The sequence below is a fragment of the Hakea prostrata genome, chromosome 4 (genome assembly GCF_041222555.1).
Source record: "Hakea prostrata isolate BN-2017 chromosome 4, UWA_Hpros_2, whole genome shotgun sequence".
NCBI lineage: Eukaryota > Viridiplantae > Streptophyta > Magnoliopsida > Proteales > Proteaceae > Hakea > Hakea prostrata.
This window is the reverse complement of record NC_142603.1, coordinates 16136220-16271179: the sequence shown is the minus strand read 5'-3', so window position 1 is coordinate 16271179 and position 134960 is coordinate 16136220. Positions and strand designations below refer to the sequence as shown.

The window sequence follows — 134960 nt, the reverse complement described above, 5'->3', positions numbered from 1 at the left end:
CCAAGTTTGGGTTCGGAATGAAGACATATGAAAAACAACATTCCCTACTCATGAGGGTCACTATGAGTTTCTCGTGATGCCCTTTGAGCTCACCAACGGCCCCTTCCACATTTCAAGCAATGATGAACTTATCTTTAAACCTTAATTGAGACGGTTTGTGTTCATATTCGTTGATGAGTTTATTGATTTACAGCCCTACATGGGCTTCACACTTACATCATTTGCAATTGGTTTTTGAGATATTGCAAGCCCACTATTTTTTTGCAAAACGATCCAAGTGTGAATTTGGCAATGAGTCCATTGGTTATTTGAGCCATGTGGTTTCAGTTCATGGGCTACAGATGGATCCCACAAAAATCCAAGCAGTAACCATCTGGCCCACTCCATAAAATTTAAGGGATTTTAGAGATTTTTTGGGCCAAACTGATTACTATAGAAGATTCATTCAATGTTATGCCAGTATTGTGCACCCTTGACTTATTTTCTCAAAAAAGGAGGATATGAATGGACAACAGAGGGCCTAAAGCGTCTTCACTCAGCTCAAGCATGCTTTCACCAGTGCACCCGTGCTAGCCCTACCCAATTTTTCAAAACCATTCACAATTGAAACGGATACTTTGGGTACTGTTGAGTCCGGATCCTCACCCGCCCGACAGCTTCCCGACCACATAAACATGTGGGGCCCATAGGTGAAAAACACTTTTTGGAAAAAATAAATAAAAAATTTACAATTTCACTTTTGGGCCCCACATGTTTGTGTGGTCCGGAAGCCGTCTGTGCTCCCCGATGGGGTGAGGATCCACACTCCAGGAATAGGGGCAGTCTTATCTTAGAAGGGTCATCCAACAGCCTATTTTAGTAAGAAGATGTCCCCATAAATGCAGGTTGAGTCAGCATAGTCAGCATACACACGGGAAATGTATGCAATAACCCAGGCCGTGGGGCAAAAAATTCCCCTTATTAACATATTAGGAAAGTTTGAAGGAGCACACAACCCAACTTATACAAACTCCAGATCAACATAAATGGCTAAGTAAACTCTTGGGCTTTGCGTTTGAGATAGCATATAAACTAGGTAAAGAGAACCGTGCGGCTGACTCCCTCTCTCACACTCACTGTTTCATGATGACCCTCTGGGCTCATCTCATCCAAATTCAGTTACAACGACAGGAAGTTTCCAGGTCCAGATCTCATTTGCATTTGTTGTTTCTTTCTTTTAAATAGCTCTGTAACGAAAAGAAAGATAACAAAGATTAATCTCACTTCTGAGCTCACTTTGTCTTCTTCTTCTATGCTCTGATCTCCTTCTTCTATCCCCATTCCTTTCATCTGTCTCTCTGAAATTGTAAGCGTTACACTTGCCTTCTTGGTTTAAGACAATAGAATCTGTGGCTAAATTGTTCTCTATTGATTCCAATCACCCAAGAATTGACCAAAACCATGTCTAAATCTTGAAACATCAGGGATCCCCCTTTCTATTTCTTTCCTAGAATGATCGGGAGGCCATCAAAGTTATCTTTATGAATTACTTTCATCCTCTCTGTTTGCTAATCTCACGAAAAGAAACTAGGTTATAGTGAGCAATCAGTAGATGCTTTTAACACCAGTTCAGTCCATTTTCATCTAATTCCTCATGGTATTCCAAAGATAAACTTACACCCCCAAAGTTCAGATGAATGGGGATAACTGATCTTTACATTTACTTGACGTTCATCATCATCAATGTTGTGTCCTAGTCATGATCATTTGGTTTATGGATTAGATTTGAAATGTACCATCATTTGGTTTATATATATATATATATATATATATATATTGTGTTCAGTGGAGCTTTATTAAATTGGGTATGGGATATTAATATGCCTTAACGAGAATCAAACCCACGACCTCTTCACTAAGAGATGTTGATTTCAACCATTAGAACAGTTATGCGTTGGTTGAACCGAATATTCAACACTGAACCAATTGATACACTTACAGACCAAGTATACTTTTTCCTTTAATTTTTTTTAATTCTGAATTTGTGGTTTCCTTTATTTCCTTGGTTTCCAATTATAATTCCATCCCCTTCTCTCAATGTATCAGAAATCAGAAAAAGTAAGATATAGCTGAAGTAACAGAGCCATGATGATATGGTTGAAGTATAAAGTTCATAATTAATTCCCACCCTCTAGTGATCATAGTCCAAATTGCCAAAAGATCATACAAGTAAATGAAAAGTAAGAAAACGAAAGATAAAAACTAAAAAGGTTGTTGAGTTCCCCCCATGAAAAGTGGACTCATATATATTTTTTTTCCCGGGAGTGCTCAAGTTGGAGGTGTCACCTTCTACTTTTTCCCGGGAGGATAGGAAAGTTCATAGCAATTAACATCACCTTTTGATAGGGCTAGATTGTTAGATTCAGATGTCTTGTATTCTATGCGTCCATATAATTATAATTGGATTGTATTTGTAATTGAAACAGAGTTTGGGTCAATTACTAGTACATGGTTAAAATTATAATTATATTCGGATTAAAATTTTATGTTTTTCTATAAATAGTCTCTGTGGAATAACCTAGATGAATCAATCCCTATAGAGGATTGGTCCTTCCCGAGAATAGGGAATGGAGGTAAGCAAATGGTATCACTTTGTGAGTGTGAGAGTAGTGTGAGGATTATTGGAAATAGTAGAATCTCTTTTCTCTCAAGTATACATAGGCAGAGTTTTGTCGAACCACGTTAAATTCTTCTTGTGTACTTTGCTTGTGTCTTTCTAGGTTGACATAAATTAAACTTGGATAATAACTCTATGGAAAACCCAGGCAATGAAGGTGCTGATGGAATAATACAAGATGAAATAACAAAAGTCATGGATTCATTTTGGGTTTTCCTAGGACTATGTACGTGTTATGAGGCGGAAATTTGTGCAATCTTAGGAGGTTTGGAAAGAATTAGACAGCTACAATTGAAAAAGGGGTGGATAGAAAGTGATTCAACACCAGCTGTGGTATTGATACAAAGAAGAAAGATCCCATGGTTTGTAGTACAAAAATGGAATGCTCTACAACTATTTTTAAACTCAATTAGAAAATTTTACAATGCTATAGAGAGACAAATGCAATGGAAGATTATTTGACCCATTTAGCAAAAAGACATCTCAACTCCATTGAATGAATGGCCGGCAACGCGAATGTAAATGGGAAGAGATGATGTAACAAAATAGCTAAGATATAGATTTGTTTAATCTTAGAGCAAATTGCACTGGCACCCCAAAATGAAGACTTTAAAGCACTGACACCCCGCTTTATGTTTAAAAGCACAGAGACCCCAAAATTTGATTTTCATTGGATATATTTGTCCAATTTGTCATTGAAAACGTTTCAAGATCTGTTTATTGTAGAGATATTTTTAAAAATAAACAGTAATTTAACTGTTTTCATTGATAAATTTGACAAATATATTCAATGAAAATCCAATTTTGGGGTCTCTGTGCTTTTTAAACATAAAGTGGGGTGTCAGTGCTTTAAAGCCTCAATTTTGAGGTGCTAGTGCAATTTGCTCTTAATTTTATATAGGCTCTTGCATTAAAGAGTAATGAAAAGAAATATGAGATTGTACGTCACTTATTTTCTTCTTAATAAACTTCTACTTTTATCGGAGAAAAAGATTGGGAGGTGCAATCCTTTCCTTGTTGATAAGATCTCTCGCTTTTTAGACAAGAGATCTGATCTGCCTCACATGGAGGGGTTGGTTGGAGAAGGTACTTGGTTGAACAAAGGGGAAATAAGAGGGCTCCTCATCTTTTCTCAAGTATAGTTAAGTTGCAGTGATTTAGATTTCATTACCCTTCTAAGTTGGCAAAAATTTAAATTAAAAGAAGTATTTACTTGATCAAAACCTAGCCTTCACTGTGAGAATACTTAACCCTGGGAGGTAAGAACTTGAATCTTATAGCCCAGTGGCTATAATGGTCAAAACGACCCATTCTAAAAGTCATTAAAACATATAATTTCCCAAGTGGCATCATCATCACTATTGGGGTGATTCACACGTATGAGATCACTACTGCAACCACCACAGAGTCCTCCCTAGCACCTAGTACTTCTATCAAGTTTATCTCTGCCACTTCACTTCGATGATTTTATCAATATGTGAACTGTTTGTGAAGGGATGTGTAATGCCAAACAAGAAGAGTTAGGGAAGGGAAAGACGATGAGACCTTCTCAATCTCATCACTGTTTGGTTGTTGTGACTTGTAGAAGACAACTGAGCAACCTTAAAGAGAATATGAATAACAAAATAAGAAAAAAACAAAAAATTAAATCCAAGTATGAATTTCCACAATGAGGAAGGGGAAAAAAAGTTTTTAAAAAAATTAATATTATCGTTGAAGGAGGTTAAAACAAATGGTAATTTGGTCATTTTAAAATATGGTAGAGAATGAGAAGTAGAAGTTACATAGAATCAAAGATTAAAATTTTGAGTGGAGAATAGAAGTAAATAAAGACTAAGTACAAGAGAGATGAAAAAAATTCCTTTAAATGATTTGATTGTGCTTGAGTTCACAAATCTTCAACATACAAATTGTAATGTTAATATAGATCTTGCCATCCCTGTATTCACTTAAATCCTTCTATGATCCCAAAACAAATTCGATCTAGATTTTCAACTAAGAGGGCAATTGAGTTTACAAATATCTTGACAATGGCAGCGTTGAGTTGGGTTTGGGTTTATATATCCTTGGGTCGACCCAGACCTACGGACGTAAAAATTTGAATCTTATATACCGATGGATGTAATTGTCGAAAATGCCCATTCTGACAACTAACAAGTCCCTGAAACATGTAATAAGTGAGCTCGAAGCATCTCCATCGCCATTATGGGTAATTCACACATATGAGATCACTACTAGCAACCTCTACATAATCACTTCTTTGCAGCTATTACTTCATTCAAGTTTGTCTTTGTCACTTCAATTCCATGATTATATCATATGTAAACTACTTGTGAAGGATTCTGTTTGAGTATTGTATAATTAATGTGCATCACCTACAGTATGCGGTTGAGATCGAGGCTGTTTATTTTATAAATTGAAACTCACTCTTACAAAATGAACAATTGACATCGAGATTTTGATCTTGACCGTAAATTATTCCATGCAGCAGCACTAAAGCACGACATGTAACAGCAATGTCAAACAAGTAGGGTAAGGGATGGAAAAAGATGAGAGCTGCTCGATCTCATCACTGGGTTGGTTGTTAAGTCTGGAGGAAACAACTGAGCACGCTTTGAATTATTATTGCTGTTTAACCTCCGTCCAAATTTCACCAACAGATGTGAAACGTGTTAATTCAGTGGAACCCATTCTTAAACTTTATAGGTCACAAATCTTCTATTCTCCTCCTCTGGATTTTCCAATTGTGTACGTTTATTTGACAAGAAACTGATAGGAAAGGAGCGTCAGTGAGATCCATGCATGCTGAGTTAATTGCATTGATATTTTTTTGGGTAGGAGCAGTTAGTTGCATTAATACATGCATTATACCTAGGTAGCTATTACCTATCTAGGATTAGTAGCCTCTCTCTCTCTGTCTGCATGCATGGGTGGCTGTCCCAAACCTTTATGCTTGATTAGACGCGATCGGTGCAGCGAGGATTGAGGAAAGGGTACTGGGTCTTCCCTGTGTTTCTCTGCACAAGCCGTACTGATTTTTGTCCTGAAGAACAGTAATAAAGATTCGGGGAGGGAAGAATGAAGAATACCTTATGAATTATGAGATGCTCTTCCATGATCCATATGTAATGTTGAGAATGGCCACTGCCAGTTACACTGTAGGGAAACATTCTGAGGTCTTCCGGGTTTCAAGGAAAGAAAGGTTAGCTTTGCATCTGCAACTTCAAGGTGATGATGTACGTACGATGGCCTGAATACCTAGAATAGGTTTCGTGTGGTTATCTGTGTGGAAGTCTGAATGGACAACACTTGAGTTTTTGCTTCTCTAACATATTAAAAAAGTGATCGAGGAGAGCCAAGAGGGCAGCAGGTACTAGAGAACTGAGAATGTTTCCTTAATGTTTTATTGAATGCTTTGTTCCTGATCAGTTTGGGAGAGCTCCTGTTTTACTTTCACTTGCAGTGTAAACCCCAACATTGCAATGAAGTAAATAATGGTGCAAGCACATTTGGACCACCAGAAGGCACAATTCAGTTGAAGACAATTAAGCTTAAGGCATGGGCTGTTTGTATCTAATAAACAGGCATGTATATGCCCTTAGTGGCATAAGTAGATATCTTCTCCACCCAAAAGGACTGTCTTTTCATTCTCCCACATTCACATAAAACCTAATACAATTAGAAATCCTCTCTACCCAAAGTATATTTTGTTATTATAGTAAAAAAATTTCTTTTCTTAAAATCCATACATTTTTCAAGAATAAATGCATAGACGCTTGAACCTGATTCAGGCACAAGGTATCTGGCAAGCAAACTCCATCCAGCTAACCAACATTTTTCTCATTTTTTTCTGATAAGATCCATTCATCTGATCAACAGAAGGTAAATATAATTTCATCTCACACTTGACTGGATGGTGAAATTAGCATATCTTTGAATTGAACACCAGAAGTTGCCAATTAGATTAGTGAGCCCTTAGTAGAACTGTAGAAGCGCGTATTAAATGTGTTTTTTTTTTGTCGTATCTTAACGTATTTTTAGTAATACGTTCTATTGTTATCACAACAGATAAAAAATGGATCAAGAAGCCAGAAGACAATGCTTAACTTAATAACGTATTAAGAATGCTTAGGTTAACTACTTATTTTCAATGTTAACCAATTTTGAATTCGTATTCAACGTGAATGAGGTAGCCAATAATACATTTAGTAAGGGCATTTTTTGTTATCAGAAGGGACATAGGTGAGGAATGCATGGGATATGGGATGCCTTGTTATCAGAAGGGACATAGGTATTTTAAGTTTACCATGATCGATTTTGCTTGTTGTAGCCATAGCATGGGTATTAGGGGGAATTGTAGGGATGGGATGGGATGGGATCGGGTGTGGGTGTTGGGTGGGAGGGGGATGGGAGGGGGAGGGTTGTTTCAATAATTGGGGGTGGGGTGGTAGATGTGGATGATGGAGGTGTGGATTGAGAGGGTTGTAGTGGGAAGTTTGTAATGAGTAGGTAGAGAGATGGTAAGACATGGAGGTGCTGGTGTTTGAATGGGTGGCGATGAGGCAAAAGGCGAATGGGTCTCATTAAAAATAAGACGGTGAGAAATGTACACTCTACTAGTTGTTATATCTAAACAACGATTTCCTTTTATGGCATTAATTATATCCAAGGAAGATGCACTCAATGGACTTTGGGGACAACTTGTCCTGTCTATACGGTTTGAGATTGGGATAACATGCATATCCAAAAGTTTTCAAGTTATTATAGTCTGGCAAGATTTCGAATAGCATTTGATGAGGCGATTGACCTTGTAATACTGGTAAGGGTGTCAAAACCTAACCCAAATCGTTAAAACCTGACCGAACAAGCCTGTTATATCCCGAACCAGCCCAAACCAAAGCTTAATGGGCTGTGTTTGGGTTGAACAACCTTAGCCCGCACTAGTCCGGGTCAGCCCGTGTGTCACTAGCCTGAACCATTTGGCCCAAAACCAACCAGAACCAGCCCGTTATACTCGTTATAAATAAATAAAATAAAATAAATTTAAATGTAATAGACAGGAACAAAAAGCCTGTCAAAGCCTTCGCCATTTGGAAAATGGGCTTAGTAAACATTTAACAAGTGTACTATCATTTGAAAATCTTGTAATGAATTATTTTGATCCATTTTTACAAGTGTAAGAAAGGGTGAAGAGAATAAGTAGAGACAACCCACTAAAATTCATTAAGATGCCAGCTTTCTTTTGTATATTAGTTCTATAATTTTTACTTCTTTGCAGAAAAAAAGTTTTTGGTTTTGAACATCCAACCCAAGAAACTTGGAGAGAACTTAATGTTTATATGTGTTCACATGCTCATGATAAATTCCACACATCAATAAAGTACTCAAAATATACCGCTAGTAAACCCAAACCCAAACCCAAACCGTTAGTAATCCCAATTCCAAACCGTTAGCCCAAACTGTTAGTCAGCCCGAATCCAAACCACACCGGTCCGAAACCGTTATTTTGTTAATGGGTCGTGTTTGGGCTGAGTGTTTTTCAGCCCGAAACTGGCCCAACCCGAACCGTTGACACCCCTAAATACAGGTGTGGGTAACTGGTTTATTAAGTGGATAACAGATGTGAAGGCCTCTAACCAGTATTTTGTTGGCATCTTTGCTTGAAATACAAGAGTCAAAGCCCATCTTTGTTATATATTGGTGTTTCCTTTAGATTTTCCTTTCTATTCAAGGGTGTGTGGACATATAATTTTAGAAAGAATTCCACATTCATCAAGAAAAATATTGAAAGCTCATTTGGTAAGTTCATTGGCATCACTTTGAAGATACTTTATGTGGTGAAAGAATATATTTTCAGCAATGTTTTTGAAATATTTAAAACAGACAATGGCATCTGATTTATGTTTAAGTGGATATAACCATGTATAACCAGTGTAGTCATGAATAAAATAATATAAGAGGGATAACCACTAATAGAAAGTGTCCTTTGAAATTTCCAATATAGTCAGAATGTATCAATTGCAAAGGATGTATAGTTTTAATCATGGAGACAGAAAAAAGTAGCTTTTGGTGCTTTCCTAATTGATATGCATTATGAAAATTATGAGATTTAAAACAATGAAAAGATTGAAGTAAATTAGAAGAATGTAATTAACGCAAAATGATGGACGATAGATGGCCAAGTCAACGATACCAAATCTCTAGTGAAATATTGTTCCCATAAAGAGCCAAAGGAGGCATAACTTAGACTATAACTGTATAGAGATTATCTTTAGTTGGTCATTTTAGAAGTGTTTTGCCTAACTTCAAATCCTTACCACAAAAATGCCATGGAAAAAAAATTCAATAGAAACATTATTTTGTTTGGTTAGTTGGAAGATAGAAAGCAATTTTGAGTAAGCTTAAGAACAACTAACACATTATTTAAAGATAAGAAATTTGAAAGAGTTTTCAAAGTGGAGGAGCCAATGTGAGTAATAGAGAGCTTCTTACCATCTCCAACAAAAACTTGTGCATCTCCTGAATAGTTGGTAGAGTGTTGGAGTATTGTTGGATCGAAACTTATGTGTGATGTTGCTCCTAAATCGGGGATCCATTGAGAATCCATTTGTTGAGGCAATTGGTGTTACTGAATATAAATACTAGCACATGAATTTGGTGGTGGGCGACCACTGTTTCGGCTTTGATAGTATGCGAAGTACCACTTGCTTGCAACATGGCCAAATTTGGCACAATCTGACATTTCAATTGGTATTGAGTTGGTTGTTGCCGATTTACCTCCTGGAAAATGGGGTTTGAGTCTTGGTTTTGAAGGTTGGGGTTTTGAGATGGTGGTGTTTGGTGATGGACACAGTTTATTGGGTGTGGGAGACTCGATAATGTGAAGGGTTGTTGGGGATTGTGGATCAGGTAGAATAGGTGATTGATTCCCATAAATACGACGGAATAATTGTTAATGGATGAAGAGTTTAGCTCGTAGATCAACAAAGGTGATGGGAGAAGACATGTTTTCGATTGTGATAATGAAGGTTGTGTAATCAACACCTAAACGATTCAATGTGTAAGTTACCAAATCTGATTCTATCACTCAATTGTTGATGGCTGCTGGAGTCAGCTATGGATTTGATACGGTGAAGGTAATCTACACATTTGGTTTGAAACTGTATTTCTTACCAATGAACTGAGTAATTTTATTTTTAGAAATAAGTCAAGTGTTTTACAGAGATAGCATTCTTTACAACAATCACAAGTAGTTGAGATAGAATTTTTTACAATTAGGTTGAGAAAGCATAGGGTTTTCAAATTTGAACTTAAGTTTCAAAATTTGAAATTTAAATATCTGAAGAACCCATATGGATTTTCGTTGGACTCTCTTTATCATATTGGTTGTTGAACACCGTTGGCAAAGATCCATTTTGCACAATGGATGCTTCATAGCTGGATTGTGGTCACAACTATGTCAAATTATTGTTGGTTGTGTCGCATCTTGTTATTGATAACTTTTAGCTGATGGTACATAATTTTATTAGTGTAGAATCTTTACGTAAGTCCGTGTTACCGTTACCTTTAGCCGCCTCCAAACATACTAATTAAGTTTCGAATTGGTGTCTTTGTGTGTGTTTATTATTGAGAGACCGATACATAAATACATGAATGAGAGATAAACTTTCATAGTAAGAAAAACAACTTGTCTAGAATAGAAAATTTTAAAAAAATGAAAAATTACAATAAAAGAAATATGTATAATAGGAGATTACAATAAAAATATATATGATAGAAAATTACAATAAGATGTACTTAAATTAGAAGATTACAATAATAATATACATTAGAAAATTACAATAAACAAACTATCAAAATTTGTTGTAATGTACTGAATTAAGAGTGAGCCTACTCCGAAAGGACATCTTGTCGTGGTGCATGGTGTGGTTGGATATTGGAGTAGGTGAGACTGTGAGAGGGGCATTTTAAATATGTCAATAGGGTCAGGCACGAATTGACTGGTGCTTAGCCTTTGGTGCAGAAGCACAGGCACTGCCTCCCTTTCCTTATCCAAGTGAGAAAGCCCATCCCTGCTCCTGCTCCCCACGTCCTCTCACAATCACCAACTTCGCCACACAATAAAACAACATCCCTTAACATCAAATCCTTTCTGATGGGTTTTTGTTTAGTGCTTCTGGTTCTCTGTGGCCTGGCCTGGTCGCCTGTCCTCAAGTCGAAGAGATTTGTTTCTTCCAATGTTCTCTTCTGATCGTTCTTTTGTAATAATAGTAGTACATAATGTCTTGAAAGCAATTGTTATGGCATGATCTGAGCTGGTTCACTCTAAACTCAATAGATTCGTAGAGAAGAATCAATATACCATAGACCAGTTGATGGACTTTGGCGAAGAGTCTCTAGAGATCGCGCGGAATGCGTGTCTCTGATTCAAGAATGTAAAGATGAAAGCAGTGATAGAAATGAGAGTAATAAGGACATGGCTTCTTTTACATTTATATCCTTACATTTCTCAATCAGTCCATATGGACGGTAGTGGGCATAGTGGTATTGTCACTTTGAAAATCTCTTCTCAAGTCCTACTAGTTTCTCTTTATGCAGAATTGCAGATACCAGCTGAGAAAGTAAAAAACAATTTCTCAAGTCCTCATCAGACGGTTTTGTCTAGAAAATTTTCTTCATTATTAGTTTAAAAAAGAAAAATAAATAAAAGGAAAATAGAGCAGAAATGATTGTAAAATTGATGCAGTAAATAATATAAGAGATGCTGTTGCAGGGTGAGTGTGCGTGTAGGCGTGCCGGCCCCCGTGGTGAAAAACTGGAAGATGAAAGCCATAAAACAGGGAAGAAGGAAAGCGAGGGATGGAGATCCATCTTAGAATTCCACTCATGGAAGACAGCAAGGGTTGAGAGAGAGAGAAAGAGAAAAGCTGCCACAGAGTAGAAATGAGAATTGGGAAATCCATCCACTGGGGTCGTGTTCTTCTCTTTTTTCGTCTTGTCACCATCCATCTTTTCTTTTTCTCCGCAAAACTCTCCATCTGTAGTCTTTCTTCGCAGATAGAAATTATAATTTTACTGTTTTAAATTTCAACCAAGAACCTGTGATCAACGAAACGGAACGGAGTAAATGGAGGAAATCGTCATTGGGGCGAAGAAAGTTAGGTTTTCCGTTTATCATTGAATTAATTCAACTTTCAACAGTGAAAGGGTTTGGCCTTTCCACGCGATGCTGGCTTGAGCAGCGTCACGACACTGTAACACACCACACCACCCCATGCTGGTTTGAGTGGTTTCGCAGGTTTCGCTGGTTTAGCTGGTTTAATGGTTCAGCACCTCACGTCAGCAGTCAGCTCACAACTCACGAGTGATCGACTAAAACCACAAAATATTAAGAGAATACAGGGAAGTGCAGGACTCACTCAGGCTCAGAGGTCCAGCTTCTGCTGTTGCTGGAGGTTCTGGACAGTGAAAAAGGGTTGCATAGAACTACAGAAGCAGTAGAACTGCAGAACAGTAGAAGTGGGTGAACGCGTGGGATTCTCTCTCTTTGTTGACTGGTCTCACGTACGGCGTCAGGGCGTCGCATCAGACGTCTCCAAATACCTGATTCCCAAAAATCCCATACCTCTCTCTCAGACTCAGTACGTATGTAATTTATAACTAAAATTCCTGATATAAACCCTAATGTCTACTTAACGATTAAAGCAAATCTGTTGGGAAAAAAAATAATTAAAGCAAATCTAACCAATCCTTTCAGTCTTTCTCACTCTTTGTCTCTTTCACAATGTCCGCAATTTTGCCAAAATATGGCCAGATTTTGGCAGATTTCCAGCCGCATTTTGGGTGTATTTTAGGTTTTTTTACCAAAATTTAATGGATAATTCGATGCTAATATTTGATAAATTTGAATTATTTTTTATAAATTTTTTATATAAATTTTCCTTATTCATCACATTTAATATGTTATTTTCTAGGCCTAAATCATTTAGACATAATTAGAAAGATTACTGGTTGACCTTCAAGATTCTATTACAAAATCGCTTCATAATTTAAATTATTTTCATAAATTCTTTCATATATATATATATATATATATATATATATATTTTCCTAGTCAAATTTGGCACGTTGTCTTTTGAGGCTTAAATCATTGGAATATAATTAGTAAGATTGCTTACTGATCTTGAAGATTTTGCTATAAAATGTCTTCTTAATTTGAATTATTTCAAAAAATTATTCAATGTAGATTTTCCTCTCTAACCATATATATATTTGGTAAACTGAGATTTAATTAGAAGAAAGGCAAGAAAATGCCGAGACATCCTGATTACAAGCTTCTTTGGTCTTGCAACTACCTCCAACTTACTTGCCAAGAAGATTGGGGTAGATGCCTTATGTGGAGAATGCGGTTTGGAAGAGGAAACAACTTCCCATGTACTACTACATTGTCCGTTTGCGAAGAGTGTATGGTTCGGTTCTCCTCTTTCTTGGAGAATCTCGGATGACAAATGTAAATCTCTTCAAGAATGGATATCTATATGGGAAGCATTCAACAAGCTTGGTAAGAAAGATGCAGAACTGATGAAGAGTTTGAGTTCCTTTGTAGTGTGGTGGTTATGGAAAGCTAGAAATGACCGGATTATGGGGGATAGGAGTTGGAAACCCCAAGAAGTTGTGGAGAAGGCTATCTACACTATGCAGGAGTTTGGGACAGTCAAAAATCAGCAAACCAACTCAAGGAGGGGGTGGAAGTGAAGAAAATGAACGGTTAACGGGAACCGCCTCCAAGGGGCTTGTGAAAGTAAACAAGATGCATCATGGGTTGCAAGAACAAAGAAGGAGGTGCGGGCATTATTATAAGAGATGCCGATGGAATTTGAGTGCTTCATCACCGCTGGAAACATAATTCGTCAAGAAGGAGAAATCTAGCGGACATGGAGGCACTTGTCTAATTGAGTCGATCAGAACAGATTCTCGGGTACCTGAAGATGAGATTCAACCCCCCATGGTAGTGGAGCCTTTGATCCAAGATATTCATTATTTAATGGATAACTTTACACATTGTATCCCTACCTTTATCCCTAGGAGTTCTAATGTAATTGCAGATCTCTTAGCCAGGAAGGCCCTTTCGGTTTCGGGCCCGAAAGATTGGCCATCTTCCACTGAGTGGTTGGTGGAGCTATGTTCCCCAACCCCCCTTGCCCGCTTTGAATAAGATTGTTGTTTACCAAAAAAAAAAAAGGAGCCAAGGAGTGGAAATAGGCCATACAGTCCGACTTGCCACGAACTGGGCCATACTCTCTAACCATATTTGGCCCATTGCCTTTTGAGGCTTGAATCATTGGGACATAATTGGTAAGATTGTCCATTGACCTTGAAGAGTCCGCTATAGAATCGCCAGAGAAATTGTCACAATATAGCAAAAAATCAACATTTTTGTAATATATTGGTTGATTCGATGATATTTCGGAGATTTCCAGCTGAAATTTGGCGATATGTTGTATTATGCTCTTTCACCAATGTGTTGCAATTACAAAGGTGACATCTTGTAATGTAATATTTTCTTGCAGTTTTCTTAAAATAGTTTTACCGAAACGGGTCTTGGTGGTGCATCCAAGGTTCGAAATGTCGTTGAATTTCGGTGTGTCGATGGTTGTCAATGTCATGGACATGCAAAATATTCAGTCATTTGGATTGGTGTCGGTGAAAAATCAACTCTCGGTTTTGAGGGATATTTAGGATCATTTTTGCCTGAATTTTGTTATGTAGTCTAATTTGATGCTAATAAACACATAAGGAGCATTATTTTAGCTTAAAACATCGCCTAAACTAATGTTCTTGATCGGGACATGTCTGACAGTATATAGGCGAAAGTGGAAGTCTGAAAAACTCACATAAACTGTGTACACATGCAAAAAAATACACAAGTACACAACTTGTGAAGAGAAGTAATAAAATATACAATTCATTATACAATATGTTGAGTATAACTCAAGCTTCATATTCTAAAGAGGTCCTAAGTCACTTTGGGCCTCGGAGTGTTTTACAGTTTGAGCAAAATAGGGTTAAAATATAAGAAACAGGAGAGAGAGAGAGCTAAATATCTTGAATTTGCTAATATATCACATTACTGAAAGATCAAAGGCAGACGATAGAGAGGTAATTATCAAATGAAATTCAAATAAATATCTTTAATTTGCTAATATATCACTGAAAGGTCAAACGCAGACAATATATGGCTAATTTATCGATGATACATTGTCAACTTATGCCAACCGCAAACTTAAACCATTGCAGGACCATTTACTCTACAAAAGAAGGTCGGGGAGAATGCATTCAAACTAGAACTGCCCGCCACCCCGTCTTCAATGTTGATCAGCTGAGGTTGAAAGAGCCCTCTAAATTGGATGAGGCAACTGAACCTGAGGTTGAGTTGGAGCTCGACGATCTCATTCTTGATCAACAGCCAGTGTTAACCAAAGATTGACCAAACTAAAGAGAGCTCGAAGAAGAGGGACATTATATGTGGTTATGAATGTAACTCCCAAGGGATCGACCACTATTCTTTTTATAGTAAGGCGAAAAACTCTTGTTCATTGGAGCGCTGGTCTGTAGAGGTTGTTAGCCTTTTTTGTGTTGCCCTCCATCGACATGACAACATATTGCCGACATAATTCCATAGCCACATCTGTAAAATCTCAAATTACAAAATAGTTTTTTATAACGCCAAAGCATGGAATTTTTATTTTTATTTTTGGGTTTGGGAGGGGAGGGGAGGGGAGGGGGGGGGGGGTTAGAAGTTAGAACAAGCATGGAATGTCGTCTAAATTCAAACGAGGTGCAGATGAAGAAACCTCTCTATATATATATATATATATATTTATATATATATTTTTTTTGTTGGGTAAACATGAAGAAACCCATACGTGGCTAGCAATTAATTTCCATCAATCCAATCCTGCACTAGAGGTTTGAGACTGAACTAACGGTCAAGTCACTTATCCATCATCAATTTCCACATTTTTTTTTTGGGTAAACATTTCACGTTATTATTCTTTTGAAATCGTCAACCCATATTATTACGGTTTGAAAATAACAAGTTAGCATTTACCAGTTAAATATCATTTCTAACCCTAATACTTTTTCTCATTCCTCTGGGTACAGACTTATCGCTAAAAAGCGTTAAAACACCACTACGAAGAAAATGAATTTCTCAAATTTTTTTTTTCTTCCTGTTTTTTAGGTAAACAATGTCTCAATTTTTTTTTTGGTAAGCAATACATAATTCATTAAAGAAAGAAAAGTACAGATACACAGTTGCATGAAAACACAAGGTTCACACCGAACGAAGGAGTGGAAAGTGACCAAACTGTCAAGCATGCAATAGACAGGGTCATCCTGATTAAGGGATGAGTCAAAGAGTCAAGCCCAATATACCCTTAGAAATAACGATGTAAGAAATACAACACCAAATAAGCACTGGCATCCACATAGGGAAACAAAATACACGACTCAAGGGCGGACACATAACAAGCCTCAAGGGTGGACAGACAACACGCCTCAAGGGCGGACATAAAAATCGTTCGGTTGTCTCAGTGGTAACATCAAAAGTGCGGAAGAGGGTTAGACCTACCATCTCGCTCTGCCGTAAAGGCGTTAAAGCTTGCCACAAAAAGACTTGTATCCAGATTTGGAGTTTCTCGGCGGTGTTCACCAACGATCGCTGCAACCAAAGAAATTTTTTTTGTTATTTAAAAAACTGAAGAAAAGGAAAAAGAAGTACGACAACCAGGGAGAGAGAATGGCAGGAAAAACAAAATAGATCGAAGCCAAAAACTACAAATCTGATTGTCCGAGCAAAAAGCAAGAGGCGGAAGGAGGAGACGAAGAGCAGAGGCGGGAGGCGGAGATGGAGACGAGTGGTGGAAGAGACCGGAGAGGCAAGAGGCGGAGACCGGAGAAGCGGGAGCGAAGAAATAGGGACGAGAGGAAGAAAGTGACTGATCAGAAATGGAGAAGAAAAAAAAGAGAAAAAAAAAAAAAAGCGACTGAGCTGGAGAAGAAAAACAGAAGCGGAGAGAGCAAACAGGGAAGATGAGAGAGATCGGTGATGAGAGAGCTCGGAAAACAGATCGAAGTGAAGTTCAGATCTCGTTTTCGAAACCAGAGAATAGGAAGAAAAAGAAAAAAAATTCGATCAGATGTAAGCAGAGGAAGGAGGGGAAGAAGGTGGGAAGAGGAGGAGAGAGGAGAAAAAGGAAATGGAGGCGGAGAGACTGCAAAAGCTAAGTCTCTCCGCCTCAACTGCGGGATGGTGGAGGGAGTTCAGCGTCGGGAGGCGGCTAGGGTTTGTCGCACCTGTGGTGCCGGTGAAGACTGAAGACTTGGTAACAATGTCTCAATTAGAAGACAAGAATCAGGTAAGAAATCTATCACCAAATTCAATTATGTCACATGGTTGACAGAAAAACAATGCTACTTGATCGCTTAAGAATAAAACTATTTCCCCCTTAATTGAGGAAAATACAATATTAGTTGATCATTAGGTAGGTCCATTTCTTACAAAGAAATAAATGGTCCATTTTCCTGTAGATGTTGGGACAAGCCAAATCAACTGACTGATGTGACTTGTAAAAAAATTTCACTATTTGATGTAATGCTAGGACACTTGTGACACAGCTACAAGAAAATGGACTTGATAAATTTCAAGTTTTTAACCCCAAAAAAAAATAAAAACACCACTAGGCCTTATTTTGAAAATGCACCGCACTAATTGTTGAAAGAAAACACCTATCCCATAGAAAGTTAAAAAACCCCTACTTAATTAGTTTGATGCTTGAATATGGACTCCCATTGGACAACACAGGTATTCACCAAATATTCTTTTATCATTCATTATGTTATGTTATGTTATAAAATGAAATTTTTGTATAATACTTATACCTAAACGTAAAAATATACAAAAATGTTGCTTTACTTGCATAATTACAAATAAAATAACAGTCGCTTCGTTATACTAATTTAAAAAGAAAATGTTGGGATATAAATGCATAATCATGAACAAAAAAGAACACAAGCAAAATACAAACAAGAAATTTAACGTGGTTTGTCAAAACCTTGCTTATATAGGAAGGTTGCTCTGGTTACTTGGAAGATGAAAGCTCAAGGTGGCTAGAAGTGAAGTCGGATAGCGAAGAGAAAACTTTTACACTTTCTACGCTTCAAGGCAAGCGAATTGAAAAAAAACACTTCTCATCGGAATAGGAAACAGTCTCAGGTACTAGAGATAAGAAAAAAAGTATCACTATTTTTAAGAAACCTCACACCACTTTCACACCTCACAAAATGTTGCATTTTTGCTTGCTCCCAATATCTCTTTCACACCTCACAAAATGTTGCATTTTTGCTTGCTCCCAATATCTATATCCAAGATGGATCGTGCTTGGGAGGAGCGCATAGTCAAGATTTAATTTGGGTCTAGAGCAAATATGGACCATTGAATGAACATTTCACTCAACAATTCAGATATGCTCTGAACTCTAAACTGCATTTGAGCTTTTGACTGTTAGGAAGCACTGCTCCCAAGCAAAATCACTCTAAGATAGGTTCCTCAATCCCCTACCGGTACTGATTCACTTAGGTCATCCTATATAGACTCTTTATAGAGAATCCTAAAACTTTAATTCCCATATAGTTACAATTTTATATCTATACAATTGATTGATCAAAATCTAATCCAATTACAAATACAACCAAACCATAATTATATAAACATGCAAAACACGAAAACATTCAAACTCGAAAATCTCTACCTTAACTTGAACTCTACAAACCATCTTGAAGAAAAACTGTTAATGACATCTCTTTGCAATCACCCGTATCCCCACATATTACCCACGTCCCCTCCAAGGATGACTTTCTTGACCACACCCGGGTGTTCCGTGCAGCTCATCAACATTGCATGACGTGACATGGTTTACCTCTTCTACTACAGCAGCCAGCTCCGAGAAATTCCTACCAATCACCAAATATGAAGTGCAAGTCACCTGTTTCCCTTCTAAAATTGCCCTTGTTCGATACTTAAACAATCTGCAAATTCTGCTTGCATGTAACCCTTACCTCAAGTGTTAGAGCTCCACTTGTTTTCACTCTCCTTACAAGCCTTTATAATTTATTTGATCTATGCTTTTCGTACCTCTAATTAACTTAAATAATCTGATCATTGATCTTCATACGAACTCATAAGATCAATACAAACGGAATGAAATCTTTTCAATTTATCACTTTCACTGAGTTTGGAACAACCCAAAACCTTAAAAATATCTGACCCTATATTAAAAACCTTCATACAAAATCTTGTGAAAACAACTGTACAAACTAATTCGATAATAGAAACGAAAAACATTTTTCATTTTTTTATTTTTTTATCTTTTTCTTTTTTCCAACTCGAATAAAGAATTTTTTTTTTCTCTTTTCTAACTTTTGGCCCCACGCTCTCCCACGACTCAAATTCTTCTTTCAACTTTTTTTATTTTTCAAAATTACAATATAATCATTCCAACGAAAACAAGAAAAGCTTTAAAACTTAAACAACATACCCTCAAACCATTCAAAGTCCGGAGCTCCAATATTTCCCTCAACGATAAAAAAAAATTAGATCGTCATCCTCACGATCTCTATACCAGACTATAGAACCCTATTTTGTTTTCATCGTCGATCTCAAACAAGATCGTCTCCACTTTTTTCTTTTTATTGTTCACCCATTTGAACTCTGATGTCAACAATCACAAGAAAAAAAAAATTTTGATCTCTAAACAACGGAATCTTACTTCCAATCAATCCGTCGAAGCCTTATATGTTCTTCGTACGTTTATCTTTTTTTTCTTGAATCTTTGCACACCATGGAGATGATCTACAGAACTTCATTCTGATACCACTTGTTGGGAATACCGATACACAACCATGAATGAAAAAGAACACAAGCAAAGTATGTATGAAAAATTCAACGCAGTTTGGATAAAATCCTGCCAACGTCAATCAGAGAGAAAATAAGGTTCCTATTTCCAGAAAACTTCATACCATTCTCGCACCCACAAAGTGCTACCCCCAATCCTTATCCTTGGGATAGGTTCCCAAATCCCTTATGGGAATTGATTCATAATTTATCCAACAGATACTATTTATACAGAAATCTATAAGCCTAATTCTCATATAATTACAATTTTATTCTCATACAAGTAATTGAATAAAACCGTGATTCAATTACAAATACAATCAAATCATAATTATATAGACTCATAGAATACAAGACACTAAAACTCAATAGAAAATTGCATGGTTGTTGTGCCTCTATCTCAACTGGAAGTGATAGTAACAACAATTTTGTGTTATCGTAACTAATCACTGAGTGGAGTCTAAGGTGGTTTGAATCACACTATTTTAAATGCTACTGTAATTTAGATTGATTTTTATTCTGTCCAAAAATGGTTCAATAACACTACGGAGGGTGAGGTGATGATCATATGTAGTGATTCACTACATGGTGCTTTCTCAATTTCATCTTAATAAGAATTCTATCTGATAATCAATCTATGGTCAATGCAAAGTTGGTAGAGTGGTAAGATTCATAATTCAAACTAGGGAGGTCATGGATTTGACTCTTGCGAACGACAAAGCTTCTTCTAAAGATATAATCAAGGAGCACCGAACTCATAATCATTGAAAGGAAAAATTCAACCTATCATTAAGTTTAACCATTGACCTCTTATATCATCTATGAGTTGTAAGCTTTTGTTTTCTACTCCACCATGATTTCCACTACTTCAATCAATCCTCACTTTTTTTATCAAAAAAAATTACGGCAATGTTATGAAAATTTTTGTATTTTATTTTATTTATTTTTAAATATTTATTTACCTTGCAAAGACCTCGTCTCTAATTAAGGATGGATGAATGAATGCCAAGGTTGACGCCAAGAAGCGTCACGCGCTGTCGGAGATGAACGTAGGCAGCCGCAGCAGCCTTAAATGCCGACAATTTAAAATTTCTCAAGCAATTCCGTGTCCCCAGTACGGGTTGTTTGTTATGTGTTCAACGTCTTTCTCTCCTTCGACAGTTTACCTCCCGAGTCCTATCAACCAAACACACCCTTACAACACGAAAAGTTCTCAGATAGGAAGAGACACGCCACCGTCTCCTTTTTGCACTTTCCACCTTTAGGAATCGGATCCTTATTCACACCCGAACTGTTTATTGAGTTCGGATCTGCGACCCCGTTGGAGAGTACAAACGGCTTCTCTACCCAAAATACAGGGGCCTCAGGGGTGGGTGATGGGATTTTTTTTTCCAGTTGTGGGGCTCACCGATTTTGTGGTGGTAAAACCGTGGGGGAGCACAGAGAGTTCTCCACGACAGGGGTGATGATCTGGATTCTCTTTCTTCCTCCATATCATCACTTCTCTCTCCTCCCTGATTCGTACCCGAAGTTTCACTGAGTGGATAAACCTTCTTATTTATGACCTAGGTTGCTGAGATAAAATACATACTTATATGCTAAATGCAGAGCTGTTTTAGTGGTGAAACCAACACTTCTTAGTAAAGAAGTTGTAGGTTAGACTCTTGCTAAGGATATAATATCCCATCACCCTGGTTAATAAAGCCGTTTGGACCAAAAAATATACATGCATAGATAAGTTAGTTTCTCTTGAAAAAGTTATTTAGAAATTTAAGATTAAAATTAGCAGATCATTTATTCGGAAATACACAATTGGCAGAATAAAACGAATCGGTCCAGAAAACATTTTGTCTTCTCATCTGGGCAAAGTGGAGTGCTAGGAGAGAGAGAGACATTTGACAAAGTAATAACGAAAGGCTTAAGAGGAAGATTTCCCTTTTTATGCAGGCGGGGAATTGATGACCACACTCTCCTTCTCTTATCTTCTCTGGGCAACTAAAGGAAAAAGGTAAGCTCTTGCAGGATATACAGAGAACACAAAAGGGTAGCCTTGGAAAATTCACAGAAGCTTCTTCAATTCATCGCCGGCGGTGGTAGGGCCGGTGCTGCTGCATCTCTCCTACTTACTTATTCACTCTTTCTCTCTGATCATCTCCGTCATGTGATCCAATTTATTCCTTCTTAGGTAGTTTTCTTTAACTTTACCTAATTAGCAGAGATAGTAAACGAGAAGAAGACAGAACCAACGAAGCCAAGTGTTGGATTCTTACACAGACAGCTGCGAGAGAGAGAGAGAGGAAAAAAAAAAAAAAAAAGAAGAGAAATTTTACAGAAACAAATCCAGAAGTGAAGAAGCTGAAGCTGGTTTAGTGGAAGAAAAAAAAAACACAAGATTTTAAAACTAAAAAGATGGATTACGGTGAACATGAAGAACAGGAAGAAGAGATAGGGGGATTACCAGTATCGGCGAGTTACGAATCGCTTGGGAACTCGTCGAGACCCAAAATGGTAAGCCCGGGAGTTGGGGAAGCCGTGTCGTCAGGGAGAAAAGCAGCGAGTAGATACCGAGAGTGCTTGAAGAACCATGCCGTCAGCATCGGTGGCCACGCCGTAGATGGATGTGGTGAGTTCATGGCTGCAGGAGAAGAAGGCACACTCGACGCCCTAAAATGCGCCGCTTGCAACTGTCACCGCAACTTCCACCGGAAAGAGACGGATGGAGGGCTTTACCATCCCCAATTCAACCCTTATTACCGTACACCGGCGGGATATCTCGCGGTGGGGCCGCAGCATCGGCCGCTTGCGCTGCCATCGACTTCAGGAGGAGCTGGAGGGCACAGTAGGGAAGACCAGGAAGATATGTCCAATCCCAGCGGTGGAAGCGGTGGTGGTGGAGGCTCCAAGAAGCGGTTTAGAACGAAGTTCACGCAGGAGCAGAAGGACAAGATGCTGGCTTTTGCAGAGAAGCTAGGGTGGAGGATTCAGAAGCATGATGACGCCGCTGTGCAGCAGTTTTGTAACGAAACATCTGTTAAGCGCCATGTTCTCAAGGTTTGGATGCACAACAACAAACACACTCTGGGTAAGAAACCCTAGCTGGTTTAGTTGAATCCAATCCCAATGAAATTCCCAACCCCTCTTCCCATCAATGTTTATCTGGAATGACTGCATTCCACTCCTGCGACTTCATAGTCTGCAAGTATTACTATGGCTTCTGTGACCCACTTGGAACAAATACTTCAGGAACAAGGAGTCCGGCCGAGAACAACACAACCCACCAGTACCATCAACAGCAACAAGTGGAAGAAGATGATGAAGTAGCAGGAGGACGGGAAATTCTATAGAGAATTATCTACCTTTGCTCCCTCGAGATGATGAATCATGAATGTTAGTTAGGCTTCTTCCTTTTTTTCTTCTTTTCTATTTTGCTCTTTGTTTTCTTCCTTTTTACTCTATTTATGGTTTTTTTTCTCCTTCTCCTGCAACTTATGCTGGTGTTTGGATGGATAGCTTCATCGTTTTTTGAGTATACTATTGTGGAATGGGCCATTGCTCAGACCAAATAGTGCTCGGTGCTAGTTTATTCCTCAACTTATTGGGCACATGGAGAAGACAAGGCAACTCTTAACTGTTTTTCTTATTTGTTCTCAAATTAATGGTAGATTGGAAACCCAGGACTGAATAAGATTGCTACATCAATCCTAATCTGATACCCATAAAAAGGGGGGAAATTACTACTGGGGTTTTAAGGTTTAGTAGTTACTGTTGCAGGAATACTTGAAGCTTCTCTTTTCGCTGGTCTCAAACTCTCATCTTTTCTTCCCTTCTCTTTCAGTGTCTGGCAATTTACTAGCGGAGACCCCAATGCCCGAACGTATTTGGCATGCAAAACCTGCAATTTTCAACTCCGTTTCCCATCTGTCGTCATCTCTAAAACTTTACCATCGATCAAGTTCACAATTCCTTATTTTATAACTTCCCCTTTTAGTTCAGAGGCTAGCAAACCTGATATTAATTTGGATGAGACAAACGTGTGTTTAAGGGAATGTTGAAGTTGGGAGGTGGGGGTGCAATTGAATCATTGAATTTAATTACTTTCTCCATTTCCCAAGCTGATCTCACTTTCATGTTCTTATCTAGTTCTTTACTCTCCCCGGCCTTATTTTACAGTTTGCAGTCTCCATCCTTGCTTGCATGTTATCTATTCAATCCTCTTCCTGTAAGTCTCCCTTAAGTATCAATTTCTTTCCTGCCTGATCTATGTCTGCTTCTTGTTGTACACATTCCATACTGTTGCTCTCTTCTCCTAGATTGCATTTTCCTGTGTGCTGCCATTTTCACTTTTGCACTTGCAGAGATAAAAAGAGAACATGAAATGAAAATGTACAAGTATACGATTGCCCCCCACCTTGATCGAGAAGGTAGAACTGAATTAGATGATATTATTGCGAGAAGGAAAAAAAACAAACAAAACCCTTCTGTAACTCTTCCCTCTATTGCCTTTGGTGGGGATTCGGGAAGAAGAAGAGGGAAGAGAGTGCAGCAAATGACAGTCTTTAGAAGAGCGAGAGCATGCAAGCGGACATGTCTCACTCTTTCCCATCTCTCTTTTGCAGTTGGGATATGGAAACATGTGGGCACTCTGGGAAAATAAAAACAAGATTCATAATGAGATGCTCACACCACACACCATTTTGTTATGTTGTGTGTCTGCGATTATCTTTACCCATTCAATCACAGAGACCACAGAGACCACAGTTTCCAGCTGGGTTTTCTGGTTTGGTACGTAACATTACAATCCTAGAATGTATCTTGGAATTTGTACCTTTCGCTGAGAGCTAGAAAGCTGCACCGTGATACCCTACTTGTGATTGAATCCTGCAAACACTTTAAAAGCTAGCTAGCTCTTGTGTTAAGAAGATCAAATTCAAATTTTTGTAATGGTGAGATGTGTCTAAGGGTGTCATGTTCATCCTATCTTAATGGGGCCCTTTTACCTTTAGCTTTCAACAATCTGCCCTGAAGCCACATGGTGACGGCAGACCGACTAGCCTTGTGGTTTGTGGTTCTTCATGAGTCTGATGCTACAAGTAAGGTATAGAGATGGATGTGGTGGTGTGGACCCTTTGCTTGTGTATCTCTAGTTTCTTATTCTCTGTAAAATAGTAGATCCATGTTTGAATCGTAAAAAGCTATGTGATGGGACCAAGTTTTTTTGCTCAGACCTCTCTGCTGGGGATGAATGGATGATGGCCCATGTTTTGTATTTCATAGCAGGTATAGTGAGAGTAGAAATTTCGTAGATGTGTAGATCCAAAGGATCATTCCATGTCAGTTATTTTTATTTTCTGATATATAAAGCTTTATAGATAATAACTTGTAGTATAGATAAGTTCTGAACACAAGTTTTTGGAAGGCATACGACCTATGAACTCCTGCTACCTCACCTTGCCTGACGAATAAAGAAACCTCTTTATCGGAAAAAGAAGAAGAAGGCTTTTAGAAGGCATAGGGTGAAAGTTGGCCAAATGGTCGAAACCCTAATCCCCATTAGAGCTACTAGATGCCAAGGACTCATCACAATCAAGCTTCCAAAAACGCTTTCCGATGATAATTGTTGTATTTGTGTATACTAATGCAGTGGTATTTGGTTGGGGCGAAATCATTAAATGACTTCTTCGATGGATAGTTATTAACCATTACAAGTTTGCCAAATATACATATGAAAATTTTGGACTTAATTAGATTTATGATTTGTGTATTTGAAATTATAGAAATATAGGATAATCTGCAATGAATCCACTCTGCTCTTTCAAATGAGTAGGAAAAGAGGACATGCTCAATATTGTTTCCAAAGGTTCACACATTGTACATATTCCATTCTCCGAGGAACTTATTTCTGATGGGATAAAATAGTTTGTTGTTGCTAGTCCATTAATGCAAACATGACAAAAGAATTGCAAAGGAAAAGATGTAATCTTTGGAAGGGTTTGGCATGAGCATATTTGTTTTTATACCTCCAATGAGACCACTTTTATTGAAGAAGTTGATGATGATTCCAAAGATGAAGAATCATTCACGTTTTTAGCATAAAGGATATGATAGTTGGATTTCGCATTCTAGTATTGTTCATGTCTTTATCTAGATTGAAGTCCGTTAATCTCGCCAAATGTTAAAATTTAATGTGATTCACACATCAAAACCCCCCGTTTCCCCACCATATAATAACAAAATGTAAATACTGCTTGAGATCACACATATAACACAAAAATAAAGAGAGAGTTTTGTAAAACAGTAAACATTTGGAAGATGGTTGGTTCTGCTGCCATCGTTTGGTAAACTAGTAGCATCAACCAATCCCACGGTTGGACATGGAAGGCCAGGAGATTCTTCTCCAACCATTTCCCATAAAGTTGATCAATTATAATAAGCTTTTAATCAATGATTTGTTCCAGTTAGTAGAAAATGTTTGCAATTTTTTGTCTGTTGGAGCTGTGGTTGCATCTAAACATTCTCATTGTCGGCAGCAAGTTTGTGGCAATGAAAACAAAGAAGCTCGTGTATTTCTCAGCATCTGAATTTACGACAAATGATATTTTGGGATAGAAAATGTCGGCCCATGTTGGGGCCAGTAGAAAATCTGGCTCTATTCTTGGATGATTGATGGGAGTGGTATTATTTTATGTATTTTGATGGAAATCACTTCTTGAGAACTCAAACATTATCAAAGAGGTCTGTCTTGGAACTCTCTGGTGTGTGAGACAGAATACGCACATTTCATTCTGTGCTTTCTGTGGGTCTCCTAAGCTAATCAAGAAGTCATTATCAGTTTGATAATCACACTATGAATTTTCATGCACAAAAAGTTAACATCTTTATTATATACCGATGTACTGGATTTACATTGCTTGAAAGTTGAAACCCAATATCATTTGGAAATTCTTTTATAATAGATTAAACAAATATCTGAGCATGGTACTATTTTGGTAAATATTTTAAACAGTTTTTATTTTCATTTTTAATGAATAGTGTATTTATTAGCTTTAATACCTGAACCTAGAGCTCCCAAGGCAGGAATTTTTTATTTTTTTATTTTTTTTTAACGGTAGAATCAAGGCAGAAACTCCAGAACTCAACAAAACATAGAATGAACCCACAAAAGGCTCTTCTGTCGACAGCCTCATTCTCAATTAAGTTGAATGGCTCACCGTACTAGTGGTTCTCGGGATCTCACAGGCTAATACAAGGATGTCTGTGAGCCCATGCATTTATTTTTTGTTGATTATGAAAGCCCTGTTCTGTCAAGCATATAAGGAAGACGTCTTAGCCCTCAAAGTAGTGTTGGAACTGTTCTTAGGTTTAACAGGCCAATAAATAAATTTTGAAAAAAGTCGTGCCTATTTTAGCAGGAACAACCAGAGGGATATCCCCCGAACCAAATCATCTCAATCCTTGGGGTATCAGAAAGCAACGGGGTGCAATATACCTAGGGACGAACTTGTTCCAAGGGGAAGCCAAGACAAAGAACCTAATGTTCATTTTAGACAAAATGACAAGAAAGCATGCAACATGGAAGGTTGCAAACCTTACCTTTGCAAGAAGAGAATTACGGACGCAAGTGGCACTCAAATCAATGGCAATATACCAAATACAATGTTTCATATTTCCAAAGGATATCTGCAAGAAAATAGACTATATCTAGTAGAAATTTTGGAATGATGACAACCCAACCAAAACAAGCAATTGAACCTCAAATCCTAGCCAAAGGAACCTGGGGGGGTAGGGTTCAAGAAGATGGAAGATTTCAATATGACTATATTGTTAAAGCAGGATTGGAGGCTCCTAGCCAAGAGTGCATATGGGTAAAAGTGTTGAAGGCCTAATATTTCAATAGAACAATCCCCTTTGATCCAACGGTGATGGTAATAAAGGGCTCTTGGATTTGGAAGAGCCTTACCAGCATTTTACAAAGACTCGTGAAGATGGTGATGAGAAAAGTAGGAGATGAAAAGGAAACATCTTTCTAGTTTGATTCGTGGGTCAACTCTAATGAAAATCATGTGATTCAACACCAGGATTTCTTGCTATGGACAAGGAAGGCAAATGTGGAGAGGTCATACATGTTTCAACAAGGAGTTATCTTGAAGCTCTTAGATATCCCAATTTTCTCATTGTTCAATCCCCTAACCCACCACTTTAAATGATGAACCTGACTCTTGGTCATTGCTGATCTCACCTAATGGTGAACTTTTTGTCAAATTGGCAGGCATGCAATCATAAAAGAAAAAATTCCCACTCTTTAGAATGAATCCTCGACGTGGTGGAATTCTTTTGGAAGCTACCCATACACCCAAAATTTAAAACTTTCTTTTGACGTCTTTTAAAATCACTTAAGTACCCCTTAGCTTAAACCCTATTTTTGTATTAAAATGAGAGTTACGAGTTTCATGGCAGGTAGGATGTATATGTAATAAATTTAAACTAAAAAAAGAATAAGGGCAAATTGGTAATAAAAGTGATAATTTGTCCTTAAATTGACCTTTTCTATAGTATAGAGAAAGCAAATACAAAGTCTCATATTTTTTGGACTAAAAATGACATAAACCAAACCTCAGGGGTCCAAATGAAATTTGCCAAAAAAAGAATAAGGGCAAATTGGTCATAGAAACGATAATTTGTCCTTAAATTGACTTTTTCTATAGCACAGGGGAGACATATGCACAGTTTCAATTTTTTTGGACTAAAAATGACATAAACCAAACCTAAGGGAGTCCATATGAAAATTACCTTATAATTTTTAAGTAAATCTTAAAGAGGATGTCCATATTGTTCTCATTAAAGTCAAATAACATAAATATTATTTTTAAACTTCTCATACCCAACCTTGTAGGTCCTATTGGAGGAATTGAGGAAAAAGGAAAGAGCATATATTTTGTTTTTGAAGTCGAAGAGTTTATATATATGGGGATATTACTAATATAGGTGCAGCTGGATGGGTGCAAACCCACGACCTCCCTGTGGGAAGGGTGGGCTTTTATCCACTCTACTATTCCACCATTGGCAGGAAATATCGTATTCCTTATTTGCCTTGCCTTGGTCATTCTAACACCACTGTCGGTGATTGTTATATATATATATATATATATATATATATATATATATATATATATATATATATATATATATATATATATATATATATATATATATATACTTTTTTTTATATGACGTTCATCTGGGCTAGTTGGCACGCACCACGATTACATCCTCAAGGGAGTTTTTATATAATTAATGACGCTGAATGGTGCGTACGCAAGACTTCCCTTAGGGAGGTTGGGCCTTTAACCGCTTTACTAACCCATCATTGGCGTTTTACAACTTCTTGTTAACCTTGTGAGGAAGGAACCAGCCTAATGAAAAGCTCCGGTTCCGCATCAAACCTGCTATTGTCTAACGCCTACTCAGATTTTTACAACCGGAAATCATAATCAATCAAAAAAATCTCCAAAAGCAACATTGATCATAGAAATTCATAACTATACTCACATAAGATGAATTGCTGATGAGCCATGAAGAAAGATCTCCTTGTTGCTATAGAATTAATGTGTTAATAATAAGACTGAGAAGCTGATTGATCTCCGCCTGGAAGGCCAAAGTATATCCTTCTCACATCTGAATATCCGTCATGGCGATGATTAACCTTCAGATTCCACAGAAACGATTAATAGAGTAGAAACACCGAAATATAGAGAATCAGTGAACACAAATTAGGGTTTGCAAGCTCGCTTTTGGAAGATTGAATGAACTACGATTGTGAATCGAAGAACAAAAGGGAACGATTAGGGTATTTAAATATTCAAGAATTTCTAGGTTCTTCTTCTGGTAAGTTATCTATGGGAGTGTTCTGTACTCCCTATCCTGTAAGATCATATATCTCGAGATTTTCTGGTAGGGGTGGTGGTTCTTGGCGAGGCGTAAGTAGAAGATGGGTGAAGGACTCACCTAAAGGGTATGAAAGAGTTTAAAAAAAGGTATTTATGTTATTTGATTTTAATGACGTAATATGAACATTTCACACATGAGTTAATAAAATATTAAATGAAATAATAGAAGTGTGCAACTTGTAATTTTGAAAGTGTGCAATCTATAATTTAAGATACTAAAATATGCACTCCAGAGTTTAAGCCCTACAAAAGCGTGCAATCTGTATTTTTTTCATTTTAAAATAATTACTTCTTGGATCCCAAACTTGATTGGAGTCCTTGTGAAGTATCTTCTTCCCCGAGTGAATCAAATTTTGTCAGAGACCTTCAAAATTAATTTTTGTTGAATTTTGTTGGGGACCTTCAAAATTAGCTTTTTTTTATTAGATCGAATTTCTTGGCCCATCAATGTTTCTCGCACATACCCCTGAATAGTATAACAATCTTCCAAGTACCATTTTTGGAAGCCATTAAACGTGGGAGTATACTCCTATGTAGACCCAGGATGGTCGATTTCCTCCTCTCTACCTAGCTCTGATGCCACTTGATACATGCATGGGTATTCCCACATGAATAGAAAAGAAAATAGATAGTAGAGAGAGAAAGAGAAAAAAAATAGAGACAAAGGATAATACAACTTGAAGCCTTACAGACGAAGCCTCTGTGAGGTGGCCAATCATCTCTTAAAATTTACATAAGAATTACATATCAATTTTCTCCTTCCCCTTCAAGTATATATTATTGTCTTAAATAGGAAAAACCAACCGAGTAGTTTCAATTTTCAACTACTCAAATCCCCTAAAACTTCTCACAAATGATCCACATTCTAAATAACTTCCTAAATAACTACCCAAAAAGTTTTCTAAATAATTATTCAAAAAATTAATATAATGTACGTACCATAAGTCCATAATACCTGTGTCATGAAGAAGCAAGGCGAGGGCTTGTCTCCATTATTAAGCAAATTAAAGTTGAATGGCCTTTTTTTTCTTTTCCCCCACATCAGTGTGGATGCCCAAAAGGGTTTCTTGTATTTATTTGGAAGCTAATTGCCTTTTTAATATGGCATGGAATAATATTATGGCAACTAAGACACGTAATAGCCAACTCATCAGCTGTTCAGAAATTCTTAATTTTAAGCATGGAACAACTTTTCGAATTTGGGCCATTTTGGTGAACAGCGAATAAAAACAAGCGATGAAAAAATACCGCCAAATAGACCGATATATCGGCAAAATCTTAATTTTTTGTGATACTTTGGTGGTTTCTGGTGATTTTTAGGTGATTTTTCTCGTGATTCTATAGTAAAATATTTAGGGTCAATGGACAATCTTACTAATTATGTCATAGTGATTCAATACTCAAAAAAACAATGTGTCAAATGTGGTTAGGGAGGAAAATCTACGTAGAATAATTTATGGAAATAATTCAAATTAGAAAGACATTTTGTAACAAAATTTTCAAGATTAATGAACAACCTTATCAATTATATCCTAGTGATTTAGGCTTCAAAATGCAAAATGTCAAATGTGATTAGGGAAGAATATATACATGAAAGCATTTATGGAAACAATTTAAATTATGAAGGGATTCCGTAATAGGATCTTCAAGGCCAACGGGTCATCTTTTTAATTATGTCCGAATGATTTAGGCCTCAGAAGGTAACATGTTACATGTGGCTAGGAAAGAATATTTACATGGAAGAATTTATAAAAAATAATTAATATTTACCAAATATTACCATCAAATTAGGGTAGACACAAAATTTAGGTCCAAAATACCCACAAATAGGGGTCGAAATCTGCCCAAACTAGGGCAAAATTGCGTCTAGCGAATCGACAAAATATACCGAAATTTCGTACCTTTATTTTAAGTGAGGATAAAATAATTATTTCCTAAGCAATAGTGTTTTTTTTTTTTTGGGTAAATAAGCAATAGTGTTGTCTATCCCTTCTTGGCTTCTTTATCATCATCTGTATTTGGTACAAGTTCAGACAATTTCAATGGGAAAAGAATTAGAAAACTAGAGACTGACTCAAGAAAAAATTAAGATATCTTTAAAAAAAGTGATGAGAAAATATTTGCATAGTTTTGGTCTCATATATAGTATGGCCTTCTTCTCAGCAAGGAATGCCATCTTGGTTTCAAGCACGACGGAATGAACGCTTTTCGATCAGTGGTTGTTAGAGCTTTGTCCTGTGATAGTGAACAAAGAACATAGTTTGGTATCCAAAAATAAAAAAAATAAAAAAATAACCATCTAATATGACCTCAAACAAAATTGATTGGAAGGTAAGAATTCATGTAGCCAACCCCATTTAGTTGCGACAATACTTAATTATATGTCGCCTGAGTCAACTTATTGTACTTTGACTACATCCTAAGGAGTGTAATTGTTTACATGTAATTTGAATATACGATGAAACTTTTCTTATGACGATATTATTTTCTCAAATTATTTTCCAGCATTTTTATGGCAATCATACATAATATAACCTTCCTCCTTTTCCCACTTTGATTGATAATTTGCATAAGGTTCCAGTTAAGCAAAAAATATTATAGGTTTCTTAAAAGCAGACGCGAACAGCTTATAATTCTTGAACCTAAAATGTGATTGTCATCTTCAACTCATCCATCCATGTTTCTGGACTCTTGCTAGAAAAAAGTTTCTGAAATTTAATTTCATACTAAAACTCAGGGGTGAAGTCAAGGTTCAATGGTTGTCTCATGTTGTCATGCCAGGGGCAGGCGATACTACTGATGCAATGACATGTCACCACATTTTGAGGGACTTTTGGAATGATGTTGATGAAAAATCAACCCCTAATTTCGAGAGTATTTGGGGTTATTTGGCCAAAATTTTGTAAGCCAATAAACACGTTGGAAACATTATTTTTGCCTAAAACATCACTTAAATTAATGTCCCTGATTTACACATGCCCGGCTGTTTGCGGCAAAACTAGAAGTTTGAAAAACTCGCAAATTTGTGTGAAATCCTAACACAAACAATGTAATAGCTAACAAGCAAGATGTACTTGTAGACGTCGAAGATCAGAACAAAATAGGATTAATGTGCAAGAAACAAGAGAGAGAAGCTCTAAAAAGGTTTAGAGAAGAGAGAGAAAATAACAAAAAATCAAGTGAAAGATTGGCCAGAATTCGATTGAAAATTTTCAGCCACATTGGCGACATTTGGCAACATATCCGTGACATATCAGCTACTTTTGGAATTTTCCATGTTGCACGTGGGTTTCGTGTTGGGTTCCATTGACATGCGATATTTCGCCAATACTTTTTGTACGATGTGGATATTGTACTTTTTTGTAATGCAATACTGAAATTGAATATTAAAAGAGTAAAAGAAAATTTAATAATATATTAATAGCTTATGTAACTCCTAGTACTTAACGTACCCAAATGGGAGGGCATGAAGCACCTGGAAAGATAGACTATACTGATGATGGCCTGTTATAGAGAACACATGGCATTGTGCCAAAAGATTGAAAAGAAAATCTCTTAATGAGAACATCTAAGATTGAGGCTGAGATTGATGCCACTTGTGTGGTTTAGACTGAAGGTGTCCTTTGTACAGATAACGCTTAGGTTTGGTTTAATATAGAAAAGAAAAAGGAAAATAAAAAGAAAATTGGAATGCATGATGCTATATGACTTTGATGTGAGAATGGATGTATGATGAACTGCCTGACTTACTTACATGGTTGTCTACATTGCTTATTGAACTGCAAAGCTCACCATTGTAAATGTTAATAGCTCTCAGATACATGATAGGAGCAAGGGTGCTGCCACTTGACAATGCCTTTAAAGTAAAAGATGGAAACTCTTTTTCCTTTTTGTTGCAACTGATGTTTGCTTAACTAGACTGTGGATGTATATATTTCCTTTGAGACTGTATGTACTTAACTAGATACCGTTGAAAACTCAAATATAAACATAACAAGACTTTGGACTGTACACGTATGTTTATGAGTCAAACTATCAAACAAGTTGTCTGTTTTCGTCCTTGAAAATATTTAGTTTAGCATTGTTTGTAGTCAATATAAACAGGTTGATAAAGAGAGGAACTGTCACGTGCTCCGGTTGAATGTCCATAATATAGGCCCTTCGAAGCCTATGAAAACTGGGGTCGTGACATGAACAGTCTACCTCCAACACTCTACTGTGGCAACATTGAAGCCACTTAACCTTGCTGCCAATCCATTAGTTGATGCGTGTACAAAACACATAGAAATTGATTACCATTTTGTGCGGGATCATGTTGCCGCCAGCAAGCTTCAAATTCGTTTTGTATTTACTCATAATCAATTGGTAGATATTCTCACCAAAGGTATGTGTGCTCCACGGTTTAAGACTCCAAGAGACAAGCTGACGCTGTGCAACCAACCATTTCTCTTGCAGGGTAATTTAACATAATCATCTTCAAATTTGAATTTTTAAAATTCAAACTCAAATCCACCATAACCAACCTTTTCCCCAACTATCCTTATCTCCAACAGATCAAGAGGAGATATGTAGGGAGCTGATTAATGAGATATGTTGCCGTCTCATAGGCTTCTGGCCAAAATGTTTGTGGAATTGAGGCTCGTGCAAGTAAAGAAAGATTTGTTTCAACTATATGTCTGCTTTCTTTTTGCCCTCCCATTTTGTTCAAATGTGTGTGGGCATGAATACTAATGGAAAATTCCCTTGGTTGGGAAAAATGTATCAAATGCTTGGTATTCTTGTGCACCATTAGATTGAAAAATTTTAACTCTTGCATAAAAAACGTTCACAATATGCAAATAGAACTCATGAAAAATACGAAATGCTTCAGATCGGCTTACAAGAGGATAAACACAAACAAACCTACTGAAACCATCTATACAGGAAATATAATAACGATACCCAGGAGTTGAGAGAAATGGACAAGGGCACCATATGTCAGAATGAATTAATTGAAAAGGAAATGATGAACTAGATGAATTTAATGCAAAAGGTAATTTATGTGATTTAGCAATACAAACTGAAGATAAAGTGGAGGTGGACAAAGGTAAAGATGTGAACCACAGAGTTGAAATCCAAGCATTTGATGGAAGGGTGCCCAAGCCTGAATTGTTAAGAAAGCATTTCCTATTTAATGATCCTTTTACCACTGCAATTCCATTAAAAAGGAACAGAAAACCTTGGTGCCCTTTAGATTTGGTCTCCCAACATCTCTAAAATGAAACCTGAACGTTCTAAGTAAAATATTGCATCATTATTCACCCTAAAAAAATATTGCATTTATTCGTCGTTTGTTTAATATCATGAATGAAGACACAAGGAAGCTTATAACCAAAAAAGCATAGGTCAAGAACCTTCTCATTTCGATCTCGTGGGAGATCTGGACTGAATGGTAATGGACAAGGCAGGTTAGATTAATGGAAATAACTATAGCCAGCCCTTTTACCACCAAAAAGAAAAACTATAGCCACCCCCGAATATGAGGGGCTCTGTGATATGAAGAGCAGATATGAGCAGGTACGATAAACTCCATTGAAGAAGGAAAATCCCAGATTTCATATCATGATAATTTAACAGAAAAAAATGTTGGAGAAATCTCCCAAGGCCACCATAGACCTCCAATGGCCCCAGGTTTTCTAATACCTTCAGCAGATATCTTGGCAGAGGACATTGATGGAGGCCACACTGTCCCTATCTTATCCTGCAGTATCTGATTTGAGCTCCTTCTTTCTCCCTGATTCAAGGAATGTTCCAATTCCATTGGATGAATGAAATGCTTCCATGAGACCATGGCTAATCTAGCTCCACCTGCAGTATTCATGTTTCTAAAAATTGTTTATACTCAAATACAGAATACCAAAGAACTTCATCACTTATTCCCTTGCAAAACAGTACTATGATCAATCACCTGTAAGCTGGATGCATGACAAGGATTCTATTTTATACCCAAATTGTATCAAAGAAAGAAACTACAGATGTAACCAGACTGTGTTACTAAAAACAAAGCACCATACATCAGTTTCTTTTCCCTCCATATATGTTGAGCTTTAAGCCCCCAAAACATCAACATATAGTAAACTCAACAGCATGTGATGCATATCCCCGAAGTACATTGCTGTCACACAGACTGTAAGTTGCAACCCTGCATGGTGTCTTGTAAGTTGACAACAGCACCATCATAGTTTACAAAGCCCATGAACCAAAACTCATGGTTGTCAACTGATATAATTTGGATGTATTTCTCAGCTCGGTTGACCTTGCTCGCTGAAGGATTAATTGCTTTAAGCTGATGCAAAGGGATGACTATCTATTTAACAGGGAGACAAATGGTAGGACTGTCAGTGTCTGTAGGAAACATTTGTATGTATAAATCAAAATATGCAAGGAAGAAGCAAAGAAAATTAATGTGCATAAACTGCAATAAAATAAAGATACTGTTCTCCATTGCTGTATCGCATATCCTTCCCATCCCCACACCTGCCTCAAAGCAGATGGTAAGTGGAATAGAAACTACAGCGTTGCAGTGTTAGTTCCGGGTAGAGGGGCTGTGTGATAGGTTGCATGAACTATCACCAGTGTAATAGATGCAGCACAACCTTGGACTGACCCAAATCAGGGCGACCCAGATCAAGAACTTGGCTCAAATATGCATTTTAATGGTAGATATTTGGGATTTTGGTATTGAACCCTTTCGAATGATTATATGACCAGATTTTATATTTCATAGGATATGTAGGATTAGTAAGTCTAGAATTGTTAGACAGTCATAATATAATTGTTTTTATAGAAACCAAAATTGTCAAGACACTTAGTATAATTGTTTTTTTTTTAATTTTTATATTACCATTTATATTATTATTGAGAATGGAATAGGATGAATTGCACTAATGTACCAAGCCATCAGTAGGTTGCAAGATTAGCGGGCAAGTCAGCCTTCTGATGTACACCAAGCATTGAAGGATGACCCTTGAGCCTCAAAGGCTGATGTGAGCTTCTCCAGTCAGAAACTATGGCAGTAAATACTGAATAGGCACTCTCCTGTTGTCCAGTGGAAGATACCAGAAGTAATGGTAAATTAATAACTCTTGGTTGAATCAATGGGGCCCAGAAGATCTTATCAACTATGAGGCCCAACAATAGTCTTCTATAAAGCAGGCAAATATACAAGTGTGTCAATGGACTTAAATTAAACCCACAACATAGGTCAAAGATGAACCAATTTTCAAGCCAACTTGAGGACATGTGCCATCAGAGAATTTGATCTTAAAACCCTGAGGATGCTCTGTTTTAGATTGTTTTCTGATCTGAATTGATATTCAACTTTGACAGGAATCCATCCATCAACTCACTTTGGGGTATCAAAGAAGCATCCTAAAGGGGCACTCAAATAGGGTGATCAGATACCCAGATATGGTTCAACTCAAATTCTCATAAAAATCGCCATTTTTGGTTTTAAGTTTGATGTGTGTTAGATTAATTTGAATCGCGCCATCCAGTACGGAACTGCGTTTGGGGGTAATATAGGAAATTAGGAATAACCAAGAGTGCCACTCAACCCAGGTTCTGTGTTGATCTAACTATCAGATATTCAGTTTCTATTTAAAATCTCCCTAGTTTCAACTATGTGGATTTACGATTTGAAGTTTAGTTAATTAATCTGCATCCCACCATTGGATTTGATCCATCTTTTGATCAAAGGTTAAGCAATCAAGGAGTAAAACTCAGTCAGAGTTTTGGGGGTCCCACCTACTGATATGATTTAATTTCAGTTCTTCCATTTGCTAGAAAATCTGTTTCAGATATAAAATTTTCTTCTCTCTATCTGACAGTTATTTTTCTCTCATTACTGAAGGTATCTATCCTTTTTATTTTTGGTTGTTAATATGGCTTATAGAAAATTGGATCCTAGAGTTTGACTTTCATCTGAGAAGGTTGGCTTTTCTGTTGATTTGAGTGATTTGACTGTGTTGTTGAGATCGGGTTGTAAGAATGGGTTTAATTGTTGAGGCAGCCTCAATTGGATTGAGGACCAATAGGCAATATCTGTAAATGAACAACCTCAAATTGGGTAGAAAATAGAAAAATCTTGAAAACTTGATTTGGCTGTGATAGAGCAGAAATGAAGCACCTCAAAATAAGATTTTGGAAGGTTGTTTCGGGTTGATGGTTTAGCGGTGAGCCGGTGAGTCAGGGATGATGAAAAGAGATCATTTTGAAACAATTCTGATGGTTAAAAACTCGTATCTTGAAGGTAGTACTCGATGAGAATTCAGGACAGATTCTAGGGGATAGATTCAAAGGATTAGTGGAGTTGCAGGTTTGGCTCAAGAAGGTGGATCTATGGGTTCTTGGGGCTTCAAGAACATAAATTAAGGGGAAAGAAGGGTATTGGCAAATCTAGCTCTCATTGCCTATTGGAATCCTTTAATGGTGGCAACTTGCAGCAATGGATGAAACTCCAGAGTCAGATATCGGCTTGGATGTTACTCATCATAGCTCCAACCAGCAAGTTGAATATCTTACACCAAGGAGAGAATGCAACCTGGATGTTACTCACCAACCTTCACCTAAATTTCAAACCCGGAAATTCTCATACAGAGAATAAGGCAGCAGCCAATTTTTCAGAAGAAAATTCTGATAGTCAAGTCTGTCTATTCCCATTGATGGTGATAAAAGGGGCTTAACCGCCAACAAGCACAGTCGTATTCCTTATTGGAATGAATTTATCTGAATTAAAGAGGGAAAACATGTCCCCTCAGAAGTAATGCTGGTCCTGATACTAACTAAAGATATAACAAGACTGATGTGACCTAACTCAAAATTGGATGAGAAATTGAAACAAAAGAGCTAATAGAACCATCTTGAAACATGGTCCAATCTAAATAAATAAAAGGACTCAAAATAGACCAAGTATAGAACTTCTATACTACTACCTACTAGTGCCACTACTGATACTAATACTTAGGCAGCTTGCTTTTTGGCTTCTTGTAGATGTATTTCTTTAGATCTGCATCAGACTGACTCAGACAGATCTGCATCTTAAGTTGATGGTTGGGTGTATGAGCCTCATTATTGTCAAAAAATGGGCCCAAATATACTGGTCTAATGGCGGGAAAGTGTTGGTTCTTCTCAGATTGGTATATAATGCACACATGGAGATATTAAGGCATTTCATGAATGAAAATTTTGCTCAAAAGTTCCCAGCATGAAGACTTGTTCTATATGAGACCATTTTTGTAAACAAAATTGATCCATAAAGTCTTGGAACTTGATGACATTTAAAGCAACAGCAATAACCCAACTTCATCCTAACTTAATGGAGTTGGTTTGATGACATTCAGAGCCATTTTTAATATTGGTGCAGCAGAGAACCATTCCTGAGGACAAGTTACTTCCTTAATGGTTCTTTGCTACACCAAGCTAAAACCCAGTTTAGGCGTAAGGTTGAGTCATGGTTGGAAGTAAAAAAAACTTGTATCAAATATGAATTGTAATTCCTTATTTCCTACAAACCCATTAAGCTTATTATGAAAAACTATATTCTTTCAAACACAACTTACTTTATAATAGCTCCAGTCAGTTTGGTCTCCAACTTTGTACGAAAGAGGGTTGTCACTACAAAATGCAAGCTTTTGCGTGGAGACATACAAAACCCCCATAACTGGACCAGCCGATGTGGATAAGTAGCACGCATAGGAGTTTTTTAGTTGCTCCTCTGGAACAGTATCAAAGGTCTGTCTGAATATTCTCTCATAACCACCTTCTGCTATTACTTTCGTTCCGTGAGCAAGCCTTCCCATGGCTGCATCTGCTACACTAGGTGCTGTTTTCACTGATTGAAAAAATAGAAGTTCATCAATATAAATATATTCTTTCAGGAACCCTGTCTAGAAACGACAAGTTAAGATATTGAAGAAAAAAGAGAACTTGAGAACTTAACAAATGCTTTATTTAGAAAATTAGATTGTCAAAAGAAGTTGGAGAACACACACACACATGTAGGATAAATTTCTCAGTAAAATAATGAACATAGTTTGAAAACAAGGTACTGAAAAATTAAGAATATTTTTCTTGCTTGACTGAAGGACATTTTTACATCTGCCCTCAATCAAGAAAAGCACAACTGCTCTTTATCTGCATATGAAGACTTTTCTATCAAGTAATTGCTAATACCTCTTATCCCTAGGGCAACACTAGAGAAACCCTAAGGACAGTTGTACCTTGGTTTTACATTGCTGCCCTCAAATTGGTGCATAAGCATCACACTTTCCCAACTTGTATATGGATTAAAAACCTTACCACCAAGAATTTCAGTAAACACAACCAACTGATCACCATATTGAACAGTGTATCAGAGAACTTGAACATGTGTTATTTATAAAGGGTGGTCAATCTCCACATGCTTCACCCAATCATGTTGAACTGGATTAAGAGCAATGCTAATATCTGATTTACTATCACAATAAAGCATGACAGGAGGTTGGACACTCTGAAGCCATGCCAACTCACAAATAACATGAGTCATAGCATGAAATTCTGCTTCAGAGCTTGATCTAGCAACTAAATTGAGTTTTTTAAGACACCAAGTAACAAGATTCCCACCATTATTAAGTGTAGTACCCTAAAGTTGACCTCCTATCATCGGGTGAACTAGCCCAATGTGTAAACTTCAACACGCACATCGTCATGAGAAAGAAGCGAGCCCCTTTCCTACAGCAGACTTTATTGCAAGACGCAAAAACATTTTCTCCAAATGAGTTGAATACTGATCGTGCATGTACTAAGTAACTAAACTTACCTCATAGGCGATGTAAAGACATGTATGAAACAGTTAAATCAACCAACCTACCTGTTAGTTTGAGAAAGAATAAGGTGAAGAATGAGGGAGAAGAGAAGATGGAAGCCACGATTTAGTTGTGGAGGCTTAGATTGAACTTGTGAGCACTCCTCAAAATAACTTCACTATATATAGGCTAATTTACAAGTCTATTCTATATAGGAAAGCATCAACCAATTTCGATTGGTATAAAACTCTTAATTACTGCTCTTTTTCCTATCGAGAGTTAGTGCCTTGCACTAACTCTCGATGGATCTGTCCTTTCCCAAATTGCCCTTTCCTAACACTCCCCCTCAAGCTGGAGCATATATATTACTCATGCCCAGCTTGTTACAAATATAGGTAACTCTTGTATTCCCTAGAGCTTTGGTGAACAAATCTGCGAGTTGTTCTCCAGTCCTCACATGCTTGGGGGATATTATGCCTTGTAGTAACTTCACACGAACAAAGTGGCAATCAACTTCAATATGCTTGGTACGTTCATGAAAAAATGGATTTGATGCTATATGAACCGCAGCTTGATTATCACACCATAACTTCATTGGTGTGTCATCAATAATTCCTAATTCCTGGAGTAATTGTTTTATCCATACCATCTCACATGTTACCTGTGCCATAGCACGATAATCAAATTATGCACTTGATCTTACTACCATAGTTTGTTTCTTACTTTTCCATGATACAAGATTTCCTCCAACGAATGTGCAGTAGCCTGTAGTCGATCTTCTATCAATAGGTGATCCAGCCCAATCAGCATCAGAGAATCCTTCAACATTTCTATGCCCATGATTAGTGTAAAGAAGTCCACGTCCTGGTGCTTTCTTAAGATACCTCAGAATTCGTATAACTGCATCCCAATGTGATGTTCGTGGGGCAAACAAAAATTGACCCACAACACTGACTGGAAAGGCAATGTTGGGTCTAGTCACAGTCAGATAATTCAGCTTTCCAACAAGCCTTCTGTACTTCTCTGGATCATCAAGAATGGTTCCATCTTCCGGCATTAACTTTAAGTTACATTCCATGGGAGCGTCTATGGGTTTTGATCCCAACATTCCTGTTTCAGAAAGCAAATCTAGTACATACTTCCGTTGAGATAAGAAGATGCCCTTTGTTGATTGGGCAACTTCAACTCCTAGAAAATACTTTAACTTGCCCAAGTCTTTGGTCTGAAATTTCTCTTGTAAATAGGTCTTTAACCTATCAATTCCTGAAGTGTCATTTCCTGTAATGACAATATCATCAACATAAACTACAAGAAAGATTTTTCCTGCATCAGAGTTTTTAAAGAATACAGAGTGATCACTTTCACAACGAGTCATCCCAAATTCTATTACAATGATAGTGAATCGTCCAAACCATGCTCGAGGTGACTGCTTGAGACCATATAATGATTTGAGGAGGCGACAAACCTTATTCTTCTCCCCCTGAGCAACAAACCCAGATGGTTGCTCCATATACACTTCCTCATGCAGATCTCCATTAAGGAAGGCATTCTTCACATCCAACTAAAACAAGGGCCACTGGTCGGTAGCGGCAAGAGAGATTAAAATGCGGATGGAAGTAAGCTTGGCAACAGGCGAAAAAGTATCAACATAATCTACGCCATAAACTTGAGCATAGCCTTTGGCAACGAGACGAGCTTTCAGACGAGCTAAAGAAACCATCAGGATTAACTTTCCTAGTGAATATCCACCTACAACCAATAGCTTTCTTTCCTGAGGGTAAAGGCACAAGATTCCAAGTCTGATTGTCCTCTAAGGGTTGTAATTCTTCGTTCATTGCACTGACCCACCTAGGATTAGACAAGGCTTCAAGAACATTCTTACGAATAGGATAAGTCTCTATAGTAGATAGAGCAGTAGAGAACCCAGGTGATAAAGTAGAATATGAAATAAAGTTAGAGATGGGATACTGAACATAAGAACGAGTACCCTTCCGAAGAGCAATGGGAATATCAAGGTCAAATTTGGCAGGAACGTCCGCAGGATCAACAAATGAAGTCGGCGCAGAGGTAGAGACCGTAGGTGCAGAGGGGGGAGCCAGTGGTTTTGGACGGCGCATGTATACTTTGGCGATGTCTGGCAGAGGTGGAGGTGAAGGAACAGTACCCTGTGGAAACACACTTTGAAAAATACATAGATCATCATTTAGGTCAGTTAAACTATGAGATTCAGTAGAAAAAGGAGTGGACTCAAAAAATGACACATCTGCAGTAACAAAATATCTTCGTAAGTCAGAAGAATAACAACGACATCCCTTTTTAGTGCGAGAGTACCCTAAAAAAATACACTTAAGTGCACGAGGATCAAGTTTAGAGATCCCTGGGCGATGATTACGAATGTAACATACACAACCAAATACGCGAGGAGGCAAAGTAAATAAGGGAGATGAAGGAAATAAGAGAGAATGAGGAATGCCACCTTTTAAGACAGATGAAGGCATCTAGTTAATAAGATAACAAGCAGTTAAAACTGCATCACCCCAAAAGGATTTAGGAACCTTCATCTCAAATAAGAGAACGGGTGACATCCAATAAGTGTCTACTTTTTCTTTCTGCAACCCCATTTTGTTGAGGAGTATTGACACAGGAGGATTGGTGAAGAATCCCATTAGAAGCCATAAATTTACAAAAAGGATCAGAGTAATATAAGCCATAAATTTACAAAAAGGATCAGAGAAATATTCTTTGGCATTATCACTACGAAAAGTACGAATAGGAACACCAAATTGAGTACGAATTTCAATAACAAAATTGCAAAATATGTCAAATAATTTTGAACGATTTTTCATTAAATAAAGCCAAGTGACTATTGAAAAGTCATCCACAAATGTAACAAAGTATCTGTAACCTGAAGTAGAACTAACAGGACAGGGTCCCACACATCAGAATGAACTAGAGAGAAAAGGTGATCTGATCCGTTATTTATACGAGGAGGAAAACTCACACGATGAAGTTTTCCAAATTGACAAGACTCACAGTCCAACTTAAAAGAGAATGAAAACTTTTATCTACCAATTTTAGGTTTTCCAAAGAGGGATGCCCCAATCGACAATGTATTTGATGGGGGATGGAAATACTAAAACAAGAAGTAGAGGATATCTCCTCGAATAGATACAACCCCCCAGACATACGGCCTCTACCAAGCATCTTCTTCGTTGTAAGATCCTGAAATAAACAATATCCAAGAAAGAATTTCACCAAACAGTTATTAGTGGAGGTAAATTTATGAACAGATATAATAAGTTAAATGGCAAATTAGGTACGTAAAGAACTGAGGGTAGGGTAATGGATGGAGTGAGTTGAACTGTACCCACTCCTTTAACATTGATATGAGAGCCATCAGCAAGTGTAACCAAAGAGGATGATGGAACAAAAGAGGAAAATATACCTGTAGCCCCGATCATATGATCAGAAGCTCCTGAATCAATGATCCATGGGCGAGATGTGGTTGAAAGGCAAACAGTAGCATTACCTGTCTGAATAAGGGTGGTAGCGGCTGATTATGGTTGAGTGACCTGAAACTGAGTGAAACGAATATAATCTGCCTCAGTCATCTTTACAGTCTTACCCTCAGGATGAACGTTAGTAGTTGGAGATGCTGATTCAGAGGTGATGATTGCATTTGCCATGTGTGGGGACTTCCCATGAAGCTTCCAATAATATCGTTGAATATGTCTTGGACGACCACAATGATGACAAGTCTAAACTTGTCCTGTACTATGTCAGTAGAGTTGTGTGAACCTGAATATTTTCCAATATTATTTCCTCGAGTTCGTCCTATATTCTGTCCACCAAGGGCCTGTCCTCCAGAAGTGCATCGAGAAACTGTTGCCAAAGCTGAATTTTCTGTAGCGTTATTGGTACTCTCCCTTGCAACATGAAGAACTCTTGAAAATGTGTCAGCTAACATGTGTACATGATCACTACCAAGAATCTGTGCTCTAACTGCCTCAAACTCCTTTCTAAGACCTCCCAAGAAACCCATAACAGCTAATTGCTCTCTTTGATTTTGCATAGTTTTGATATCAGAGGAGATAGGTAGAATAGAGTTTAGTTCTTCATACATTCTTTTAAAATCTGCAAAATATTGGGTAATATCTCTACCTTTCCTAATCTACTCGATAAAATTCCTGGGACAATTCGTAGATTCTAGCCAGATTATTCTGACCAGAATACAATACATTCAAATACTCCCATAATTCCTTCACAGTTTGTAAGTGAGTAACCAAATCTATAATATTATCGGCCAAGGAATTAAACATCTGCCCAAGTATTCGTGCATCAACAATTGCCCAAGTATCATCATCTTTAGGTACAGTCTTAGTCAAATGATCTATTTGTCCCCGTCCAGTAAGAACAATTTTAACTATAGCCCTCCATTGGTGGAAATTTGATACACCCTCCAATTTCTTCTCAGTTAACCGATGAGAGGATGAAGAAATAATTCCAGTCATGGTATTTTTACTTGAAGTTTCTCCCATATCCAAACACAATTAATATCAAATCCCATAAATCAGAATCAGAAATCAGAATAAATTCTAGAATCAGAATTATTCCCAGAATCAGACTAATCTCATAACCATAAATAAACCAACTTGGACCACTTAAACCAACCAAACCAGAAAACAAGTTAAAACCAATTCTCTCTCTCTCTCTCTCTCTCTGATCTAAAACAGCATCGGAAACGAAAAATCACAGCACCAACGACTGCTCCGGCGGCTGCTTCTTCTCCTAAGAATGGTTATTCTCTCAACTCTAAACAGATCGAGAGTGAGGAGGACTACAGACACTCTTCCTCAGCCCCAAATCACAAAACGAAAAATATCTCAATCAATCGCAGTTTATTAGTACCTGAAAAATGCAGATCTGACACCAAGCTGGGCATTCTCTTGCACCGATCTTCAATAAAATCACCAAAGTAATGGCAGCATAAGAAGCTGCATCAATCTTCAAATAAAAATCACCAACAAGTGCAATGTAAGATGTTGGATCCCTTTAATTTCTGGAAACGACTCTCACACCAGGTACGAGTTCTTTCCCTTCTATAGAATCAACTGTTTGTACTAGTAATTCTTAGAATCGAAAGGAATAAGAGGACCTACAGCTCTGATACCATGTTAGTTTGAGAAAGAATAAGGTGAAGAATGCGGGAGAAGAGAAGATGGAAGCCACGATTTAGTTGTGGAGGCTTAGATTGAACTTGTGAGCACTCCTCAAAATAAGTTCACTATATATAGGCTAATTTACAAGTCTATTCTATATAGGAAAGCATCAACCAATTTCGATTGGTATAAAACTCTTAATTACCGCCTCTTTTTCCTATCGAGAGTTAGTGCAAGGCACTAACTCTCGATGGACCTGTCCTTTCACAAACTGCCCTTTCCTAACACTACCAATCTTCGAATCTGCCCTTGTCAACTGGTTCTCCTTTATTCTCAAGATATGCATTAGATTCAAGGGGTGTATGTGCAAGCTTACCCTAGCATTCTTAAATAATAGATCAAAAGTACATTTTCATTAAGGAAAATTTGATGAACAGGCAACCTTGATACCAAGAAAATAACATAGATAATCTCATAATCCCCAGTTTGTTAATCTCAAACTCTTCCAAATTATAGGGACACTTCCAGTGAAAACAATGTTTCAAGATGACAACGAGAACAGTAATGTGATTATTTGATTGCTTGATAAATAATATGTGATCAGTGTTACTCTGGTAAGCTGTTTATACACAAGATATACCGTAACCTTATGAAAATGGCCAAACCAAGCCCCATTGATTGCTTCAACCCTACAGTGCCCATTTCAGCTCGCATACCCTTTCTTTAATTGTCTTTGTTATAGAATCCAGGAGGAATTTCCATATACAACTCCTACTCAAGTTCACTATGCAGGAATGTATGCTTGGCATCAAGTTGTTGTAGTCGCCTTCCCAAGTTAACAACTTGAAAGAATAACTGATATTGAACAAGAAGAATAGAGTCAAGGAAAATAGAAGAAGTGAAGGGACACTATCCTTAGTTCCTTACTAGACACAGAAGAAAGAGAACCATCAGCTGATGCAGATCTACCCCCTATGAAAATAAGGCAAGGGTTGGTGATGCAGATCTGAAGACATACATCTGCAAGAAGAAGCCTATGAAGAACCCTTGGAGATGCTGCTGTCCAGCAGTATAGTAATTGTAGTAGTAGTAGAAGCTTCCATACTTGGCTAATTTTCAGCAATTAAGCCTAGGTCAATTGAGGTCCTTGATTTCTTTGGATGAATGATCATCGTCTAATTGGTTCAATTAGTTATTTACTTAACTTCTGGTCCAATTTAAGCTTAGGACAGAAGAGTCTTTTCCTAATCATTTTATTAGCTTTTAGCCTTTTCCACGAACCCCAAGAGGGTAGTTGAGTTGGCAATGGAGATTTGCCTAAGGAAGTATGTGGTCTTAAGTTTGACTCTTCATACCCTTAGGGCCACGAGGGGTGTGTTCAGTGCTCTTCACTGCCTTTGATGAAACTCGAATGGTTCTCATTCAATCCCAATATAAACTGGTCCATGTGAGGGTATACCCTCGCAGGCCTAGGGAAGATGATGGCCTGGATATCTGCCATTAGCTGCTCCCCCCACCCACCCCCACCCCCAAAAAGGAGGGGAAAAAAGGAAAAGAAAAGAAAATACTCCTTGTAAAGGAGGACGTTGTTTCTATTTAAATAGATTTTTCATTCCTTGTCCAAGTATTGTAATCAAACTAAACATATATATACAGATGCCCCATTGAGGAGAATAAACACAACTCAAATAATTCGAATTTTGCTTGCGAGTTTTTACCATCTTCTCCTTGAGAACTATTGATCTGTGTTTCAGAGACGGATCCGCTTCCTTGGTGTCTCAAATTCCAAGAAGCCTGGGATCCTTGGTACTTAAAAGTCCAAGATGAATTTAGGGATATGGTGATTAAAGTCCAGATAACCTCGTCTGGCTGAAAATGCATTCTTCCCTTCCAGTCATCAACTCCTTCATCATAGAACAAGATCTATAGCAAAGTTAGTTGCCCAGACCAAGCTCATTCCTAACCCTTTATTTCCCTTTTCTGTTTTCCTGAACCCAGGATAAACTCATCAAGTAACCCTTATTCAGGGAGAAAAAGAAAAGAAAAGAAAGAAAAAAACCCAAGTTTTCTGCTATTCCTCCATCAGTTTGACCCCAAACTTTATACACAGCATCCCTCGATATACTTGACCTTCAATCCCAGTCGCAGCCCATTCCCTGTGTTACAAACCCTCTAAATCCAGCATTCTTTTTAAAATTTTGAGTTCCTCTGAACCCTAAATCAAGAACCTCAGTTCTCAAAAATCCATCCATTAGGTTTCCATCAAACTAAAGGGAACATCCCCATACTATTCCCCCAGGTTCTATTCTCATTGTAGCCTCATCCAACCACAAGATCTCCTGATCCGCACATCATCTTCCATTAGCCTGTTATCTCCCTAAGACTGCCCTTTGGTGATTTATTCCCCTAACACTGGATTGGTCCCAGGCTTCATACACCAACTCACTTCCCTTACCCAATCACACTCCTAAAATTTCAAGCCCAACTAACCGTCCAAGATCCCATTTGAAATCCTCCATTTTTAAGCCCCACACAAACTTAACCATTTCAAGAAACCCTGCTTCCTCCCGTTTGAGCTAGACCTTGATTACTGGCCCTCACCTCTAGTGAGGCAACATCAGTTGGGTTGAGATGTAGCCTCAACTAAATGAGGGCCAATTAACCAGGACATTGATCAGAACAGCTTCAAAGCCAAACTGTAATAGGTTTCCATCAATTTGGTTAAAGCCCTATCCATAGGTTTTTGCAATGTGGTTCAAATGGGTTAGGTTTTATGACTTCTATGGTTAGTAATGGAGATGGTAATATTGGATGAGATTAACTGGTTTCAAATGGGATGGTTTAGGTGAAGTTTCCTAGGGAAAATAGGGATTTCTCAATATGGGATCAAAATGTGGTAATAAGGGTAATCCTTAAAATGTAACTGAAGGGGCTAAAAAGTGTTAGAACCAATGAAACAGGGATCAAGTGTACAGCTTATTGGCTAGGTCAGGCTCCCCAAATTTGGAAGAATCTGGACGGTTAGAGTATAAGTTATACAGTTTCTCAGTTTTGTAGGTCAAGATTAGGGTTTCAAAACAAAATTTGGATATCCCCGTTTTGCTAGTCAAAATGAGCTAGGAGCCTGGGATTTGGATCTAAGGTAGGGGGTATGTAAGGGCTGTTGTTTATGAAGCTTGGTTCATTCTTGATGGAGGTTAGGGGGATATGAAGGTTCTTGATTCTGGAGGTAACTAAAGGATCGAATGGCAGTGGGGGTGTCAAAATAGAAATTCATGGTGATAGAACAGGGGAGGATGGGTGTAGTTCTCAAGATTACCTTGTTGGGGGGGGGGGGAGCCTTGTAGATGCTTGTCGAGGAGACGGAATGGATTTTTAAATGCTGTCTGTTTAGCCACAGCAGGATCTGACTTGATCTCACCAAGAATCAATCCTTGGAGGTACTTTTACCAAGATTGACACTCACCAGCAGTAGAGCAGCAAAGAGACACACAGTAAAACAGCAAAGGTTACAGAAAAAATCAGTCTGTATCTCTTCTTCCCTCAGGGAGGTGCATAAATAGGCTTCTCATCAGCCTTACAACTCTTAATAGAAATAGATTGAACTCCCAAACAAAACAAAACTTGAAAACCTATGAGACCTAGGCTCCTCTTGACTTGTGACTTGGACAGTTAAAAACTGAAGAAAAAAATGAGAAAAATACGAGTCTGCCCAAGCTTAAGTACGTAGAATTTACAAAATTAGACTAATTAGACGAAAATATAAACTATTCCCATACTAGCCTAGACAGTAGACACTCACCTTTTAGGCCAATGGGACGATGACAATACCAACCTGTGGGATAAAGACCCAACACCCAGATCTATCAATCCTAGGTTGATTCCAAAGGGAAAAAGTCCAATTTGGTGCTCGTTCTGCATCAATGTTTACAAATAAGCTTGTCATCCAGTACACTAGTAACTATGATCATAATGTTTCAATATTCGGCAAGCATACTACTGAGCTAAAATCAAACTATAAAAATATCCATTGCAAAGACTACTCGACTTTCATTCCCCCCCCCCCCCCCAAAGCTCTCTATTTCTAGTCTTTCCACAGTAAAGCTTCTGTCTGGCAGTGTGGAACACATAGCCCAGTATCATCCAACAAAAAAAAATCCACATAATTAGTCATGTACCTTTGCTTCATGGAATCGCAAATTTAGGTTTTCCATTTAAAGTAAAATTAGACATTCAAGGAACTAGTCATGTTGACCATATCAACATAAATTCTTGTCCTTTTCTCAACAACAACTTTTCAAATTAGATCGACCATATCCTTTCAGATTCAAATCAGTTAACAACCTATACTTATGGCAACAGCAATATATTATAAAATAAATAGCACAATTCAATTGAGATGAGTACGCAAGAAAATTCAAAAATCCCAAAGAGAGAGAGAGAGAGAGGTACAGAAGGATAAACAAAAAATCTTCAGATAATCTGTCTGAATGAAATGAAATGGTGGAAACTCACTTAGGATGTTCCCTTACCAATATCCGATTAGAAAACTACATATAGATTGAAGGCAATAAAACTGTGAAGATAGAGAGATCTAATAGTTAGAATATTTACAAAAATTTACAACTTCCTCTGTATTTCCATGTCAGAAAATTCAAGTCCATTTCTTCGAGCTACACAGATGCTGCAAAAGGAACCATCTCCTAATGACACCAGCACTCACAGACACCAAGATCTGCTTGATCAATTTACACTCAAAAAACATATCTGATATAGAACACATCACAGGTACAGCGGAAAAGGCACCAACAAAATAGAGGAACTTACAGTGTTGCCACATGTTTCCAGCCAGATCCTCCGCCTTCTTCGTGGTTTCTCCCACCTTCTTTCCCCATCTCCCAAGCACATTGCGGAAATCTTCCATCTTCTCTGATCAGAACATGAACGTAATTAAAGAAAATAGTAAAAACTCTACAAGGACAGCATTAAACAGGTTCAAATCTAAAGAAATATCGAAAAGAAACGAGTGGTGCTCACCCTTGAAGGACGACGAAGAAGACGGTGTAGGGGAAGAAGAGACAGAAGGATTAGATTCAGTAGGCTTTGAGAGAGTTGCAGAAGGTGTTTCCCTTGTCAATTTGGAGCTCGAATTCACCAGGTTTTGCGGTTTATTCGTCGAAACATCGGCTTGCGATTGAGTTCCCATCACAAAGGTGCCCGAATTCCCCTGATTAGTAGCAACAACGGGAGGAGGTGGAGAAGCAACATCTTTCGGATCGAGTTTCGGATACGGAGCGTAATCCGACGAGTGCTTGCCTTCCCCATCCGAATTCTTCGTGTTGGTCTGATCTCCTTGTTGCTGGTGATCCATCTCTCTGCTCGAGTTTCGGATCTCGGAAAGATCAGTGACCACACTCTTTAACTCTCCTACTGATCTCACTATTGTCTATCTCTGTCGCCTTCTCTGTAACATTCTTTTCTTCCACTTTACTTCTCCATGAAGAATGAATCTTGTGAGTAGAAGCAAGGAATGGAAGAGGAAAAGAAAAGGTAATAAGGGTTCTGTTGTCCAAGGATTGAACACACTTCGCTGTCTGTGCGTACTGTGTTTTTAACGCTTCACTCTCTCACTCTCGTTTGTCCTAACGAGTAACGGGCGTCATTTGCGGTGGCATATCGAAGCGGGAAAAGATTCCAAATAAATGTGTACGGTAGCAACGGTCCTCCAACGCCTCGCCGTCTGTCAATTCAAACCGCATACGGTTCAACCGGTCGTAGATGTACCAACCTCCTTCGGCTGACAATATACTCAATTCACCATCGTAGGGTAGTTCGTTTGGTACGAAGAGGTCATGGGTTCAACCCTTCTTAATTGTATATATAATATTCTTATTTCACATATAAAAAAAGCACCATTGTACAGAAAAAAAAATATAATCCATATATAATCCATAACTCCATGGATCACGTTGAGTAATATTTGAAATATCTTGCGATAAGATACTTTATGATACCAATCGATACATATCTATATTGAATACAACCGATACAATGCATCTCAATCTTTACTCGATCTAGGACGATACATCTCTTAAAATCACTTGACTGATACGATACTCAATACAACAACAACAATAACAACAATAAGCCTTGTTCCAACTAAATGGGGTCGGCTATATGGATTCTTGCCCTCCAATCAATTCTGTTCGAGGCCATGCTAGATACAAGGCCTAAGCTATACATATCCTTTCTCACCACTTCTCCTAAGGTTATCTTAGGTCTACCCCTAGCTCTTCTAGTTCCTTCAATATGGATTATATCACTTCTCCATACAGGAGCATTTATAGGTCTCCGTTGAACGTGGCCGTGCCACCTCAAACGACTTTCTCTAAGCTTATCACTTATGGGAGCAACTCCCAGCCCAACTCTAATATGATCGTTTCTTATCTTATCCATCCTAGTTTTGCCACTCATCCATCTTAGCATCCTCATTTCTGATACGATACTCAATACTAATACTTTAAACCTTACGTTAGAATCCACTAGGGGTGTACCTTCAGCATTGATGATCGAACCCATCTAGTCCACCCTGAGGGCCTGATTAGTTTTTGTCTGAACTTGAAACCCGAAGATGGGCTAGGTTGATAAATACTAACCCTGATTTAGGTTGGACTGGGTTTCGGTTCATTGAAAACCAAACCGGCCCAACCTCTAACCCAGATTTCAACCCTATCTTATCTTAAATTTTCATTAAAAGGAAAAGCAAACAAATACCCAGTCATGACTACCATGCCCATACAAGATAAATCACTTAGGCATCCATGACTAATAAAAAATGTACAGTATGAATGAAGCTTGAGTTTTGAGAGAAGACCCAAAAAAAAAATGAAGAAGAATGAAACATGAGCTTTAATTTCCAAGGGGCAGGAGAAGAACTCCATTAAATTAAACATTAATTTTCCTAGAGGGAAAAATGCTAATCAAACATGTAAAAAGTGTGCCCATGGCGAACATGCCTAGACAATAATGATCGTTGTTTGCTTTTATGTTTCGAGCTTGTATATTTACCAAGGAATATATCTAACAGGATCCATTCCACTACATACTACTAATCCATCAGAATTCAGATATTAAATAGGAAATTATATATAAAAACGTGAAAAGCTCTGTATCAATCACTTTCAACTCGCTAACTTTCTATTTACAACTGTGGTTTGTTCATAGTTTCCCCTTTAACCAGTACTAAACTACTAATACTAAATTATGCTAACAACAATATCTAAAAAGCATTATTTCCATATAACCACACTTAACTAGGGATTCAGTTTAGGTTAAATGGTTGGGTTTTCCATCAAACTTATTTGTAAATACTCCTTCGATGGGTACTTACCTTGGGATTTATACATTTATGCAAAACTGTTCTGCCAACCAGATCAAGAAGTTTACCACCTTACTGAAGCTTACAGTATTTGTCTACAAACAGGAAGATCCGTAAATTGGAAACTAATTGCCCTATTAATCACAGCGCTGAGTTCCCCCACAGGTAATATTGGTCACTTAACCTGCAAATCACTTATTCATAAGAAATGCATCACACATGCTTCTCCCTGATTCAGATCTACAATTAATGGAGTACAAATGAATCCTTGTCGAGAAAACTACAAAGATGAGAACCAAAATACTAGTCATGGGGCCAACCGAACAATTTTCCACACAGGCTTTCCATCAAGCTGCTGAAGAGAATATTGCAACCTATCACAAAGAAAAAATAAATGTATGTTATTTTGGCATCCAACTCTATTTGGAGGGAATGGAAAGAAGAAGAAAAAAATGATTTGCAACGTAGGACACTAAGTCACCAACATACCGGTCATGCAAACGAGACTGTTGTCCTTGCCAAAACTCCATAACAATTGGTTTTAGCCGGTATCCGCCCCAGTGTTTGGGTTTTGGAATCAAACTTCTGCATGTTGAAAGAAAATTAATATTGCTGAGTTCACACCACCAACATCAACATAAAGAAGCCAAGAGAAAAGTGTTTTTCTATGTGAAGGGTTAATGTTTTGATGTCCAAAGATAAAAAAAATGTTTGATTCAGAAAAGATTTCTCCTACCAATTCATCTTCTAAATGAAATTTCGCTAAAATAAAATCCACCAGACAGCAGAGATTTTTTTTTTTTTTTTTTGGGGGCGCGGGGGGCTTGGAGCAGGGAGGGGGTGTCTGATTGGGTGAGGGGAATTATCAATAAAACAATGAACTTAAATTTAATTCATAGAGTAAAGCAAAAACATGTATTAAAAGTAGGATGAAAATTAGTCATTCGTCAAACTCACCCATCAGAATATTTTGCTTCTAGTTCTTTATATTCTTGATGTAGAACCTGCCTCCCAGGAACAATTGTGCTCTGAAAGGAGGTGATAAGTTTAGTGTCCATGGTATCCCAGACACTCCAATTGCCAAGAGGACATGCAAAAGAAATTTAGAAGACATTAACTGAATAAATTTTCTGGCAAGTGGGAAGACAGAGAAGACCTGCTTGCTAACAATTGCTCCAATCTGAGAACCTCGAGGACGACTATGGAAGTACTTATCAGACTCCTCATCAGGAACCTTCTGCACAGTTCCTTCCACTCTTACCTACAAGGCAAAATGCTCTCACACAACTGCATCACATAGAAATTTAGCCAAAATCTTGTTCACACTGAATTAGATTCCATGAATAGTCTGGTGGCTGATACAGGAAAACTAGAGCACATAAAGGTTAAAAGTACTTTGTGCTTGATGAACATGGTGATACTATAGGGCTGAAGCTAATAAACTAGGGATAAGGCTAGGGAAGCAGGTCTAAGAGGCCAGTAGGTAGGAAAGGTGTTCGCCAACCACATAGATAGCGAAGGATTCGATCACTCTTTCCTATTCCTAGTCTTAAAAACCATCCGATGTAAGATTTTTCATGGCACTCAATATGCTTATTTCTTGTACTTTAAATGTGTTTGCCATTGTGTGATGTGGTATCTGTTATGTCATTCTTAAATTTATGAAAACCCAATTCAACCCCATCCCTCTTGGGTTGCCTTCAATCCTACAAAAGGTATTTTCCCAGGGAAACAGTACTGAAGAAATATGGTTATATACTTGATATATACACTACAAAATGAATCCATCAACCATCAATTTGTCAGGTCTACCCAGTGCACAAAGCTCCTGCCACTGCAAGGCCTGGGGATGGTCATAGCATACACAGCCTTAGCCTGATTTCATCGAGGGGCTGTTTCCAAACTCGAACTGATGTAACCTCGATTTTAGGGGTTACGAGATTAGCATCTTCCTAAAATTATGGTTGGTCCAGAATCCTTTCCTTGTGTGAACCAGCAGATAAAGAATCAAATTAGAAATTAGAGATTTCACCAAAACTATATGGGATGGATCAGATGGAGAAATTTGGAAAATTAGGTTTGGGGAAATTTTAAGGGTTAACAAAGATCAAGATGGGTTGAACTTGGGATGCCCACACTAACTCTAGGATGGAAATGGAAGTCTGTGGCTGGGTTTTGTCTGGTTAAGGTTAACAAAAGCTATATGGTTAGGTACATGAAGGCTTTGAGATAAATTAAGGTTTAACAAATGTTAAATGGGCTGGTTTGAGACAATTTAGGTTTATATAAGCAATCCCTAATGGGTGGAAACTTTGGATGGAAAAAATTCAACTCATGGGAGGGGAATAAGAGGGCAACAATTAGCGATGAGGGAATAGGGAAACTTGCGGTTGCGTAGGGAATGGATTCTTGGATATCTTCAAGAATCTTGATTCAAGAATCTTGATTCTTGATCTGCCTTCTTTCCCTCTTTTCTTTCTTTCTTTTCTTGTTTCTCTCTTTCCTTTTTTTCCTTTCTTTTCTTGTTCAGAAATTTCAGAATCCGCCACAGATCCAAGAAGAGGGAAAAATAAAGAAAAGGGAGGGGAAGGGAGCTACTGCAAGGTGTAACTGGGGATGGAGAGGTTGCCACAGGGTGGGGGAGAGTGCTGAGAGGTCTGCACAAGAAGAAAGAAGGGTGGGGGAGGGTTCTTGATAGGGCCGCAATTGAGGGAAGGGGTGGGGGATGGGTTGTACTTACTTGACAGGGAAAGAGTGCTGCTGTAATGGATGAATGCTTGCTGGGCTCTCAAGACCTCTTGCTGAAACTGATGAATAAAGCCTTCTAAATCCCTTGAGATTTGTTTGCCACCAAATAGAAAATTTAATTCATCAATTCAACGTGCTTTACAGTAAGGTAGGGTGGGCTCTATATAGGCTTACAATTGGAGGGAAAAGACTTCAACTCAAACTTGATAACCTAAGCTTAACTCAATTAGGAAATCCTTTAGAGACTAGGATCCCTTTACAAACTAATTAAACAACCACCACAAATAAAAGGAAAAGCATACAAAATGAAACCTAGTTATCCAAAAGGAATCTTAACATAAAACACACTCCAATTGGGACTTCCACTCTAAATAGGACTCTATAATTAGATTTGGAATCACAAAAATAAAACAAAAATTCTTGGACAAAGATAGTAATTAAAAGGAGCAGGAAAATGACCAAAATACCCCTGGTACCAGCCCACTAAGTGCACCAATTGGCTTGGGTCTAGGGTCCAAGTTGCTGGTTTGGCTAGGGGGAGATGCCTGCTTACATCATGAACCCTTTAAGCAGCTGTTGATTTATCAAATTTATTTATTCTAAACCTTGAATTGTAAATGCATTGGTAAATCCATCTATTCAACTGAGCTTTGACGCATTTTTTGGGTCTTTGTAGATTGGAGATATGTTGTTCTTTTTAATCGGTTAATCATCCTTGCTAGGATTGCATTCTAAGAGTTGGGCTGTTTATTTCCGTGCAGTAGGAATTAACTTTAAATGTAATGATATAATTGTCAAGGTTTCAGCATATTCAATTATTTGTTTAATGGGAAAGAAAACTAAGAAATTCACAAGGGTAGCAAGAAGAATGTGCCATCAGAATTAGAAAACTGGCCCACTTGTATCTGCCCTCAAGTTTGAAGTGCAGGAGAACCACCATGTCCGATCTACCAATGGAATTCCATCCAAATCCTATTGACACGTGGAAAAGGTTATCTCACTGCATGGAGTAGTAGGGTTTTGATTTTTACTTGTGAATGCCTTTTGAAAGGCAAAATCATCTAGGCTCACCTGGATGCCTTTAACCGTGTTGCTCAGGTCAGTCACATGATATGATGCAGGAATGTAATGTAATTCACCTGGCGATTGAGACCATCCCAATAGAAAAGAAGCGCTGCACGAGGATTTTCAGATATTTCACGTGCTTTCTGACTTTCATAATTAGTATACCTACAAAACAGGCAAAACAGAGAGAACCAATCAACTGTTTTGAGACATACAAATAAAAAAATTTGTTAATCATACCAGAAATAGTTATAAAACATTACTAACCAGACAAAACCCTCTTTATCAACTCCTTTAAGCAAGACCATCCTTGATGAACTGCCACGGAGAGGAGAAAAGGCCATAAGGTATAAGTTGCAAAAAAGTCCGTAGTAAAAAAAATTATCCTGCCTATAAGGAAAAGCGTGCTCCTTATTAAACAAATAGAAGACTAGATAAGATTCATCAAGGAAGAATTTGCGAGGGAAACAGAGAGATGAGAGGTAATACGGTTTTCCATCTTTGTTAGCAGTAGATAAAGCCATAGCATTTGGTTCCCGCAAACCAGCTGCCACCGCATCATCAAACCACTGGTGGAACTGCAAGCAAACTGCATTCTCAAATTTTGCAGATGAAACAAACTTTGAATAGTATATTGTCATACAGACAAAAATATAAGACTCAAATTCTTTTATGAAGCCAGTAAATGATTGTTTCATCAAGCGCCATGTTGTCCTAAAGAACCACACTCTGGATATAAAGTGTCAAAGAAGTTAAACAACACTAAAAGTCAGGGTATGGGATTATTTGTGCTATTTCCACATTACCTGGTCTATTGGGTCAGCCTTCACCTGATCCTCAAGGAACTCTGGTGATATATAGTTTTCCCTTAGAGATGATATGTCAACTGCTGGAGGCTTACCTATCCTTACACACATCGAAGTACCAGGATATGGAGGAAGATGAAGCTTAAACTTATCTGCAATAGCTGGTGGAACAAATCTACCACCAAGGAAATGGTGGGGACCACAAAACTTCTTGGCACACAGCTTTGGAGCAGTTAATGAAACCTATAAGCAAGCATGTAAGGCAATAATATGAAAAATGTAATAAAAATAAAAAGGCAGATACAATAAAGGTTTTTGGAAATAAATTTCTCAAAAAACTAAAATTATTGAGTGAAAAGAGTATAAAAAAGCGTTTCATGAGACACTGACCAGCATGTCAGGTTTAATGCCTTCACCACTTATATCACCTTCTTCAACATGCCAACCAGAAGGGATGTCTATAGACACAATAACAGCTGATTTCTGATGAATCTGATCACTGCTGTGCAAACAAACAATCCTTCGGATGAGATCATCAAAAGGTGGCCTCGGCTCACCTGCAGAATTTAAAATAGTAGTCAGATCTCAAGCATTCCAACCAAATCCTAAGCAAACTAAAAATGTAACTCTCCCCCCATCATGATGAGGATATAAAGAAAACATGGACTAGACCAATTCTATAGACTGAAGAACAGCTGCAGCAACAAGCCAAGATCTGGCCCATCTTCACATCAAAATGAGATCAAATTCAAGGGCCATAGGTCCAACCATCAATAGCTAGCCAGCCACCAACAGTAGTCAAGGCATCCACACACCTTGGATGCCTAGGCCACCATGATGTTGTTGCCTTGCATTCTGGTCCACTCCAATGCCTCAGTTCACCTAGACGCCATGAAGACGATGGGACCCCATCATCCGCTGGGTGTTGTGGGCTCACTCAAAGCCCAAGTGAGGAATCCAACACCTTATAACTTGCGCTGGACAACAAGACAAGCAAGGGCCAATTGGAAAGCTTCTAGAAGACTTACTTTCTATCTTGAGTCTTGTCTTAGGTAGCAATATTCTTGGCTGCAAGTTTGTTTCCTTTCAAGTTGTTTTGTTTTTCTTTTTTCCCCTCCAAGTTGCTGTAACAATTGCTTGGAAAGTAAGTAATCCCTTTTGTTTTATTTTTAGTAACAAGACACTATATAATCTAATGGCCCTCAGGGAACACCAACCCCCCCCCTCTTTAAAGAGAGAGAGAGAGAGAGAGAGAGAGAGAGAGAGAGAGAGAGAGAGAGAGAGAGAGAGAGAGAGAACAATGGTTTTAGTCAAATGAAAACTTTTCTGTTAGCAAACCAGTGAGAGGCTGCGAGAGCCAACCTTCTTCTCCCTCTGCGCCTTCTCTTGTTCGATCTCAAATTCCTCTGTCTTACCTTCTAAATTGGCTCCCATAACCCTCACATGAGATCCAAGGTACCCTTAGAAGCTTCTGATCATGCTGCTGATCTGTAAGAGCATTCGCCATGTATTAGAAGTTTTAATTCTGTTTCTGCCACAGTTGTGGAGGTGTCACCTCTTGGGAATGCCATGGCACCCTGGCTCTTTTTTGGGTCAAGGCAACCTAGTGTCACCTTGGTTTTTGTTGTCCTCTATCGCCTCGCCTCACTTTGTCGCCTTGACAACTATGGTTTCTGCTGATTTGAACTAAGTTGTGGAGAATGGTTTGTTGCTCATCAGCCCTCAAGGAGTTCCATTCAAAATGAATTTGAGTCAGATCTGATCTCAGATTATCAAGCTACTGGAAACCCCTGCTCTGTGCCAGGAGGTCTGCTGTTTCAATGCCTACTGTTGTTACAACATAGAGAGAACTAGATCTCCGCAACCACATGGTAGAATCAGCTAAAATTTGGAGTATTCTCTAACACCAACCTCTATTTAGATCCAAGTTTGTTACTGGGTACCTTTTAATTATGTAACCAGCCCCCAGTTCCATATCTGACCATCAGATATACCAAAATTTGGAGGGCCAACTCTTTCTATCAGAATCTAAGGTCCATTCGCAGGCGGAATATTTGTGAGCTGTGATACGTTCTATTTCCAGTCTCAAGTGACTGAAGCTTAGGGAAAATAAAAAATTTACCATCCTGGCACACGGCAAAAGCTACACGCAGCACAAAGAAAAGTAGAATAAAACAGTAAAACAAAGAGACCCCTATGATCACTCCATAATACATAAGGCCTACTAACCCACATTTTCTTTCTCAATCTTTAAGTCTCTTTTTTTCTGGATGAATCCTCAATCTTTAACTTGCTCTGATGAGCCAAGTCAATCATCTGCCATAGGGTCATTTGGAGGCTTTCCTTGAGCAAGTCAAAGGGCACACCTTGTGGTAGGCTAAGAGGTGCTAACTCCACCCTTTGGCTCAATGTGTCGGCCACATCGCTGGTTTTTCTAGGCTTGAAAATGAATCTGAAATTAGATGGGTAGATAGATTCAAGTGACCAAGTGACTTGTGGTAATTCTATAGGGATGGACAGTAGCCATCTCACCCCAGCTCCAAGCAATATTTATTTTCGCACATAATTGCAGTGCTTCAAAAGAAGCAATTCAAGAAGGCTGGCATGCTAAATTGTTATTATTTACTTGGAGCTCTCAATGTCCGGAATAGGCCTCCGTCACTAGCATTTTTGTGGTCCTATTCATGCAGTCATGCTTCATATATCCATAGAGAATATTCAGAATCCTTCTAAATCGGTAACCTAACCTGAAAAGTCTAGTAGCACCATCATGGTGGTCAACCAAAAATATCGTGTTGCTAGAATTGGAGAGATTAGATACAAAAACCCAGTTACTAGAGCAGTAGGAGGCTTCGGTAAGGAGCTACGCAGGACCAGTCAACTTACCAAAATCAAGTTTATGAACTGACACAACTGACTTTCGGCATTTCTGTTAGTTGTCTATGTGCACATCTCCACAAATCTTTTGGAACGTCGAGTCTATATTTCTTGCAACTTCATCCTACGACACGGACCAGCTTGATAGTCTGATGGAAACTGGAACACAATAATGAAAATATAGCTCTACACCTTACGGGACTTGGAACATGATATGCAAGCATGTCATCTACCAATTGTAGAAAACATGGACTCCATACCTAGAGGGAGGGTGATGTAACCAGGCCCAGCCCATAAAGCCCATCAAAATTTGGACCACAAACCAGGCCCCATTGGCACACCAAGGGGCTAACCGAACCCTCAGAAGGGCATTAGGGTCTTTCCCACCCCTTTGAACACCAAAAGGGTCCACTAAATTCCAGGATATTTTTAGGATCCTATATCTACTTTTTGTTTTTCAATCGAATTAGTGGTTAGAGTCCTTGTCTGAGCAGGAGTCCCAGTTGGAATCCAATTTTCAAGTAGGATTCCTTCTGAAAGTTGGTTATTTATTTTTGCAAGTTTATTTTAATTAGGAGATCTTTATTAGACTCCTTTCTATTTTGTTTTTGAGCTGTAAAGGGAATCCCAATCCAAAGTGGATTCCCTAGTTTGAGTCCAATTAAGTTTCCTAAATTGAGTCCAAGTCTGTTTCCATCAAGTTTAAGGCCATATAAAGCCCCCACATCATTGTAAGCAATTCAGTAGAAGCATTAATAAAATTTCAAAGACTTGGAGTTGTAGGAAGCTAGCCCATGAACTGGGATTGAAGGATAAGAGTGTTTTCTGCAATTCTTCTTCTTCTTCAAGCTTGTGGTAGTCCAAGAACATTCAAAATTCCAGCAGCCTTCAAATGTCCTTCTTCCCCATCAAGTATGTACAACCTGAGCCTCCTCTCTACCCTTAGCCATCCTCCCAAACCCTAAAACCATAACCCAAATGCCCCTGTCACCCTTTTCTATTTTTCTCAAATTTTTGGACTTTTTAAGAGACCAGTAGAACTGTCCCAAACTTTAGGAACATTCCTCTAACCCTAGTGGCCTTCCCTAATCCCTCCTAATTTAGCCCAATCGGACCAAGCCCTAACTCTAACCAAGAGTCCTAAGCCAACTACAATTCCAATAAAACAGAATTATTTTCTTCAAATTTCAGACCTAAAACTACCCCAGCCTAACCCTAAAACCCTCCCCTACTTATCCCTTCCTTATTCATATCCCCAATGTTTGGAAGTCAAAACCCTTGAACGGCAGGTTATTCTTGGTCAAATACGACTGCCGTTCACACCAGAAACTCCACTATAGAATTTCTAAACTGTAAGCCAGAGGGTGTATTGAAGCATTATTAGCTGCTGTCCACTAAGATTTGACCTCAAACAGCAGGGTTCTTGACCATTGTTGTACTATAGGTTCACTTGAGAGGATCCTGAAGACTGGACCGGTCACATCAGAGGGTCGAAGATATGGAAGTAGGAGTTCCAGAGCCTTCCTATGGGATGAGATGCTCATGTTAGGTTTCCATTTATTTTTTGTCATGAGATTCCAACAACACATTCAGTCTTTTGACTATCATCACATTCAGTCTTATGACTCTTATCCCAACTAAATGGAGTCGGCTAAATGGATCCAAACAAAACAAGATAAGGAAATGGGTTAGGGTGAAGAGAGGGGAAAGAGGCATGAGAAATGAAAAAGGAAAACAACATATGATAGACAGAAAGTAAAAAGAAAGATGAAGGATGAAAGTAAGAGCAAGGAGGCACAACTCAGCAAGTCAGAAGAATCTAAGCCATGGGATCTGCTATGTGGATACTTGTCCTTCAGTGGCCTCTATCCAAGGGCATATCTGCAACAAGACATATACTATGCATTTCCTTCCCTTGATTGTAATTGCTTCTAAGAATGTAGAAACCTCCCCAACAAATTGATTAAGGAAATAGGAATTGGTTTTACAACCATCGCTTCAAGAAGCAGTTTGGTGAGGTGAGAGGCCTCGAGGAGAGAGACCTAGGCAGTGAAAGGCTGACCAAGGTGATAGTTGAGAGGCCTTGACCATATTCCAGCCTAGGGTTGATAGATGTAGGGGATGGGCCTTTATTTCATACATTGGTGTGGCCAAGGGCATTATTTTATGGGCCCAAAAGTTTTGTACCTAGGTCAAGTACGAATAAGTTAGTTTACTAGTTTAATTGGTCTACGTATGCACTTCTGCTAACTTAAGTTATAAGGGCAGAATAGCCTTTCTATGGTCTTTTTCATTTTTAAAAGTCAGTCAGTTTCTATTTTCCTAGTTTAAGTCAGTTTCTAGGTCCTAATTCCAGGAGGGCTTCTTATGAAAGGCTACAAATAGCTCCCCCCCCCCCCCCCCCAGGCATCCCCCAGAATTAATTAGATTAGAGATTAGATTTGAATGAATGAAAATAAACTTCCCTTCAAGCACTTTGTGTGTGTTTACTTTGGTTCTATCAATTAGTTTAAAGATCCAAGCATTGGGAGTTCTGGTTCTGTCAATTAGTTTGAAGATCAAAACCCTAAGAAGGTTGTAGGTGAAATCAAGCCTAGACACCTACGACTAGTTGTAAGACCAGAGTCAACCTTCATTCTCCATATTAAGTATTCCATCCTCAAGGCTCCATCTACATATCTGAAAGCTACACTCCCCTTGTTTCCTCTAGAGGAAGGAAGAAAGTTAAAGCAACTACAGATGTCGGAAATTATTGTTAACCAAGGAAAAGAATTCGCATTCACCTTCTCATATCACCTTTTTACTTTTTTCTTTTCTTTTTTTAATTTTTTAATTATTTTTTTCCTTTTTGTGTGGAATTTTTGGAGTACACAGACACACAAAAGATAATGTCAGATCTATGCCAAACTAACCATTAGATCTGTGCCACACTTTAACCACATATTCCCTCGTCCCTAATTACTTTATCCTAGTTTTACCCCATTTTGACCATCCAAATTCAAGATGCAAATGTTTTCTTGAATTCTGAACTTTCTAAAACCCCCCAAAACAAGAACCTCCTTATCTTCTAATTTAACCACCGAAACCCAGCCAAACTTCAGGGATCATATCCCGATACAATTACCTACATCCCCTCCAAGTTTTGCTCCATTCCTATTACTTTTCATCCCATATCACAAGAACCTGCCCTATCCCACCATTCTAGATCTCTCCAAAACCAACACCCCATCATCCTTGAAACTACTTCATTCCAATTAATACAACCAAGGGATTCAGAGGTCACTAAGCAAAATCATCCACATCAGAGCTCATATCACAAAGAACCCCCATATCCCATAACCAAAATTTCAAGAAACCCTTTGTTCATCCCATATGAGTTGGTTCACTTAAAAGATCTTGGAAGAAGTGGGCCTTATTAAATTGGAGCTGCATCACCAAACCAACAACAACAAGAAAATAATCATACTTCTGATTTGTCTCCTTCCTTTTCAACCCTTAGGAGAATCGAAGCACTGTTCTGTACTGCTGAAGCTACTGGTTGGATCATTGAAGATCGAACCATCAAGTTCTCACTGAGATAGGCTTTGAACATTGAACTTCATGTGGCAGTATTGAGCTGATAATTACAGCATCAGAACTTCAAATCCAATCAACTCTCTCAGCCCAGATTTTGGCACTGCAATGCCAACCTCAAATCCACCTTCAACATTATTATAAAATTAATCTAATAGCTGGATTGGTAGTTTCTGTAAGTCACTGCTTCTAATGCACATTTTTTATTTTGAAGACCTTATATCCCAGCATCCAACCATCAGACTTAACTCAGATTTTGAAGAGTTAATCAGGACCAGAAGGCCCACCTACAATGGGGATACCTGTCCAATCAGACAAACTTGGTTACTAATTCTGTAACCTGTAACTTTTCTTAGTTGACGTCCTAGTTTTTGTCAGCCAATGGGTCAGACAATGTCTTTTCTTGCTTCTTTTGTGTATTGAGTAGTTTATCATGAATCTAAGTTCTGTTAGATCTTCCCAACAGTTATCCTAGCTAAATATCTGGCTTTTCAGCTACTGTCAAATGTTATCCCTTTACTGAAGTTTGTCTAATTGAGCCCCAGCCTTGCATTATACTAATGGAAAACTATTAATGCTGGAGCTTTCTATTATTCTGCAGTTCATGACCAAACCTCCATGCTCCCATTGATATCATGTTGAATTGTGTTTTATACATAGTAAGAGTTCAGACAGAAAAGCAAGGATTTATTACCGTGGAAGGAGAAACCAAACATTGCATCTACTACAATATCGAAGTCGTCTGACAAGTCCATAGGTAGGTCTTCCATTGACAAGAAAGGGATTGATAGTGATTCGAGCTACAAAAACACATATAAGAAACATTTATTAATCATGGTTGATACCTTCTCAGTGAAGACAAGTTTAAACCTAGTTTTGCGCATTACCTGAGTAACCAAGCCAGTGTAAAGAGCCTTGGGAGTACGTTTTGGATAACAAACATATGGTTTATATCCAAAGTGATGCAGATGACGAGCAGCAACAAGGCCATCACCACCATTATTACCTGGACCGCAAATAGCAAGCACACGACTATATTCATTTGGATTGTAAACCTGCCAAAAACAATGAATTCAAATGCAATAAAACATCAATTGGAGAAATCAACAAGACCTATGATATATGTGGTTGCAAAGTAACAAAGAAACCAGGCATATGGATACTGGATTCTCTTTGAAGATTGTTGCAATTGAGTGATTCAGGCATTCAATCGGAAAATTGGTGCTGACGCCACTACTATCAAGATCATTTGCTTTGATTGGATTAGCCCTTTCTTGGTGATCCATGAGGTGCTGAAGGGCTATTCAGTGGTCATCATAATAGTTAGTTCACAATGCAGAGCCGATGGATAGGAATGAACTTCACATCATCAAGGAGCCAAAGGTCTTACATTTTCGTAAATCTGGCTCCAGCAGACACCATTTTCCTTTTGACTGTATACTACCTAAAGTGTGATTTACCCAACAAAAACACTAGCTAAAGTTGGAGAGGGGAAGGAGTCACTCATTACAGCTTAACTTATGTGGTACAATTAAGTTTGCCTTAGCACTTTTTGGGATTTCCTGATCCTTCGCTCTTCTTGACGTGTGAGGGATAGGAAATGGATAATGTGAATTTAGGTGTTTCTCCCATAATTTATAAATTTTTGCTAATGTACTCTCAATTAACTATGTTTCTAAAATAAATATAATTACAGTGCCTGGGGGCCCAGATGTTTTTAACTACAACAGGCTATGGCCCTAACATTATCCTAGGGTTCTTGATCATAGGCAATAAAGCATTGCTAAGACCACGGATGCATGAAATGGCAAGGCCTCAAGTTAGTAGGTCCATAAATAAATGAAAAAAGGGACATCCATAACTGAACAACAAAGAATGACATACAGCCCTGTGAAAATCAACCTAGAAAATACTCATGCATCAAACATGAAGCTAACAGATCACGTATAAATTTCATCTTTACTTCCCTCATTTCAGTTATCAGATCACCTATAAATACAGCCTTCTTTTGCGTATGTTTAAAAGATATGAGGCCGTTCTATATGGGATTTAATTATCCATAAAGCTCAAGTTGAAATCCAAATCTATTAAAAGAAGTAAACAGAAACAAGCTAAAAGGGCAAGAACAGAAACAAGAAGGTTAGTGTCTAGAATTACCTCAGCTATGGATGTTGCAACGCTCAAACCAGCCAATTCCTACACAAGGCCATTGGCAGAGACGAGTTAAGAACCACAATACTGAAATTAAAACCCATTGAAAAAGGCAGCAGGGAAAACCTAACCAACCATTAATTGGTCGACGCTAAACCCAAGAGGACCCATAAGGATCTCATCGACCTCAGCTGCTTCCTTCTGATTCAGATAAGACACGGAGTCCGGATCATTCAAGGTCTCAAGAGGCGAAGCGACCTTACCCGCCATTCGTCTCACTTGTACAAAACTCCGACAAGAACCAACACCAAGAGTTGCAGAACTTGATCGCCAATCCAAAAAGCCCTATCAAATACGAAAAATCAAATTAATCAGCATTCTGGTAAGGGAGTTAGTGAGTTAAGTTACAAGAATTGGTAGGTAAGGTTTACCACGGGAAGAAAAGAAGTGCTGGAGAAGGATGATACAGATGAAGAAGAAGAAGGAACGAGAGGGTGCGAGAAGAAGACTCTATTGGTGGCAATCAAATTTGTTACCAGAAAATGGCATCTCATGATTTGCTTTCTCAATCCATGTAACATCATTTCTTGTAGTGCCCAATTAATAAAATGATCATTTTTTAAAAAATACTTTTGGGTGAAACTACCAGAATCCCGCCTTCTTCAATTCTTCCGCCACACCTCTCTCGAATTGGATAAAAGTTTTCAACCGAAAAAAATAGCAAAATTGTAAAATAAAATCTCCCTTGTAAGAAGACTGGGTGTCGCGTGTCCACGACACGAGATTCACAGACTGCATTGTATCTGTATCGTCCAAACCGGACTGCACGTGATATTTAACGTTTTCCCTTTTTTCAGGGAATTTCCTTTTTTTTTTTTTTTTTTTTTAATTTTGAAAGCATTGGCACTTTGAATACGTGGGAAATTTTTTTTTTTGTTGCCAATCCCGGTTTCAAGGCTTTGCCCTGACTAATTCGGTGTTCAACCCAGATCACACACCTGGCTGTGGTGGGTGAGTCTCCTAACAGGGATTTTTTGCATCCACCGAAACCTTGAAGCGGACCAAGTTGCTTACCACTTTTATATAATTAAAAGAGGAAGTTTCCTCCGAATAAATAATAATTTTTCAAATTTATTAGATCAAAAAGATTTTTTTTTTCAATTCTTGAGAAATTGTGAGTGCCATCTACTAAATTATCTAATTTATATGTTTTACTCCTTATTATGAACATTGTTAATTTTTTTATTTATCCATTTTCAACATTACTCTATGCATGCAACATGCTTCCTAACCTTTGGGAGAATTTAAAATTGGGAGAACAACAAATTACAGACGACAAAAAGAGATGAAGAACCGAGCTGAGCGTAAGATTTTCCGATCAAGAATTTTCTTGTCTTTTGAAATAATTAACTTGCTTACAGCAGAACTTAACTCTAATTTTCAACAGCAGGATGATGTATTTGCTATATTTTCACCTGTGTGATTGATAAGTTGAATAACTTAAGGGATGACAGTAATTTTAGGAGGAAACTCAAGGGGTGGCTCCAAAAATTGATATAAGATGACAACTGTGATCATCAACCACTGTGGCCGTGGACCACCCCCTTTGATACCAATTATTTGAACATGAATAAGAAATTTAATAATAGGTAACAGTTGCAATCAATGGAGGGATGAGAGAGGCAAGATGATATGGTTCATTCAATGAAAGTTCAGGAACAGCGTTAACAAATTCTCAGCCAAATCATTTACACACTAGCGAATGTCAAACAGTATTCTAGTTCTTATCAACTCAAGCTTTTATCTTAAACTATCTTTATTTCTTCACAAACTCGCTCACCCCAGAATTAAAACTCATGGAACACTTGTATAATCAATCATCTCTTGTTCTTCTAGCCTTTATAGAGACCATTTATTATCACAATCAGTTGTACTAGTATTTTACTGGCATTAAGCCTTCTAACTCCTTCGTCTCAATTCCTGCACTTCACTAGCTATCTGTGAAGCACTGTTCCAGTTTCTCCTTTCCTTCCCATGATGTTTAGTACCATGGGACTTTCCCATGTTTCTTATTGACAATAGGAGCAGAAGTGTTATTTCCTGATCTCAGAGTATCTACCCAGTTGAATTTCTTGGTACTAGGGACTACCTTTCCTTGCTTATTTTCTGATGTTGAAGTCTGAGACTGAAGAGGATTCTCACGAGCCGCTTTCTTGATCTCTTCAATTCCTATTTGAGATCCTCTTGCATCCATCTTAATTGATATCTTCAACTCTGATAATATCGATCGAGTTTTTCCATCAACTTCTGATGTTTCTCTCTCATTCCTGTCACTCTGGTGTTGATAAAGCCTATGAAGCCGAAGTGCAAGATGGCTTATACCATCTTTAATTTCCTCTTCCAGGTCTCGAATCTTAGACTCTTCATTCAACATGTATCTGCTGTGATTGTTTGCCAAAGTGTTCCCCAGGTGGCCTTCATTGACATTAATCTGTTTAAGAAGTAAAATTTTATCATCTAATCAAGCAAACAAAATCAAACTAAATATAGAAGTGGAAGAAAGCAGTAGATCTCCACCGGTACACCCTGGGCACTATACTTCCTTTGAGATAAATCTGCAAAACCCAACAATAGAAATCTGTTATTATACAGTAAAAGCTTTGGAAAGACAAACATAGAAAGACTCATACTGTAACCAACCCAGTTGGACCTTTTTGCTCCACTCTTGAGCTTGTGTTGCTGCAGTACTTCTGTTTCATGTTGGGTTTCACAGTTGGTATTTGCTTGATTCATCTTCTCTTTTAAAGCTACAAATTTGACATTGACATGGAATATTTTGCATATATGCTGACCCATCACACGTAGAATGAAAAAGACTTTAAAAGTGATTTTTCTTATAAGAGAAACTGAAAGACGAACGTTGTTTGTAGTTAGTTATCATGTTTAGAAGCCAAAGCTCTCTACGTGAAATCCCAAGTAATTATGGGAAGCATTTGTTACTAAGTATAAAAGCCTACTTAACGTGGAAGCAATAGAGAATTGTAGGTTGCCCTTAAAGCACAATCAAAATAGGGTCTTCATGTGCGTAAATGAACAACTACCCTCACCCAAGTATTTGTTTCAAGACTTGATGAGGCAATGAGGTATACCTATTACCCTTCTCAGGTCCCTCTTACCTACCCAAGGACAGCTCATTTGCGCACACTTTTCACGCTTCTAGTGCATTGGAAAACCAGTGAAAGCGTTGTTACAATTTGATATTGAATTTCTTTTCATAAAATGATACTCTATGTAAGAATCCGCTTACAATTAGAAATCTTCTTATAATAGATGAATTTTAATAGTTTCAATCGGTTTAGCTTTCTGAGTGGATATTAGTTTGTTCAGTACAATCTAGTTTTCAACAAGTTCTATCATACCACAATCCAAAATCGCTCCAATAAGTAGGGGCCGAACCAGAATTTAACATCTGAGGCTGAATTGTGTGCCTTGGTTTCTATAAATTTATACAATACGCTAAAAGCTAATTATTAACGATCACCTTTCTACCCATTATCTTTACTGTTAAAGTTTTTCTCCGATTGGAGGCCAAGTGTTGGTATTTCGAACATGGGAAGACATCTACAGGGATGCCTTTAGGGAAATTTCAAGAAATGGGGGACAGAGGGGCCAGGTGCTGGTATCTCACACATGAGAAGAGGGCTAGAGACATATCTAAAAAGAAATTTCAAAAAATGGAGGGGCCATGGACACCTAGTCCTAGGGAAGCTCTGCCCTACCAACAAGGAACAATTTGATTTGATATAGACTTCTTCAACAGATTTTCTTTTTTGGCCAAAAAGTTATTTATTCAAGCAGAGAGACCGAGGACACAGGGCACAAATCCGTGAGCCAAGAAATCAAAGACCTAACTGGCATGGTATAAGAATCCGTAGAAGATACCACACTTAATGCCACATAAACAAGATCTAGTAGCATATGCAGAGTTATATGGCCAGAGCAGTTGAGCTGATCAGGAGAAAACAATACCTAGTTCTTTAGTTTTTGTTGATTTTGAACAACAAAACAACAGTTATCCATTCTCTGATCTGGAAACTAGGAAGATTGGTGACCACTTGAGTTCACTGAGATGATAAGTCAGAAAGCAAGAAGGGAGGGGAAGGGAAGAGAGAGGGTTTCGACCACGCAGAGAAAGACGGTATGAAAAGGAGAAGCACAACGGCCGGCGACGAGGACGAAGTTCACTTCGTGAGTACTTTTGAATTTCTTGAATCTGTGACCCACCCATGACCCAATTCATGTATTTGGATACCCATCAAGAAGCCCATATAAAGGATGCAATATTCTTGTGGAGCATGGGCCTGGTTCTTTAAAAATGGGCTTAGATCCATTCACTTTTGGGCCATCAATTCAGTAGCAGATTGATTTCTCTTTTGCACTTTCTGGTAACTGTGATGATAAATGCAAGCAAAGAGATTTCTTATTCAATCACAAATTTTACTGATATGATTACCTCCCTCGTCAATTCTAAATTGGGTGGATTACTTAATGCCACATAGCACAATCCATAGCATTGCAACCACGACGGAGATGGATCCATTAACTGGAGATAAGGAAGAAAAGGGGCTAGGGTTTCTTAAAGTTCAATCTCATTTCTCTCGCAACAATGTTATGTTAAAGAGGGTCTTGTAAATTTTAATTCAATCAAACTTTATTTTTATAATTTTGAAAAAGCTTTTAAACTTCACAAGTTTAATTAACAAATTACCCATCCATCCAACCGTTGGATTCTTTTTTACGGAAAGTCTCAGAGCACCATGATATCCATTGAACGAACAAAATAGCAAACAAATAGGCCCAATGAACCTACAAGTTTAGTGGTAAGATCCATACTTCTTGGTGGAGAGGTCATGGTTGACCCTTGCGGACAACAAAGCTCCTTTGAGGATATAATCGAGGTGCGTGCAAGCTGGTCCGGATGAACTTTGGACAAAAAAAAAACCTTATTAATTTAGTTATAGAAATAATTTTTTTTTACCAGTAAAGGGTTGCTCAATCGGCAATTACCAACAGCCCGACACCTCTTAGGAAAGAGCACAAGATGACACTAAGGGTGTGTTTGATAACTCTCTCAAGAAACATTTTTTTCTGTTTTCATGTACTTTGAGAACAAAAAACAATTGAATTGTGCTTTATAAGTCAGTTCGTTTTTCTGTGCTAGAAACACAAATCCTATGTAAATCTCAGTCAAAAACAGATTTTGCTAAATACATCAGAGTTGTTTTCCAGCTTCAGAAGCAACTTCAACTAAAAGTATGCCTGATAAAATCATGAAACTGGGAGGTCAGATGTTGCTCGACCTAGGAACTTTTGTTCTTGTCATTGGTGCTATGTTCAATGGCGTCATCAACAAGACAAGCTTGCCATTTTTAGGCATTGCAAGCAGCAAAGTCCCATCGATTAAAAAAAGTTGCATAAACCACTTGTCAACTATAGAAGGCCATACCAAATCCAAAGAACCATGTAATATAACAAATCATTTCAAAAGAAACAAAAACAAATCGTTCAAATGAACAAAATAATTCAATGATCTTATACAAATAAGTTAAAGACAATAAGAATGAAAATAACAACAAACCACTATAAGAATGAAAAATAAAGGAAAACAACACACAAATTTTTTGCGTGGTTCACTATCTCGAAATGATTAGCTATATCCACAGGGAGGTATTCCATTATTATTGCCTATAGTTTCTGATGTTTTTTCTCTGGCTTCCCAACTTGAGAATTGCATTTTTTGTTTTGTTCCTAGATTGGCCAATGTTTTGGCCGATAAACTAGCAAAGGTGGCATTGTCGATTCCGAGCTCGACATCATGGCTCATTACCACTCCGTGGCTGGATGACTCTTTTGCTGTCCCCACGAGCTTGTCTCGGTCTTTTGATCTTTGAATGAAAAGTCTTTATACCAAAAAAAAAAAAATAGCACAAGATTTGAGAATAATATAATGTTATCTCAAACCAGTCACACTACCCTTCAAACTTTCTCAAAAACACCCTTCCACCTTCAAGTTCTTGAAGAATACCTTTGACCCATGCTTGAACTTTATTGGAACAATAATAGAGAAGAAAACCCAAGTGATAAAACATTTTTCTTGCAAAATCACAAGAACAAGAAGATCCAACAAACTCAGTCCCATTTTTGTTCAAAACACCTCTTGGAACTCACTAGAAACTCTCTTTTTCTCGTTCTAATTACTTTTCCCATAGCCCTCTTAATGATACCAAACACCTAACCCATGTTTAACACTAGCTGGACCGACTAAATTCAAATTAGAACCTAAAAGACAAAAGTGATTTTCATAAGAAGACAAAATCCCAAAGAAAGATGTTGTACCTTGGGATGACATGATTTCTAGTTATGTGCAAATATGTATCTTGATACCACGTTTGAGGAAGTCGGGAAAATAAAACCGATGATGACGAGGGATTGAGAAGACTCCTGATTGTAGTTTGGTTGAGATAGATGGTAATATTTATGAATTCATTGTAAGAGACAAATCACATCCAGAAAAGCAAGAAATTAATGAATGTTTGAAACAATTAACAAACTCAATTGGATTCTTCTTCTTTTTTTTCCTTTTTTATGATTATATTTCTTGTATTTGGTGAATGTTAATAGATAGTTGGATCATTTTATCAAACAAGTAAAGTAGAGGTGAGTTGTGGATTTGTGAGTGGTTTACCAATTTTTCCAAATATTTGTAAGTTACCTAATTTTTTAGAACATATTTATCAAGCAACCAAAACTGTTCAAAAAACTTTTTTTGGAACACAGGAACATAAAAAAAAATATATGTTAGTTCTGCAAAAAAAAAACGGTGCTTTAGCGTTATTAAACCCATACTAAATGTTTTTTTTTTTTGGTAATTTACTCGTACTAAATGTTAATGTTTCTTTAGCTTCACCAACCGATTTTGATTTTTTCTTTTTTCCACAATGACTTTTATATGAAAGTGTGAATTTTTAATGACATAAATGTAAGATTTGATTTATTTTTTTTTAAATGTCTTATATTTAGCCTTTTTTAGAGGGTATATGTAAAAAATTCAATTGATTTTACAAATTAAGCCACAAAGGTGACTGATTAACGAATATTTGACAGCTAAAACTAACACTAATAGGCTCATGAGCATGTTATTTGTAATACATTGTCATAGCTACAATGTGAAAATCCTCATTCATTTCTTACTGATATGGTGTATTTAAGTATGTTATATACTTTGGTAGAAAATACAACACTGAGATGGAATAAGAAGAAAAAATATGTTGTATATCAAAGTACTTAATTTGCAACTTGAGATATTGGAGAAAACTAAATGGGTAGACTTCATATCTCTCATCCATAATAGGCCCGGGAAGGGGAGAGTGGCCGAGTGGTCAAAAGCGACAGACTGTAAATCTGTTGAAGGTTTTCTATGTAGGTTCGAATCCTGCCTCTCCCACTTGTTGTAGACTTCAGAGAAGAGAAAGGAGGCATTCGTCAGCGTAGGAAGGCCAACCGAGCGAAGCTTGTTCTTTTTTTGGCCGTGTTATTTACTTATGAGTTTTTCATTGGAAACTACCTTAAGTGGGGATTGACATTAGGTAAAATCATGTTAATGTTTCCCAAACCCATTGTTAGATTTTAGATTACCCAAACCCACTGTTACACAACACTGGAAAATGCCTACCACTCTCAAAAACAATCACCACTCCTTATGCTAGCCATCACCCACCTTTCTCTGCTAGCTATGGGTGTAGGATGCAACGAAAGTGGATCTTAGAAGCTTACCTAAATTCAGACAAATTGCAAATTATTGTCTTTCAATGGTTAACAAATCTTCAGTTTCGGAGGTGAAAGAAACTACAAAATGGGGTTAACCCAGAAGGAGAATATATAGGAAGAAAAGATGTAAAAGAGAAGAGAGGAGAATTAATAGGAATTGAGGAGTTAGTTTCCATTAGAAAGGGTTTTTTCAAAAATTTCCTTTAATCCACGTTTATAGAAGGAGAATAAATAGGAAGAAAAAATGTGAAAGAGAAGAGAGGGGAGAATAAATAGGGATTAATGATTTATTTTTTAAATAAACCTGACATTTATACCTATTATAAATGAAGGAAATTAATATAAAAAATGAAAAAGCTAAGTAAATAGTAAAAAATTTAAAAATCCGGGGGCCATGGCCCCTGACCCCTTAGTGGGTCAGCCCCTGACCACTTAACAGTAAGGAAGTATTTGTAATTAATTTTTTTCAGGGATAATAGATGTAATTAATTATAAATACAGAGGTCTATATATACTTTTTTTTTATTTTGTACTACTTCTAGGAATAAGATGGTTAATTAGTTTGCAATTTAAATATATTTTAATAATTTAAAGGATTTTTTTTAGTAAAAATAACTTAAAGGATTGGATCCATTAGATGCAGGGTACTCTGTTACATCCATTTCTGAAGTTGGAACTAAACACCAAACTACCTGATGCATTAAAATGCATTGGATAATTAATAATCTCATAATCGAACCTCAAATTTCAAATTCTTAAAGCCACTCATAGTTGCCATATTCCAATTTGTCCTTCTTTTTTTTTATACTATTATTAGTTTTTTAGTAAGATTCCTTTTTCTTGACTTCGTTTATCACATTCTTTCACCATATATTTAAAAAAGAAATCCACATATGATCTTTAATGTATGATTTTTCTTATTATTATTCTTTTATATAAAAATAGTGCCTGAGAAGAACTAAAACAAACATTGAAAAATGGCGATAAACTTTTGAACTTTCTTACCAGCTATAAAGAGATAAATAAATCAACTTCTAGAATTTGTCATCATAAACCAAAATTAAATGAGGAAGAACAAGGGCTCAACTATAGTGCTGCGCAATTAATGCACAATATTGTACTGTGCACGGTTGAGATCTGCGGTGCTAAGCATTAATTACGCAACACTCAAGCAATTTCCAACAATAACACACATGACTTTACTGTGACTTATGAACTATCACCTCTCACTTGGCCAACATGCATCATTCATCGGATCCTATGATGCTTGTTTCAACCCCCACAACACATAAATTTGGATTTGTTCAACCTTATGGATGATCCTCTAGGAACCAATCAGAACGACTCCGGACTAGGAAAGCAAGCTTCTAGTTGACAGCCAAATCACCATGAGACCCCAATTTCATACAAGGTGCAAGAACAATAAAACGCACGACTTTGCCGTGACTTGTGAACTATCACTACTCGCTTGGCGGATGTGCGTCATTCATCAGATCCTATGATGCTTGTTTCAACCCTACAACGCATAGATTTGTTCTATTTCTGAAAAATGTATTTTCATACTTTTACAAAATAAAACGGATCCCATTTTGCTCTATGATTTTTGAGAATCACTGTCAATACTAAAAAATACTTTGTTTCATAGCCCTAGAACTATTTACAACTAACTAATTAAGAATTCTCTTATGTACTAATACAACAATACATCAAATATGCAATTATCGATTCTCCCAAAAGGCCACAAGTACCACGAGCAAACATATTGATGACGAGGAGCGCATTTTTATTATGTTACTAATATTTGTACTGGGTCTGCTATTCTGCCCCACCCCGGCCAAGGAAGAGTACTTATTGTGCTATAGGAAGTAAAACACAAAAATGCCACATGGTTTTTACAACCACCATTTTTTTTCTTTCTTTCTTCAGTGGATAAGCATACATTATCATGATCTCCACCGACAAACCAAATTCAGCAATAGAATGTTAATATAATACCCGTGATTCCTGCTTTCCAAACTTCAACCGGATCATTATCGTCAGGATGAAACTTCAGGGAAACTTCCCTAATATTGAAGTTTTCTCTTTCTCTAATCACATTTAACCCATCAAGAAAAAGAGTAATTTCTGGGTGATGAAAGGGATAATATCACCAAGGACCAGGCTTGATTGTGCTTTACAAGTCAGTTCGTTATCGTGTGCTTGAAACACAAACTCGATGTAAATCTCACTTCAAAAACAGTTTTTACAAAACACATCAGAGTTGTTTTCTTGATTCAGAAGCAACTTCAACTAAAAGTGTGCCTGATAAAATCATGAAACTTGGGAGAAGGTCTGATGTTGCTCGATCTAGGAACTCTGGTTCTTGTCATTGGTGCTATATTCAGTGGGGTCATCAACAAGACCAAGCTTGCCATTTATAGGCATTGCAAGCAGCAGAGTCCCCTAGATTAACAAAAATTGCATAAACCACTTATCAACTGTAAGAAGGAAATATCAAATCCGACAAATCATCCAAATGAATAAAATAATTCAAAGATGTTATGCAAATAAGTTAAAGACAATTACAAAGCAAATAACAACAAACCGAATGAAAGATAAAAGAAAATAACACACAAAATTTTTACGTGGTTCACTAACCCAAAATAATTAGTTACATCCATAGAGATGGATTCTATTATGTTAATCTTCAAAATAGTATTAGATTTGAGAATAATATAATGTTACCTCAAACCCGATCACGCCACCTCTCAAACCTTCTTGAAAATGCCCTTCCACCATCAAGCTCTTGAAGAATCTTTGATCCAAGCTTAAGCTTCAATGTATCAACAATGGAGAAAAAAACCCAAGTGATAAAACATTTTTCCTGCAAAATCACAAGAACTAGAAAACCCAACAAACTCAATTCCATTTTTGTTCAAAATGCCTCTTGGAACTCACTTGAAAGTTGAAACTCTCTTTTTTCCTCTTCCGTTTACCTCTTCCACAGCTATTTTGATGATACCAATCACCTAACACATGTTTAACACTAACTGGCACCGACTAAGTTTAAATTAGAACCTAAAATACAAGTAATTTTCATCATTAACCCAACTTCAATGAGGATGACGATGAGAGTTGCTGCTCTTTAGATTCATCGGATGACGAAGGCAAACTGTTCAACTCACTATTCGAGAATCAGAGATTGTCCAATGAAGATTTCCACATCGTAGGCTCTGGTAGTTAAAGACGACGAAGACGAAATCAACAATAACAAATTGAAGCAGGATCTTCGGTTCTCTTGGTCGGACTTCGCTAGCAGCAAAAGTGTTGTGAAGCTCTGTGATGGTTTAGGTTTAGGGTACATTATGGTTCGTCGGATTTGAGCAATGATGAGATTGTAAACTCTTATGGTGGTAGTAGGTATCAGATTCCAACAGTCTCTAGAGCATCACAGATGACAACTAGGAGTGGCATGCCTGTTGTTTGATGAAAATTCTGAAAATTTTTGGTTTCAAGGTATTCAATGGTCAATAGTTATGTCAGAAGTACTTGGAGGCCTAATGAAGCTGTCAAGCTTTACTTTGAAATGGAGGCAGAAAATGCAAAGCCTAGTTAGGTCACAATGACTTAGGGTGGTTTCATCTTATGCTTTGAGGCTCTATATAAACTCATTTTGGAGTTCATTCTGAACAAGAAATTTCCTCCTCCTCTTTATCTCTCTCTCTATTATTATTTTGTTAATTAAGCAGTGAACATAGCTTGATTACACCTTAAGTAACCTTTCTGGGGAGCAACCTTAAAAGTTTGGACTGACTGATTTTAGGGTGAAGACATTTTTAGAACCCGTATTACACAATTCGGAATGTCTAAATACTTTAAAGAAAGTATATCTGGTACATTTCAACTCTAAAGATTTTTGTGAGAACAATCGTTTAAGAGTTTTTTGCAGATTCCTCAAGTTTCAACACAAACAAGTGAAGCAGATTTGAGTTGTGGAATCAAGAGTAATTTTCCAATTTTACCAAATATGTTCCCCAACAGTTTTAGAAACATATTTATCAAACAACTAAAATTGTCAAAGAAACATTTTCTTTGAATATAAGAACACCAAAAATATGTTGTTTGGCAAAAAACACTGCTTCCTAAACTCATACTAAATGTTATATGAAAGTGTGAATTTTAAATGACCTAAATGTAAGATTTGATTTGATTTTTTTTTTTTAAAGAAATTTGTTGTATTTAGCTTTTTTTTTAGAGGATAAATGTAAAAAAAATTTGATTTTACAAATTGAGCCACAATTAACGAATATTTGACAGCTAAAAATAACACTAATAAGCTGACCCTCTCATGTTATTTGTAATACATTGTAACTCACCCTCTCATGTTATTTGTAATACATTGTCATAGCTACAATGTGAAAATACTCATTCATTCCTTACTGATATGGCTTATTTAAGTATGTTCTCTACTTTGATAGAAAATACAACGCTGAGATGGAATAAGAAGAAAAAATATGTTGTATATCAAAGAACTTAATTTGCAACTTGAGACATTGGAGAAAACTAAATGGGTAGACTCCATATCTCTTATCCATAATTATTTATTTATGAGTTTTTCACTAATAACCACTTTAATTGGGGGTGACACTAGGTACAATCATGCTCAACCCCCTTATGTGGTAATATTACTAGTAACCCATTTTTACCAAATGTTAGTATTACTCATACTCCTTACCCCAAAAAAATAAAAAAATATTACTCATATCCACTGTTAGTCTTTCAACCTTTTCCTCTTTTACTCACACACACTGTCATTCCATGTTCAACCTTTGGGTGGGTGAAGTAAAATCTTCTTGTTACACAACACTGGAAAGCGTCCACCACTCCCAAAAACCACTCCCTCACCTTCTTCTGCCAGCTATCACCCATCTTTCGCTGCTATCTATGGTTGTAAGATGCGACGAAAGTGGATCTTAGCAGCAATACCCAAATTCAGAGAAATTGCAAATTATTTTCTTTCAATGGCTAACATATCTTCAATTTCGGAGGTGAAGGAAACTATAAAAATGGGTTTTTGATTAAGTTGGTAAAGGATACTCCTCTTCAAGAGATATTTTATTACGTGATTCTTTTTGGGACAATTAAGCATAAATGAGGAATGGATAGTGTAAGTGACTAAAACAAGTGTTTGACAATGTTAAATCACTTTGTAGCTATCCAATTTTGAGACTCTCATGGCCAAAGCAAGTTTGGTTAATAAGTAATACCAAGCTGTTTTAGGGATACATTTGCATCTTCATCGTCTTGTTCGTCCCTACTCTTGTTTCTTAATGCTTTCCTGATTGTCGCTTAAAAATGGGTTTCGTAGATATTTATTGAACAATTCATGTTCTCAACATGTATGAACAATTGACCACGTACCTCACCTACTAACTCTAAAGTCAACACGATCAAGAAACAAACAATTTAACTACACTCTCACAAGAGATTAAAATCATACATGGACTTCAAGTTTTTAGAGCTCTACAACAGATCCCAAAACCCTAAAAAGTAATGCTTCAACTATGGAGCATTTTTTTTTTACCAAACTCTTGAGTCCAGTAAAGAAGACTGAGAAGCTCAAAAGGGGGGAAAAATAACACCTCAAGAAAGAAATTCCCTATTGCAATTTCATAAAATGTTCCTAACCTGTGTCCAAGGTTATCGTTCTCCTATCTCCCTCTCTTGCGATTTTTTTTCAGGTCAGACCAAAGAGACGAGCAACAAGAAAGAGCAATGATTCAGGGTTTCCTTCGTCTTTGGCAAGGGGAAGGTGTGGCTGTGGTTGCTGGCAAGGGAGGGGTTGTGGTGTTTAAAAAACTCTTTATTTATTCGTTACTATTCATCTTTCAATTTTTACATAAGTCAATCTCTTGTTACAATACCTTTGAAAATTTTAACGCAAAAAAAATAAAATAAAATATAAATAATAATAATAATAATCTAATTACCTTTTTAATTTAAAATATCAGGGTAAAAATATGGCAAATGAGATTAAATCCTTAGAAAATTGAAGAACGAAAATGTCAAACATTTAATTTCACCAGCGTTTCTGGTGCCAATGAATTAAACTTCTACTCAGAAAGACAGAATCTATTGACATCAAGAATGGATGGAACTCTAACTCTCTTTTTTTGTCAAGAGAGCCCTAACTTTTACTTTGAACTCTCATTTGTTGCTAAATTGATATCTCGTTAATGCGGTATTTGTCAGATTTGACAAATGATATATCGATGATCGTAGAGTTGCATGGGAGATACTCCATGGTTCTTTGTTTCGTTTTTTGTGGATAAATTATATATAGATTCCCGTAATTTGTAATCCATTACATCTACTATCCCTAAAAAAATCAGTGACAAATACCACTTGCTGTTAATATCATCATTTAACTTTATCACTTAACAGTAAAGAAGTATTTGTAATTAATTTTTTTCCAGGGATGATAGATGTAATTAATTGTAAATCCAAAGGTCTATATATAATTTTTTTATTATTATTACTAGGATTAAGATGGTTAAATTTAATTTGCAATTTAGATATATTTTAATAATTTAAAGGAGTTTTTTTAGTAAAAATAATTTAAAAGATTGGATCCATTAGATGAAGGGTACTCTGTTACATCCATTTCTGAAGTTGGAACTAAACACTAAACTACCTGATGCATTAAAATGCATTGGATAATTAATTCTTAAAGCCACTCATAGTTGCCATATTCCAATTTGTCGTTCCTTTTTTATTATTATTATTATTTTTTTAGTAAGATTCTTTTTGGTTGACTTCGTTCATCACATTCTTTCGCCACATATTAAAAAAGAAATCCACCAATTATCTCTAATGTATGATTTTCTTATTATTATTATTCTTTTATATAAAAATAGTGTGTGAGAATAACTAAGGGCCTGTTTGGTTACATGAGTCTTGAGATTTGAAATCTCGATTTCAAATATCTAGAGATTTCAAATCTATGGAGTTATAATTTATAAAATTAGATGTTTGGTTGTGGAATAAAATCTGTGGATTCATCCTAAAATACTATTTGATCGACGTGATTTTTGTGAATGTGCAAATGTATAGCTTTTTTGAAATCTCTGGATTTCACCCCTTACCCATAAATCTACAGATTCACGTTTTTAGTGTAAAAAGGTGAATCTCTAGATTTCATGAATCTAGAGATTTTTACAACCAAACGGGTATAATTCTCAAATTCATGAATCCAGAGATTTGAAATCTCTGGATTCACGTAACCAAACAGGCCCTAAAACAAACATTAGAAAATGGTGATAAATTTTTAAACTTTCTTAAAAGTTATAAAGAGATAATTCAACTTCTAGAATTTTCTATCATAAACCAAAATTACAATGAGCAAGAACAAGAAGGCCTCAACTTTAGTGCTGCACATTTAAAGCATAGCACTGTACTGTGAACGGTTGAGATCTGCGGTGCTAAGCATTAATTACGCAACACTCAGGCAATTTCCAACAATAAGACACACTACTTTACCGTGACTTATGAACTATCACCACTCACTTGACAAACATGCATCATTCATCAGATCCTATGATGCTTGTTTCAACCCCCGCAACACATAAATTTGGATTTGTTCAACCTCATAGATGACCCCTCTAGGAACCAACCAGAACGACTCCGGACTAGGGGAGCAAGCTTCTGGTTGACAGCCAAATCACTATGAGAACCCAATTTCATCTCAAAATCACAAGGTGCAAGAACAACAACACACAAATTTGCCGTAACTTATGAACCATCACTACTCGCTTGGCAGATGTGCGTCATTCATCAAATCCTATGATGCTTGTTTCAACCCTATAACGCATATATTTGTTCTATTTCTGAAAAATGTATTTTCATACTTTTACAAAATGAACAGTTGAAATCAAAATTTCTTCTGTTCACATCTTTAATGCGTTTAACCCTTAATAGCTTCTTAGTGTAAGAATTAGACTTCGATGATCTTTTTTTTTTTTTGGGTATGGACTTTGATGAACTTACATCTAGAAACTCAGATTTTTTTTTATTATTTTTTTTTTTTTTGGGAAAGGTAGCTTATTACTATTGGGGTGGGAACTAAATTACTATATACACCGCCGAGTGGGTACAAATCCAGGACCTTCCCGTAGGAGGGTGGATCTTTAACCGCTTGACTAACCCATCATTGGCAATATCTAGAAACTCAGACTTTGTATCTTAGCAATATCTTAATAACTGGAGAAGAACTTGGACTCTATACTATAATAGTGGGAGAAACAGTTTTGGGTCTCTGAACAAAATCAACATAAATGGCCTGAAAATTCAAACATGGAAATCTTTGTTATTATAAATTATAACGGGAAGGAAATTAATCAAGCTGTCATAGTAACTGAAGAAATGGGTTTTGCTCGTGCTCCTACTAAATTTGGCTGCAGAGGTTCTCTTGTTGAATTTGAAATGGACACTTCTTACCAAAAAAAAAAAAAAAAAACACCAATATTTGAGTTGTAATTTAAGAGACAAAAGGGCCATTTGAATTGTCATTTTACAAACGAAAAGGCCACACATTAGATTTGGCGAGGAACAAAACTCATTAAATTTTTGGTGGATGGGAAATTGGAAATCAAACCCTAAGCAATGGTGTGGAGTGTGGACAATTTCTGAGAAGGGAGAGCCCAAATTGATTTTTTATCTTTTTCCCCTGAACAGAGCATGGCTATATCAATTTCATTTTGCTATTAGTATTATTTTTAGAATGAGGTTCATTCTAGACAATTCATCTAAGAATGGTTCATTAAAACATCCAATGATTAAAGTCATGTTAGAAAAACAAATTAGAATCACACAAACAAGACTAGATTTACATGTTTTACCTAAAGATGGCATCCACAACTGAAAACAGATGATGTTTTACCATAAGGAAGAACAAGAACAATAGAGTATAACCTGCTAGCCGATTTCCATCCTTCTCAACCCTTTTGAGAGACTAAATACAAGAACACGTAAAAACCATACTTCAAATAAAAGATCAAAATGTCCAAAACAGTAAAATAGGACCTCCAATCAATTGGGGATCAATAAATACACATTTCCAAATAATTTAGAAATTATGAACAACAGCAATGCTTTTATTTTTCTTAATAAGAGATTATATTTTAGTATTAGTTAGAAAAAGAATTAAACACACTCAACAGCCACAAGAAATTAATGAATGTTTGATACAATTAACAAGCCCAATTGGATTCTTCTTTTTAAACATATTTTTATAAAACAACCAAAATTGTTCAAAAAACTTTTTTTTGAACACAGTAAATATGTTGTTTTGAGAAAAAAACGATGCTTCTAGCGTTTTTAAACTCATACTAAATGTTAAAATGTTTCTTTAGTTTCATCAACAGATTTTGAATTTTTTTTTCTTTTATTTTCCACAATGACTTTTATATGAAAATGTGAATTTTAAATGACATAGATGTAAGATTTTATTTTTATTTATATTTTTTTGAAGAAATATCTTATATTTAGCTTTTTTTGGAGGATATATGTAAAAAATTCAATTGACTTTACAAATTAAGCCACAAAGGTGACTGATTAACGAATATTTGACAGCTAAAACAAACACTAATTAGCTGATGAGCATGTTATTTGTAATACATTGTCATAGCTATAATGTGAAAATCCTCATTCATTTTTTACTGAAATGGCTTATTTAAGTAAGTTATCTACTTTGGTAGAAAATACAACACTGAGATGGAATAAGAAGAAAAAATATGTTGTAAATTGAAGTACTTAATTTGCAACTAGAGATATTGGAGAAAACTAAATGGGTAGACTCCATATCTCTCATCCATAATTATTTATTTATGAGTTTTTCATTGGAAACCACTTTAATTGTGGGTGACAATAGGTAAAATCATATTCAACCCCCTTAAGTGGGAATATTACTGGTAACCCATTTTTACCAACTGTTTATATTATTGATACCCACTGTTAGCTTTTCTCCCTTCTCTGTTAAGTTTGAATCTGAAAAAAATGAATTTAACTTTATGGTGGTAAAATGACAATAAAATCTCTCTTACTCATGCACAATGTCATTCTATGTCCAACCTTTGGGTGGATGAAGGAAGATCTTTTTGTTACACAACATTGAAAATGCCCACCACTCCCGAAAACCACCACCCTACCTTCTTCTGCCGGACATCACCCACCTTTCTCTGCTACCTATGGTTGTATGATGTGACCAAAGTGGATCTTAGAAGCGTACCCAAATCCAGATAAATTGCAAATTATTGTCTTTCAATGGTTAACAAGTCTTCCGTTTCGAAAGTGAAAAAAACTATAAAAAGGGGTTTTTGATTAAGTTGGTAAAGGAAACTTCCCCTTCAAGAGATACTTGATTATGTGATCTTTTGAAATTCCCCTGATTATTTTTGGAGCAATTAAGCATAAACAAGGAATGGGTAGTGTAAGTTTGTCATTTATCGTTTAGATTTCTTGATGTATTATATTGCTTTCAATATTTTGGTTTTGTCAAAAAAAAAAAAAAATCTTTGACAATGTTAAATCACTTTGTAACTATCCAATTTTGGGACTCTCATGGCCAAAGCAATTTTGATTAATAAGTTTGTCATCTTGTTAATCTCTACTCTTGTTTCTTGATGTTTTCCTGATTGCTGTTCAAAGATGGGTTTAGTAGATATTTATTGAACAATTCATATTCTATGTTGAATCAGGTGTGAACAATTGATCACCTCACCTAATAACTCTGAAGCCAACACGATCAAGAAACAAACAATTTAACTACACTCTGAGAAGAGATTAAAATCATACATGGACTTCAAGTTTTGAGAGCCCTTCCACTAATCCGCCAAAACCCTAAAAAGTAATGCTCCAACTCTAGAGCATATTTTTTTTTTTACCAAGTTCTAGAGTCCAGGAAAGAAGATTGAGAAGCTGAAAAGGGGGGGAAAATAACACCTCAAGAAAGAAATTCCCTATTGCAATTTTATAAAATGTTCCTAACCTGTGTCCAAGGCTATCGTTCTCCTATCTCCCTCTCTTGCGATTTTTTCTCAGGTTAGACCAAAGAGACTAGAAACAAGAAGCAAGAATAATTCAGGGGTTTCTTCTGTCTTTGGCAAGGGGAAGGTGTGGCTGTGGTTTGCGGGCAAGGGAGGGGTTGTGGTGTTTAAAAAACTCTTTATTTATTCGTCTTTCAATTTTTACATAAGTCAATCTCTTGTTACAATACCTTTGAAAATTTTAAGGCAAAAAAATAATAATAATGATAATAAAAAAATCTAATTACCTTTCTAATTTAAAATATCAAGGTAAAAATATGGCAGATGAGGTTAAATCCTTAGAAAATTGAAGAATGAAAATGTCAAACATTTAATTTCACCAGCATTTCTAGTGCCAATGAATTAAACTTCTACTCAAAAAGACAGAATCTATTGACATCAAGAACGGATGGAACTCTAACTCTCTTTTTTTGTCAACAGAACCCTAACTCTTACTTTGAACTCTTATTTGTTGCTAAATTGATATCTCGTTAATGTGGTATTTGTCAAATTTGACAAATGGTATCTCGATGATCGTAGAGTTGCATGGGAAATATTGCATGGTTCTTTGTTTCATTTTTTGTAGATAAATTATATATAGATTCCCGTAATTTGTAATCCATTACATCTTGTTGATGGGGAAGATCAGATTCTTTGATCAACCCCGGTTCTTTCTAGTTCTGGTCCTCCTTAGCTTCCTGATGACAAAACAAGAGTGAGAGTGGGCCGCCTCTGGGGACGGGAAGCCACCTCAAATGATTAAGTCAGTCTCAAGGAAGAAGTTGAGAATCAATGCTAGCGGAATAAATGCTAAGGGTTTGCAGAAGAATGTTTTTCATGGAGTTATCAGGGAGAGTAATGGTTGGAGAAGCTCTGATTATACCTGGGAATGCTACCTCTATTTATAACGAACATGTAACCTTTTTCCGCCTCCAATGGCCGACTGACCCTTTACGATATGGCTCAATAGTGGAGATGGCTTCTGTGACTTGGTGATATCATCCTCTGACGGTTGCAGACCCCAGGGCTACGTTGAACACCTTTTGTAATTAAGGAGTCAGCTCAAGTGTTGGCTGGATGTGACGTTGTTCTTTGGTAGAGGAGACAAAAAGTGGTGTCGCAGTCGTAGAATGAATGTTAAGCATCCAAGCTGTCCCTCATTACTGCACGGCCCTCAAGACATTTATTGCTGAAATTAATGCTATGAGGCATCGCAAACAAGGAGATATCAAGGATCCCCAAAGGCCGCTGGCTTTGCTGAAAAGACAATGGGCGTCTAGACTTGTCAGAGAGTCGCTCCAGTCTAGCCTTTCGTCAGCCGAAAAGCCCCTTTGTTCCAGCTGGCGTGCAACATTCATCTAAACCGTCAACCCGTTGGGTTGGGTTGATTGGACCATACGGTTTGGTGGTTTCTTTTGGGTCACCCAAAACACATCTACTATTCTTAAAAAAAAATCAGTGACAAATACCACTTGCTGTTAATATCATCATTTAACTTTACCACTTAACAGTAAAAAAGTATTTGTAATTAATTTTTTTTCAGAGATGATAAATATAATTAATTGTAAATCCAGAGGTCTATATATAATTTTTTTTTTATTTTTTACTACTTCTAGGATTAAGATGGTTAAATTTAATTTGCAATTTAGATATATTTTAATAATTTAAAGGATTTTTTTAGTAATAATAATTTAAAGTATTGGATTCATTAGATGAAGGGTACTCTGTTACATCCATTTCTGAAGTTGGAACCAAACACTAAACTACCTGATGCATTAAAATGCACTGGATAATTGATAATCTTATAATCGAACCTCAAATTTCAAATTCTTAAAGCCACTCATAGTTGCCATATTCCAATTTGTCGTTCCTTTTTCTTTTATTATTATTTATTTTTTAATAAGATCCCTTTTTCTTGACTTCGTTCATCACATTCTTTCCCCACATATTTAAAAAAGAAATCCACCAATTATCTTTAATTTATGATTTTCTTATTATTATTATTCTTTTATATAAAAATAGTGTCTGAGAAGAACTAAAACAAACATTGGAAAATGGTGATAAATTTTTAAACTTTCTTACAAGTTATAAAGAGATAATTCAACTTTTAAAATTTTCCATCATAAACCAAAATTACAATGAGTAAGAACAAGAAGGCATCAACTTTAGTGCTGCGTAATTAAAGCATAGCACTGTACTTTGAACAGTTGAGATCTGCGGTGCTAAGCATTAATTACACAACACCCAAGCAATTTCCAACAATAACACACACGACTTTGACGTGACTTATAAACTATCACCACTCACTTGATAGACATGCATCATTCATCAGATCCTATGATGCTTGTTTCAACCCCCACAACACATAAATTTGGATTTGTTCAACCTCATGGATGACCCTCTGGGAACCAACTAGAACGACTGCAGACTGGGGGAGCAAGCTTCTGGTTGACAGCCAAATCACCATGAGACCCCAATTTCATCTCAAAATTACAAGGTGCAAGAACAATAACACGCACGACTTTGCCGTGACTTATGAACTATCACTACTCACTTGGCAGATGTGTGTCATTCATCAGATCCTATGATGCTTGTTTCAACCCTATAACGCATAGATTTGTTCTATTTCTGAAAAATGTATTTTCATACTTTTACAAAATGAAAGGTTGAAATCAAAATTCCGTCTGTTCGCAACACCATGCTATACAATTAATGCATAGTACTGAAGTCGAGCCCATTCATTAGTGCGTTTAGCTCTTAATAGCTTCTCAGTGTAAGAATTAGACTTTGATGAACTTTTTTTTTGGGTATGGATTTTGATGAACTTAAGTCTAAAAACTCTGTGTATCTTAACAATATCTTAATAATAACTGAGAGAAGAACTTGGACTCTGTGCGGTAATAGCGGGAGAAACAGTTTTGTGTCTCCGGTAAAAATCAACATAAATGGCCTGAAAATTCAAACTTGGAAATCTTTATTATTGTAAGTCATAACGGGAAAGAAATAATCAAAGAAGAAATGGGTTTTGCTCTTGCTACTACTAAATTCAGATGCAGATGTTCTTTTGTTGAATTTGAAATGGACACTTCTTACCATAAAAGAAGAAAAAAAACAGTGGTTGAGTCATAATTTAAGAGACAAAAAGGGCCATGAAATTGTCATTTTGTACCTTATATTTATTGTCATATTTTTCCTACCAGCATGGAATGTATATTATCTATTTATTGGAGAATTCCTCTCATATTAATTTTATTAAACCATTTGTCCTATTGAGGCATAATAATACTCTTAAAGAAAGTACTTCTGGTACGTTTAAGCTCTGAAGAAATAATGTGAGAACAATCGTTTAAGTGCTTGTACAGATTCCTCAATAAGTTTCAACACAAACAAGTGAAGTAGATTTGAGTTGTGGACTTGTGAGTAGTTCTCCAATTTTACAATATGTTACCCAACAACTTTAGAACATATTTATCAAACAACCAAAATTGTTAAAGAAACATTTTCTTTGAATATAAGAACACCAAAAATATGTTGTTTTGCAAAAAACAATGCTTCCTAAACTCATACTAAATGTTAATGTTTCTTTAGCTTCACCAACAGATTTTGCATTTTTTTTTTTTATTTTCCACGATGACTTTTATATGAAAGTGTGAATTTTAAATGACCTAAGGTCCTGTTTGGTTACATGAATCTGAGAATTATACCTCTTTGGTTGTAAAAATCTCTAGATTCATGAAATCTAGATTCACGATTTTACACTAAAAACGTGAATCTGTAGATTTATGGGTAAAGGGTGAAATCCAGAGATTTCAAAAAAGATATACATTTGCACATTCACAAAAATCACATCAATCATATAGTTTTTTAGGATGAATCTACAGATTTCATTCCACAACCAAACATTTAATTTTATAAATTATGACTCCATAGATTTGAAATCTCTAGATATTTGAAATCTCCAGACTCATGTAACCAAACAAGCCATAAATGTAAGATTTTATTTTATTTTATATTATTATTATTTTTTTAAGAAATGTGTTGTATTTAGCTTTTTTTTTTTTTTTTAGAGGATATATGTAAAAAATTCAATTGATTTTACAAATTTAGCCACAATTAACGAATATTTGACAGCTAAAAATAGCACTAATAAGCTGGCCCTCTCATGTTATTTGTAATACAATGTCATAGCTACAATGTGAAAATCCTCATTCATTCCTTACTGATATGACTTATTTAAGTATGTTATCTACTCCGATAGAAAATACAATGCTGAGATGGAATAAGAAGAAAAAATATGTTGTATATGAAAGTACTTAATTTGCAACTTGAGACATTAGAGAAAACTAAATGGATAGACTCCATATATCTCATCCATAATTATTTATTTATGAATTTTTCACTAGTAACCACCTTAATTGGAGATGATACTAGGTACAATCATGTTCAACCCCATTATCTCCTAATATTACTAGTAACCAATTTTTACCAAATGTTAATATTATTCATACTCACTGTTAGTCTTTCCCCCTTCTCCTCTTTCACTCACGCACATTGTCATTCCATGTTCAACCTTTGGTTGGGTGAAGAAAAATCTTCTTGTTACACAACACTGGAAAATTCCCACCACTCCCAAAAACCGCCATCTCACTTTCTTCTGTCAGCCATCACCCACCTTTCTCTGCTATCTATGGTTGTGGGATGCGACGAAAGTGGATCTTAGAAGCGTACCCAAATTCAGACAAATTGCAAATTATTCTCTTTCAATGGCTAACGAATTTTCAATCTCAGAGCTGAAGGAAATTACAAAAAGGGAGTTTTGATTAAGTTGGTAAAGGAAATTTCCTCTTCAATAGATATTTGATTACGTGATCTTTCGAAATTCCTGTGATTTTTTTTGGGCAATTAAGCTTAAACGAGGAATGGGTAGTGTAAGTTTGTCATTATGGTTGGATTTCTTGATGAATTATATCCCTTTCAATATCTTTGTTTTGACTAAAACAAGTCTTTGACAATGCTAAATCACTTTGTAGCTATCCAATTTTGCGAATCTCGTGGCCAAAGCAAGTTTGATTAATAAGTAATACCAAGCTGTTCTAGGGATACATTTGCATCTTTGTCGTCTTGTTAGTCTCTACTCTTGTTTCTTAATGCTTTCCTGATCGTCGCTCAAAGATGGTTGTCGTAGATATTTATTGAACAATTCATGTTCCATGTTGAATCATGTGTGAACAATTGACCACCTCACCTACTAACTCTAAAGTCAACACGATCAAGAAACAAACAATTTAACCACATTCTCAGAAGAGATTAAAATCATACATGGACTCCAAGTTTTCAGAGCTCTTCCACAGATCACAAAACCCTAAAAAGTAATGCTTCAACTCTGGAGCATTTTTTTTTTATACCAAACTCTAGAGTCCAGAAAAGAAGACTAAGAAGCTCAAAAGGGGAAAAAAAGTAATTTACCAAAAAAAAAAAAAAAAGAAATTCAAGAATCACATATTAATCTTATATGACAAAACAGTTAGAAAACATTTTAATCGAGTCACGTACTTCGGATTGTTCTTACAAGCTTCTGTTCTAGTCAACTCCAGCAAAAATATTAATCTTTTCAGCTTCAGATTCCAAAGTTGGTAGAGAATTGTATTCTCATGGCATTTTCGCCACATATTTTAAAAAAATAATCCACCTATAATCTTTAATGTATGATTTTCTTATTATTATTTTTTTATATAAAAATAGTATCCTAAGAAGAACTAAAACAAACATTGAAAAATGGCGCAACATAAACCAAAATAAAGAGATAAATAAATCAACTTCTAGAATTTGCCATCATAAACCAAAATTACAAGGAGCAAGAACAATAAGGGCTCAACTTCAGTACTGAGCAATTAATGCGCAACACCCAAGTAATTCCCAACAATAACAAGACTAGATTTACTTGGTTTACCTAAAGGTGGCGTCCACAACTGAAAACAGACGATGTTTTACCATAAGGAAGAACAAGAACAACTAGCCGATCTCTATCCGTCTCACCCCGTTTAAGATACTATAAATACGAGAACACATAAAAACCATACTTCAAATAAAAGATCAAAATGCCCCTACATCTTTCAAAAAAAAAAGAAGAAGAAAGTAGTCCAAAACAGTAAGATAAGACCTCCAATCAATTGGGGATCCATAAATTGGATCCATAAATAGACATTTGGAAAAAAATTTGAAATTATGAACAAGAGCTATGCTTTTTTTTTTTAATAAAAGGATTAGACTTTATTAGTAATTAGAAAACGCTAGGTATTTGACTAAATAGGATCGACCAATTCCTATGGAACCAAGGGGAGAGGGCTAAGTATAGCGAAAGGGGTTTTCCATGAAATGAGAAATAAAAACTATTAGCCCCACACGAGGTTTGTGAATAAGTGATTGTCTGATAATGAGCAAGGAATATCCGTCTTTCTGCTAAACAGGACCTATTGAACTCAGAATTACACAGGCTTGCCCATGCAACAATACTTGCCCCCAATTACAACAAAACTCAATGACAAAAAACATAAAAAAAACATTAACTAAACATGAATCTTGGAAATTGCATGGCATCCCACTACGAACAAGACCCATTCTTATTCTTTAATGGCCAACACAGAAAATGACCATCCAATGCATTTAGACCCAAAATGAGTCCCCTATACATTTTCCACAGTGTAATCCAATTTTGGATTTAGAGATGACTCAAGAGATTGATATGTAGTCTTCTCTTTGATTACTTGTACACCCACCAAAGTCTAGATTGGATTGCATCGATTAGCTTGCTTATCTTCATGAGAAAAAGAAACACTACATTCGATTTATTGTGGGTTCAATGCCAAATTGATTAAGACAGTTCTATTATCTAGCTCACTTTTCCTCTTATTCTACCCATCACTAGAGTTATGAATGGGAATATTTGTCTCCAAATGCTTTCCCGATTTGTCGATTCATGCCCACCTTCTTTTGCTATTGACAACTCTACAAAGCTTGTTTGGGCAATTTTGGTTGAAGACGATAACACACTTGGATAGATAGATTGGAATTGTCGGCCAAAAAAGTCATAAAACAAGTCGAAGTTGATCAATCCTTAGAATAGACTAGGTGGAGAGGAAAAGTTCTTTTGTGATACCCATAAACATGTTGAGCTTTCACCTTCTAGCAAATAATTTCAAAAGACATTCCATAGCAATGAAGAAAATATAGGGACTTAGAAGCTCTTTTTTACTGATTATTTTTATTTTTTTCCAATGCCTTTAATTGGTATCCATTTGAAACTTATTTGTGTTTTGTAGGTCACAAAAGGGGATTTTTTTTTTTTTTTTTCTTTCTTCTCCCTTTAGGATTAGCTCTTTAAAAAGTGAGTAAAATATAGACCGTTAAATCTTCTAAGTCACATCACATTGGCATGTAGAGCACAGGATTATTTCAGATGATTCGATGTAATCTCTTTTTTCTTTTCGATGTCTAATACAAAGCACCTTTTAGCAAACATATATATATACACACATCAAATCATTTGACTCAACATGCTTTGCAGCACATCAAATTTATGTGATTTTTGTGAATGCACAAATGTTTAGTGCTGTTACAGTAGATGTGAAATTTTTGGATTTTACCCCATACCCATAAATCTACAGATTCACGTTTTTAGTGTAAAAAAATGAATCTCTAAATTTTATGAATCCATGGAGTTTCACAATTAAACAGGTATAAATCTCTCATTCATGAATCCAAAGATTTGAAATCTTTGGATTCATGTAACCAAACAAACCCTTATAAACTTCAAACTACTTAAATTTACTTCTAGTCTACACATCCTCACAAGACCTGTGAGACACCAAAACTCTATTTGATATTAGGATCTTAAAATCCAAAATGTGTTTGAAATAGGCTTTTATTTACTAGCTTTTTCCATTTCGAATTAGTCCCGGTAAACAACTGTATGATCAAGAAAAAAAATTTTGAACATAATCTATATGAGTTGATCTGTGAGATCAGCCATACAATAGAATCTTCTTTGCCCAAACCTCTCAAATTAGCAATCAAAAGCATTAAAATATTGTTAATCACCCTAAAAAACATATTAAACATCCAAAAAAAACCTTCCAAAGCTACATTAACCCACCAAGGCCTTTTCAAAGGTATCAAGGCCTACACAAACACTTGTAGCCAACACCATCAAATGTGTAGTAGCCAACAATAAAAACCTACACCTATATTGCCTAATTAACATGTTTTAGGTGAGAGCTAAAATTCAAAAAACATGTGGAGAGGTAGAGGTGTTAATTTTGGGGCAGTTAAGGTTTGGTTAAACTGTCGGGCTGAAAAAATCAAACCTAAACATGAACCATTAGCAAAATTGAGGTTTCGATCCAGTTTCAGTTTGGTTTTAAATGTTCTAACAGTTTAAACTAACAATTTGCATTTGGTATTTCGGTCTTAGTGGTTTCATTGCAAATTAAAACCCTTAGGTGGACGTGTTTTTGATAAAATATGAATGGGTGGGCTGATTTGAACTACAACATACGACAACCTAGAGTTTGACTAAGAGAGCTAAGTCTTGTCTAAAGTATTAGGCATGATAAAGATGATTTTTCATATTTATCTCTAACTGTCCATAATTTAAATTATTTTCATATAATCTCTTCCTTCCACTTGAATTTTTTTTCTATTTGATCTCCGCATTCCATTTCATCACTTTCTTGAGTTGCCTTTATTGATTTTTCTATTGAAACCTTTCTACATATTGTATCTCCATATAAATTTTTTCATATTTTGTACCTTACTATTATTGTTCATTTTTTCACTAACAGCATGGATGTATGTATGTTGTCTATTTATTGGAGAATTCTCTCATATAAATTTTATTAAACCATTTTCCCTATTGAGGCAAAATAATCCTAATATACAATATTTATATCATATATGGTTAGAGTATCTGAATCAAATTTGGATCACTTAGAGCCAGATTTAGTTTGGATTGACCCTAGTAAGACTAGGCCAAGACTTAGTTAAAGCTTAGGGACCCAAGGGTTGGACCCGGGCTATAAAATATGGTCCAATCCGGTCTGGCATTTCCATTAATCAACATCTTAGGCTCTTTTTGGTATCAATTATCATTGTCAATTATGAGAAATTTTCATTATTTTAAATTGTTTGGCATCTATTCTGAATTTTATTTTTATTTAAAATAATAGAAAAACCTCTAAAATTCATAATGAACTTTTTGTCCATTATGGATTATGATGAGAATTTCATTATCTTCATTTGTGTAAGTTTACTTAAAATTCTATAAGTAAGATGAGGGTAAAATAGTCAATACACATTCTTTTATAACAACCATACTTTTTCCTTCTTTTCTCACTTGTTTACTATCATTTTTAACAATTTTTTATCTTGACACCAAACTTATTTTCCATTTCATAATTTATTTTCGATAAAATTCACCAAACCATTTTTCATTCTTGACCAAAAATGAATTCTTGTACTTATTTATTTTAAATAGGCATAATAGAGAATGAGAATTGATACCAAAAAGAGCCTTAGTATAGACCGTTATTTTAAAATACAAAATTTTCTACTGTTCAAGTGATAATGACTGGTACTTCTAAGGCTTTCTTCTTCTTCTTTTCTCAAAATCGACCATTTTTAGTTTTTTTTTTTTTTTTTTTTTTTTTTGTTAACCCCGGTTTCCAAGGCTTTGCCCTGACTAATCCGGTGTTCGACCCAGGTTGCACACCTGGCTATGGTGGGTGAGTTTCTTAGTGAGAATTTTTTGCATCTACAAGGTTTCGGTATTGAAACCTTGCTTAAGCGAACCAAGCTGCTTACCACTTGGACCAACCCCCGTTGGACCACTTTTAGTTTCTATGGTCTCATAATATACTGCTTAGCAAATCTCCCTAAAAATAACACACAAAATTTTCTCCCATATGCTAACTCTTTCAAGTTACATAATGTACCGATTGACTTCCTATTATGACAACTTGATAGTCATAATGGACATCAAATCAAACCGTTAATAACATTAAGAGAAAGTGAAGCAATCCCGTGCAATGCACGTAAACTGAAAGAGGTGGGAGGAAAAGAAAATGCAGTCTTAAGTCCCCTTCCTGAAAAATTCTGGTCCACCATTAATGGAAAGACTCCATCTTACTTGTTTTTCAAGGACGTGTTGGGAGCGTTTGTCAAAAACGCGCTTACTTCTTGCTTCTTGAACCACTTGACCACAGAAAATTTGACCCTTCTAGATCCTCTCCTCAAAAATGCACAGGATATTGAAGATAACAAGTAAGGGTATTGATTTGGTATGTAACTAGTGTCTGTTATGATATCAATATCTTATTGAATAAGTTTACTCTATACCATTGTTTCATTTTGTTCATATCATTATCTTATCATTTATCACGTAGAACTATGTCATACTCATACCATATTATATTTTTTCGGTATGGTATATAAATGGCACATGATATAAATTGATACACCCCCCCCCCAAACTACATACCATACCATATTATTAGGGCATGCTACTTAAGGCAAGACAACAAGAATGATGTGATAGACTTACCATCATAGCCGACTTATCACCTGAAGTCTAATGGTCGTCTTGACTAGACAACAAGATGATCTCTGGGGAAGGTGTGGCTGCCCTAGGGCTCGTGTTTGGAAGGCTCAAACCGATCAAAGTTGAGCCCCCAACCATCTACATCTGGCAATTAGTTTCGAGAGTGTGTTTAGACCAAGGTCTCCCACTCTCCCCACCTGAGCACTAGTCCAAGGTTGAGCCCCCAGCTTGATAAAAATCTAGTATAATAAATATGTAGATGAGTGTGCGTGTTTTACATCCATACACAGAAGAGGATTAAATGATTATTCCAGCCCAATGAATAATTCTCCATAGTTTCTTAAATGTAATTTTCTTTTTCTTCCCAGGAAGGAAAATGGCTTCCCTAACTCGTTGGGTCTTCGAAGACCCTATCAGTATCAGATCTCTTGACCTATTTTCATGCTACAGCATGTAAATTTGATAAAGTCTGGCATGTATCTCCCTAAATTTCTTCTTCTTAAAAAAAAATGCTATTTAAGCTCTTCGTGGCCAAATTCACTCTCTTGATTGGACTTGTAGAAGAGGAGGACCAGGAGGTGGCCCATGCATGCATAGGAAGAACTCTTCCTCTTTTTGTGGAGAGCAGGTTTAGAACGCTTTTAATCGGAAAACCCCATTTTTCCCCAAAAGGGAATTACGTGATTCACGTTATCACTTCTCTGTTTTCTACAGATAATCACGCCTTCAATTTTATTTAATGTGTAAGAAATCATGCCTTAAACAAGGATGTTTTTAAATATTTTAGGTTGGACTCAAACAAAGGTGTTGGATACCTCAATTTCCTCAAAAGAATTTTAATAACTTAATATGCCACTAATTACACGCTTCCATTAAAAAAAAAAAAAACCCATTAGTTCCCGTCGTTTTGCTCCATTAGGTCTTCTTCAAAATTCTAAATGTGGAAAACAGGAAAAGTAAACAAAAAAACTGTGACTAGGGTTTCTGTTAATGACTGAAAAATAACGTTAACACGTCATTAACAGTAACCCTAATCAACCCAAATGCTTTTCTGACAAACGGTTGGAAACTGGGGAAATAGAAAAACCAATCTGGGTTTGAAACTGAAATCATCATCAGAAGGTTCAATCAATCTCAGGATGAAAATCCTCTCAGATTTCATTAATTACAATCTGAGAACAAGTTTTTAATTCTTTGCAAAGGATCAACAGCGTTTGAACTCATCAAATTCATTAAAAAACTAGCTAACTAGCGAGCGACTTCATCTAACAGCTTATATCTTCTGACCTTACCTCTGAAGACATGTTTGATGATCCCACTTCGATTCCCACTCTTGGGGCTCTCCTCCAACGATTTATTCCTTCTAAGCTTCTGCTCCAAACACCCATTTGTAATGATCCTCTTAGGCGCCACCACCGATGATTGCTCCGGCGATCTCTGCTTTTTCATGGGATTCTGTAGATGCAAGTGTTGTAAGCTGTCTCTCTGTGCCTTCAATCCCACAATCCCATCATTCCTCCTGTTCTTGCTCTGTTCTTCTTTCTGTCTGTTGCTGCTATTAGGAGAAAAACAGCAGAGGAATTGTTTGCTCCATCTTCCACAATCTTCCTTCCCTTTCTTTTCAGACACCAATTGCAAACTCGATAAGAATCAGCTTTCGGGTAGAGATCACTACAATATCTGCACTTTCACACATCATCATCATCATCATCATCATCATCATGAAGTAGTATTACCCAGAATCTCTCTGTTTCTGTAAACTAATTAATTACCTGTGTTGGAACCTGAAGAGGCAAATCTTGCAGCGGAAAAGCTCGTTGGGTAAGCCATAATCTCCACACATGCAACACTCGAGTGGATTATTGGAAGATGCTGCTTCTGCTTTTGCTTCTGCTGCTCCCTGATTGCTCATCTCCTGATCTGTAATCGCGTTAAGAGAAGAGAGATTTGAGGAACAGGGGAAGGAAGGAAGAAGGTTTTTATTCTGAGTTGGTTTTGTCTTCTTCATTCGAATAGTAAGAGTTCACTTTCAGTTCGAAAGGGCCCGCTAACCGCTTGCAGAAAATAAAACAATAATTTCGACAACGACGTTTTGGCTTGTGGAGCGGGTTTTCTAATCTACGGGTCCCATGGGTCTCGGGTGACCGGGTCCACATCTTACCCACTGGTCCCACACAGACTTGGAAATAATCAATAACTTATTCTGAATTTTGACCGTTTGGTAGGAGGTTATCCAACGGACGGAAGTCGGAAGGGAGAGAAGCCAATCTCATTGGACGGTAGTGAGGTAGCTAGCTATTTTGGTTAATCAGATTTGAGTTGAAATCGTTTTGGACCGATTCGAATACCGATTCCTTGTTTTGTAAGCGTTGATTGGGGAATGTGATGGTAGCTATCTTTCATTTAATTGGATAACATAGTTACCTAACTTCGCCATCTACCTATGGCTACCTGACACGTGACCTTTTGGCTAATGAATTGGAAAATCAAACCTTATTTGTGATCTTAGGCACGAATTTGGTGAACTACCATCTGTGTGAACAAACCACTCTCATGTTTACTTATTTATATCAGAAAATGATGTCTATGATATTTATGCTTGATCAATTTGGTCAAAGATATTTATATAGAAAACTAAAATATAAGGTGAGAGATGTGTTTTTGGAACTGAATCCATTGATGATGTCTCTTGGAGTGATTATTTATTATCAATGCAACTCCCTCGGTTACCCTTAAATATTGATATCATTTTTAAACAAGTCAAAATATTAGTTGGACCCATAATATAATATTTTTTTAAATAATAAAAATACCCATTGATGGTGTGGAGTACCTCTTATAACTAATTACTTGAACCAATAAGTGAATACAAATATAAACAAATTTGTAAGGAATATATATATATATATAATCAATATTAACCTTAAAACGTAATATTATAACAATAATTTCTTATCAATCTCTAAGGCTCTTTTTGGTATCAATTCTCATTCTCTATTATGCCTATTTAAAATAAATGGTGTTCATTTTGATCAAGAATGAAAAAAAAATTGTTAAAAAATGATAATAAAAATTAATAAAAATTAATAAAAAAAAATCTTATTACAATTAACTAATCATCAAAAAATGCATCAAACAAAATATTAATAATATTCATATAAACTATGAGTCTTGCAAGAAAACAATCATATTCACCACAATATCAATGTAATGTTTATTAAAATTAAAATTACACCAAACACTTCTAAGAAAAATAAGTATTTATATACTCATCATCTATCCTAATAAACTTCCATGATTTGTCTCGCAATTTTCTTTTGATATGCTTCCCATCATAATTGCTCTGTGCAGCCTACCACATTGGCATTGTCCAAGACCTCAGCATCATCACTGTCACTGTTTTCAAATTCATTATCAAACAAAGCACGCTTGGGCTGACTTTTTGTTGTTGTCAGATAGTTCATCTGCTGTATGGTCTCCTCTCATATGAATTCCCCTGTCTTTGATCTTCTAAGATAAAAGAATTCAAAGTCAATATAAGAGTAGAAGTCGCATGCAGATTGTTAATAAAAAGAATGTACATACCTACTTTCTTGTATATATCCAGTATGAATTTTCTTGATTTGGAATCTTTTAATTGTGTCCTTGAAAAAGCTCAAAGATTGGATTTATGACATAGAAAATGAAGGATTACAGCAAAGAAACTTCAACAGGATAAAACAATAACATGTAGAGAAGGAAGTCTAGGAAAAACCTGTGACCTCTCTTCAGTTCTTAAAGATTCAATAGGGAGGGAAATGGAGCCTTGCCTAACATTTTCTTTCCAAGTCAGAACCAGAGGAACACAACTTCTGTTTATTAATTTTGTTGAATGACTAAAGCATTTGCTTATTATGCACTGATGAAGTGTGAAACAGAAACTCCTGAGAATAGACATGATCAAACCATATAATCAAGAATTCAACAGATAAAAGGAAGAAGAAAGAGGTTGATCAATTCGTCTAAGTCTCAAACTGGGAACGAAAACGAGATTAGACTTGAAATATGCACCAATTGAATCATTCAGCAACAATGATGAATTATATTAGACACAGGATTTTTCACAAGGGGTGAAAGTATTATTCCTTTCCTCATGCCCATATGGATCCTATATTAAATTCATTACAGAAGAATCTAACATTCCTATTACTAAAACCTTCAAAAATTTCACAGCATATCTCTCTATCTGTTTTTTCTCATACATGGTTGTTTAGTCTATATGACTTATTACACTTTTCATCTTCTTTCTGAGTCTAAACTACCCATGAACAGTTTTTATCTGCAAAATTCATCCATGGTGAATCTGCCTATACAACATATTCACCAGACTTCTGAAGATGACCTTTCCAACTATTACTCTCTGATTTGCCATCTTCATCATCTTCCATGCTTTTACCACCTCTGGTGGAGATACCTCCAGCAGTACCCGACAACTGAAGGGGACCCTGTGGAGACCCAGACTGAGATGCACTGGACTTTGAGGAGGCCCCATACTGATCTTGAGGCACCCATAGTTCACCTAATACCACCATTGTTTGATTCCCTTGTGTCTCAGCTGTTGTAGCTCTATGGGTGTGAAGTCTGCATTTCTGAAACAAAACAAGAAATTTCCATCTTCATCACCCATTAAACAGATATAGCAAGAAAGATAAAATGAAATTGAAGTAAACCAAAAAGCCCACCTGCAAATGACACTTCAATTCATCATTGGTGAGACCATCTACCTTCATCAATTCTCTTATTTGCTTGGTTGTGGCAGCTGCATAAATAAATGAGAGATTAAGGACAGATGAATCAAGAGATCTGAAGTAAACAGTAATTTTTGGTTTGCAGGACTCAAAAAATTAATGTTCTGGAGATCTAGAAAAAGAAAAGGGAAAAGGAAAATCACTTCATGTTAATTTCATACCTTGTGAACCTCCAAGCTGTACGCTGGTGCAACTCCGGGGACCAGCATCTCCTTTGCTTCTTTGCAGGTTGTTGCTCTTGCTGCTGTTGCGAAGAAATTGTCTTCTGAACACTAATAGAAGATAACCCAGCAGTTTTCTTCAAATTCAGACAAGAGCTTGCTTCGGTTGCAGGAGTTTCAAGTACAAAGTCAAAAGAGAAAGCCTAGTTCCTGGTACGCCCTCCTCTTCATTCTTGGGTCGTCTTGGAAAACCAGAATAGCCCTTGAAAGGGATGAACGCCTCTGTTCCTCCATTGTTGTTCTTGCATAACTGAAATGAGTTATCCATGGTATTGAGACAGTGATCATCTTCTTCGGATCCCGAGGACTTTGAGTTGTGCTTCATTCTCGGGCAAGGTTGAGGTTTGAGAAGCGGGCTGTTCAAAGTTTTGAAGAATCTTTTGCAGTAATTGAGGGTTTGAGAGAGGGTTTGAGTGATTCTTATAAAATAATGTGTATTTACTGTTGTACCCCATCTTAAACGTTAAAATTTCAAATACACAACCGCATAAATGAGTAAAATAAATTGCCTCTCATAAATCATAATCCATAATGGATAAAAAATCCATTGTGAATTTTGAAAGTTTTTCTATTATTTTAAATAAAAATAAATATGATAATAGATGCCAAACAATTAAAAATAAAGAAAATTTCTAAAGAGCCTAAGCAAGTTGATTTCATTTTATTTGATTGGTTATTTTAACTAAGGAGATATAACAGACAAACACTTCATATTATTAGAAGGGATTTTTTTTTTAAAATAATAGCTTATATCTAGACCTGTAAATGGATAGCCGAAATCCGCCTCCGAATTCGCATTCGTATTGATTTAAGGGTATCCGTATCCGAAAATTTTCTTAACGGAAAATATCCGTATCCGTCCGCTAAGCAACCGGATTCGAATAATTGTTTATCGAATCGGATAATATCCGGATAAAGTAAAGTATTTAACATTTTTTTCTTTAAAAATAGATGATAATCGGATTCGGATACTGGTAATCGGATTCGGATAGCGGTATTCGGTAATCGGAAATTAGAAATTGATAATAAAAAATGTAAAAAAGTAACAATTATCAATCAATAATCGGATATTTTATCCGATCGAATTATTATCGGATATCCGATAAAATTTCGGATTCGGATAGCGGATTTGCTATTCGGATTCGGATACTGGTGTATCCGAGCCGAATCCAGTCCGTTTACAGGCCTACTTGTATCCTCTTCTAAGAGGCTCTTATTTTTCTTTTTCTTTTTCTTTTTCTTTTTTTGTGGGTTTCGGGGGGAGATATGATTATAAGAACATTATTAGAGAAAATAAGAAAGTGAGAAACGACTTCGGATCATCTCCTCCGATCGAGAGCACTATGTGCTACCCGACGGCTATTGACCACAATTACAAGGGGGCCATAAGATTAGGGTGATGGTTTTTTTTTTAAATGTTTTATTAATTTTTACTTGTATGCTCCACATAGTATATGGTTGTAAAGCTGTCAAGGGAGATAATCCACACTCATGAGAAACACCTTGTAGTACAAACCAAAGGATCTACAATAAAAGGGAGGAAGATCTACAATGAGTGTTATTATTATTATTATTATTATTATTATTTTTGTAAAAACAATGAGTGTTTAATGAGTTATAAAATTTAGTCACATTAAATATTCTAATCCAATAGTTAAGATAAATCTAACAAGTGTTTTTGAATTAAAATATTAAACGTAGTTCTTTTTTTTTTCGAATCCGGACTAGCTAATCACGATTTACTTCCCAGGGGGAGCTATATAATGCCGACCGGAAGCACTTTGTGCTCCCCGAAGCTTCCTGAGCACAAAAACCAATGGGACCCACGGTGAAAAACACTTTTTGGAAAAAATTAAAAATAAAATTTTTTCACCGGGGACCGGTTGGGCGAGCCACGGGGGGAGTCCGGACGCGCCCCCGACGAGCACTTTGGCGCCGCCACAAATGCAGCCACGGTGAAAATACTTGAAAAAATAAAAATAAAACTTTTTCACCAGTAGGACCCACTGCATTTTGTGGTCAGGAAGCCATGTGTGCTCCTCCGACGGGGAGAAGATCCAGATTCAGGGGGAGCACCCGGATGGGGAAATGATCCAGATTCCATTAATACCGGTAGGTCACTAAGCGGGTAGGGCCAATAATTTGCAGAGAGTGTCAGAAACGTTGAATGTTTCTCACTAATGGGCTGAGCTTTAACCCCCATGGACCTGGCTCATTCTACAACTTAGACAAGCTTCAGTTGGGCTACTTTGAATTTAGGCCCAACATACAATTTGTTTTTTCTTTTTTTCCTGGGTAAGTCGAGGCATGATTACCAGCATAAGAGGTTCTTTTTCTCTCGATAACCAACCATGCAAGTGACTTCAAGTTCCAATGAACCAAACAGTAGTTCCCCCACTCCATTTTCAGAGGTGGAAGAAGAAGAAGAAGAAGAAGAAAAAAGAAAGAAAGAATTCAATCTTGGCATGACAAAAAGATTAACATTGAAGTTGAGAACGAACAAGCCTGAGAAAGTCGTCTTAAATTTATTTCCTAAGCTAACTGGTTTGAACTTTGAAGTGCCATAGAAGTGTTACTTACCCCACCCAAGCAGCAAACAGAAACAATCCATGTGAGGGTGGCAACGTGGCTTCACATATTACCACAGTTCATCGTTTTGATATATTGTATCTATTTTGTCAAGATTGGATTGATCATTACAGCTTCCACCTTGTTCTCTGTTTCCCCTTTCTGGGTTACACCATGACCCATTCTTTAGTGCTGATTTTATATGATATCTAATGCAATAAACTCAAAAGCAAAGCATGACTTGATGTTTGGAGAAGTTTTCCTCTCTGTTTGATTGGTGTTTGTATCGCAAAATAGAGCAAAATCTTCAACACCTGATCCTCACCTGACTTGAACCAAGGCCCAGCTCTGTTGGGTCACTTCCACAGCTCATTTGGGTGCCATATTCCACACAGTGGCAAGAAGCACCACTCCACAATTTAGTTTAAGAAGGTCATAAATAAAGCTAGTCAGTCTCTCTAAAATTAGATTTTTTATCTTCATGATGCATTATGATGGTGAAAATGATAGATTTGAATTTTGCGCAATTAATGCAGTATTGGGTACGAACGCACACTTTTTAGAAAAGAACGGTCGATATCTCAACCTCGACTGTTTAGTGCAGGTTCTAGGCATTAATTAAGCAGTACCCAACAAAATAAAAAAATAATAGATAATGACTAAGGTGATTTTGAATCTACCAAAAAAAAAAAGTTAAGTTGTGGCACTCTTCTTTAAAAGGGATAGAAATCATTCTCATCCACACAAATGCCTAGCTCACGGTCATAGTTCCAAAATGGTGCAGGGGCTACATGACTAAGCAATAGTCTTTTGTAACTTGTAACGATGGCATTTTTGGCCAAATTTAACTTCTTCTTTTTTAACGATGGCATTTTATATGGTCTGTACTGATACTAGAGGCTAGCCTTTTGTCATGGATCCTAACAAAAAGACATTTACTGAGGTCATCAACTCATTAGGTGTACGAGGCTGGAAATGGAAGGAAATCAAAATTTTGTAATAACTCTTTGGAGTAAAAAGCTTGCAGATCACCAACGGGGTTGGTCCAAGTGGTAAGCAACTTGGTTCGCTTAAGCAAGGTTCTGGTATCGAATCCTTATCCCCACTGGGAGACTCACCCACCACAGACCAGGTGTGCAATGCGGGTCGAACCACCGGTTTATAAACGGGGGTAGGCAAACCAAAAAAAAAAAAAAAAAGGCTTGCAGATCAAGTATATGGTCAAGAATCATTCAGAGAAGCTAATTATGGCTTCTGAGCAGATAAATTCATCCATGGGTCCCCTCTCTATCAATTATGGTTCTTGCAACATAATAACAAACAAAAACATAACAGATTCCCCAAAAAATTACATTATTCATTCAATCATTCACAATTGTTGAATATGGCTCATGCTTCTCATTGTGTTGCTGAAGGACACAATTTCTCTGAACCTCAAAATTTTTTACAGTTTAAGCTTGGACCCATAAATAACTATGGATTAAGGTTTCTAAGTACTTATTTATATATTTTTTCTTGTAATGAAACATTTAATTTAGTGGAATAACATAATGTTGGACGTACCTCAGATTGAGGTGAACGAGAGTAAAATATATGTCTCTTTCTTTCTTGTTATCTATTCAATTGTGTGTGATTGATTGCTCTAATCCTAACAACAATAAATTATAATCACAATGTAGAAGTACTGATGATCACAATGTATATGTACTTCTCACGGTGGTGACAGCCTCTATATTGAGAGAGTAAGTCCAAAAAAATATTGAGCCCGACCCTTCATCCTCCATCCCCCATCCCCGACAGCCTCAACAGACTCTCCAAAAAGCCACACAAATTTTTCAAAACCTTAGCTATTTTTTCTTTAATTTTAATTTTTAGATTCTGAAGTGACATGAAGCATTTCATGGCTAAGCTCAACCTGACATGCATTTAATGATACCTGGTCCATCTGGAATTGCCCACTAGGAAGTTGTGTGTGTGAAATTTGTCAATATGGTATTTTGTCAGGCTTCCAGAAATTAATGTAAAGAAGATTATCTCCTCACCAATCGAGGTATATTTGTTGGGATCATAAATTTAACAATTAAAGTAGCATTAGCAATTGTAGAAAATACAGAGAAATCGTTTAGAACGATGGATTGCAGAAAAGCTGAGGAAAAAGACAGTAGAGGATCAAAATCTCCATTCTTTATCTAGGAAAAAGCATCATCAGAAAGCCAAAATAAAAAAGCGATAATAAACAAGAAACTGTGTCAAGCCCATTACTTCACAGCCTGTAAGATTATTACAAATTCCATAAGAACTGGAGAATTTAAGAAGATTCTAAGAAAGCCCATTTGTTTCTGTGACTTCTTCACCAGAACCTCCCTTCATCTTTCCTGTTAAATCTTTTCCTGGTCTGTTCTTCTGTTGAGTTATTTATTCTTCATCTCTTTCAGGGAGAATTCTATAATGTGGGAGTCAGAGAACGAGTCATTTGGGGCAAGAGAGTATGGAGAAGAAGTCCCCAGTTCAAGTCAGCATCGTGTAAAAACTAATGGGTTCGAGCGAAAGGATCAATCATGGTAATTCAACCTAGATACAACAGCTTTTTTTTTTTTCTTTCTCTTTCATCATTTCTGTGAAAAATCTCTGTTTAGAAAGCAGCAAGGTTTGAGCTTCTAAGTTCCTAAAACAAGGTGGTGGTGTCCTGTAAATAGGTACGCTGATACAGATATTCCAAGTGACTTGCTAATACAAGTTGGAGACGTTAATTTCCACTTACACAAGGTAGTTTCTTCCCTGTACTGAAGTTCTAACTGTTTGGTTCTCTGCCTTTCAGACACTTCTGCAAGCTTTTAAACAACTGAGATCATATATTAACTTATAAGGGGTGTTTGAAACTGGAAAGGAACCGGTGTGGATTTTACAATTTTGAAATTGGAAAAATATAAAGATTCCTTCTTGGATTTTTTATTATTATTTTTTTAATGTTTTTGCTTCCTATTTTGTGCATGGAAGTATCCCTTGGTTTCTAAGAGTGGAAGGATGAACAGACTAATATACGAGTCACGGGATGCAGAGCTGGGTAGAATAGTAGTGAATGACCTTCCTGGTGGAGCTGATGTATTTCTGGTTGCAGCCAAATTCTGCTATGGGATTGCAGTTGATCTCACAGCTGCAAATATCTCAGGCCTTAGATGTGCTGCAGAGTATCTTGAGATGACAGAGGATTTGGAAGAAGGAAACCTCATATTCAAAACTGAAGCCTTTCTGAGTTATGTGGTATTGTCTTCATGGAGAGATTCCATTCTAGCCTTGAAGAGTTGTGAGCCACTCTCTCCATGGGCAGAAAACCTGCAGATTGTACGCAGATGCAGCGAGTACATTGCTTGGAAGGCCTGTGCTAATCCAAGAAGTATTAGATGGGCATATACAGGAAGACCCAAAAGCATCTCCAGTCCGAGCAGGAATGAGGAAACAAGCCCCAATAGGAATAAGCAGGCTCCACCAGATTGGTGGTTCGAAGATGTTTCAATTCTCAGAATAGATCATTTCGTCAGGGTCGTTACTGCCATTAAGGTGAAGAGAATGTCCTTTGAGTTAATAGGAGCAGCAATTATGCATTATGCAACAAAATGGCTCCCAGAACTGGTAAAAGAAGATATGGCAGAGGAAGCATGTAACAGCAGAGATGGTAATGATAGCTGGAGAGGTGGGCTTCACATGATTATTGCAGGAACTAAAGATGATCCACTAGGTATTCCGATCAGAGAACAAAGGATGATCGTCGAGAGCCTTATTAGCATAATCCCCCCACAGAAGGATGGTGTCACATGTAGTTTCCTTCTTCGGCTTTTGAGAATGGCAAACATGTTGCAGGTAGCACCTGCTCTGGTCACTGAATTGGAGAAACGAGTGGGAATGCAGTTTGAACAGGCTACTTTGCCTGACCTGCTTATTCCTTCTTATAACAAGGCTGATACCTTATACGATATCGATCTTGTCCATAGGCTTTTGGAACATTTTTTAGTTCAGGAACAGGCAGAATCTCATAGTCCAAGTGGGCAGTCTTCCTCTGAGAAGCAAACATATGAAGGGAACACCAGAAGTAGTCCATCTGCTGCAAAGATAAGAGTGGGAAGGCTCATCGATAGTTATCTTACAGAAGTAGCCAAAGACAGAAACCTTTCCTTGACAAAGTTCCAGGTCTTGGCAGAGGCCTTACCCGAAACAACAAGAACTTGTGATGATGGACTTTACCGTGCAGTAGATTCATATCTAAAGGTAAATCAAGTGCGGATAACTTTTGTTTTTGTTCCTAACTGTACCTTTAATTGAATTCAACTCTGTAGTTCTCAATCTTCTGTAAGGTTTGGCCTTCTGATCATCTAACTGTGTCTTATGAATTTTTGGAACACATGCAATGATTTTATGGTAGATGAACTTAACAGAGTCCTTGAATATCTGATATCAGTGACATAGGAAACAAATTAACATGGATAGAAAGGAAAGAAAGGAAGTCAAAACTTCTAATGATCTTTTCAGTTGTATTTGACTTTTGAGTAGGGCTCCTGCTAGAAAATACTTGGCATGGGAAGAATTGATACTCATATGGCCAAACGTATATAGGAAGATTAGCTCATTCATGGAGCTTGGGCTCACAAACAGGGTTATATTTTTTCACTAACAGGAAGTTTTCCAAGATGTACTTCTAAATCTGGAAATGGTTCATGAACGAAATTTGAATAGCAAATAACCACAAAGACAAATTGAAGTGAAGGCTACAGTTACAAGGATTGAAGAGGAATCAAATGAAAGAATCAAATGAAAATTTAAAATTTAAAAAAAGTCCATTTCCATTTGATACCAACAGCATGAACTGAACTGTCTCTGTTATTGAATTTTAATTTGTTTCTTAAATTCACAGGCTCATCCAACACTCTCTGAACATGAAAGAAAGAGGCTCTGCCGTGTGATGGACTGTCAGAAGCTGTCCATGGATGCTTGCATGCATGCTGCACAAAATGAAAGGCTTCCACTTAGAGTAGTGGTGCAGGTCCTATTTTCTGAACAGGTAAAGATAAGCAATGCCATAGCAAACAACTCCTTCAAGGATACTGGAGAATCTCATTACCAACCGATAATATCAGCTCGAAAGACCTTGCTTGAAGGGACTCCACAATCCTTCCAAGAGGGTTGGGTAACTGCTAAAAAGGACATTAACACACTTAGGTTTGAACTGGATAGCATCAAGACGAAGTACATCGAGCTTCAGCATGACATGGAAAACTTGCAGAGACAGTTTGATAAGATGCCGAAGCAAAAGCAGTCATCAGCATGGAGTATTGGGTGGAAGAAGCTGAGTAAAATCACTACAAAGGAGGGCATTGAGCCACAGATGCCAACTTCAGCAGAACAGACAAGAAAGCCAACCAGAAGGTGGAGGTATTCTATTTCCTGAACAATATGATAGACAGGGTTTTAAGCATGGAATGATACTACATTGTTCAATTCTTTGTGTTCTTTCAGTTCTTCTTTTCCTTCCTACTTCAATTCATTGCCTTCCTTGGTTATTTTTCTCCCTTTTCTTGAAAGATTCCACTGTAAGTGGAAATGGTTACCATGACGTCAGCTTCTGCTTTGAGTTGGGAGAACTTTTGGGCCACTTCTTTGAGTTTTCTCTACAGCTTCTAATAATTCTTCTGTGGGTTCTCATGTCAAAAGGGAAGAAACTTTAGCATTGGATGATTTGAATGAAGCATAAATTTTCAGTTGCTCAAACAGATATTTTCTTTTTCTCTTTTCTTTTCTTTATTTAATTTAATTTTTTTGTTCGGAGATTTTGTTCTATAAAATGTAAATGTTACTCCAACATGGCAACCTGGATCTAAACCAGACCAAACCAGATATTATACTGATGGCAACTAGGAATAAAAGCACAAAGTTCATCTGTTTTTTTTTTTTTTTTTTTTTTTTGGTAATAAACTTCATTCAACCAAGAGAACAATGAGTTACAGCCGAGGAGTCCAACTCAATCATTGAGAGGATCCAAGGAGAGGAAATAGGCCAGACTATCTCACCGGTCAAAGATAGCGCCTTCCGGGATAGGGTGTCTGCACATGAGTTGCTTTCCCTATAAATGTGTTGGGCTTTACAATTGATAAATTTAGACTTTAAATAGTAGATATCATCTAAAATTGAAAGTCTGTTACTGACCCTGTGTTCATGGTCATTCACGCATTGATCAAATCAATGCAGCTAATTCTAAAATCACCATATCATGACCTTCCCCCAGAACAGCAACCATCCCCAGTGCCAGGGCCGGCTCTAAGCGGATGGACCTGGGCTGGTTTTGAAACAGCCATTACACATTGCTCATCTACATTTCTGATTATAAAGCCCAACCCACAACTGCCTCTACTTCCTTTCATTGCAGCATCTGAGTTTAGTTTTACCCAGCCACGATGTGGAGGTTTCCAATCTGACTTTCTCTCCCTCTAATGCAACACTAAATCTCTAGTTAAACTGCATCTGTTTGAGGAACCAAACCTGTTAGTCACAACCCACAAGTTGTCAATAAGTGGCCAAGCCCGGAATAGCCCAATGGGCTTCTGGTTTGGATCTTTCACTTTTCGGCTCCCCTTGTGTCTTATATTATTAATCAGGCCCAAATACAAGTTCTGTGCAAAATATTTTTGGCCCATATGAGCTTTAACTGAGATATACAAGCACAATTATGTAATATCAGTAACAGTGTCCTTGTACAAGGGATATCCAGCCACTTCAGAGTTCTGACCCAACTTGGAAACAGGCCTGACTAATAGCAATGAGAGTCAAAAGATTCAGCTCCAGGAACGATCCACTTTTTAGTAGAATTGAAGAGATTAATCTCTCTTATCCTCAACCCTTGGAAGACTTTTCAACAGCATATTTTTAAGAGATAGATACATAAATAACAATTGATCATCTCTTTGGAAACCTGAACAAACCCCCAACAAACTCAGTGCGCCCACGCAATAGAATTTCTTTTTTATTTGAATAGAACCGGCCGCAAGCACTATATTACAGAATACAGAGTGACTTCCAAGTTCTTCCAAGCCACTGGTTTATTGGTTAACCAATCATTCTCCAAATCTCTGCTCAGCATGCCATAGAAGAGCACCTCCTGCATAAAGATAGTGACAGACGGATTTAAAACATCCCACTCAAAAGGATCAAACTCAGTTTCAGTTCTTTTTTAAATTTCCAACCCAAGGAGAGACATTCCTCCATGGCAATTGGCAACCTGGCATGTCATGTAAACTAGATTCATTGGCTGTAGTAGAGAATGCCATCTCATCTTTTTCTTTTTTTTCCTTTTCAATATGATCAGCTAACGCAAAGTGACCATCAAGTGTTAAATGAAGCCTCAGAAAATAACAGATTGGTCACCAGAACAGACTATGAATTATGCGACGTAATAGAACATCCCGGATGCACAAGCTTTTAATCCAACCCATTTTCCACCTCGATTCTCATAATTCCTACCATTCCATCAAAGATACCGACAAAAGACAGAAAGAAAGAGAAACCATGATGCTTATGATCATTAAAACAGAGAACCATATTACCCCAAAAACATAAAAAAATAAAAAGAAACAAACAGAGAGATCCATAAAGAGTATCATTACCATAACACAATCACAGTGGAATACAAAAGGAAAGATACATAAAGATACACATAAAGATACCCAGTATAATGGTTGGTACTGGCACCTCACAGGACCCACTAAACAGACATGATGGAGAGACTCCATCAACCCCTTCTCGAGTTTGTTCCCATTAATCACCAAAGCCCTACTTTATTTCCTCCTTTCATGCTCTCTGTGACTTTACAACAGCGTGATTTCAGACAACCATATCCAACTCTTAAAGCTTACAAACAGTGAAACATAATCCAAAAGAGAACAAAAAGAAAGGGGCAGGGGGGGCTGAACAGGACTTGAAGAATGGGACCCAATTCACCGAACGCGCATGCACGCTACTTATCCCGAGACCCACCACTACCAACACTTGCCATCCTTCAACAGGATCATCGGCTCATCATATCCACACTTCCCCACATAAGTCCGTCCCTCACCCAACCTTGCATATGGCTTTCTCACAACCTCAGAAAATAACAATACCAAATAACCATTTTAGGTGTCAATCCAGACAAAAATACCATTTTCCCTCACTGAATCATCATTCGCATGAACATATGATGAACAACACCCCCCCCCCTTTTTTTTTTCCTCATAACTCTTAATTAGAGCATCACACTATTTCCAGGGGTAGAGGCAGGCCCCAATTGCAGAAATTAATGATTCCCAACTCCAATCGTTTCAACATGAAGCGCAAAGACTATTCTTGGAGCTTAATTTCTCCCACTGGCACTGACTACCCTTTTCTCTCCTCTGGGCTTTGGATTTGAGACTTGAGACTCTAACTACCATATCCTGAGAGCAATCCACCGGAAGGTACCATTCAACTAATACTGTATCTAAAGTCATACAACACAACCAAATTAACTACTAGTATAGAGATATAGGGAAGATCTCTCTCTCTAATTGAAAGTTGTAGAGGTCCCAAGAGCTTTGGCTTTAACCTTTAGAGATCTCAAGTACTGGATTGCTTCATCGAGAACCAATGCTGCATCCTTACCCTTCCCACAGGGAATTATGCTCTGCAGAATGCTCACGGTCTCTCGTATCCTTTCCTTCCTGGACTGTTTCTGACCCAACAGTGATTCGCCCATCTCTCCTACTTGGGTCCTGCCTCTAGTGCAGCTTGATTCTGCATCATCCTCATATTCAAACGAAACACCTTTAGCCTGTGCTGAATTTGCAGTGTCCATGACTGAATGTGTTGATTCATGAGCACCATTAAGCAGTTTCCTCCTCTTATTTGGACCACCTGAGCTAGCAACTTCTTCTTCTTCTTCTTCCTGCTTTTCATAGCCTGTCATTTCACTAGGGGAATGACCAGTGCTAGCAACCTCATCATCTTCTTCCCCACAACCAGTATCTTCATATTCATCATCAGAGTATAGAAGAGCATTGAGTTCTTCTGTGTCTTCTCGCATTTCATTCCCACCTTCACTTTTATGATTCTCATCCAATCCATCTGAAACAATAGCAGGTCCAAATTGATACTTTGGATCACTGGTAGCTGCCAGATTGTGAACACCATTAGCATCAAAACAGCTAGGAATCTGACAACTCTGGGGTTGGAAAGGGATGGTGGGAGCAACCATAGAACTAATAAAGAAGCTTGTTTGATTCCCGGAATGATCAAAAACTAGGAATTGCTTCTGAACAGGAGCTGGTTCTGCATTGGGAGTAACTGCCACCTTGTTGAAAAATCCATTGGAAAATGCAGAAAACTTGCGTTTTGCAATGCAATTCGGCGGATCAAAGGATGCTGGAGAGGGGTATTGCATCTGAACATAAGCAGGTTCGGCATTAGGAGGAGAAGCCATTTGGCCCAGACATCCATGAGGAAATGCCGAAAGATTGTCTTTGGCAATGCAATCAAGTGGACTGAAGGCTGCTTGCCGGTGGCGTGGTAAGCAATAGAACCACCCATGAGGTTCAACTGGTTGGGCCGTTTTCAAGTGACCCAATTCAGGAAAAGATAACCCTGGCAATGGCAGTGTCTCATTAGCAGAACCCATTCCAATGTAGGGTTTTGCAAAAGCAGGGACTGCATTTTCAAGCCCAGGTATCGGAGAAGGGCTCATGCAGTTTTGAGAGGGTGATCGCAAAGCAGAATGCTGCTGATGAATCCAGGAATCAAAGCTCTTCCCCATTCAACTAAAACAATCACCTGAAAAGCAAAAAAAAAATACAAGATAGTTCAACTATTTGATCTAAGAAGAAGCTCAAACAAGTGTCATTCGTTTCTAGAACCAAGGTCTTGGAATCTTACCAGAAGTAATGGTTACAAATGTGCTTGCTAGTTGCCTCTCTCAGGATACAAGAAAATAACTACAACCTCCAGATTAATTCGAAGAAGTAAATGAAAAAATAGGATGACACAGTATATCTACGTCACGGGCTTCAGCAAATGACGAAAATATTCAGCCTGGCGCACAGGAAAAGACATTTATTAATTCAGGGTCTCCATTAAAGAGAGAAATTAAGACTGGAGAGGCATTCGCATTATCAACATGAATAAGTTTAATTTGCTTCTGCTCACCTGGCAATCCTGCAAAGGTTGAAAGCATGCTATGACTCTAACTATAATGGTCGCGCTCCCTGCAATCCCACTCTCATGCTTCAAAGCCCGGAATCTTGTTTGGCTCGCTGCTTGGCACACCATAACTTCTTCTTTACCCTTATTAACACCCCACAGACTACCCAGAAACCAGATGATAAAAGAAGATCAAACTGCACTGCAGGCACAGATTAGAACAGAAGAGAATAACCGGCAATTGAAGGGTTTATATTACTTGTTTTGATTTCGTTTTTCACGGTAGCCGATCAGCTAATCCTAAGGAAGTAGCAAGGAAGAACGAAGAGGTTGGATCCCATGGACAAATAACAAAAAATTTAAGATGTCGGAAAGCAAGGTTCAACCAAGAGGAAGAGCTACAGAATAACTCGGCAATACAAGTTCAAAGACACAACTCTCCGATACACATCAACAGACAGACTCAACCACCGCATGCTGTTCCTTCTTCGCAAAAAGAGAAGCCACGACGATTTCTTTTGCTGCAACTCAACTACTCTGCAATAGTTCCGAAAGAGAGAGTTAGATCTTGCGCTAGTTCTAGGTATTTAAAACAGATTCACTTGCAAGAACCCAACGAGCATCAGATCTTGAAATTCCTTGTCGAAGCAACCATTAAAAGGGGAATTTTTCAGTAAGAACTCGAAATCTTCAGGAAAAACATATCCGTCAAAAAGTTTATTATTAGACTATAAATGCGTTTTCTTGGGATGAATATAAATCGTTTTCTCTTTTCCTTCCGATTCCTCCGTAAACAGATAATAAAAATAAAAACCTTTCCTTTTACTTAGAAAGACAAGAGAAAAAGAAAAACACAGAAACAAGAAACAACAAGAAGCACTATAACCAAAAGCATCAAACACCAATCTACTTACAGAGAATGAACAAGGTGAATCTTAGATAAAAACTTCAGATCTCGACTTGCTCGGTTCGATGGAGAAATCCAAAAGGCGAAAACCAGAGACCCAGAAAAGGAAGCGAAACGAGAGATGAAGACGGATTATGGATAAGAGCTCTGAGAGAAACACTCACTACAGTCAAAAGCAATTGACAGGGAACACAAGACGGAGTTGTTAACATTATATAGAAAACAAAATGACGACACTACCCCTGGTTGGGAGAGACAGATATGAATAATTTCTATAATAAAATAGAAAAAATATCAATCACGTTTTCATAATTAAAAATAAAATAAAATTATTAGCAGTCACGGACTCACGGAGGTAATGATCTTACCTGAGAGGTCTGGTCAGTACACCTGTTGGTAGGGGTGGAGGGTAGAATTGGAATCTGATAGAATCTTCTTCAGCGGAGAATAATCATGGCAGTATCATCTTTTTTTTCTCAATTATACCCCTCTTCTTTTCCCTAAACTACCATTTTATGCCATAACCTGAATAATGGCCATGGGGGCCAATGTCATCGGGGGGGCATGGTTTGTGTCCTTTTCAGTAAAAAATAAATAACTAAAAAAAAGGACTTTGTTAGTGAGTAACTTTTTCAATTATTAAAGTAAAAAATTAATCTAAAGAAAGGAATTGGAACGTTACCCTCGTTTTTTTTTTGTTTTTCTGTTTTTTTTTTGTTTTTCTGTTTTTTTTGTTGAGGTGGGGGAAGGGGGTCCAACTTCATTTGCATTACAGCATTGAAATCTCGACCATTCGTCTTGCAATCTCGGCACGAGGAAGAGAAGACTATGGTTTGTAATTGCATTTTTTTTTATTTTGATAAAATACTTTGTCTTTATCACCTTTGATTTTTACTCATGCGGATTGATATGGTTAAGGAAATTAAGAAAAAAATGTTGTTTGATAATTTCACCCTTTACATTAACTTTGGGGGAATGAGGTGATGGTAACATGTTATGAATAGGGGTTGATATTTTGTATTTTATAAGACATGGGGCCATCGACTTACTTATGTGTTTGGACATATTTCATACAACACCTAACAGGTGACATGTAACATTTTGTCCTAATCCGTGGTCTAGTTCACACATTGTCTATCATCTTGAAATTGAATGACAAGCTATTAGATGATAGGTTTTTGTATGGATATTATGGTAAACTGGTAAAATGGTAGGTTTTTTGAGCATTTTAATCTAATATACCTTACAACTTTATGCACCTCATGGTGGTAAATGTCTATCTCTTCTCTCGATGGTTCTTTCAACTTGTCAAGGGAGTGTGATTCAAACAAAGGTCTTGGAAAATAGAAGTATGTGGGCAAGACAGGACTATCACTTTACCTACCTTGGCGAATCTGGTGGAACCCGCAAATTTCACCGACTTGTCGCCGATATTTCAAATGGGGAGTTCGATCATATCGTCGGCAACAAAGGCGGAGCTGAGATGGCCGGCAATAGAGATGAAGATGAAGAAGCAGAATCGTAGAGATAGATTTGTTGGAATGACTCTGTGTAAACTTCTCTTATAGATTTACAGAAAAATAATCGTTTTCAACCGAACAAAACCAACGATATTACAGTAAAATAGATTTAGTAATCATTTTTCCAGCGATGGAAGGAGTTGCAAAGAATTTGAGGTGTTTCTCTCGTTCTTTGCTGTCAAACCTACGAGGCCTCTGGAAAATCATGTATTTTGCCAAAGTTTTGGAGATATTCGATTTTCAAGCGAAATTTTGCAATATCGTTTTCATTTCATTTTTCAAGTCGCCCTCAGTCAAACTCGGGAAATTTCGTCAGATTTAGTAATCATTTTTCCAGCGATGGAAGGAGTTGCAATGAATCGGAGGTTTTTCTCTCGTTCTTTGGCTGTCGAGCTTGCGAGGTTGCTGGAAAATTATGTATTTCGCTAAAGTTTTGGAGATATTCAATTTTCCAAAGAAATTTTGTAATATCGTTTTCGCTTCATTTTTTAAATTGCCATCAGTCAAACTTGAGAAATTTCGGTGAAATTCGCCGTTATGTTTTACCTTGCCTATGTGAGGTTACAAGAGCTAGGATGGGCAATAAATTGGAAAGGATCCTCATTTGAAGATTTTACCTATGATTATATATGTTTTTTTAAGAGCACTTGAAGTATCATCAAGGCATTTTCATATTTAACCTACTCTTTTAATTTCTAATTTAAAGGAAAATATAGATGTACAATATATAAGAAATAACTATCAAAAAGTCAATAATTTGATACATGTTGAATGTCAATGACCTCATACTTCAACATATTTGGGTTTTCTTGTTGGAGAAAATCCCGCGATGAGTATCCAATAAGTTATACGATTCAATCACGTATAATATTTTGCTCCAATGGTATTCATTAGATTTACCATGAGTAAAATAGATATTCTATATGAATGAATCTTATAACTCATAAGACACGCATTGGAAGAACCCTACTAAATAAAGGATCCAAAGTCCAAACTCTATTTCAATATATATTTTTAGAAATATCTTTGTGAAAAATAAAATTACAGTCATATTTTTGAAAAATTACTTATTTAACCTCCCTTAACAAAAATTAATTTGTTAACATACTACTAAACGACTAAAAGTTAGTAACTAATAAGTACTAGCCGTCAGAAGTAGAATTTTAGGTGTAGTTTACTTACATGGCATGAACACTTCTATAAATTCATATAAACATCATATTAAATAGCAGATGAAAAGGTGGGTGATTCAACGGTCAAAAAATTAAATGAAATTTTTTTACAATTACTAATAAAAGTAGACATAATTTTACATATGGTTCTTTTTATATGCTCTTCTAATTTAAAATAAAATTGAATTTCGTAATAACTCCTCTTGATAAATGTCACATATAGTACCTCATTAAATGGCCGGTGGTCCAATGGTCAATTCGTAGGTTAGTTTTGCTTTAAATGTCATTAAAATTGTTTGACTGAACGGTCAAACTATCTTCTCGTCCATTTAATTTCAAAGCACCGCTATCATACCGTGGTGCCGTGGAATTGAAGACAATTTAAAATATAATTCATAACTCTTATGTATCAACAACATTAAAATCCTTTGACTGTTTGAAGTTCATAACTTCACTTATATTCGAAAGTTTTTCAATATCATGAAATATTTCTTGACCCAATTAATCCATAAACTTGCAATTTCTTTTATTTCTCACTCTTGGGTACTTCTGACTTCATTATTAGTCTTTGGTGCTTAGAATGAACTTATTCCAAATTTTCGCTTGTATGATCAATTCAATGATTCTCTTCAAACTTCAAACGTACCAGTCCCACCCACTCGTGCATTAATACACTCAACAAGTTAGATGAAGAGAAATAAATTGAAGAGAAAGAGAAAGAGAAAGAGAGAGGTATCCAATGTGGTAGAAATAACTCAATAAGGCTGATGAGTAACAATTATTCTACTTTGACTGGTCAAAAATATAGACATGGGGTGTGGGACCCTCGACACTTTCAAGAGTAGAGTAGACACGAGTGATGGACCACGGCTCATCTTGTGTTCATAACATCTGTGATGAGTAGCCACTGGCCCACATAACAACTTGTGTTATTGATGTGATTGGTGAGCTATGTAATAAAATAAACCCTAGTTAATTTTAATCATGAAAATTAATTAATGGTCCATATTTTTTAGAAACGAATTGGTATATGAAAAGGTATAAGCAATTTTTACTTAAAAATAATAGGGCATTAATAATAAATTAATTAAAGCTGTTTTATTAGCAATTATCCCATTACAGAAGCCTTAATTTATCAATTTCTAAAGCTGAGAGACACTGCAGCAATGAATAAACAATTAGAAGAGAAAAGAAAAAGAAAAGAAACAGAGGTGCACATGATTCCATAACCTGAAAGATCTTATGCACAGAAGAGAAAATCTACAGTTTCAATAATTTATGTATTATCGTATAAAGAATAGAGAGCATTATATAAAGATTCTCAATTTCTCATGACCTCTTGCTTAGGGCGGAGGGAACAAGGGAGCACACCCAATCAAGTTCAGTTCTGTTCCCCCAAGGTCCACGGTTTTTACTGGAAATTATAAAGATAATTGAATTCCTCTATGTTTAGATATTGTTATCCCAAACCGGGCTTAATCTCGAGTCTGTGGTTGAACCGAGCCGATTGGGTTTAACAAGGGTTCAATCTTGAGCTAAAATGGCATGAAGGCCTAGCGAACCACGCTGGAATAAAGGTGGGGTGAGAAAAATGAGTCTGAAAAAGCTTGAAAAAACAAAAAATTTTATATAATTTCAAAAGTGTAAAAGCTTGTCTGATGAGTCATGAGTGGCATGCTAACTTTTCTACGTGTCTTTTCAAAACCCTATAAATATGTGAAATTTTATAGAAAAGTATGGAAAACAACAAAGTATGACCAAATTTAACATTTTTCCACAAATTTCTTCATTTCTTTTCCTTCTCCCGAGTTCACATCTTCTATAATTCTCATCCCCTGCAATTCCCTGTATTTCCTATATAGGATTGTGACATGTGATAGTTTATTATCTATCCAAGAGTCACAATTAAAACCCAATTTAGAATTGAATTTAATAAATTCTTAATTTTTTTTCCAAATTTTTTCTATTTTTTTACTTTAGACTTAATTCTAGGAATTTATTAGATTTAGTTCCTAATTGGGTTCTAATTTTGACCATTGGATAATTAATTGTCACGTATCGCAATCTTAGATACGAATTATAAGGAATTGCAAGAGGTGGAATTGTAGAAGATGTTTTTTTTTCTTTTCACCCCACTTTGCAAACAAACAGTGCCTCAAAGAAGCTAGAAAAATAATTGTATCCAAAATGAAAAGTATGATTCAAATTGAGAAACTGAATACTAAGTTGAGATTCACCCAAAAATGAATTCTTAGGAGACTTGATCAAAGTACCACTTGTAAAGATCCGAGGTATAGAAATTGAACAAGGTTAACTTATAAAAACCACCAACTTCCCCGAACAGAGGTAAGTTCTGCTCACTCGATCTAACTCAAATGAGATCATCTCCTTCTTCACTCTACAACTTTTAAAATACAGGATCTGTATTAGTTGGGAAGATATTACACTCATACTGACTTGATCTTCCGAGACAGCTTGCTAGTCCAAAGGCCGGTCCATGCTCACATTGTCATTTTGTAAAAAAGTCTTAGCTAGAATCACTCACGGTTCACCCGAAGAGTCAAATTTGGATGCAACAGATAAGATTAAAGAATTAAATTCCCATTAAAAATCTAATTTTATTAAATCTGATGTTCAATTTAATTATAATTTTCATTATTTAAACCATCATTAGTCCATGCTTGATGATCCCATACATAACAGCAGGATCCAAAAGAGAGAGGGTAGTCGTGCACAAGACACTCATTAGAAGGAAATTCTTTTAGAAGGTCCTCCTGGTGCAGAGCACACCACTAACCAACCACCTTTTAATAAAAACTATCTAAAGACTTCTCATTGGTTTCTGGGTTGTGGAGTCCACCAAACACCCACTTAAATCAATGGTTTTGTATGATTAAGATGATCAACTAAATTGTTCATTTTAAGTGATCAGACTCTGGAAGGCCTGATTGGTTGGGATTTTAAAACTTTAGAATATAAATTTTATTCTGAGTCAAGGATAGTGGTAGTGGTGGTGAGTGGAACATTGATACCATGGAGGAAGGAGCCATTTGGTTGTGGATTCTCCAACAAAAACTCCCCACGCTTGGAAAGCCAAACAGTACCTTCTCCACCATGCCGCACTAAAAGATTACAGGTTCTCTTGCTTTGCTCTTTTAAAACCAAAAAGAAATATAAAAAGAAAGGAAAGGAATCCATCCTCATGTGTTAAGTTGCTTCTATGTTACATATATACCACCCACCTTCTTAAGAACTTATTTAGTATTTCAAAACTCAAAATCAAACTTGTTTTTTCTTTGCTAGCTTCACCTCACCTCCTCTCCTCTCCAGTCACTTGATAAGTGATTGGAGAAAATCAATTGGCCTTTCTTTTAGGTGAGTGGGTCAGATATATAGAGAATGGGTTGGGTCAACTTTGATTGAAACTACCATTATCAAACACGGGTGACGAGTATGCTTTTGATATGATTTGCAGGTTGGGTGGAAAATAGACAGAGATGAACTTAAAAGTCTAAAGAAGAGAGCTACTAGCATTACCATTGTGTGTATTTTTAGTTGAATCCAAGAGAATGTTGAAAGCAATGTGTTCTGTTTATCTTTTGAAAGCCTTTTTAAAGTTGAATTAGAGGGTATGAATCACATTTAAACATTTAAGTTTTCCTTGATGGAACATCATTTTAGACTTGTTGTTGCACGCTTATGTACCTTGGATTGCAAGAAAACTGAACTCATCATGGGTTTTTTCTATAAAGATGTGACTTTGAAGGTAAATTTGCAATCCATCTTCCATCTTTTTACATCAATTGAGGAGAAAAATAGTAGAGGATGAGACACCATTAATCCCTTTAATTATGCATTGTTTTAATAAAGTTCAGTATAGTATTTAATACGATTACTTAAATACTCATACATGAAAGTGTGGACATTAAAACCAAGGAATGATTTTCAAAAATTATTAATATGGTGTATTACGTGTCACATCCACCGACGAAACTGAAGATGATTCACAATATGATGCATGGAAGAAAGTATAGTGGAGATGTCTAACAAATATTAAATGGTTCCAACAAGAATTCTCCTGTGAAAATTCTAATTCAAAGATGAGCAAGTCTCATTCTTTTTACTCACTTATGGCAACTCTTATATCTCTTAATATGATTGGAAACACATACAAAAAATCCTAGAATATCTTAATATTTGTGAGATGAGTGACAAGTTTTCCTTCGAGTAGCTTGAATTGCAAATCCATTAAACAAAGAACAAAGAACGTGACCGTTTGAGTGACGGTGGAGCATGGAGATATATGGGTGGCCTAAATTAGATTGTTTGTGGGTTTGTTTCAAACGATGTTCTTTGGTGGGTACTAGTGTGAGTGAGTTTCCTTTTAAGAAAGCCTAGAATTTTATTTGAAATCGGAGGGAGAATATTCCTTTATAAAAAGTAGCACTGTGGTTTATATAGGACAAACCATCTTACCAAAAGAAAAAGCTTATAGGACATATCCTAAATACTCTTTTGTGCCGTTAAGAATCTTTGAGAAGAGCGTGCAAAAGAGCATATTCGCTAGATAATTAAAGACGGTAGCTCTCTCCTTAGGATAGCCATTGCTTTATTTTGGGTATTAGGAGTTCTATCCACACAATTCCCTGTTTCATTAGAGCATTTTGGATAGATTCATATGGCCCGTCACATGTCGAATTATCTTTATCGTTACATGTGTAAAGAAAATTTGCAAAGTCGTGACAATTCTTGGATATGTCATTGTGATGGCAAATACGATGACCAATTTTTTGAGAAATTTTGATACTATGATTTTCATCAACATCAAACTAATTATTTTGTATATTTAAACTTATATACATTCTCATATGGCAGTTTATTGAAAATCACTTAAACTTAGATAAGTTGTAGTGCTTTTGATTCTATTACAAGACCAAGTCAATGTTTTTTTTTTGTGGGGGAAGTGCATGAAGATCAATTAGACCACACATTGGTAGTATGGAGATGTGGGCTGAAAAGATTTTACTTTTGAAAATTTCATAGAGTAGGGAATTGTATAGTGTAGATGGAGGGGACCGATATATGACATATAATGAATTCAGCTATTGTTTTTGAGGAGAGAGAGAGAGTGAGAGAAAGGATGCTCTGTCCCCTATCAATAGAGGTGCATAGGCAAAAATTATAAAAAGCTTAATCCCTAGTCACCTAGTTCAGCTATGACTAGATAAAAGTAGAAAATATGTTAGAGCCAGAGGACCATTTATAGAAGTGGACATGAAACGGCTATTCTGTCACACATGCATCTTCTAGACGAATACAAGACTTATATTTTTTTCACGAATAAAGGTTTACGTTTTTCTCACATTTTTCATAAAGTTTCACCCCACAATCCTATTAGGGTTTACCTTCAAGCGATGATAAAACGAATTAGAAATCGAATTTCAGTGGACTCTATTCTTATTGTATAGTAAAAAAGTGACAAAAGAAGATAGACCTCTAGCCTCGTAAATAAAAGATCCACATCCAAACATCCACTAAGGGACCATTGCACATTTATGGCAAATATGGAGTCTTTACTACAACTCGGGCCATCACATTTCCTTTGAATGCAGGAATCAGCTTTTTGTAATAATTTCGAGCGAAACTTAAATGCGTGCATTTAATGCACAGCATCTGCTGCCAACTGTTGAAATTAAAGTTTCGACCAAGATTTCGACTTAGACAGTTTGCTGCAAAGTGAAGCTGAACCTGACAATTTCACCCAAACAACCGAAGGACTTGTTTCCAATCTGTGTGTGCGTGCCATTGCATTGCAAAGAGTTTCTTAGTGGGTAAAGCACCGCTTGCAGGGGCAAGGCTACCTCCATGAAGCAAGTCTGGTCCACCACTCCAGGGTTGTGGCAAATGACAAATTGGTACAGTGAAAATATTACTAATTATTAGAACTGGACCCGGAAAAGATGGATAAATGGATGAATGAATGAATGGGCGGGTAAGGATTCTCCAGAGAGATGAGAGCGTGAGAGTAGGGATGCGCCGACCACCAAATCTTTAGACTCAGTAAAATCTGCGTACTTTGAAAAAGCGTCTCACGCGGCTTCTTCACACTCCCCTCCACGCTTCCACCACTTCGTTTTATACGATATCATATGAATTACCACGCCGTCTTCCTTCTTTACTCCTTTTCGCCTCAAAAGTTCTTCAAATTAACAATTCCTACCTCACTCACATCCAACCGTCAGATCCACATCCTACACTGTTGACCCCCCCTTGTCAGCCTCATTAGTATTTTAATCAAACGGCACGGAATGCTCTTCGTGTACTGATTCACAGCAGTGGAATCTGTGTAAAGAAAGACTTTGACGTCGACGCCTCGAGATCGCCGGCTAGAAATAAAAGATGAAACAATGATGAGCCCGAAAAGAGGATTACGGACTTTGGGGTTATTTTCGATTTTTATATTTTCTTTCTCTTTCAAAGTTCAAACCACGCGAGGGGTGCCGAGCCAGAGCCAGAGCCAGAGCCAGAGCCAGAGACCTCGCTCGCAGAAGGGGAAAGATCTTGGAATCATGGGCTGGCGGCATCCACGTGGCGAATCGGTTCGATGCACGCGTGGTTCATCGATCGATGAGGAAGTATAGGTAGGTAAGGTAAGGTGTGGTAAGGTATCTCATCGGTTTCTTAACTTTTTATAGCGAGTCAAACTCTTTTTATAAACACACTCCTCCTTCTTCTCCTCCTCTTGTCCTCTGCATCGGTTCTGGGTTTTCACGTTTTGGATGGATTGCTTTTAAGTGTCTTGACTTGTACGAACGAACAAGAGAGAGAAACTGACAGAAGGGGATCAACGATTCTTCTTCGTGGTTGCCATTTGCCATACACGTGTATGTATATTGCATGGGGCCTACAGACTTCGACGGCTATTCTCGAACTGCAAGCCGCCAAGGGCGTGCTTTCTTCCTTCTCGACTTCTCATCTTCCATTTTCAGTGTCCGAATGCAGACCCTTCTCGCGCATGCCCTTCAATTCAATGTCAACAACAGACACGCACAGTGAGGAACAGAGTCTTGAGAGTAAATCCAAACCGAACCCATGTTTTGTTCAAGAGAATTCAAAGGAATCACTTGGTGCGTTTGTTGTAATCGTATAACCAGGCCCATCAAACCAAAGCCCACCTGAACCCAGCCCAAACCTCTTATGGTTTTTTCTTAACCCATGTCAACCCTTAATTTTCCTTTATACTATTTTTTGTTATCCATCATCATCCTAAATTTTACCTAAGTTGCTGAACATTTTTGGCGAAAAATCATTAACCTAATCAAGTATTTTCCCAACAAGTATGAAGTATTTGAATAAGAATAAACAATTAATTAAATTAATTCAAGTGGTTGTTAATACCTAAAATGCATCCATGGCGATGTTGAGTTAACACTATTTGGACAATCAAGTAGCCTCCTTTTCCTCATAAGATACATGTATTTTATTTAAGGATAATTACTATTGCCCTCCTGTAGTGTAGTTTATGACTAGAAAAGAGAATTGTTTAATTAGATTTAAATTTTTTCTAATTAATGAGGATAATAATATAATTTAATATAAAGTGTAAATAATTCATTTTCAAATTGGTAATAAAAAAAAATTGTAATTCTTAGTTTTTGGTGTTAATTTAATTTATTATTTACTTTATAGTTTAATGTTATCAATTTTAATTTATAAGAAGTTTCTACTTCCCATGGATTGTTATTTATTTATTTATTTATTGTCAAATTTGATATTAACGATTTTAGGAAGTTCATACTACCAATAGGGTGTTTCTTTTTCTTTCTTTTTTTATTTTTATTTTTATCTAAAATAATAAAACTACAAGTGTAAAATTATTTCATATTATTTTTTTTTTCTAAATGAGGATAATATTATCTTTGACTTTCTTAATTATAGAAGGGCAAAATAGACAATAAACATTCAACTTTAATGGCCGTTTAACACTGTTAGAACTTGGAGGCAACAGTAATTTTATAAAGATTATGGTTATTTTAATAATAAAGCTATAATACAAGAAGGCAATAATAATTATCCCTTTTATTTGCTATAAGATCGGGTTGGATTGGGTCGGGGCTGAGCCCGAGCACGTAACCCAAAGACAACCCGACCTTGCCAGAGCTGTTGGGCTGAAAAATCAGGGCTGGTTTTGGGCCGTGATCAGGGTTGGTTCAGCCAAGTTAGGGCCAGTGAGACCCCTACCATGCAGAGTAGACACAGACAAGTCAGGTAAAAGGGCAAGTAAAATAAACCCACCAACAAGCCTTCTATTGAAATGGGCTCAAAAGGATCTTGGACTGCGACTTCAATCTTCATTTGAGTGGTCTTGGAAGAGTATGGCCCCGGGGCTCAGGCCCATTACAAATTCCAGAGCATATTTGGTTTCTTTTTTTTTTTTTTTTTTTTTTTGGAAACCGAGCATATTTGGTTTCTTGAGGGATGTTGGGGACTAACAAGGGCAGCAAGTATACTTGCACTAACATTAAGTAGCAGTAGAATTTGTTACCAAAAAGAAGTGAGAGTAGATAAATCCTTGATACTCACCATCATGAACAGTTTACCTTTATGTGTTCTGGGTCATCCTAAGTTGCTGCAAACAAAAGTACAAATAGACACCATTCGGATTCCACTGTTGCTTTCTCATAGAGAAGAGGAAATAAGTGGATTAGGAGAAGGCTCTAAGCTCTTATTAGTATATATTCATATTACCACATCATATGGTAAAGACAAACACCTTATAAGTTATAAGTGAGAGATCATGAGTTCAAATCTCCCTTATATTGAAGGTTTCTCCCCTATACAAGCTATCTCTTTGAAGATTAGTCAAGATGCATGTAAACTTCTATTGACATCTCAATTTCCAAAAAAGAAAAGAGAAAGCTTAAGCAAAGAATAGCTTCAATTATTGCAACTTGTTAAATGTTATGTAGTAGATTTTGGGGTGTCCATTTTTAGTTAACACCAAAATGAGGAGAGGGGAGAGAAGCTTTGCAACTCCAACCCTTGGTTCTTCCGCCTTCATCATTTTTCCTCTTCAAAGTGCAGGATCTTGTTATTCTAGCATGGAAATCCTCATCACTAAGCTTAAGTAAGCATCTCTTTTCATTGGGCTCAAGAACTAGGGTTATAACTCACTCTCTCCTCCTTAAATACTGCATGTTCCTTACTTTAAATATGTACATTATGTTTTTGTTCAAAGTGATTTTTCTTGCAAATATATTTTAGAAATTGCTATAGCTTTTTTCATCCGTTGTGTTTGCTTCTTTGGATGTGATATATCCCTGATGATTATATCTCTGAATTTGAAACGTTTTTTCTTGCAATTTTTCTTCACAATTTTCTTGTAGTTTTTCTGCTGTTACGTTTGTTTAATTCGATTAAATCTATCATAACTTTACCTTCTTTGAATGTTCGAAAATCTCTTCATATTCCAAATCATAATCAAAAGATCTATTGATCCATAGTTCTTTCAACATGGAACAAGAAGTTATAATTATAACCTAGGGACTTTTGTGCCAAGTGTTCAACGTCCATTCATCTCCCTCTTATCTAGGCTTAGTCATTGGCTCTGCTCACACTCATTATACTGAACTTTCTTTTTGAGCCCCGAGACTTTTGGTGCTCGAGAGCCACTCATCTTCCCAGATCATACTTGAGTTCATCTGTTTGACAGTAAGTTGCAGAGCCGCTCACTCTTCCCCTCACCCACGTCTATTGATCTTCTGTGTTCATGCACAAATTCTTCTTGCCACATGGAGATATTCATCTCCCTCTATTGGTTTGTCTTGGCAATGACTCCTCCTTCTAATCTCATGGCCTCGTTGCTTGCATGGGGTTCTCTCTTCTCCTCTATTTATACCCAAGGGTTTCAAGGGATTGTTCCTCATCCCTTAGTTATCTCCTAGTGTCTTATCCCCTCCAAGTGGAGTGTTTTTAGCTCAGTGGTTCAGATCTTCGTGGCCAAGGACATTATGGCTCCTTCAAACCCGCTTCTTTCTCTTGCTACTGATTTTTTCACCCCTGAAAACCAACACAACCATGAGGATTTTCTTTCTTTTGAGTTTGTTGCCAAGCTTAATATCCCTATTCGACCCATAGAGACTATTGCTATCTATGCAAAAAGGCTTGAAGATTGTTCGTGACAGCCTGAAGTTCACTATCATTGGGTGGGTTCCTAATGGTATTGTTGTGAATGAATTTGATGTTCACCAATCCCTAACCCGCAGCTGGCAAAATAAATATGTGAAGTCTAAAGTTCATCAAGTTGAAGGAGCAAAAGATAGGTTCATTGTGAAATTTGAGAATGAAAGAGATATGAATGTGATCTTATGTGCACAACCTTGGACATACAAGAACCATCTCTTTCTTCTGCAACCTTTGGAACCATACCATCCCTCTTCACCTAACCCCTTTTCCTGCTAGCATTTTTTGGGTTCAAATGAACAATCTTCCTAGGATGTTCTTCAAAAAAGATATTCTTCATGCCATTTTTGCTAAAGCAGGAAGAGTGTTGGAAATAGAATGCCCAACAAGTTCGGTTTCTTCCTACCTCTCCCCTGCAGCTGGGATTCTTGTCCCCCTCATTCATGACTTAATCACTTTAGTGAGGTTTGAAATATCTTCCAACAAAGTTGTCATAGTGACCCTTTCCTATGAGTACCTTCCTAGTAATATCTGTGATAATTGCATATGATTGGGCCATAAGGGAATTGATTATCCTTCCAAACCTACCACGGGCCTTATAAGAAATAATGGAGGAAGATGTGAACTAGTCATTCTATCTCTACTATTGTCTAAACCAACTACCCCTCCAAGACGTCAAGGCCAACTCATTGATACACATCAGAATTTATGATGACCTCTTTTCCATTCCAAGACGTTTCAATCCCCATAATGCACATGAAGTCCCAGTTCTTCTAGCTAATGCCTTATAGTCTAGAAGAAGACTGTGTCATTGTGCTTGCAAATGCATACAATCTGGAGCTTTCCAACTTTGAAGAAAGGTCCTTAGAGCAGCAAGCACCTGTCCTGGGAAATTATAGGAAAGAATACTTTACTAAAAATCTCTTTTAAGATCATCCTATAGAGTAGGATAGGGAAAACACTAGGCATCATTCTAATACTCTTCCTTTGAAGAACACTGATCTTTCGTTGGGAATACTTGAATCTGATTTCTCTATACAGAGAGGAGAATAGTCCTATCCTCCACCAAGAATCCAAATCTTACTTGGGCAAAACTCCATCTCTTCCTTTGATCCTAACGAATCACTTATCATGAACCAATATGGAAGCAATATGATTCAAGGAGGATTGTAGCGGATTCAAATGATCAACATTGATGGAGCACCAAGCTCAAGCTCAAAGGGCAAAGTATTTTGATGGATCCAACTCTATATCCTTTGTTGGTTGCATATAAAAGAAAGATCCAAAATTAGAGAAATGGAGGATGATTCTCTTAATGCGTAGTTGTGCATGATTGGAAGAAGTATAAAGTGGATGATGGTCTTTTGAGATTCAAATGGCTGATTGTTTTCAGCCATCGAGTCAGCCATGAAAATCATAAGTTTAAATTATAGAGCACTAGGCCAATCCTTTACAAGAAAGGAGCTGAAAATGCATACTCAAAGGAATTGGCCAAGCTTGCTTTATTGGTTAGAAATAAAGAGTTCAAATTTATGCTTCAAGTGAGTGTGTTTTAGTTTAGGCTTCTCGGGTTTCTGCGTGTCTCCACCTATTGGTCGTGCAGGTGTTTTGTTGTTGTTTTGGAACACTACTGAACAATTGATATTTTATTTTGAAAACCTCTTGGTGTATTCATGTATTGGTGAGTTCTCAAGGTGTGGAATGCAATCTTTTATCTACTTGAGACCCTATTCTTACATAAAAGATCAACAATGGATCACTCTCTCAAATCCAGCCAACTTCATAGATTTGATGTGGACAATTGGAAGAGATTGGAGCAATTATCTTAATTTTGAAGACAAGAAAAGTTGCTTGCCTCTTAGATGGAGAAATGTAAAACAATTTTAAGAATTTTGTCCATCAAGCAAAACTCATGGAAGTTGCCACTTCAGAATATATTCAACATGGTCTAACAAACCAAGGCATAAAAGAAGAATCGAACGAAAGTTAAACAAATTTCTTATGAACTTGGAATGGATGAGTAAATTCCTTGATACATATGCATTGTCTTCAATATTTACAGCTTCAGATCGTAACAATATCATTCTCAACACCTTTAGTTAATTGGGAAGGAACACAAGAACTTTCAAATTCAAATTATTCCGAACCCTTGAATCGTCTTTTCTAGATCTAGTTAAATTGAACTGGGATTGTTCAGCTGCGGGTTCTCCTTCCTTCTCTTTGATGACCAAACTCAAATCTTAAAGTGGTACTTTGAAAAAGTGGAACAAAATAGTGGTGGGAAATTTACCAAAAAAAAAGAAGAGCATAGAAGAAATTTAGACATTCATCTAACATCTCCTTGGGAAAACTGAAGTGATCATTGATATACAAAGAAAAAGAATTACTTGGCAAGCTTCGTCTCAATCTTAATCAACAAGAACATCTTTGGTATAAAAAATTCAGATGTAATTGGTTTAATGGAGGAGACAAAAACACAAGATACTTTCACCTTACTACTCTCAAAAGAAGGGCTTTTACTAAGGTGAGAAGTATCATGAGTCAAGGCATCCTACTCACAGAACAAGATCATATTGTTAAAGTTTTTCTCTCCCACTTCAAAAGCATATACGGAAGTTCAAATCCTCAACAAAATTCTGAATACTTCAAGCACATAGAAGGAAGATTGAAAGATGATATTCAAAATTTGTTGCTCCCAATCACAGAATTAGGAATTTAGAAGGCAGCCTTTAGCATCAGAGGATACAAAGCCCCAGGACCCAACGGAGTATCTTCTTTTATCAAACAAGGAATATATGCAAAGAAGAAATCATCAAGCATGTTAAAGCTTTCTTTGATAACAATAGCTTTGCAACTGCCATGAATCATACACAGTTGTCTTTGGTGCCCAAAAATGACAATCTATTTACAATAGGAGATTTTAGACCAATCGAACTTTGCAATGTCTGCTACAAAATCATTTCTAATATTCTTGCAAACAAATTGAAACCTCTCATGCAAAAATTGTTCTCCTTCAATCAAAATGGATTCATACAAGGTAAACATATACATGATAACATTCTCATTGGTCATGAGATGATGTCTTTCATTAGCAGAGAAATAAAGCAAAAACAAGTTTAATGGCAATCAAGCTTGACTTGAGCAAAGCTTATGATAGACTTGAATGGTCTTTTCTTGAAGCTATTCTACTCAGTTGTGGATTCCCCAAGAAATGGATTGATAGGGTTTTATTTTGTGCGACTACCCCTTCCTTCTCCGTCCTTTTGAACGGGAACCCACTTGAATCCTTTAAACCATCTAGAGGGCTAAGGCAAGGAAACCCTTTGTCCTTCCTGCCTTTTTGTGCTATATGTAGAGGTTTAATCTTCACACTTTATAAAAGCAGCTGAGAGCAAGAGATTGAAAGGTATTAGAGTATACAAAGGAGGAGAGAAACTCACACACTTAGCTTTTGTTAATGAGCTCATCATATTTGGACAAGCAACCCATAAGGAAGCATAAGTATTCAAAACCATCATCAAAGAATATTGTTAAAATTCTGAGCAGTAGCTGAATATTAACAAAACCAGAGTCATTACAGCCCTTGCGCCACTAATGCTTTTAAGAAGGTCCTTATCTACTCATTTCCATATCTCCCCTTCTTCAGAAGTTGACGTTTGTTTAGGATTACCTTTGATTAGTGGTAAACTCAAGAGAAAATATTGTGAGTCTTTGGTGCATAGAGTAAACAAGAGACTACTAGGATGGAAAGCAAACGGTCTTAGTGCAGCTGGTAGAATAGTTCTCATTAAAGCTACAAGCTCAGCTATGCCAAACCACTTCATGTCATGCTTCAAGTTACCAAAAACAACCATAAAGGAGTTGGACAAAGCCAACAGAAAGTTCTTTTGGTCTAGTAGGGAAAGTGAGCTAGTACACGCCATCAATTGGGACATAATATGCAATACTAAGCGTGAAGGGGGTCTTAAAATCAAGAAGTTGAAAACAATGAACATGGCTCTTTTGTCTCGGAAGGCATGGGAGCTCTTCAATCTCAACAATTCTCTGTGGGGAAGAATAAATATTTCAAAGAAGTTAGCTTTATTCATGCAGCTACAAAACCCAATGCATCTTGGGGTTGGAAATCTTTAATTCTAGTGACAAATTTCATGAAAGGAGGATTAAGATACTTAGTAGGTGATGGGGAATCATTCAATCCTTGGAAAGACCCATGGATTCCTAGATTGATCCCAATCAAGCTTCAATTCCTACTACTAACAAGAAGCCCAAAAAACAATAGCTTTCTTCATCAATGAACAAGACAACACTTGGGACAAAGTTTGGGAGTAGTGGCCTGAAGACTTGGCACAAAGCGATTTTGACATTGTATATACCCATTCAAAAGACCAAGGATACCATCATATGGACCCCAACATCGAATGGCAAGTTCAGTGTTGCTTCATCTTATCGAATGCAGTAGACTCACTCGAGTCAAATTCCAGCTAAGATTTGGCTTAAACTTTGGCATCTTCATTTAGCTCCAAGAAAAAAAAATCACTTGGAAGCTATTGCATCAATGATTTTCAACCCTAGTTTTGTTGAAAGAAATGTGATGTAATATTACTACACATTGCCAAGTATGAAGCAAAGATGAATGACATGAATTATATTTTTCTTTAATTTACAATCAGAAAATAGGTATGACTCTTGCTCAACTCAAACTTTTGGAATAACAATGAAGGAATACAACAGCAGATACTCAATCATCTACAGCTCCCAATTTCGAACCTCGATTTGACAACAAACTTCTTGATGCATATAAGTTTCTTATAACTGATTTGGTTGAATAGCAACAATGCAATTCATGCAAGAAATTTTGGCACTCCTTGGTCATAGTTCAACAAGCATTTAAGCTCACTCAAGACCACCAAATGAAGAAAAACACGAGGAAAAGAGAGAAATCAAATGGACAGCTACTCCAAAAGGCTGGCTAAAAATCAACATTGATAGTTCAACCAAGAGGAGTCAAAATAACTCCATGCACATAGGCAACATGGACATAATGCTTCTTTGTTTTTATCAAGGATGTGGCAACAGATCAACAATTGAAACAAAAGCTTATGCACTCCGAAAAGCTTTATGTTGGGCAAGAGATCTTCGTTTATCAAACATGATTGTAGAAAGAGATAATCTTGAAGTGATCAAGCTAATTCAACAAATAAATAAAGATCTTGTTTGGAAGATCATATTGGTTGTTTTTGATAGCAGAGACCTTACAGCCTTCCTTTGATTCAATTGAATTTAAACATACTCTCAAAGAAGGAAACTATGTAGCAGATTGCTTTGGTTTCTAAAGGCGCATAGACTCAACAATATTTTTGTTGCGATTTTAATCCTCCTTCCTTTCTAGTGTGGCTTTTATTGTTTGATAACTTAAATTGTATTGTTAAAATATGTTTTTCTTTCAAATGAATTACTTCTTTACTAAAAAAACAAAAGGATGTCTAGTTTGTCTAAGTTCACACCCTTTGACACGACAATGTTTAAGAATTATATTTAGCTTCTTGATTACAAGAATTTGAGATTTTCTTATATGGATTGATTACCTTTCCTTCTTTTCCTCCCTTTATGTCTATGTTTTGTGTTGTATAAATGTTTGTTCAGTCTAAAATTGATGGTGTGACCAATTAAATCAACCGAGTGAACTGGAGGGCTTGACCTCGTTTACTCTGGGGAAGATGGTACAAGGACCAAGGTCGAGAAATAATCCAATGGATGGCCCTTGTTAGGTTGATCCATATATGCCATAACTTAATACCAAGGAAGGGAAAATTGGGTTCTACCCATTCTATTTGTGCAAGGTTTTATATTCTTCATTGTCTCTGTGAGTTCATAACACCCCATCATCACTGAAAAAAGATGTTGCTCCACATATTGACAATCGACTTGATTGTAATAGGCGACTACCTAACCAATAGGTCAGCCTAGTCTCACTATTTGTTTTTTCAAACAAGAACAAGTTTAATTTTCAGGGCCAACATTAGTCCACTAGGATAATTCAATTTTGGAGGCAACAATTTGTACTGTGACAAAAAAAGAAAAAGAAAATTTGAATGGACGAATTTTTGACCCCATAAATTTGTATTTTGACCCGTGTAAAAATTCATTAATTGGTCCGGCTTGTAAGTTGTATCTCTAAGGTATTGTCCAATAAAAAAGTCTCTCCCCAGATTTACATTTGAACAATCATGAATAAAATCTATTTAACTCAAACTGACATCTGATCATTTGATAAAAAATTGTAAAATTGTGGGATCTATCATAGCAGCATACATTGAAATTGAAAGCTAAACATATAATTACCAAGGAAAAATAAACCTAACATATTAACTTGGATGAGAGTAGTCCAAGTAATATAAGTCCCTGTTTAGTGACAATCGAACGTCTCAAATTCAAAATTGTATCATTGCCTATTTTAGAAGTACCCTCTCGATAGAGAATATGCGGATCTGATGTAATGTATTTAAGTATCAACCCTCATGATTTCCTCCATATGGCGGATGTGACTGGTATCGTCACCTATCAGATATGAAAATTGGAATCACTTGTGAGTGTGACCACATTCCTACAAAAAAAAAAAAAATTGAGTGTGACCACATGACTACACGCGTACCTTGACAAGGAGAAGAAAAGTGAACATTGCCTTGACGTAAAGGAATATTCGGATGTGACCACTTGTGATTTATTGATTTATCATGTATCTAGTTACTTGAATTCAATTTATAAATGTACTCTATTTCCCCCCCCCCCCCAAAAAAAAAATTGATGTAGAAGACAATTTCCATGACGTGTCAGTCTACTATTGGATAGTTACCTACATCATGAGTGGACATAAAAAAGGAGTCCAAATTTCCGCAGTGACCGCAGAATTGGGATCATCTCCCCATCGGGGAGCAGCACAAAGTGCTCCTTGTTGCCTTCCCAACCACAAAAACATAGTGGGGCCATGGGTGAAATATTAATTTTTATTTTTATTTTTTTCAAAAAATTGTTTTTCACCGTGGGCCCCACTGTTTTCTGTGGTTAGGAAGCCACCGGGGAGCTGATCCCGACTCGTGACCACATGGCTCTCGTTTTACCTACAATTTCTCATTGACTCCTAACTTCTAACCTAACTTGTTGTCTTCCTCGATGATTGGGAGAGAAACTGGCAGTTGATCAATTGTTATGGTCGTAGGATTAGAATCTCTAGTGAAGGGAAACAACCCATTCTAATCTAATGGATTTATCGTGCTAATCAAGAAAGGTAGAGAAAGAGGATTGTCTAATAAAAGAATCTGAACTAAATCCTGTACGGATCTATCACACGAAGATGAAATATTTTAACCCACATGATTAGATTTTTGACATATGCTTAAATGTCAAAGAATTGAGTTTTTCATTTAGTAAATTAGTTAAAATAAAACTTACACTATTAATCTTTGATTACTGAAAAAAAAGAGAAAAATTGTCAAAGACACCCTTTAAATTACCTTCTAATATTAATGTCTTCCTTAAACTATTCAATTTATCAGACAAACACTCTATTATCTATTGGTTTTTTTATTTATCTATTTTTAATATTGCCTATGGTAGAAAACACGAAAAAAATGAATCTGAGTGTGAATTTTTCATTCTAAGTTTATTCATGTCCTTTTGAAATACTTGAATTACTTATATTATTATTTAATTGTAATTTTGAAATATATGAACTCATGGTTTCATGCAATATTACATAGAGTGTGGATCATCTCACCTGAAGTTTGTGCTCTCTTTATG

General features: G+C 36.8%; 6 protein-coding genes, 1 non-coding gene and 1 pseudogene across 8 annotated transcripts; 3 read left to right on the top strand and 5 right to left on the bottom strand.

Annotated features, from left to right (window-relative positions):
• The first annotated feature begins 21474 nt into the window (after window positions 1-21474).
• Window positions 21475-24883, top strand: LOC149018179 (zinc-finger homeodomain protein 1-like). The gene is made up of 2 exons (XM_089152495.1): window positions 21475-22692; window positions 22854-24883. The coding sequence occupies exons 1-2, from the start codon at window positions 22020-22022 to the stop codon at window positions 22952-22954; spliced, it is 774 nt and encodes a 257-aa protein (XP_089008621.1). The 5' UTR covers window positions 21475-22019; the 3' UTR covers window positions 22955-24883.
• Window positions 24884-34511: 9628 nt separating this feature from the next.
• LOC149018178 (GEM-like protein 1) lies at window positions 34512-51168 on the bottom strand. Its single transcript, XM_089152494.1, has 4 exons — window positions 50574-51168; window positions 50364-50465; window positions 39154-39425; window positions 34512-35900 (listed from the first exon to the last, which is right to left on the bottom strand). The coding sequence occupies exons 1-4, from the start codon at window positions 50905-50907 to the stop codon at window positions 35712-35714; spliced, it is 897 nt and encodes a 298-aa protein (XP_089008620.1). The 5' UTR covers window positions 50908-51168; the 3' UTR covers window positions 34512-35711.
• A 1542-nt stretch (window positions 51169-52710) lies between these two features.
• On the bottom strand, window positions 52711-66861 carry LOC149018177 (pyridoxin (pyrodoxamine) 5'-phosphate oxidase). Its single transcript, XM_089152493.1, has 14 exons — window positions 66566-66861; window positions 66270-66479; window positions 66141-66179; window positions 64871-65038; window positions 64678-64783; window positions 57924-58090; window positions 57534-57776; window positions 57217-57305; window positions 56995-57045; window positions 56802-56892; window positions 54071-54175; window positions 53872-53942; window positions 53404-53499; window positions 52711-53288 (listed from the first exon to the last, which is right to left on the bottom strand). The coding sequence occupies exons 1-14, from the start codon at window positions 66716-66718 to the stop codon at window positions 53222-53224; spliced, it is 1656 nt and encodes a 551-aa protein (XP_089008619.1). The 5' UTR covers window positions 66719-66861; the 3' UTR covers window positions 52711-53221.
• Window positions 66862-67811: 950 nt separating this feature from the next.
• On the bottom strand, window positions 67812-68893 carry LOC149018176 (uncharacterized). The gene is made up of 3 exons (XM_089154357.1): window positions 68845-68893; window positions 68712-68749; window positions 67812-68625 (listed from the first exon to the last, which is right to left on the bottom strand). The coding sequence occupies exons 1-3, from the start codon at window positions 68891-68893 to the stop codon at window positions 68176-68178; spliced, it is 537 nt and encodes a 178-aa protein (XP_089010483.1). The 3' UTR covers window positions 67812-68175.
• Window positions 68894-73555: 4662 nt separating this feature from the next.
• Window positions 73556-73638, top strand: TRNAY-GUA (transfer RNA tyrosine (anticodon GUA)). The gene has a single exon. It is a non-coding gene; the product is annotated as a tRNA-Tyr (tRNA).
• A 26111-nt stretch (window positions 73639-99749) lies between these two features.
• Window positions 99750-100896, bottom strand: LOC149018174 (transcription factor HHO6-like; annotated as a pseudogene). The gene is made up of 3 exons (XR_016173190.1): window positions 100564-100896; window positions 100337-100413; window positions 99750-100243 (listed from the first exon to the last, which is right to left on the bottom strand). The product of XR_016173190.1 is annotated as a transcription factor HHO6-like (transcript).
• A 4478-nt stretch (window positions 100897-105374) lies between these two features.
• Window positions 105375-108642, top strand: LOC149018173 (root phototropism protein 3-like). The gene is made up of 5 exons (XM_089154299.1): window positions 105375-105463; window positions 105627-105752; window positions 105888-105957; window positions 106189-107454; window positions 108098-108642. Exons 2-5 carry the CDS (start codon window positions 105640-105642, stop codon window positions 108629-108631), a joined length of 1983 nt encoding a protein of 660 aa, XP_089010425.1. The 5' UTR covers window positions 105375-105463; window positions 105627-105639; the 3' UTR covers window positions 108632-108642.
• Window positions 108643-110377: 1735 nt separating this feature from the next.
• On the bottom strand, window positions 110378-114458 carry LOC149018172 (transcription factor bHLH143-like). The gene is made up of 4 exons (XM_089152492.1): window positions 114297-114458; window positions 113389-113919; window positions 113119-113274; window positions 110378-113016 (listed from the first exon to the last, which is right to left on the bottom strand). The coding sequence occupies exon 4, from the start codon at window positions 112997-112999 to the stop codon at window positions 111755-111757; it is 1245 nt and encodes a 414-aa protein (XP_089008618.1). The 5' UTR covers window positions 113000-113016; window positions 113119-113274; window positions 113389-113919; window positions 114297-114458; the 3' UTR covers window positions 110378-111754.
• Window positions 114459-134960: the final 20502 nt, after the last annotated feature.

Coding starts and splice junctions, on each gene's coding strand:
- LOC149018173 (XM_089154299.1), top strand. CDS start 105,640: ATGTGGGAGTCAGAGAACGAGTCATTTGGGGCAAGAGAGTATGGAGAA. Junction 105,753..105,887: donor GAGCGAAAGGATCAATCATG/GTAATTCAACCT, acceptor TCCTGTAAATAG/GTACGCTGATACAGATATTC. Junction 107,455..108,097: donor CAGTAGATTCATATCTAAAG/GTAAATCAAGTG, acceptor TTAAATTCACAG/GCTCATCCAACACTCTCTGA.
- LOC149018178 (XM_089152494.1), bottom strand. CDS start 50,907: ATGGATCACCAGCAACAAGGAGATCAGACCAACACGAAGAATTCGGAT. Junction 39,426..50,363: donor TGGAAACATGTGGCAACACT/GTAAGTTCCTCT, acceptor TTTTTCAATCAG/TGAAAACAGCACCTAGTGTA. Junction 35,901..39,153: donor CTGACTGGAGCTATTATAAA/GTAAGTTGTGTT, acceptor CCTGTTAAATAG/ATAGTCATCCCTTTGCATCA.
- LOC149018176 (XM_089154357.1), bottom strand. CDS start 68,893: ATGAAACAGAAGTACTGCAGCAACACAAGCTCAAGAGTGGAGCAAAAA. Junction 68,750..68,844: donor CTCAAGAGTGGAGCAAAAAG/GTCCAACTGGGT, acceptor TGGGTTTTGCAG/ATTTATCTCAAAGGAAGTAT. Junction 68,626..68,711: donor ATAGTGCCCAGGGTGTACCG/GTGGAGATCTAC, acceptor CTTCTTAAACAG/ATTAATGTCAATGAAGGCCA.
- LOC149018172 (XM_089152492.1), bottom strand. CDS start 112,999: ATGGGGAAGAGCTTTGATTCCTGGATTCATCAGCAGCATTCTGCTTTG.
- LOC149018179 (XM_089152495.1), top strand. CDS start 22,020: ATGGATTACGGTGAACATGAAGAACAGGAAGAAGAGATAGGGGGATTA. Junction 22,693..22,853: donor CAACAACAAACACACTCTGG/GTAAGAAACCCT, acceptor CAAATACTTCAG/GAACAAGGAGTCCGGCCGAG.
- LOC149018177 (XM_089152493.1), bottom strand. CDS start 66,718: ATGATGTTACATGGATTGAGAAAGCAAATCATGAGATGCCATTTTCTG. Junction 66,480..66,565: donor GCACTTCTTTTCTTCCCGTG/GTAAACCTTACC, acceptor CGTATTTGATAG/GGCTTTTTGGATTGGCGATC. Junction 53,289..53,403: donor CAGTCTCGTTTGCATGACCG/GTATGTTGGTGA, acceptor TCTTTGTGATAG/GTTGCAATATTCTCTTCAGC.